Source organism: Gymnoscopelus microlampas (genome assembly GCF_963454915.1).
Source record: "Gymnoscopelus microlampas genome assembly, chromosome: 5".
NCBI lineage: Eukaryota > Metazoa > Chordata > Actinopteri > Myctophiformes > Myctophidae > Gymnoscopelus > Gymnoscopelus microlampas.
Genome location: NC_139942.1, coordinates 41,715,919 through 41,860,097, shown reverse-complemented (window position 1 = coordinate 41,860,097; position 144,179 = coordinate 41,715,919). Strand labels below are relative to the sequence as shown.

The following is a 144,179-nucleotide window of genomic DNA, read 5'->3' as shown; positions in this document are numbered from 1 at the left end:
GTGTGTAGCTGTTTTACTTGAGAATGTAAAACTGTGTAATTTGTGTTTATGCATTGTTTTGTATATTGTAATTTCATGTCGTAATCCATGCTTGTTCCTTCCTTGGCCAGGACTCCCTTGTAAAAGAGACAAATACAATAGTGTGTGTGTGTGTGTGTGTGTGTGTGTGTGTGTGTGTGTGTGTGTGTGTGTGTGTGTGTGTGTGTGTGTGTGTGTGTGTGTGTGTGTGTGTGTGTGTGTGTGTGTGTGTGTGTGTGTGTGTGTGTGCGCGCGCGTGCGTGTGTGTCAGCGCAGCACAAACTGTCAGCACAGCAGAAGTAAAAGTAACATTTTTCATAGGGGCAATGTATTGTATAGCCATTATGAGGTTATTGATCCTGAATTGTGGTTCTACTGCTTTAATTTCCTCTTATAATGTCCAGTTCCTTTTCTGCACAAAACAGGTCCAAATACCTCTTGTAACTCTCCTAGTACGCACAATGCAAGTTCAAACAAAAAATAAAAGCTACAACATTTTGTTCCCATATGACCTTCATCAGAGTGTAATGGAATATGTGTAATGGATAAAAACTGACGCATATAAGTACAACTCATGTGGGGTGTGTGTGTGTGTGTGTGTGTGTGTGTGTGTGTGTGTGTGTGTGTGTGTGTGTGTGTGTGTGTGTGTGTGTGTGTGTGTGTGTGTAGCATTACTCCACCCTCACATAGGAGTAGCAGACCCTCATTCCCATGAATCAATACTGAGTAGGTGGTATTGTGGATCCTACCAGAGTTACAGGCAGAAACAGAAGTCCCTCTTAGGTTCTTACCCTGACCTCAACCAAACCAAACCCACCCCTAAACTTAACCTCTAACCTATAATACGTACATAAACTTACTATCTCTCTAACTCTAACCTAATACATAAACTTATATATAATGTGGTTAGCTTGCTGTTACTGTATCTGCTGTTGTAACTGCCTCATTCCAATGCCATCTCTTCTAACCATGCATCAAGGCTTATGTAGGTAGCCTACTGTAGGCCTACGTGTATATTTTACATACTGATATCAGGAATATTTGGAAGATATGACCTGTTTTCCTTGTTCTTTCTATCTCTTTTCTTCTTCCCTTTTGTGAAAACAGCAAATGATAGAAGCTTGTATGAAAGATAATTTAACCCACTTGTTTACACCTGTGAACCTGTTATGTGACAATAAAGTTGAAGTTGCTCTGTCAGTGATTCAATAAGATAACTACCAGACCTTGTCTGTGGTCGCCTCACTCCGTAGCTTTGTGTTATGGACCACTGTGCTAGAATATATCATTACCAGTGTCACCAGACCGCTGTGAGAAAGAGAGAGACACACACACACACACACACACACATTTAGGCATGAATACACAGCACAAATACACATTATTGTTGTATATATCTACGTGTAGGCACAAACACAAAATAGACTCATGCAAATGCTTGCTTGTGCGAGCATGGACGCACGCACGCACGCGCGCACGCACACACACACACACTTTCTGCAGAAGTCAGAACTAGAAACAGAACTATTTTTGCTATTAATTTACTGGAACCAACAACCACAGCTCCTAATATTGTAGTTTCAGTCAAAGTTTCAATCGATTTGAACTTGGTTTTGTGTGACATCGCTTACAGTGTCGGTTTCTCAGCTTCCTGCAGGTCACATCCATCACCAGTAGAACTATCAGGAGTCCAAGGAAACCCAGAAGGATTTTCATGGTCATTTTACTGTGGCTTCAAAGGAAGAAGATGAAAGGACCATTGCACATTAAAAAATATATCTCCTACATGCACATTGTGTACTGGCTGCTCTCAAAATGAATAAAGTAAACCAGGAAAGAAATTCTCACCTTTCTTTTCCTCTGAGTTCCAATTGGTTGTGTGTTATTTTATTGTCTGGAGAGAAAAAGTAATCAAAAGTAGTTTAAAATCTTGATTTTTCACCTATTTAGGTCTGTACGCCTGTAATGATTTGATGCAGCAAATACACCTTCTTATTACTTTACAGTACTTACTTAATTGTATTACAAGCAGGTACATTTGCTGGTCGACAGAAACAGTGGACAAAAAATAGATTTAAAACTATTCTCTGCAGAGATTTCGTATCTGATTTATAAAGCACTGCATTTCTGCACAAATATCTGTCCTACTGTGGCTGTCTTTACCACAGCTAGGCTTTTTAAGGGTGAAAAAGTTAAGTCTTACTTCCATTATTGTCAGTGATGCTAACTGGGGTGTTGGCAGTGTTGCCAAGTCTGCTGATTATAAGCTCCTTTGGGCTTGTTTTTCTGTAAAGTTGCTTGTAATTATCGGTAGTTGCGGGTTGCGTTTTTTTTGGGCTTGTTTCTAAAGTGTAGTTGCTTATTTGTGCTTGTTTCCTAATGTTGTTTAAATCAGTATAAGTGTTTACACCATGCAGGGTATGATGGTCACATAAATTGAGTAAAATAAAAACAACTACAGAGTAACTAATATACCAGACAACATCAAACCTATCATCTGTCTAATAAGAAAACACCAACGAGTCACTATAGTCACCAGTGAGAGTTGTTTAATACCACTGTCACCGGTTCACAGTGCCATCATCAAATTCACAACATAAGGACATGCAACTTCTTATATTCTAACTCAATATCTGATACAGTATATCAGGGGTCCTCAACAGGCGGACCGCGGTCCGTTTCCGGACCGCGGGGCACCTCTCTGTGGACCCTGGGAAAATTATAATTAAAAAAAAAAATAATAATAACTATAACCCTAACCCTAAAACCGAAATAAAGTAAGAAAAAACGGGGGGAAAAGTACCCGAATCCGCCCAAATCCGCGAAAAAATCGCGCGCGCGCGGCACATGCGCGCGCGTGCATGTGCGGACCCTAGCCTTATTCAAAAACGGATTTGTGGACCTTCAAGATTTGTTGTTGAGGACCCCTGCAGTATATGGTCAAATTAATTGGTTAATATGGTCTTAATTGTTTGAAGACAGAGGTGAAGACAAATATTTGTTTCGATTTTTTCTCCCCTTCTCTGCTGATAGTTTTACAGTGTGTAAATACATACCTGTGTTTTTTTGGGGTGACATTGACGTACACAAGGGCACTTATAAGTCTGCAACAGCATACCAGTGCCAGTCTGTGTCGTTCACCTGAACCCTTATCCTCGTCACAGTAAACAAGCCCATATCCCTTCATCCCTCAGCAGGGGAGAGGCATTCTGGGTCGTCATGGTGGATCCTATGATTATACAGGTTCCTGGATGTCTGCACCATTTCTTCTCATAAGCCTTATATCTGTCACTGTAGAGACACTGACTGAACGGTGATGCTGCCTCCTTCTCTCGGACTCAAACTGGTGCTCACACACAGACCTGGATCTGAAAACAGTGGAGATTTGTCATGACAAAATCAACCTTATTATGTGAGCTAATGTATGTCTCCTCCACTCAAGCTGCTCTGTACTGATAATAATAATAATAATAATAATAATAAAAAAGTAATTTGGCAATCCGTAAATTTCTTATCTATCCGTTCAAATACACTTGTGTTAATGAAACTTTACAAAAAATGTTTTTCGAATGCTTTAGCAACACATGACATGTTGTGACATTTAGATAAAGTCTGTACTTAATATCACGCTGTTAAAAAAGTTTTTTACATCACACCAGTACACAACTGAATCCCCTGCCTTCAGGTCATTCATGGTCACGGTGAAGACGAGGTTATCACTGTCATCAGTCAGTCAGAGATATCCTTGCGTTGTGCAGTGCAGAATCACCACAGTGATTGTGGAGCCAGGACTCCACAATTCCACCATGCACTGCCTTAGCACCAATTTAAACTGTGAGTCATAGAAGCAACTAGAGCAAGGGATGGTGATTGAGCTTCTCACCTGAACTTTCATCTTTTCCATGTCCGACATCACCACAGGAACTGTGAATAATGGTTTCTCAGTTTATTTTTCCATAGTTTAAAACCCCCCCCATAATTCCCTGTTCTCCATATATGTGAGTTGTGTGTAATTGTCAGTGTTCTTACCTTGGATGAAGAAAACTAGCATCTGTGCAAAGCTGCTGCATAGTGTCAAATGTTGTTCACAGAATACTAATGTGACTGACTTCTCATTTTCAAGATTCAAATGGGTTTATTTTTCACTCATTCATATAAGTACAAGCAGCGAAATGTTGGTGTGCACTTGATAATCACAATTAAAAAGGTGGAATATTTTACCAGCAACAGCATATTTGTACAATATTTGTCCACTCCAGCAGCTTTGTCCCTGCACTGAAAATAATAACATGGTACATAATGAGTACAAATTGCACAAGTATAGGATAGAAAGCCTTGCATGTACAGTACCACTTACTGAAGCAATATCCTCACCATCAATTGCTAAATATTACATTTCCAGAAGAGAGCATAACAGAGGAAAACCTTTGGGTCCATTTGGTTAATTTGGTACACATTGACATGTGTACCCACCCACACCCACACGCACACACGCACGCACACGCACACACACACACACACACACACACACACACACACACACACACACACACTTTTTCAAATCTCACACAAAGTGAAACATTACATTTTAAAGTGGGTGGACAGTGTTCGATAAAAGAGCATTATTCACCATGAAAGTCCTTCATTCTGGAGCATTCGATGAGTCACAGAGAATAACAGAGAGCAATGTATGTATGTACAGAAAGAGAAGAGTAATGCTTGGAAATAAAGTTTAAGATAAACTGTATTTGATCATCAACGCACAGTCAAACCCCCAGTGTTAATTTCATTAACACAAATTATTCTACGCATTCCGTTGTGTCCCGTTTGACCACTATTCTTAGTGAAACGGACCAGAGTTGCAATTTGCAAAGGGGTTAGGGTTCAGCAAAAATAGCCTATCTACAAGCTCACAATGCCAATGCGACATGTTGTGAGCATTTAGATCTGCTATTTTTGGCGAATGTTCCCCCAGAATAAGGATGCTGGAATTTAAGTGGTTAAATTAATACTGGGTATTTCACCGTACAGTGTTTGAATGTGTGTAAGCTTCATAATCCGAAGTAAATGCAAACCCATTTTCCAAAATATAACATGAAATAAAGAGTCACAATGTTAAAATCGACATCATATCCCGGTCCAATGTGCCAGTAACATGTACTGCAGTCAGAGCATGTGTGCATTCTGTGAATCTCCATTGCGGAAAATGACTGCGGCGCTTTGCAGGTCACCTAAGTCCCCTGGGTATCCCTGTGGAAGACGTGAAGGTTATCATTGTATGAACCCATTCAAACGTATGTAATAGAGATATTGTTCGATAATTTGAGACAGACAGACAGACAGACAGACAGACAGACAGACAGACAGACAGACAGACAGACAGACAGACAGATAGACAGATAGACAGATAGACAGATAGACAGATAGATAGAGTAGTGATGGACTTACAGTGAGCCTTGCTTTCAGTTCTTCTGTCTGTCTTAGCCTTTGTTCTTTTTCTGGATATGGACAGAAAAAACAGCTTAGCCTTCAGAAAGGCCACAGCTAATTGCAAGGCAATAGATAGCTCCTACAGTATATACAACTTGCAGACAAGTGGTAGGATGCACTACACTCAAATCAAAGATATGTTAGTATATACATATATACTTCCCATCATAACCATAGCTTATTTTACTATTTTACTATTTATTTACAGTACCAGGGACAATGCGCATCAATCAACATTTCAGTTTTCACATTGATGTAAATGTCCAGAGTTAGCTGAGAGCTCATTTTCATCTGCAGTTAATGTTATATACATTAAATGATACAGAGCTGAAACGCTGCCTTACTGTGCTGATTCCACATCTTCCTGGCTAATACGGCCATGCCCATGAGAAGTATTAGAGACACACATATCACCACGGTCTCCAAGGCACGTCTGAAGCACAAAACAAAACAATTCAGTCAAAACAGACCTTGTAAAACTTGAGGGAGCAGTATCTTGAAATAATAGCAGAAAGAAGGACAAACCATTCTGTCAGTACTTGATTTAAATGGCTTATATTGACCTACAGTAGATAAACATTATGTCAATGAAACCAAAGCAAACAGTGAGGTGTCAAGTGTTGGGAGCGCGTATAGGAAGTAACGTTTTTTCACTTTAAGGAGAAACTTGTTTTGAAAAACCTTGGAGAGAGAAATGCTGGTGATAAAATCATGCTTAAGGTTGCACATTAACTGTATTGCGTTACAGGTGTTGAACAGTAAAGTACAGTATCCTGCATTTTTTTATTGCAACTGATTCCTCTGTAGTCAGCATTTAGAATTAGTTCCTACTGTTTGCCTTGCTGTTGCCACGGGACGCCTGGTCTTCAACCTTCCAAAACTTTCACATCTCCCCCTTTTTGCATTCCCTTTACTGGCTTCTGGATGCTGCCCGCACTTGGTACAACACACTGGTGATGACCGCTCCAAGGCAACCAAGGGCCATGACACCCCCGGACCTTCAGGACATGATCCACCCCTACACCCCTTTCCTCTCCCTTAGATCAACACAGGAAGTCTGTCCCTCCCTTCAGCACAACACCCACCCAGGTCAATACTCCACACGTCCTAGACTCTCTTCTCTAGGACGTGTGTCCTAGAAAGGTCATTCCACGGCTCCCTCAAGCTGTGGAATGACCTCCTCCTTGCAGTCTGAAGTGCAGACTCACTCCCCATTTTCCAGCGCAAAACTTGTAATCAAGTACAGTACTCAAGTGAATACTTTGTTTTGATACTGTCCACCAATGGACCTGATGATGATGTCTGAAAATAGCAGATCTGCAAGCTCACAATGTGGCGCGTCATGGCACGCTGAAATACTCATTACGGTAGCTTATATCCACGATCCTGTTCTTTCGGTCATGGCCCACATTTCATGACCATAGGTGAAAGTGGGGACGGAGACTGACCAGTAGATGGAGAGCTTTGCCATCTGGCTCAGCTCTCTTTTTGTCACAACAGTGCGGTACAGCGAACTCAGCACCACTCCTGCTGCTCTGATTCTCCAGCCCATCGCCCCCTCCATCCTCCCAATAAATCACAAACAAGACCCTGAGATACTTGAACTCCTTCACTTCATATTTTGTAAAAAACTACGGAAATCGTATCGTGAACCCAGTATAGTGAATTGTATCGAAATGTGGGTCGAGTGAATCGTCACATACGTACAAGTTACTACGTATATGCAGATACATGTTGATTACATGTTCACAGGTCTTTGTTTTATTGATTTGTTTTGCTTGACAAATGTTATTCAGATAGCATGTTGTTAATACAGATGCTATGTTTGATATTTACCTGGTATCGTAGTTTATTTGAAGCACTTCAATGTTCTCTTTGCACTCTCTAATTATGTGACTATTTACGCTGTTGACTAGGTTTCATGCCATCTACTTTACTATATTGTAAATTGCACATGAAATGTGTGGCAAATGGCAATAAACTGTGCATAATGTGTATAATTTACAGTGCTTCTCAACCTGTGGGTTGGGTCCCCACATGTTTTTTTGTTGTTGTTTTTTTGGTGGGGGGGCAGATGACAGGGAAGTGACCATTTAAGGAGTTTAACACCTTTTTAATATGTAAAAAAAAATATATATATATATATATATATATATATATATATATATATATATATATATATATATATACATACATATATATATATGTATATATATATCAAAACTGGTCAAACATTGCCGAAATTGTCAAATATTATAAGAAAGTTGAAAATAGCAGATCTACAAGCTTACAATATGTATCTGTGGAACCGAGTTAAACTAAATTGAAGTGCTTGTCAGGGTGGGGGGTCACCAGTTCAAATATGATTATTTTGGGTGGTCACAGCCTGAAAAGGTTAAGAACCACTGGCTATAATACATTCCACTCAACTCAAGCGGTGCAGTGTTACTGTACCTCTGAGTGTCCCAGGGCTCCATAGTAATGTTCTTGGGTGGAGGCAGGTAGACAGCAGTCTGAGTTTGTGGCGGTAGAGATGATGGCATCATAGTCACAGCAGCTGAAGCTAAAGACATTATACAGAACTCTCAGGGGTAATGTGGACACTATTTAAAACACAGGGTGGTTGGGTAACGAGAGTGCACCGTTTTGTTACCGAAGCACATAAAAGTCACATTGTCCTTGAACAAGACACCAAACCCCTGTGTACTATATTCATTGCAAGTAGCAATAAATGAGAGCATCAGCTTGAAATACAGTGGGTCACGCATAGTGTATGTTTTATAGCTTTGCAAAAAGTGTCTATTCTTGACATGTGATTTGTTATAATTGTATACCATTCTTATAACCATATAACCTTCTTTATTACCGTAAAGCCATATTAAATATCTACAACTAACAATCAATACAGATATGGATTAGGCCCAAAAGCACATTGAGGGTTACATAACCTACAGTACATACATACTATTCATACACATATACATAGCAGGCCCACCCATGAATATTTTTCTTTGGGCCATCAATGTATTATTAACTGTTGCTTTGTTCCACACACTGTAGTGTAGTATACTATACTACATACATATATAACTCAGTTAAAGGAACAAAACTCCACAATTTGGTCACAATCTAAAGGTAACAATAAGTGCTTAACATCGGATATGAAACAGATTTTTTTTTATTTTTTATATGAAATAAACAGGCAAATCAAGTTCTCTAGGATTTACAAGTTGTTGATGAACCTACTGGTGATGGGTCGCGGTTGTACCAGCACGTGTACGGCCTTCTGTCGCTGTCCAGCTGCGAAAAAGTACCAGCCTGTGTCTCTCATATGCAGGTCTCTTATTGTGATAGTAAAGGTATCACCCACCTATAGAACAAACATGGGTAAATTCTCTTAAAATCCCATCCCTTAAAAAATGTGGATCACTGGCTTCCTTCAAAACAGGCCTGAAAATCCATCTTTCAGGAGGCCAAAAGGGGAGGTAAACTCACTTCTCCCATACAATGGCGATGGAATTCATTGCCTACAGTTATTTATTTTTATTTTTTCTCTACTTTGTTGTTATGCTATGTTGATTGAATACATCAATGGGACAACAATGGAAACAAGTCCCCAGGACTTTTTGCGTTATCCTTTTAGCTCAAATGTCTGACTGTACCTCGTGCTGTTTACATTTCTGTCTAATAAAGTATTCAATCAATCAGTCAAAGGAGCCCACCCTGTCATCGATGAGGGCCACTGAGGCGTCTTTGTAGTTCCCCTCAGAGTCAGTCACCAAACAGGAACTCCAGTCTCCACTGCGGCACCATTTCTTCTCAGCCTGTCTGTTGTAACGCAGTTACAAAGAATGAGAGAACATTGATTACACAGTAAAAAAAATCAAGAGTTGCAGTATACAAGATAATACAAGAGGAGCATTATAGGTGCATATAAGGGTTATAATAACAATAAACTTTACGTCCTCTTCAAAGGCACACAGTTACATGGTGCTTTGCAGCCAGGGAAATAAGAATAGGTATCCTCTGAGAACAATCAATTTGGCAGTGAAGTAACTAGAAATGAAAACCAATAATAATAACCATACACAGTGCAATCCAAAGCACAGCCTCTTGTGGCTTATTGCTTATTTGTTACTCATTAAGAGTTTACAAATGAAACCAAATGCACACTTATGGGTCCATTTGGTTCTATTTGTACACTCTTTATAACACTTGGGATTTTACTGTGTATATTAAACAGCAATCAAGTGGCTATAGCAACAAAATATAATACCTGTATCTTTCACTGTAGTGACATTCAACAGTGACAGTACCCCCCTCCACTCCACTGACTCTGCTGTTGACCACTGACACATCTGTGGAAAGCAAGCATGGAGACCTCCTCAGTAAACATGCATCACATTTTCACAAGCACACTAAAGAGAAACGTTACAACCAAGTCCCATTTTGGCTTGATATGGTATCTGACAACTCAAAATAAAAGCACTTACTACGTACAGTATAAGCATTTCATGGCTACAGACAACAAATCACCTGATGATTATCGGAGTGTATAACTAGAAATACAGCATCACAGTTGTATCGTATACATTCGCCAACCAGGTTATTGTTTACACCCTTGTCTTTTCAGACTCATATAGTACATGAACTGAAGACTTTGAAAGGATGTAGATAAAAACAATTAGATCGCTGGCTTCCTTTAAAACAGCCCTGAAAATTCACCTTTCAGGAGGCCAAAAGGGGAAGTAGTACCACTTCTCCCTTAGACAGACCCCCCCCCCCTTTCATTTGACTGTTTGGTGCTACTTTATATGTTTATGACTTGAATACCAAGGACCCCAATGGAAACAAGACCCCAAGGACTTTTTTGGACGTACCTTTTCGACAAAAGCGTTTGACTGTTTTACATTTCTGCCTAATAAAATATTCATTCAATCAATCAATCCATGTACAAAAGATTTTAAGTAGGGATTTTTTGTTTTTTGTTTTATTTGCCAAATGTAAATTATTCCTATATTGCTATTTTCAGTGAGAACATGTTGTATTCAGCTAGAGACTCTTTGGAGTACAGAAGAATGATAGAGAGCTTCATCACAAGGTTGCGACAATTACCTGAAGCTCAATATAAGCTAAACTAATGAACTTGTGGTGTACTGCCAGGGGAACAGGAGGCTCCCTGTTCTTATCATCCAGTGAGAGGAAGTGAAGCAGGGTGGATTCATACAAATACCTTCAGGTCCAAATCAATACAAAACTGGATTGGATTAGACTTTTTTTAGTAAAGCTTTGTTTTATATGATATGATATATAGGGCAGGAATTTCATGGAGGCCATGAAGGTCATGGCTGTCATGACCCCTCAGCAGTGGTGTAAAGTAACTAAGTACATTTACTCAAGTACTGTACTTAAGTACAATGTTGAGGTATTTTTACTTTACTGGAGTATTTACAGTTTTCAGTACTTTTACTTCTACTCCACTACATCTCAGAGCGAATATTATACTTTTACTCCACTAAAATTATTCAAACACTTTAGTTTGTAGTTACTTTGTAGCTAGAAACTATGTTGACAATGCGACGCAATGTGAGCTTGTAGATCTGCTATTTTCAAAAGATTTTTATACAATTTATACATAATGAGTATTTTCTACTTTTGGCACTTTAAGTACATTTTAATACCAATACCTTTGTACTTTTACTCAAGTAAATTTTTAATTCACGACTTTTACTTGTAACAGAGTATTTCTACATTACAGTATTGATACTTTTACTTAAACAACTGCCCCAGTTTTTAGACACCAGTGTCTTTTGTTGAGATTCTGAGTTCTTACCTCCCCCTGACTCCCCATCTTCAATTTAGTCCAGTGACTTTGATTAGTGCAGGGCTGAGCATGCCTCTGGCAATTCCCCTGCAGGATTAATAAAGGTATCTATTTATCTAAGTATAAACTTTTGACTCGGGTTCCAACAAATATTGGTAATTTGTACCAACAGCCTACATTATTTTGTTAAATAAACATCTTTTTATTGACTTATTTCACTGATAGTTATCGATGTATTAAAACATTAATTAAATTAATTATTTCCGTGGACTTAAAATCATTCTTTTATTTGATGGCCTTCCTGTCCTAGCATTTGGCCTTTGTGCCCTCAAAAAATGTATAACACCAAAGGACTAGACCCTAATATTATGAAATTCCAAGCCTGATGATATATGATAACACGTAATAAAATATCATATCATATATATAATACTTATAGTGATCATCAAAGCCTAGATTTTGTGCTTTTGCAATCATTTTGATGGTAACTGTCAATTTCACCAATGTTTGCAGTTGGGTCAGGTAAGCAAAACTGGCATGTGCAGTCAGTTTTGGAGCCCACCTAATGAAGAAAAACTCAAAACTGATACTGTACCGTTTCCTCAGGTATTTAGTAATAGTCATTTATCTATAACGTAGTTATTTGTGCATTTGGTCATTTTACCTCCAAGTGCCCTTATCTCAGCCATGGACAATGTCAGTGGTTGCTGGTTGGTGTTTATATTTTGTTTATATTTTGTCTTTTCAGTTTTTTGTATTGTGAATATTAATTGTTAAATTATAGATACAATGTTTCTGTGATGTCACAGTTGTCTTGACCCTAGACCACAAAATTCTATTCAGTTCACCATTGAGAAAAATATGATAAAATGTGTTAATACAGCCTGAGCATTAGTGCCAATAATGTGAAGATAAAACAATCTAATAAAAATAAAAGCATTTGTGACCATATCAGGAGGACTGGCTTGCATCAATCCCACAGGTCACCTCTGTTACTCACCATGAATGACATTGATGTGGATCGAGGCAGTGACATCAGCACTCCACATGTTACCCACCTCCAGACCACACCAGTACCACCCGCTGTCTGCCTCCTTCAGGTCTTTCATGGTCACCGTGAACACCTGCTGGACAGGATCGTCAAAGATGTCCACCTTCTCTTCACCGGAACTGGCCGATCGAGGTGTGTCCGTTCGTGCAAGACTTGTGCAGAAATTGATTGTTCTCCCTTGGCACCAGTACTTCACATAGCCAGCATATTGAGGGTCATAATGACATGGGACTGTGGCAGAGCTGCCCTCCAGGACTGTGAGGTCTTCTATTGTAGTTACTCTACATAGAGAGGCTGCAAATTGGGAAAAAGTGGGGGCGTTATAAGTATGAGAGCACAACAAATAGTAGCAGTTATAAGTAGTAGTAGTAGTTATAACTATGATGATGAAGACAAAATACTAGTGTGTGTGTGTGTGTGTGTGTGTGTGTGTCCACACGGTGGTCTCAAGGACTGCTTGTTACCACACTCCAGGTTTCGTTTTCTATGAATGACTACTTTTAGCTGTCTATGTCTACTGTCTATGACAGTTCAAAAGAACAGTTGAAAGAGGTCTTTGTAGCTACGAGACAAAAGTATATATTTTTAAAAAGTGCCAGGGCAGGAAAAATGAAAAATGGGAAAGCCTCTCACAGAAGTCTGACTGAACTTTGTTCACCCTTTCCAAAAGAAAAAAAAGGGGAAACAACTCATGCACTATGTTGTGTAAAGCCCTGGATAATGAAAAGAAGCAAAGCAACACAGATTTTCTATTGTTACCAGATTTTCCTTTCTCACCAATTGCTTGGTGGAAGAAGGAACTGAACATCTGCAATCATACAACTGATCAGAGAACTGATGACCGGTATTACCTGGAATGCAGGCTAGCAGTCCAAGGGTGAGTACGAGGAGCTGTTGCATGTTTATTCCTATCAGTTTGAGGTTTGACGAGTGAGTCAATCCTCAGCTCTCTCCAAAAACAGACCCCCGTTCCGCAATGCAAACTTCCTGTTGGTCACATGACCACATGTGGAATCCAGATGTTTTGAATCATGATGTTAACCATATAGGTGCTGGAGACTTTTTGGTAAGACTTTATGTTAAGGTCGTGTCTACAATGTGTTATAATAACCACATATATAATGCACTTATAAGGCATTATAGCGCTTGTTATAAATGTTTATAATTGTTATCAGTTATTAACAACTGATAACAAGGTTTATGAAGCATTATAACTTATAAGTGCTAGTCATAATGCATCATAAAATCAGCAGAACAGCACATTATAACTACCAGATAACACTTCACTTAAAGGTCGGGTCAATAATGAATTATAATCACATTTATAATGCATTATAATGCATCACATAATGCACCTAAAATGCTTCATAACATTCTTATAAATGTGTATGCATAACTTGTAACAAAGCCACTTTATAACTGACTAAGTTATGGTACCGGTAGTTATAATGTGCTATTCCACTGAGCTTATAATGCTTTATGTATATGCTTTAAGACTTTAAGTAAAGAGTTACCAACTTTTTTTAATGGAAATATAGGAAACCTAAAATATTCATTCATGAAACCAGACTTTGTTTTTCAACTAATTCTTGTGGTCTGTGAACTAAATAATAGCAATAATAATGTTTTAGAGGTCTCTTAGTTCATAGACAACATTGCTCTTGGCTTAATGTCTTGTAACGTTTAGATTGACTTTTGACATATGCTTACCACTGGGATTGTGTCTTTTAAATTATTCAACCCACTATGAACACCAAGCTAAAAGAGCACACATTCAGTGCTTCATGATACAATTTGGAACATTTGCAATTTTGAGATTGAATATCACAATTTGTTTAAAGGAGCTACACCATGAATTTAAAAAATAATAATAATATTTGATATCATATTGTTTATGTCCCTCAAACGTTTTTCAAAAGGTTTGAGCCTAAATCAAGCCTCAGATATACTCATTCCAACTAACTTCTCTCTGGCTTATAAAGCACTTTCACCTGCAATACCACATTGTCCTATTTGGCACGGGGCGCTATTGAGCCAGTTTGTATGCATGTCATGTCCTGGTTCTGTGTGGAAAAAGTAAAAAAAAAAAGAAAAAATGTATATATAAAAAAAAATGAAAAAAAAAATAAAAAATGTTTTTTGGATTATTTTTTTTTGGTTAGAACTGAAAAACGGGAGGAATTGTTCCCAGACGTGACGTAGGGTGGGGGAACAAATCTGACGGACTGTTTTCAGACCAATTTACATGAAAACCACAGATAGCCTATGAAAGCCTGCATGCTCGAAGTCGGGTATTTGTTGGAACAGAAGAGAGGTGGGGGAGACCAAATACACACAAAAATGAAGAAAAAGTTAAAATTCATGGTGTAGACCCTTTAAGGCACCCCTGCCTCTTATCTACAGTAAAATGTGAAAACTACAACAACCCAAAGGAATATACACCCAAAATGCACTTAATTTAAGTGTGTTACAAAAGCTTAAAATATTGAAGTTATTGAAGTTTTATAAACACTTAATATTAGTCTTGGCAATAAGAAAAGGCAGTATTTGATTCAGGGGAAATGTATACAATATTAAAATGGTCACATGCAATTGTGCACTGTTATCAATGCCATTTTGTGAGTAAATAAAATGAAGTAGTAGTACACCAGACCTCTGACCAATGCTGCTCAGTGGTGGCCAGTTCTGCTGATATAATAACAACAATACACAATGAACGCCATTGCAGTTGCCTTTTATTTCCATTTCTCTCAGTGCAAAAGGGAATGCTTTAGAAAATTAACAGTATAAAATAAAACAAAATCAACCATTTTCAATAGTTTGTCGATAGACAAAGTTGTCTTGTACGATATAAGACACGTTGCAGCAAATCCTTTTGAATGGTGGGCTTCAACTCTCCAAATTCCTGGCACAAATGAAGAGGTGGCTTTGTGTCTTGGTGGGGACCATTAAACATCTCTTCTGTTGAACGATGAGAAAAGAAAGAGGTTGTCAGTACTGGAGGTGAACTGTATGAGATGAACATCACTTTATATTTAGTATAGGTAACTGCTTAGGTGACTGCTGGAGTCGACCAATTAAACCATTAAGACCTGAGTCCGATTCTACAAAAAATGTCTTCTAAATCTTTTTTTCTGAAAAACGCATGTTGCTTTATCGGTGGTGCTCAAACTTTTTCATGTCAAGGATCCCCCAAAATAATATGTATTTGGCCGCGGACCCCTCCATCTCAAAATATTTTGTTCAGCAAAGATTTGAGTTAAAAATGTTCACTTTTAAAGAATGTGTGTGTGTGTGTGTGTGTGTGTGCGTGCGTGCGTGCGTGCGTGCGTGCGTGTGTGTATATATATATTCAAAGATTTGCACAAAATGTTCACGATTAAAAGAAAATAGCAGATTTACAAGCTCGTAGTGCGGCATGAAGAGTTTGTATATCTGCAATTTTTAAGAGCCAAAAGTAGAAAATTATGCTTTTTAGCTAAAAATCTAAAATGACAGATGCTTTCCCGGTCTTAATGGGTTAATCTGGCATTCTGAGATCATCAGCATCCGCCAATGCACACACTCATGAGGCCAATAAACAGAAACATCTCTGCAGACAGGCTTTACAGTGTGGCTGCCGTGGAACAATGTTAGTGCTCCCTCTTCTGTCAATTTTGACATTCTATAATAAAGATACTTAATTTGAAGGTTGAACTTTGAGCAGGCAGCTGTCAGCGGGTGCTATGGAACAGTGGGAAACACGCCAATGCTGGATGTTAACGTTGTCTGAGAGAAAACTGTAATTGGCCAATCTTATATACAATGAATGTATACTATTTGTACAACTAGATTGAATGAATATATAATATTTCGATTTGAACAATGCACAGTGAGACATTACAAAAAAGCATTTTCTTTTAGCCTGATCCAAAAGGTATAGGGAGAAGCTTGTAGCTTATTAGTGCCTATCCTTTTTACATTTTGTTACTTTTTAAATAGAAAGAAGAATTGTGAAGAACAAACACAAACAAATAAAACAAAAATCCATAATGCACATAAGTAGAACCCTAATCTGTCAAATACAACATTTGATCAATTAACAAGTTTGGTCAATAAATGCATCAATCACTCCATTCGGTATTTGTCCAGTATAATCTGTTTGAATAGAAAACTATTGTATGGGTGTCCTGTCCTCACATCTACTCCAAGTTCCAACGAGCCTGGGTCATAAAACATTCAGATTTGTCATTTGGGATGGTTAAGAGATGGTAAGTGTAACCGTGAAGCCAATCATTGTTGGTGAACCTGTGGTCTTCCATTGTTAAGCATGTTACATAACATAAAAATATTTTCTTGGCCCGGACTGCTGGCCTAGCGGTTCAGGCACCTATGTAGCCTGACAGTGTATCGCGGGTTCGAGTCCCGTTCCCGATCATCTTTACTGCATGTCTCTCCCCATATTTCTCTCCCCGTTTCCTGTCAATCTCCACTATATGCTATGAATAAAGGCATAAAAGCCCCCAAAAATATATTTAAAAAATAAAGTTTGCCAGCAGTAAAGTAACATTAACAGTCAGCTAGCAGAACTATTCTCTAGCAGGAAAAGCCAGCAGCACCTGCTGTCAGCTGGGGCAGAGGAAGAAGACAGGATTGATGAACCTGTCCTCTGGTTCAACAATCTTCTATGATTGTGCACATTGATATCAATTCAATCTTTATTTCAGATCCAAGGGAGATCCATATCACAATAAAAAGAAAAACAACAGAATAAGAAATACAATAAAAGACCATGTTCAGTTTCAAACATACAGACAAGTGCACCAATGGTTCCACAGTCTAGAGGAGAACCTGACAGAACTACCTATACGGTTAGTTATGAGAGCAATGATGTCATTTACTGACTCAGATGCCCTTCACATGAATCTATACATAAGATTGCGTAGCACGGCAGAGCAGGTGGGTACACCAACACTAACAAACATCTGGCTTGCACTGGAGCTTCTTGGAGCTCTCAGCAGCAGCCTCATGCAGTCATTATAAGCCACTGTGAGTCATCTGATACCACAGGTGGGCAGTATACAGAGGTGTACAGAAAGATCTAAAGAGTGAAACCTTCAACGGTACTGACTGAGCACATGCTACATTTGTGACACAGCATGTTTGCTTACAGTTTCCGACAAGGTCTATATATGTCCTTGTCATCAGAAAGGTAATTTGAGATTATATGGCCCAAATATTTAATCTCACAGCAGCCACTAAGGTCAGTAGCAGAAAGATAGAAGTCAGGAAAGGTTAACTGTCTGTCTTCCCTGCTTCGGACAATCATCATCTTACTCTTTTTAGCATTGCATTTTATATTGTATTTTGATAGTTTGCCTACATTTGTTACATTCAGTTGCCTTTGTTAATGGGCTAGAGATACAGTAGCAATCCGGGAGCCACCTCTGGGTCTCATTAGTTATTGCTATACAGTTAGCGACATCATTTTTTATTTATTTTTTTAGTAAGAATTTGAACGTTTTCAGAAAACTTAGGTTAGGTTTTAGAAGGCGTTTTTAGAATCGGCCTCAGGTCTAAATGGGTTGGAGTCCAAAAGTTAGCGTCAACATATCACCATAACAACATTTTGAGGAACGAACGTAATGGGCTTCTAGCTAACATTTTCTGCACTTGTGTGCATGTCTCTCTCCCTCTGCGTGCGTACACGTGTGTATCTTTTTTTTTGTTTAGTTTTTGATAACGTGTGGATATTTTGTGTCAGAGCAGATCTAGAAATGATTGATTTTCCCCAGGGAGATGAAGTTGAAGCTTGACTACTAACGTTTGAATTATTAAAAATATGCATGTGAATTATCATGCTTACCTGCTGACATAGGTTCATTTGTAGATGGGGCTGCAATGTTTCAACCAATGAAGTTCATCACAACCAGGTGGAGGACTGTGTGAGCGAATAGGAAGTCGGCAAAAGCCCTCTCTGGGGAGATGGACAGAAACTCTCCTTTGTTCTGTGGATTGATCTGAATACGAAGACACACTAAAGAAAGAAGACAGAATATGCAGTGTTACTTCTTGCCCCTCATAATGTCTTGACACAAGCTCAAAGGTGCTTAAAAATGTTTTCAGTCTGAAATGAACATAGTGATGCTGATCAAAGGCACATTTAGAAAGAGGATTACATCAATCTGAGAATAATTTTCTGGCACGGTTGTGGTGGTGTAGCCAAGATAATAGTTGTAAACATAGAGAACTTTGTTCCAAAACCAGCAAGCTCTTAAGAACCTAGATTGGCACAGGGATAAAAATACATGTCCACAACCGTAGAGTCTAGGGGTTCGCCTCCACCGCAGTGCATCCAGTTTGCCTGAGCATCGTCTACGAAGACAATTGGCTGTGTTCGGGGAGGGAAGCCAGGTGGGGAGGTTGATCTTTATCACTGCACAACAAAAGGACAGTGACTTTTGTGCCCCATTGTCATAAACTGCGATCAATAGTGGCACTTCTTCAAAAGTGGAAAAAAAAACTAAACACAATACAGGTCTTCCTCGGGTTAAACACTTAAACGTGGTAAAGTAGTAAAGTGTGCATGCATTACATCCTCCTGGTGAAAAGAAGCAGCTGGTGACTTCATGTGACAGAGGAGAGTCAGGAGACATGGTTGTCTACACACCCTCCCCAGACCAAACAGAAAGGGGTTAGCATAGCCGCAAGCAACTTAGTTACAACCTCCATTGACATCCCATTCATGAAACAGAAAGGTCCTATCTGATTATATTAAACAATGATAAACTCACCAATATTTCACCTGTACGGTCAGCTTGGGTTATTCTGTTTGTGTCAAGAAGACTTTGTTTGAAACAAATCCCCCATTGTCATGTTATGAGCAGAGCAACTTTCTGTCAATAAACACAGTCAGAGTGCAACTCATGATTTTTTTTTTACATGTTTGAGTTCGACACAGACAAAGAGGATAACCCACACTTTGGGTTATCCTCTTTGTCTGTAATATTGGCGAGTTTAATACAATCAGATAGAACTTTTCAGTTTTGTGAACGGGCTGTCAATGTAGCCGCAAGCAACTGAGATGCTATAATGCTATCTGGCATAGAAGTTGCAATACCAACCCTTGACAGCCCATTCATTGAATCAGAAAAGTCCTATCTGATTGTATTAAACGACTTTAATCTCACCAATATTGCAGCTGTATGGAAAGCTTGGGTTATCCTCTTTGTATCTGTCAAGTCTGTTTCATTAAAATAAAATGTTATGACCTACCTTTGTGTCAAGAAATTCCATGCAGGCGATTAGTTTTCTAGTTGTTTGAGTTTGTAAGTGCTTGTTGGAAATCACTCAACGGTCCTGCGTACCAGCCGTTTCTATATTACACATAATGCAGGTGCGAGTGCTTCCAAACTCTGACACTTGCACGGAATGTATTGACAGAAAGCAGCACAATACATGTCTACGGTGGATTTTTATGAAACAAAAACTTGACAGATACAAGAGGATAACCAAAGGCACTTTCCGCACAGCTGCAATATTGGTGAGTTTAACTTTGTTTAATACAATCAGATAGGACTTTTTGGTTTCAATGAATGGCCTGTCAAGGGTTGGTATTGCAACTTATAGATGCCAGATAGCATTATAGCATCCAAGTTGATGGAGCTTCTTGGAACTTAAGATGCAGATAGCATCTAAGTTGCTTGCAGCTAGGGTTAGCAGTGACAGGGAGGGATTATACACATGGGGGGTACACTTCGGCCCAGGTTCTAGTCTCGAACCTGGGCAAATGATTCCACATGGGGAATTCTGATTCTACAGTTCCCTTTGGAAGAGAACTGTACTTTTACTTTACTCTTTTACTATTGGGCCACCCACAAGACTCAGACAATATACCACAGAAAATATCTTGAAATAACTTCTAAATTCGTAAATACTGATGCTTATCAGCTTTTGATCACCTGGAATAAGAGCTGCCAGTTACATTTGCATTTAATGCAGCCACTTCAGGTTCTTGGGGTAAATAGGCCCACACACTGACACAACCATGCCTGTTGGGACTGCATGCTTGGGACAGGCCAGGCTCTATGCACAGCAGCCATATTGGGAATGAATTGGGCCCCTTCCTTACTTCCTTCACAGGTGTTACCAATAATACTAATTAAGGCTCTGTTCCATTTAGTGTGGCATAGTGGTTGTCTTATTTTCAAGGACCCCCATAACTCTGAGAGTGTACAAATGGAACCAAATGGACCCGTAAGGGTACATTTGTACACTCTCAGAGTTATACACCCACCATAAGGGGCCATTTGGGAACCAAAATGTAGTGTTTCTAGTGAGAGCCAACATGCAGATGTCATATCAGCAGCACCCTGACCAGAATGGAACAGAGCCTTCATTAGTATCATTGGTAACACCTGTGAAGGAAGTAAGAAGAGGCCCAATTTATTTCCAATATGGCTGCTGTGCATAGAGCCTATTAACACTAGACCACCATGTAAACAACAACAACAACAACATCTAAACACACACTGATGCTTATTTATTTACCTCCCAGGATGAAGGCTCCCACACAGGAGATGAAGCCAGACAAGAAGCTGTTGAACGGGAAGGTTCCGACCAGCAGACAGTAGAGGAACTGCAGGGCTCCTGTCAACAGAATGTACAGCAGATAGGCGTCCACCACCTTCAGCTTGTTGGGCGTCGTGCTGGTGTATTCCTCTAGGAAGCGAGAGACCACCGAGAGCACCGAGTTGGACATGATGATTCTTAGATTAGATTTCTGCACCAGGGGGTCCGCTGGGGTCCGTTTCTTTTCTTCCTCGTTTAGAATGAATGACGTGTCCAGGCGGAACGGAAGTGCGTTGCGGTGCTACATAAAATACAGTCCGAGCTGAAACTCCGCCCATGTTCCAGTGGATTCAACACAGTGTTGCCATGTCTGCTTAATAGAAGCGACTTTGGGCTTATTTTTCTGTGAAGTTGTTTAAAACAGTGGTTCTCAAACATTTTCATCATGTCAAGGACCCCCAAATTAGTATGCATTTGTTCACGGACCCCCATCTGTTTTTTTTTGTGCCAGCTGGACGAGGGACCCCGTACAGGAGTTGTGATGTTAATTTTTTTTTTAATATATATTCCAAATTTTTTAAATTTTCTTAAAGAATTAGTTTTTAAATAGCAGATCAACAATAACAAGCTCACAATGCGTCGCATCGCGACGCGTTCTGAGCTTGTAGATCTGCTATTTTCAAATAGCCAATGTAATATGTTTTAAAAATTTTGGGCTTGTTTTCAAGGACTTGGTTGATTTTTTCTCTCTCAAAACCTGGCAACACTGTTCTACAACCAGCAGCAGCTGATGTGATGTTACAAAACAGTGAATAGAAGAGGACGCTTGTCAAGGACTCAACTCTGTTGTCGTTAATATAATAGTTATAGATTAATATATATGTAGTATATACACCGGAATATGTCATTCAATGGATCCTGTCTCCACCACAGCTCCAATAATGCAGAACGATTGTGAGACAGAGTAAGTATTATAGATTAATTTACAGTTAATCTATAACATAAACAAAGTGTAATAATTGTTTACCTACATTACTACCTCATTGCATCACCTCGGTAACGTTAACATGAGTCCAACATTATATATATCAACGTGACTGACAAAATATACGTTGGCTAAAAAATAAGAAATCCATTGTTCTTCTAACTAATTTAATTTAGCAAAGTCTTTCTACATCTTACTGGTAACAGGAAGAGTGAGCACTAAGGAAGAGTGGGCACCTATAGGTGTAAAACTGTCTATTTGGTCCAAAATGTCAGGGGGAAAAAATATATTTGGAAAACAGTAAAGTATACACGATGAGAAAAACACGATTGAACATTGAAATTTAAGGTCTAATTTCTACAATTGCTACAAAACCTGTTCTAATATTTCTACAATTGCTACAAAACCTGTTAATCCAATAATTTTGGGATAAACAAGAAGTTGAAGGGTAAATGTAAGTCTCATAATGTACTGTGCAAGTTCAAATCATGTATACTTTACATTATTAAAGTTTTTTTTTTTTTTTACATTTTGCACAAAATTGCCCATTTGACATCGAGGTGCCCACTTTTCCTTAGTGCCCAGTCTGCCCACGTCTTCTTGTATCAATCGACTATGATGTATTTTTTAGGACTTTTCCAGCCTCCCAGCCTGTCTCAAACACTCATGTTGGTTGTTGGAGGAGGAGTGTGACACTCATTATGTTCTGTTTGTTGTTGAGGGCAACAAGAGGTGACATCTGTGAGTGACGCTCCTCTCTCAGCGGGGAGACACTTCATTGTGAGTGACTCAGCAAACAGCTCTGAGCTCTGCTGCTGAACTGCCTGTTGATTGACCCCCCATTGCTTCATTTTACTGCTAATCCTCTCTGAGCTTTTGCTTATATAGCTGGTGCTAGTGCCTAGAGCAGGGGTCGTCAACGTTTTCAGGCCAAGGACCCCCTAGCTGAGAGAAAGATGAAGCAGGGACCCCCCACTCTATACTGTATAAAATTGTGTTTCAGATTAAACTTTTTTTGTTTACTTGGTCTGCCGTTTTTCCCCTCTACACCTAAACCTCTTTGCCAAAAATAGCCGATCTACAAGCTCACAACGCCTCGCAGCGCGAGGCGTTGTGAGCTTGTAGGTCTGCTATTTTTGGTTAAAGTTCTACTCAGAAAATGGATGCTAGGGTTCAAGTGGTTAATGTAAAAAAGAAAATCATATCGCACAAAGATTTGGCGGACCCCCTGTAGTAACTCTGAGGACCCCATAGGGGTCCCGGACCCCCTGTTGAAGACCCCTGGCCTAGAGAGCCTCCAAGTAGTGTCGCCAACACTTGCTGTTATCTCACCTGCCACCCTAAACCCTAACCCCCCTAATTAGCACCGTCTATTACTCCCCTCAAGAGACAGTGGGGGCTGTAGCATGCACCCAGTGACTCCAGGAAACAAACAACACTGATGATGTGTCCAAGTTTGTGCATCAGTAGATGTTTTTACTGTAGAATGCAGAGGTGGAAAAAGTACTCACAATTTCGTCCCGGAATTCAAAATGTACTTAAGTAGTAGTAGAATGTAGTATGTACTTAAGTAGAGTAGAAGTACAAACGTATTGGCATCAAAATGTACTTAAAGTACCAAAATAAAAGTACTCATTATGCAGAATGTCCCATTTCAAGTTTTCAAAAGTATAAAGATCTTTTGAAAATAGCAGATCTACAAGCTCACAATGCGTCGCATCTTGAAGCATTGTGAGCTTTTAGATAGGCTATTTTCAAGAAGTGGTTAATGTATGTTTTGTAATAATAATCAAAATCTATAAAGTAACTTGCAACTAAAGTTTTCAAATAATTGTAATGGAGTAAAAGTACAATATTTGCCTCTGACTGTAGTGGAGTAGAAATGTACTTAGTTACTTTCCACCACTGGTAGAATGTTCCCCTATACGCTGATATCGTGCCATGTATTATTTCCACTTTCAAGCCTAACCCAACCCAGAACAAACAGGTGTCAGACTGTATAGGCTACGGTGGTGACCCTGCTCTTTTATTGAATGCAGGCAGGGTGTGTACTCTGTACTGTACCGTGTTTGATATAAATACAGATAACATTCTCTGTGCACACCTTTACCCTACCCTTTGTGCGGACGCTAACAAGCCAGGCACTGGTATGGTTCACATCAATATACAGTATACTATAGCCTATACCAGCTGTGGTTCTCAATGTGGAGTCCGAGGACCCCCAGGAGTCCTTGAGAAGGTTCCAGGGGGTCCGCAGTGAAATGGCTGAAAGCTGTAACTCTGAGAGTGTAAGAATGGAACACTGAGGATTTTAGATTGGGGTCATGATTGGTACATGATGTTTTTACCTGGGACACCCAGGTAAATGTCATATTAAATGGGGGTCCTTGGACGTAATGCATATCAAACTGGTGATCCTTGAAATGAAAAAGGTTGAGAGCCACTGGCCTACAAAATCTACATTCTGTCCCTTTTTAAGTAATTTATTTTCGCTTTTTTCTCTCTCTCTCTCGTCACTAGGCCAGGTTCGTCTTGGACTTGGTGGCCGTCCTGGCGTCCAACATCCATGTCCCTGTTGAAAAGCACCGAAGCCAAGATTCTTGCCTGTAAGAGTCTTCTCTTTCTTAAAGGGCAAGACCACTTTGGTTGAGGTTTGGGTTATGTAGTTACCTTGCCATGGTGTAACTCCAAAGGTAGACAAATCAAAAATAATTGCTCCATTGATTAGATATTGATAATTCCAAATATGCTCCTCATTAACTTACACTGTACGGTAAAACAGCTCTCAAAGTCACTCTTTTAGCAAACAAAGTTGATTCAGACAATATAGAGCATCAACAAACCCAGTACCGTTTGTTTTTTTAAATAAAAATGTTAACTTCCTGTTGATTTTGCTATTTTTATCAAGAAGAAAACCCGAACTGGATCCGCATTGTCAAATAGTAAAATCAGCACGAAGTTGACATTTTTGTTAAAAAAATAAACAGTACTGGGTTTGGTGATGTTTTATATTGTCTGAATCAGCTTCGTTTGTGTTCGTTTACGTTCTAAAAGAGTGACTTTGAGAGCTGTTTTACCGTACAATGTAAATCAATGAGGAGCATATTTTGAATTATCAATTTCTAATCAATGGAGCAATTATTTTAGATTTCTTGACAACCTTTGCAGTTACCCCATGGCAAGGTAAATACACAACCCAAACCTCTACCAAAGTGGTTTTGCCCTTTAACCTCAACCTGCCTTATACTCTTTTTTAACCACTAGAATCCTAGCATCCCTATTCTGGGCATGTCATAAGATAATAGGCGAACATTCTGAGAAAATAGCCAATTGGCACGTTTACAACACACGTTGTGAGCTTGTAGATCGACTCTTTTCGGCGAAGAGATTTGGTGCAGAGGGGGAAAAGGAGGGGACCAAGTACAGACCCCTGGGGTGAGTTAAGGGTTAAGTGTGTTGCTCAGGGACACTGACACATAAGCAAAATTTGCCTCCTCTGTCCTCCAGCATGGTGGTGTTACGGTGAAATTGGTGACCATCTTGTGGACTTTACATAACTTACATTGAGGTCTTTAAATACGTGGCCTAAATACCACTAGGTTTAACTCTGCAAATAAACAAACACATTATGTTATGTCTGCAAGATTGTCACATATTTTTCCTGGTCAACAATTTCACCATAACACCACCATGCTGGAGGACCTAGGAGGCGAGCAGGGAGACATTTGAGTATTGATATTTCGCTTTTAGACCGGTTCCGTTTTATGTGCACAGTGACTGACATGGATGAATGGAACCTCATTGCCTATTGTAAGAGCCATAATGTGGAAATATGTGATTATAGTTTTTATTTCATTTTCTGCTGTCTATATTCAATTTGCATAAAATGGTTTGTAATTCTAATTAATGTGCAGCAAGCAATGTACAGGCACAACTGCCTTATGCTGATTGGCCTGGTGTCAACTGAATGTCAGCCAGCTGTCAATGGCATCAGAATGTTAATGCATACAGCTCTTTTGTGGTATATATTTTTTTATATTTTAGAAATTAGACCGAAAGATATGTGTTCCTATAGATTTGAAATGTGTTTTAACTGTTACAGGTATTCAGAATGATGTATGGGCCAGGTTTGTGACCCTCCCAAACCAAGACAGGATATGGACACTGACTCTAACCAACAAGAAGGCCCCAAAACCAGCAGAGACGGGTACGTTATCATTGGATCCCAAAGCAGTAGGTGTAGGTCTGTTGGCGGAGGTTTTTTCTGCCGTTCTATCCCCTACAGTGAAGTTAGATTTCCACAGACGTATCTGTTGGCGGAGATCTCCGATCATCTGGCTATGCAACGAGATTAATCTCACTTATGTCTAATTTATACTCCATCACAACGTGTTGCTTGACACAAAAAAATATCTCTGAAGCGACACCTTGAAGACCAATTATTTTTGGCAAGAGACAGTCCTGCAATGGAATATAAATTGAGCTTTAGTGTCTGTCAGACTTTGTCACTTAGGTATCTGTAACTTTGTTGATCCATCTATCTTTAATCTCTCTTTCTCTTGCCTTCTCTCCCTCTCTCATTCACCATCTTCTACACCTCTCCTTTTCCTTTCCTCCCTCCTGCCTCCACCAGGTGCTAAGACTCCCCTTGTGATGGTCCATGGATTCGGAGGCGGGGTGGGCCTGTGGATCAGGAATCTGGACGCGCTGAGCCGCAGTCGGCCCGTGTACGCCTTCGACCTCCTGGGCTTTGGACGGAGCTCACGGCCCCCCTTCCCCACGGATGCTGCCCTGGCGGAGGAGCAGTTTGTCAACTCCATGGAGCTCTGGAGAGAGTCATTGGGCCTTGAGAAGATGATCCTCTTGGGACACAGCCTGGGTGGATATCTGGCCACATCCTATGCTATCCAGCACCCATCGAGGTAAGATGGCTATGGTGTTATAAATATATATATTTTAAGGAATCTTTGCTTAATCTAAACTAGGGCTGCACAATATACCTCGTATTACCTACAGTATTTGCGGTGTGGGTGATTACTGATTTATGCAGTCACACCTGCCCTGAATTATATTTAGTTGTTGGTTTCAGTTTTAGTGAAGTCACCAAATGACATTTTAGCATTGTAACATGCTTAAATTATCTAAGAATATACTTCAACATAAACGTCTTTATTTTAATTTAACAGAAATGGTCACTTTATATATATCTTCACCTGCTGCAGATAAATTGTCATGGCGCCTCTGAATAATCTCGTCTTTGTAATGGCCTCTTGGCACAGTTGTCGCACCCATTTCGGATGCTGTCAATGCACTGAATGGGACATTATCATGTTTAATCAGACCATTGATTGGTCTAAGTTGGTCTAAGTAGGTACCTAATGACAAATATATGGCAGATTTGATTAATGATCGTATTCTCCTTCTCTGGCAGAGTTACTAGTCTAATTCTTGTGGACCCATGGGGTTTCCCTGAGCGACCCCAGCCAGAAGCCCAGACCCAGGGCGCTGAGGGTCAGGGGACCGAGGTGGTCAAGAGGCCACCTCCTCCGCGCTGGGTGAAGGCTATAGCATCTATCTTCTCCCTCTTCAACCCCCTCGCTATCATTAGAGCTGCCGGCCCATGGGGTAAGAAATCTAGGAATTGTAGTGTATTTTAGGGTGTTTACTCTTAGTCACGACTCATGCTATGCTAGTACGTTGCTGTTGGGTAGAAAGCTTATGTCCTCCTAAACCATTACTTTTGAGGAAATGGAAAAAAATAACTTGTGTTCCAAAGATTATACGTAGTTGTTATTTAGTCACAAGCTCTTGTGAATACTTTTCATTGGTTAAATATTTATAATAAAACCCTTAAAAAACATTTTTTAAGGAATACATTTTAATTTTGTCCAATCTGTATGGTAGAGTATGTTAATACAATATAACTTATACAATTGGGGTGGTTGTATTTTGTTTCCCTGCTCTTCTATTGAGACATTTAGATCGTGTAAAAGGTCATGTCTCACTTAGACACAGGATCTGGCACGAATTTTGATTCAATTTATCCCCTGAGCAAGCAGGTAGGCTCCATTAGCTCAATGGTAAAAATGTCAGCACACAGCAGGAAACCGGGTTCAAATCCGGGGTAGAAGAGGGAAGTTACATAGTGCAGCTTTAACCACTTTCAACCTGGTGACTATTTTAAGCTGATCATTATAGGTAAACATCTTTTTTAAGCTAAATTAGAAGATTACAAGCTCGCAGCATGTTGTGATGCAACGTGTTTTGGGCATCTAGACCAGTTATTTTCAGCTTCTTTTCCGTGACAACAAAGTATAAAATAGGCCATTAATTTATGAAAATACATAAAAGATTAAATATGGAGATTAAATTCTGCCTGACTGCGACAATATAATATACACAGTACTTTTAAACTGTTGTCCCTATTTTTGGCATAGGTGAAATTAGTTTTCAGAAAATTTCATAAATGGCAGATCTACAGTCTCACAATAAGTCTCTTCACAATGTGTTGTCAGCTTGTAGATCAGCTATTTTCGCCACACGTCATACAGCAAAGCATAACATAGGACTAAAGTGGTTAACCACATTAACCCTGGCATCCTTTTTTAATTAGACATGTCATTATAGGCAAACCTTTTACAAAAATGTTAAAAACATTAAAAGTAGTAAAATAAGTGCTGTCCTATGCTCCCATGTCCTCTCATAGTAATAGATAATTAGTAGTAATAATAAATCATAATAATTTGCAGGTCCAGGCTTGGTGAACAGATTCCGTCCAGACTTCAAGAGGAAATTTGAAGACCTCTTTGATGACGACACAATGACACAGTACCTTTACCACTGTAACGCCCAGACGCCCAGGTAGGGAAAATGATTTTTCACATGACTGAGTTGTTGATACAATTTGAAATGCACGTTTGTTTATGCCCAAAGGGTGTGAAAGTGAGTGATTTCACATTGGTCTCAGAGGGATTCTTGAAATGACTCTAGGATAAATAAAAGCACCCAGCTGGGAAATAAAACAAAGCATTTAAAACAAAAAGCTTTGGCAGGCAATGTGGTAGAAAACCCAGGCACAGTAGTCAGGTTACCATCATTAAATAAATACATTTATATCTGTATTTTTCCATGTAGAATTAAAAGGATTGGTCTAATGCATGTCAAACTGGGGGTCCTTGAAATTAAAAAAGGTTGAGAATCACTGACCTAAGCTTAATATAACTTCACCTCTCTGTCTCCCGCCCTCCATCATCGTTCCTCCGATCAACTCCTGGCCCAGTGGCGAGGTGGGTTTCCGGGCCCTGACAGAGTCCATGGCCTGGGCTAAGAGACCCATGCTGGAGAGGGTTCACCTGCTGCCCCCCGCCATGCCTCTCACCATGCTGTACGGAGCTCGATCCTGGATGGACAGCGCCTCGGGAGACAAGGTGGCACACATCAGGAAGCAGAGTCACACCACTGTACTGGTGAGTCCAGGGGTTAAATATACTGTAGGCCCGGAAGCCCAGAATTATATTATATGTTATGTTTATTCAGCTTTCTGCATGATCACAGGTCGATGAGGCCGATTCTACAAAATGTCTTCTAAATCCTAACAGTTTTTTGAAAAAACCTATGTTGCTATCAGTGGACCCCCAAAATTATATGTATTTTTGACCGCTGACCCCCATCTCAAAATATGTTGTTCCAGGGACCCCCAGAAGCAAAGATTAGAGTTACAAATGTTTGCTTTAAAAATATATATATGTTCAAAGATTTATACAAATTTTCACTATTTTTCAAAAATAGCAGATCTACAAGCTTGCAGCACTATGAGCTTGTATATCTGCTATTTTTGAATAGCCGAAGAAAACTAAAATGACACAGATGCGTTCCCGGTCTTAATGGGTTAAAAACGCTGAATCATTTTGCTGATTACAATATAAAATAATATCTAATAATATAAAACGCAAATCTAAAATCCACTATAATTTCACCGGTGAACTGGAACCAAATGGACCTGTTCCATTTGTACCCTCTCAGAGTTGAATTAACATTGATTTTACAATATAAATTGGGGTCCCAGAGATAGAAATGCAATTAAAGGGGGGTCCGTAGCCCTAATGTATGTCAAACTGGGGGTCCGTCAAATTAAAATGGTTGAGAATCACTGCTAGAGCCGTAAAAATCGTCTCGTATGGGGGTCCCTAGCAACCCTAACCCAAGGACCCCTAAATTGGCACTTAATTGGCACTTATTGGACACCTCTATTTTTCACTTTTCTCTCTAGTTGATAGACGATGCCTCTCACCATATCTACGCTGACCAGCCAGAAGAGTTCAACAAAGTGGTGGAGAACATTTGCAACAGTGCAGACTGAGTTGGGTGTGTGTGAATTACAAGCTTAAAAAAAAGGACCGCCTAGCGGTCTTCCGAGAGGTGGGATGGAATTAAGAACCAAGTCGAGACGGATATTACAGTAACGAATAAGTATGTACATAATATATAACATGGCCATCAAGTTCCTTAAGTGCTGCAACATGCTAATGACTTTGTAAACATGAACATTTACTGTTGTTTTCAGTAGTTTCAATGTAATTAGTTTGACAGGATTTTCTGAATCCTCTACTCAATGGACTTGAAACACTCAATGCACAAAGCACTATTATATTATAGACTACTATTATAACCACTATTATTTTTTATAGTTAAAGCTGCAATCCAGAACTTATCTTATTGAATAAAACATGTTTTTGTTTTTTTTAACCAATCTGTATGGTAGAATATGTTCATACCATACACACAAACCACTGCACAACTGCAGTGGTTGCTCCTACTCGTCCTTGTCCTGAAATGTAGACCCTGTGGGTCTCTGGTAGGACACCTACTGGTTGACAAGTGATATTGCTCAACGTGCAATGTTTCCCTTTGCCTTAGCATAGCAGTAATTTGGTCTGAAACCTGACTAGGACAGAAAAGTTATGGATTGCATCTTTGATTTAACTCAGAGTGAACAAAATGTGGTTCCATTTGTACATTTAGAGTTAAATAAAAAAAAATCTGTGTATACAGTATATGATATTGAGAAATGTATTATTTATTCATTTATGGTAACACGTTATTCACAATGTGGTCATTCAGTTATGTGAATTTTTAACATTTTTATTTATAGTTACATTACAAGCAATAAACTGTGGTTGCACCATTCAGTGCACTGGGTATACATTTACACTGTCTTTAGATAACTATACAACTAGGGACACTGAAGCATGCTCCTAATCTTGTGCCTAAATTTAACAGTGCACATGTGAATGTACCATTTTCTCTGACTTATTGTTCTCAGTCACCGTTCTATGTTTTATACTGTGTGAAATTAAATGCTATTCAATGATATGTGCCTGTTCATTTGACATAGATTGTATGATATAGATTGTATGAGTCTTTCCTTGAGCAAGCATGGTCTGAAGTGTCAATACGGTATGTGTGACTAGATTAACTATAAACACATGAACTACATACACACTGGATGCCACTGACAAGTATCTGTACGAACAAACTTAACAGTGCTAGTCAATAGAGAACCCCTGTTACAGCCCAGCCTATGAGGGACTGAACTGCAACACAGCAATGGACTCGCTCCTTCCCAGACCCCAAACAGCCAGTCGACACAGATTTGAAAACCCAAAAGTCAAGGATGTATTTTATATAAAACAAGTGTACACATTACCTCAGGGTTGGGACCACAATTAAAGATCACCCACCCCTACACTCCCATTACATTAACAAGAACCTTAACCCATGGTCAGTCTCATTAGAGGGAGGCTGGTCAGGAGGAGAAACACCTGAGCAACTGAGACAGGCAGCGTTTATACTCCAGTCTATCCCCACAGTAGCCAATCCCCAGCCTGGTTCCACCTACACACACACTCCCACACAACACACCAGCTAGCACTTGATTAGTCACTAACTGGGTCATTCATCACCAGCCAATCACACCCATCATGGGGAAAAGCACAGGTAAAGGCAAAACAGCCTACACAATACTAGAGAATACACTCATGACCCTAGGTCAAAAATGACATTATTTGTACATCTTACTGTGTAAAAACACAAGATGAGAGTTGATTAAACTAAAGAGTTCAAGTAAATTCAATGGCACACCTTGCACTTTGTGTCTACCTGTACCTATTTGAATAATGTATGCAAATTGTGCTTTTCGTCCTGACCCAAAGGGCCACTCCACATACAGTAACTAAATCAACCAACTGTGTACAAACAGGTCTAAGTTCTTGCATGTGTAAAAGTTGAACCACAATGAGGAGGCATATGGTGGCAAGGTATTGTAACCACTCCTGACTGTGCGTCTATGTGTGTGAGAGCAGAATAACTGAAGAACAGATTAAACTTGTTGGGAACGATTAGTAGGCTGCCCTTAAGAGAGGCATAATTGGAGAGAGACATGACGGGTCAAATCTCAGGAATGGAAAGAGCTACAAAACAGATGGTGCAGGCAGGGTTTGCCGTTCCAGGCAGGTTATAATCTGTCAAATTGAACCGTTTAATGATAAAAACCCTTTAGGCTAGTCAGAGGGCGTGACCTCATAAATGGGTTTAAATTATGAATAGTAAAATTGCAACATATCTTCACAAACCACACTTCTTCATGGAATAGATTATTTACTTTCTGATGATGTAACAAAAGAGCGTTGCAGTGATGGAAAATTACTTTACTTTTCCTCTGATTCATTCTGGACTGACGTCATTATGTGGTACAGCCTACCTATCAAACCAGTATGGGCTTGTCTGACAGAAAAGTGATTCTCAACCTTTTTTAGGTGCCCCCCTATCCAATATCCAGGTCCCTTGCCAAACTACCAAATTACAGACTGGTGACATCTAGGGCAGACAGGAAACACTAGGAACATAACTACAAGATAAAAGTACACAATACAGACATACTGACATTAAACTGACCTTGATACTGACATGATACTATGATATTGACATGATACTGACATTATACTGACCATGATACTGACATGATACTATGATATTGACATGATACTGGCCATGATACTAACCATGAAATTGACATGATACTGACATGACCCCTGTTAGTGAACTCTAGTGATGATTATCTATATATAGAGCTTTAACTAAAAAGAAACCCCACTACCTTTAAATCAGCATCCAAATGACTCAGACTGGCCATAATCTTATCATATTTGTTTTATTATCAATACAACAGACAATACAATACAAAAACATGAGTAGATAAATAGTATTAAAAAATGTTATTAAAATAGGTTCCTTCACATTGTAGTTTAAGTGCAGGAGCAAAAAGAAACACAAAACTAAAAACAAGCAAATTGAAAATGAGGCTATTGTGGTACAGTTATGGTACAGTAGGTCTCTCTCCCCTGACATGATTTATTTCCCATGTATTCCTGCAGTGGCATTAAGACGGCACACCTTGAGGGTGCACGTATAACATAATACTGACCTCACTCTTACACATAATTCACATGAACACACCAAAGACATTCGGGGCAACCTTCTACAGTATATGGGAATTCTATGTCAAAATTGAAATTCAATGATTATTGTTAATCGTGCAGTTCCCGTTAGGGGCTTGGCCTACTGTAGATCAGAACGCGTGCCCATTCGGAGCGGGCCACTCCTGGAGAACCGCTCATCCAATCGACTTCACACTCAACACTGCGCTTCCTTGGGTCCTCAGTAATATACGCACCAAATGTAAAATTGATCAGATGAGCGGTTCCTGAGAAATGCGAAGGACAGACAGACAGACAGACAGACAGACAGACAGACAGGCAGACAGACAGACAGGCAGACAGACAGGCAGATAGACTGTCTGACAGACAAAAAGACAGACAGAGATTCCTGGAAAGTGTTTTGTTATTGGTTCTTACAGTAAAGAAAAAATAAAACACCTCATGACATCATCAAATCACACTGCCTGAAATGGTTGGAAAACATGGGCAGTTTATTCAATTTTCAAAACATTATTATTTAATAATGATAAAAAATATAAATATTTTGCCCAATGTTTTGTTTCAACCATTTCAGGCAATACAAATCAAAAATGTTCTAGCTTAGCACTTACTTGATTATAAATGCAAGTAATTAATGTTATATAAAACAAAAACAAATAATATGAAATTGAATGATCCCATTTGGGAGATGTGCTCCTCCTTCATGTGTTGTTTATACCCGTGTGATGAAAATAGAATATATACAAGCTTATATCTGCTATTTTCATCACGCGACACCGGCACGCTACAAAATATAAACAAGCTTAAAGTAAGCCATGCGAGGCACATTTTGTCGACAATACTACAACAATACAATACTGAAATACTACCCATGCATCTTGAAATAAGTAACACTCAAATATACTAAACTGTACATGAAAATATGGCCAAAAGAACCTTGAAATGATTTGTTCAGTGTGTTGAAACAAGGCTATTATTAGAAAAGTCCATTAAGATAAATAGTAATCATATCTCAATGTTTGCTACAGTAGTTTAACAACTGTTTTTCACAAAAAGCACTTCACTTGCTGCACTTAGATTAAATGCTGTTTCCACATTATAGTAACAGTACAGTAAAATTCTGCTACAGAGCAAGGCAGATAACGATTTTATCGTGCTACAAATTAAGGGAATTAATAATACTGGTATCACTACAACAGTTGATTGTCTCTCCAAAGCTTAAAGTGAAGAAATGTCAGAATTATTAGATTTTTTTAGATCATTCAAAGGCACTTCTGTGAAATTATTTCTTTGGTAACACTATAAAAAAGAAACACCCCAAAAGTGAAGTGAGATGGACGGTGATTCTCATCGGGGTGCTCCTTCCATTCCGGTGGGCAATAACAAAGTACATTTACTTGAGTACTGCACTAATTTCTGAAAAATCTTTGAATTCTTTTAGAAAATAATTTCAATACAGCAATGCATTGATATTAAAAAGAAAATGCACTTTGTACTTTTTTTTTTTTTGGTGCAAATACTCCAGCACCTTGACTCAAGTACAAATTTGACAGAGCAACTAATATTTGACCAGGAGTATCTATATACTTAACCACTTAAAACCCTGTACTTGGTTGGCCGGAGTCCCTAAGGGCTCTATAATAGTTTCACTCTACACTACATATCTTCGCTGAAAATAGCCAATCCACAAGCTCACGATGCATCGCAACTTGACACGTTGTGAGCTTTTTTTCTGCTCGTTTCCCCCACAATATGGTTGCTGGGGCTTAAGTGGTTAAGCACTGTTGTTGAGTACTTTGTCCACCACTGCTTGGTCCAGGACGATGATGTCAGCCACCCCATGGACCTGTGTGAGTTGTTTACAGTCCAGAGATGCCACCAGTTTCCTGGACCCGGGCTGGGTCGGGATGAAGTGTTCTGTCAACGTCACCGTGGCGTGGCCACCGACATCACTGAGAGAGACAAACACAGGTTGACATCAGTCAATGAGTTGAATTCTGAGTTGTTGCTTCATATCGTTTGTGTTGATACTTAATGAAGTTGTGTTCAACGCAAGTTCAGGAGTAGAAACCACCCTCTGCTTATCCTGTTCTCAACTACCTCCCTATCTACCACACCTGCCTATTTGCCACTCCCCATTCACAATCACCCGTATGTACTACACCTGCCTCTCACCACAGCCAATCCTCGTTGCAATAGGCTCTATTCACAGCAGCCATATTTTCACTTCCTTAACAGGTGTTACCAATGATACTAATGAAGGCTCTGTTCCATTTAGTGTAGCACAGTGGTTTCCACGACCCCCATAACTCTGAGAGTGTACAAATGGAACCAAATGGAGTTACGGGTCCATTTGGTTCCATTTGTACACTCTCAGAGTTACACACCAGTAAGGGGTCCATTTGGAAGCCCATGAGGGTCCCTGGACCCCAACTTTAGACCCACTGGTGTAGCAGAGTGTTTCCAGTGAGCCAACATGCACAACATCAGCACCCTGACTCCGTTTGACCAGAATGGAACAGAGCCTTCATTAGTATCATTAGTATCACCTGTGAATGTCTTCACACTATGGCTGCTGTGAATAGAGCCTATCTCCAGCCCAGCCACAGTATAAATACACCCAACCTCCTGCTCAGTTTTCGCCCTTCTTCCTTCTGTCACTATTTCTCTAGGAATCCAAGGGGGCAGTGACGGAGTGAGACGACTGACTCGAGTAGAGCAACGATGGCCGTCAGTTCCTGAGACCACGCTCCCACCCTCATCCCTTTTCACATTCATCTCATTACAATAAATTACAATAAAATGGCTGCTGTGAATAGAGCCTATCTCCAGCCCAGCCACAGTATAAATACACCCAACCTCCTGCTCAGTTTTCGCCCTTCTTCCTTCTGTCACTATTTCTCTAGGAATCCAAGGGGGCAGTGACGGAGTGAGACGACTGACTCGAGTAGAGCAACGATGGCCGTCAGTTCCTGAGACCACGCTCCCACCCTCATCCCTTTTCACATTCATCTCATTACAATAAATTGTTAAACTTAAGTAGAGGTGTGGTCTCTTACTCGTGAATTAGTATCTAATGCCATTCATTTAATTTCATTCGGTAAGGTAGATGTCAATGTCAATGTCTTACCCAACGATGACTTCATGGCCTGACTGCAGACCCAGTCCCTCCACTCTGAACACCACGCCCCTCAGCGTTCTTGGCAGAGGGTTGGTGAAGGTGATCTTAGCTGCCATCTCCTTGCCCACCACTGCATCTCCCAACGGCTGCAACACACACACACACACACACACACACACACACACACACACACACACACACACACACACACACACACACACACACACAAAGCACTGTGAGTTTCTGTGAGTTTCTAACAGATAAAGGAACTTTGAGGATTGTATTGTGGAAAGGACAACATACTGTATCATTCTTGCAATGCACAATTAACACACAAGAGTCAATGAAGATTGTGCTAATGTTTTACTGAAGCCAAATGCTAACTATGGTCAACATTGCTATGATGCAGTGGTTCTCAAAGTGGTTTCAAGGGACCCCCAGGGTAACCTGACTAGCCAGATGAGGGCGGTATTGAGTCATCAAGTAGCCTGTGAAACAAAGTTGTGTCGCAAGCTTCTTGCATTTCACAGTGTCAGGTTACCCCCAGGGGTCATTGAGGGGGTTCCCTACTAAATGATTGATAGTTACTTATGAACCAAATGCATGGGGGGATGCAAAGGGGGGGGAGGGGGGTACAAAACAAATTGTAGGGGTCCAGAAAATGTTAAAGTTTGAGAATCACTGCTGTGATGAATACGTGTCTCAGTTGATTACCTTGATGCTGAGGTCAGGCGTGCGCAGTCTGAAGGTGGTCTGGTTGGCCAAGACCTGCTGTGTCTCTGTGACCCGTCCAGACAGGGTTAACATCAGGGCAGCCTGGTCCACCAGTTGGTCCTGGTACTGTTGGACTGGTAGCACCCAGTCCATGGTCTTCACTGTGGAGGGTGCAGGTATTACAGTTTTAATACCTTTAGTTAATCTGCGACACAATTGTATACAAAATGTAGTGGGGGGGTCCTTGCCTCATCTGTCTCAGCTAAGGGGTCCTTGGCCTGAAAAACGTTGAAGACCCCCTGATTTAAGTGGTTAATGGTTTTTATTTTGTTCATCTCTCTCATGCAGAACACTGACCTTCATTGGGCAGGAGGTCCACTGTCATCTGCTCTTTCTTCATGGTGCCCTTCAGCACACCGGTGTAGTACATGACTGCCACCTGGCTGTGCAGTGTGGCCTTGCGGGGCTCTGAGCTCAGGTTCTTCACCAAGATGCTCAGATGGGCGTCGGCGCCCATCTGCGGGCCCTCGCCTTCCATCTTCACCTCCACGCTCACGTCCTCCGCCATGGGCGAGGAGTAGGCTTCCGGCTTGCTGCCGTAACGACTGGCCGTCTCCACTGCGATGCGCTCCTCCTCTGAACCTGGGGGCCGACAGATGATCATGTACATACTGTATCTGCCGGTCTTATTCTACAGTATGCGTGAGTGTATATAGATATTTAGATCTTTGTATGTTCTCTTTGGCATGCTTATGTAATGTTAGATTTATTTTCTCCCTGCTCTCCCTCTCTCTGCCCCACCCCCTCCTTTTTGTTATTCCCCCTTTCTGTAAAAATGTTTTTAAATAAAAATGATGGAGCGTTTACGCAAAAAATGATTTCTGATTCTGACAAGAGAGATATGAGGATGGGAAGATCCCCCATCTTCCCATCCTCATATCTCTCTTGTCAGAAACAGGAGGAGGATAGGGGCAAGGGAATATATGGACAGACAGATGAATGAAGCCTCATACAGTACCACCCCCCTAACTCTACCCCAGTATAAATCTTGAGGAGATGGTCGGCCAGTAGGTTAGCAACATCAAGCGATCTAATGCGAGTCACAGGTTACTGCTAACCCATGGCTAAACCTAAGAATTTAAGTTATGCACTCAAAATGTTTTATTCCCTATTGCCAGAGGAATGCAGTCCACTCCTTCAGTAACAAGTCATGATGTATGAGACTCTAGAGTGGTACCTGCTCCTGCCTGTTTTTGGAAGGCTTTATTAACGTTTCGACACAATAAGGTCTTCTTCAGATATTTTCTGAAGAAGACCTTGTGTCGAAACGTTAATAAAGCCTTGACTGGGAGCTTCTTTTAACATTTTCAGTGTGCAGACTTTATTATTTCTTATATATAGCCACTGTTGGTCCTGCACCTGCCGTCCAGTGGATGTGCCAGTTTTATTGTTTCTCTTATGAATATTGAACTAATGAAAAGTATTAACAAGAGCTTGTGAATAAATAATACATTGCATTGGATCCATTGTAACTCCATTTTCTGAACAGTTTTGGACAAACAAGGTTTCCACTCAAGCGACAAAATACCATCAATTGATGGTATTTTGCCATTTTGTCATTGTACCTTCTGAGTGTTTATAGACGTGAGTAATGTCAGCCCGCTCATCAGATCCCACAGCCTTGGTGCTGATGTTGTGGCCCACAGCCTTTTTCTCATTGTGGATCTGGCTGAAGGTCCCATCCAGATTCTTCTGCCAGTAGATCTTGTCACTGTTCACCTGGTGGAGAGAGACTAACTCAATCAGTGCTCAAGCATCATCCGTCTCTTGGCATTTCACTGCATCGCAGTATCACGTTGGGAAGCGTGGAATGATTGGCGTCGCACTTACTCAGGACACTTAGCCTATTTGCCTAATTTATGCCCCGTCCATCATATGACGATGTTGCACGTCGAAACTAGCAGTTCTCTTTTCAGGGTCTTTTCAGACATCGTCAGACGACAGAGTATGAATCAATCTCAAACCGATACGGACATCTATTTCCCATAATTTATTTGAACACAGTATAAACATAAATCCTGAATGCAAGTGTTGAAGTTTGACTGCCTGATTTCACTGCTTTTCTGATACAGAATTTTTCTTTTTCTTTAACTATGTAAATCAAATGAGAATGAGTTATCATTTGATTTAGTGAAAAAAAAGAACATTGTAACGTAATAAAAAATATATATTTATAGAAAATACATTCAAATGACAAAATACATTATATTATAAGATAAGATATGGTATTAAGGATTCATTCAAGTACGGCCCCGCTGAACGTACACAGCAGCATACGACAATCACACCATACATAATGCAGCATATCCACCCACTCCAAGCCCTCACCTCTGCGAAGACGAAGGGCGTGTCATGTTTGAGATAGACCTGGCCTGCACGGATGGCGTGCACAGATGCGGGGCCGCAGCGGAAGGTGCCCTGGCTGGTCTCCTGGGGGGTGGAGTCAACAGCCTGCCAGCCTCCGTGACCAGGGGGCAGGTCTGGTCTGGCCATCCAGCAGTCGTTCCATACGTGGAAGTTCCTGTGGAGAATTAATTACATGCTGTGATCTGTGGGTTTTCAACTCTGGTTCCACAGGGGCCTCTGTGGAATCGTTCCTTTATTCACTGTTAGGTAAGGCCTGTTGTCACTGCAGTCCATTTTTAGCCACATGAACCATATACACTACTGTCCCTATTCTGGGAATGACATAATAGGCCAACTTGCGATGATATTTGGTGTCGAAGGAAGATAGGAAGGAGCCAAGAACCAGTCAAGAAGTATACAGAGTTTTTTAAGTGATTAAGTGAGAGCTTCTGCCAATACAGATTAGGCAAGGCCTTACTGTCATTCAGTCTGACTGACTAACATATGTGCCTGTGATGTTGGACTATTATGATGGTCTTATGATATGTTTATATTAGACAATCTGGCATTCTGACAATCTATTGTTATACCTATTGTTAAGTTCCTATTTATCTGTATCACAATAAAACTATTTTTTTCTAACCATGCAATTTTTTTTACACTTTTTTAATTTATATTAATTTATATTAATTTAATTTTATCATTAAATCTTAGTTTTTCTGCCAATTATTTGCAGTCCCAGATTTGACCACCAGGCAGCGGCAGCTTCACTAATCCACCGCGGTTCTAGGGGCTTGATCCTGACACACAGGAAAATCCTCAGTGTTAGTTTAACTAGGAACTTCATTACTTTCACTCTCTGTGTCATTGTCACAGTCTCATCAGGGACCTGGGATGCCAGGTGAATGTAATGACATTCCCTTTAGAACAGTACTACCAGCACGGTTGAAGCTATTACAGGATGGTGGCAAATAGACATGGGGTAGCGTTGGTCACAGACAAGCGCAGCCTTGTGAGAAAATGAGCGGGCCAACCACCTGGCCCCAATCAGCACTGTGTTATATGTTCACCTTTATTTTAGGCAGAGCTATGACTGGGACTTTTATGACTTGTTTTAAATTGACACTTGTTCTACATTCCACCGTACATACTCTTCATGCCCACTCAGCCTACCCAGCCCACCCGGTGAACCCCAGAGCATGCCGGAATGTAGAACAAGATATGAAGTGAAAACTCTGCCGGATTTTTTACTTCAGCCTGACGGTCAGAACCAGCATGTACTGCATAACACGAATCACTGTCTGCTATAAATTGACCTCTAAAATGTTCTGAAAAGAGCTGGCGGAGGTGATTGACAGTGTGGTAGATAGCTCTCCGTCACATATTTGGAGGACAGGGATTTCAGAGCAGATCTAAATATGGTCATTATGGCCTGGATTGACCTGCAGTGGCTGGAATTCCCCCCCGACAGAGTACCCTCCCTGGCCTCTATAAAAGCAGACCGGCAGCATCTTACCAGACAGAGTCGGCATTGAGGTAGTCAATTGGTTCCATGTTCTCATCAAAATACACATCTGTTGTGAGGGATACGTCAGTGTCGTGGGCAGACTGGAAGTTGGTCACGCTGCGAGCAGGTATGCCGAGACACCTGAGCACTGCACGAAGATCAAAGACAGGAAAGAGAAAGTGAAAACGAGAAGAGATCGCACCAGTTGAATGACATAAATTCAATTATGCTACTATCTTGCTTAAAAATAGGTTCCCGTGGAACCTGGTTATCCTGGTTGAGGGAAGGCGACACATGCATGTGACAAAAGTGGTAGGTATGGCAGGAATGCAGGCCGGGGTATTTTGGGGGTAGATATGAGCTATGGGTTGCTCTGCTATCAGGAGGAATGCTATGCGCTAAGGTCAGCTACAGCGGTAGCTAGCATGTGAGGCATTCGTGCAGTTATATTGCCTGCAGGCACTGTGAATGAAGGGTTCTGTTACAGGGCAGACACTGCTAATTAGAAGAGCCTGATAGACAGGAGGAAAGCAAGCCTCTGTCGGGGCAATGCTCTGTTCACATGGCAACTAAACAGAAACATAGCAGTCAAAAAGAAAAAAAGAAAAAAGCTTTCACTGATTAAGTACACACACACACACACACACACACACACACACACACACACACACACACACACACACACACACACACACACACACACACACACACACACACACACACACACACACACACACACACACCTAGGGGGTCCTCAGAGATACTACAGGGCGTCCGCCAAATCTTTATATATGGGAACATTAGCCGAAAATAGCAGATCTACAAGCTCACAACGCCTCGCGCTGCGAGGTGTTGTGAGCTTGTAGATCGAGCGGACCAAGTACAGAGCCAATGGTCAAGTTGACTAAATATTGAGGGTTTAAAACGTTAACTGTCTGCAAATACACAAAATCCAACTATCGATGAAATCTATGAAAAAGTTTCATCTGCAACACAATTTTATACAATATGTAGAGGGGGTCCCTGCTTCATCTTTCACTTAGCTAAAAGGTCCTTGGCCTGAAAACGGTGAAGACCCCTGACGTACTGTATAGTACATCCATAGAACACGCACGTGAGCGCTCGCACGCACGCAAATGGCACCCTATCTGAGCCATATCCATATCTACCTGTGGTGGTGACCCCAGAGAAGACCCAACACTGTCCATAGGAGACGGGTGTGCCGTCGGTCGAATGGTACTTCCGCAGGATCTCCACACTGCCGCTCCATGCTGTAGGGGAGACCCCGTCGCTGTAGTTCCCAGACCAGTTTCCCACCAGCACGCCAAAATCATCCTGGGCGTTGATCTGTAAAAGGTCAATCGAGAGCGACAATATTGATTACAATATGCAGCGTGTCGTAATGGTGGTTTCTGAAACAATCACGCCGGGGATCCATCTGATCTCTTATCTCACAGGTTTTTTACACTACATTTACTGCAGTGTAGAGAAGAGAATAATATGTCTGGATCTTGGACGTTTACCATGGCAGATATGACCCTGACCACGTTGACAGGGTCTCCTCGCCCAGACGGAGGAATCTCACTCTTCTCCAGGATGAAAAGACAGGCATCCAGGACCCCTTCATGGAACTATGAGAAATAAGATAAAGATTACTAAAGGGGTATATTCATTCACAAGGCACTTTTTGATTCTTGAACTTTGAAATTGTGGTGTTGTCACGTGTTGGACTACATATAGAATAACAGACCCCTAACAGACCCCTAGGTGTTGTACTCCTCCATACCTGTCCAAAGTTCCATGTGCGAGCACCAATCTGTTTCTCCGTGCCGTAGTAGATCCTCCCAATGTCATTCGTCACATACTCCTTCCTCTCCTCCTCATCATCCAGGAACACTGAGTCCTCTAGAAAGAGATGACACCAGTACAGATCAAGAAGCGACACTAGCTCGCAGAGCAATGTTCCCGCTCCTGTTACAGTACAGTACTGTATGTACAGACATGCTCCTCTGTGGACCACAGGGCCTGTTTTCAATCAAGATTATTCAAATTCCATCTTTCCCAAGGGAAATGTGTTGCATGTTTATATCTGTCTGTGTTCACTGCTATAGGCACACATGAATACATTTGTAGTGATACTTTAAACACTTAAACCCTATATACTTCATTGAGCAATTAGATAGGATTTGTATGCCGGATGTTGGCCTATTTTCGAGAATATTCTAGCCTATTATGACCTCCTGCCCAGTATAGTGATTCATGTGGTTCATGTTGTTAAAAGAGTTATGTTAGTTGTTGGGGATACTCTGTGACTTTGCACTGGTGGAACGGACCACAAATCTGTCAAATCAGGTCATGTCTGGTCAGTTCAGGGCAGGTGAAGTTGTTTAATGATTAAGCCGGCCAAGAATGGGATTTCTTGTCATGAAAGGTTTTGGGAGAGTCAGTCAGCGAGGGCAGGAAACGGTTAAGCAACACAATGGCTGTCTGCGTGCATGGTCCCCTCACAGTGGGGCCTGGTTTCATTTAGAGGAAAAGGTCCGCGCTGAGTGACATCATCACCACAGAGTGGGTGTGGAACACTCAGACATGCATCTCCCTCTCCATTTGAATCTCTCTATGTTTTCGTAGAGAGATTCTTGTTTTTTCCACCATCTGTTTGGTCTCTCCGCTCCTCCTGACACATGGACGTGATAACCCACCGGTGAGACGGTGCAGTGCGAGCAGGGGAAGGGAGGAGAACGCATGGAGAAGCAACATAAGGCATGAGACAGAGAAGAGGCGAGTGTGGGAACAGAGAGAGAGAGAGAGAGACTTGGCAGGGAGGGAGGGACCCAGCACAAGAGAGGTGACAAAACAGTGGAAGGATATTTGGAGAGGATGGTGAAAACCCAGGAATGGGAGCGAGTGGAGAGTGGAAGGAAGAGGCAGTAAAAGGTTACACAAATGGTCACGATATGGAGGGGTGGAGAAAGAGCGGAAGTTATGCTTGAAAGAGAAACATAACTTTAGGGAAGGAGGTGCCAGGGGGTTAGAGAGGGAGTAGTAACACTAGGCAAGGGGGAGGGCGTGTGTAAAGTTTTACTTGGAGAAAGTGCAGGGAGGTACTGAGGATTAAAGCACTGACAGCTGTGCCTCACATGGCGCTCACTCCCCACTAAACATTTCTGGAATGCAACAAAAGATAGAGAGAGAAATGAAAGGAAAAGAAGGATGGGGCGATAGAATGAGGGTCAGGTGAAGAAAGAGAGAGGGAGAGAGAGAGAGAGCACGAGCAAAAAGGGAAGGGTGGAGAAGAAAATGTAGAGGAAAGCATAAAGCGAGGGAGGAAGATTGCCACCAGCTGTAGGATTATTGTGCAACATGCCTGCAGCAGTTTATCCAGTAATTGGCGCATTCAGGCTTTTATGAGGGGTTTCGAGAGATTGGTCTGGGGATGGAGAGATTGAGAGAAGGAGAAAAGCGATTGGGCTCGCCGCCAAAAGCAGCAAACATAATATCAAAGACGGCTGCTCTTTTTATCAAAACCAGATCCACTGCTATGATTTTTTTTGCTGGGATGCACAAAAACATCTTTTCAAATCAATATCCTGTGCAAATGCTTTGCTGTGGTCAGCAAACCCAAAGGAGCGTGTAAGAATACGCAATGAGTATATGTTTTGCTCAAACGGTGCAGTTGTTTGCAAGGACAGCTTTAACTTGGTTTCTTATACTGACTGGCATAACATGGGCACAGGCACAAAACGGTGCTGCATCCAAAATAATTACATAAAGCCTATAAAGTCACACACAGGGTCATAGTGTATCTATTTGATTGATGGGAACACGTTCTTGGGCAGTGAGTTGGCCTTTCCCGCCCATGTGCAAAGATAAATTGGCACTCCTCTGAGAGAGCCAAAGGCTAAAGACACTCAGGTCTGTTCTGGAGCACTCTCTGCTATCAGAAATAATGACTTTGTTGCCCTTGCTATACGCTGATAAAATCTACATTGTACTTGCTGTGCTCTGATAGGATCTGCCTTCTATTTGCTATGCTATGATAGTATCTGCATTGTATTTGCTATGCTATGATAGTATCTGCATTGTATTTGGAATTCATCAGATGCTTCTGAGGCAAGAACACCATCAGTTGTTACAAAAGTATTTTGTCTGAATACTGACATGAAACATTTAATTTGTGCCAGATGCCTGTAGTGTAATGTGTTCTTTCTTTCTTTCTTTCTTTCTTTCTTTCTTTCTTTCTTTCTTTCTTTCTTCCTGCCTTCCTGCCTTCCTTCCTTCCTTTCTTCCTTACTACCCTCCTTGAGTACCTGAAGTGTCACAAAGTCACCACAAAGACACTGAGCAGCCCTGAGGCTATCAGAGCCCTGAACAATGACAAAGCAAAGAAAAACAAATCTTTAATCTCCTGTATGTAATGTATATATAACGCCTACATAGTGTATAGTGTATTAAATACTATTTATTTGATACCTGTGCATACTAGTGCATTACCTTGACACCACGGGTTGAAGAGCATGACAATGTTCTTGCTGGAGGTGTAAGTAACCACCCCGTCGCCCTTTAGCGAGCCGGTCGTCACAGTGAGCCCGTACAGGCCGGTCACGGCTTTAGCCGGGGAGTTGACGGACAGTTTGATCTTGTTGTCGTTCTGCTCCACGACCTTGGCCTCCCAGCGCTCGTCCTCCAGCTCATCCACGAACGGCACGATGACATGGGTGCCCTTTGACACCATGGGCAGGGGACCTGCAGGAGAAACATCACAATACAATCAGTAACAATACTGAGAACCAGTGGAATACTGTACATTACAATACACTGTGTCACAGAGTGTACAGCAGTGGTTCTCAAACTTTTTCATGCCAAGGACCCCCAAATTGATATAAATTTGGCCGCGGACCCCCATCGGAAAATGTTTTGTGCCAGGGACCCCCAGAAGAGAAGACTTGTGTTAAAAATTGCAACATTTTTCAAATATTTGAAGATTTTAAAAAAATGTTAAAAAATTGCCGCACAATTGGCACAAGATCGCAGTGCGGCACAAAGTTTTGGCTATTTTTGAATAGCCAACGTATAAAATATGGATAAAGGGGTTCAAATGTAACAATACATTTAGCTGGGGACCCCCTGGAACCCCCTCAAGGACCGCTGGGGGTCCCCGGACCCCATTTTGAGTACCACTAGTGTACAGTCAGGAAGTAGACCAGCCGCCTGGGAACGGGAAGGTTCCCGGTTCAATCCCCGGCCTCTCCTGGCTTTGTGTCGATGTTATTGAGCGAGACACTGAACCCCAACAACTCCCAATGGTCTCTGCTGTTATTGGGTGAATAGGTGAATGTAACACGCATTATGAAGTGTCTTGGATAAGGCCCTATAGAAATGCTAGTCTGGCATAGCAGACAATCATAGATCTCATTCTCCACCTACTGATACGTCTATGTACAGTATGTATAAATACTGCATGCTCAAGTGTGCATGAGATATGGGTAGACCTCACTTCCTCTGTGTGCCACAGCGTGAGTGGCACACAAGCCCTTTTAAATCCTTCTTAGTCTCCTATATCTAAATCTGACCTCCAGTAAGGTAAGATAGTAGGAGTGACAGTGGAATGATTTCACATAGATATTTTGCTGCGGGCTGCATGCTGAGTAAACCCTATTATTCAAAGTCACTGTAATTACTGGTCTGTTACTGCAGCGAATGCCACAGCCAAAGCCAAACTGTAAACGACAGATGCATCACAGCTCTTCCTTCAAGTGTGCACAGTTTCTCTGAGTATAAACACAGCTTCAGCGCTGTGTAAGCTTCCCAGAGTTAAAAATAGCCGATCTACAAGCACACAATGCGTTATGATGCGCTGTGAGCTTGTAGATCGGCTATTTCGGCGAGGGTTTCGGCTGCTCCATGAAGAGACATGAAGGCCTGAAATGATGTTTACCTCTCAATACTTATATCCAGAGCCAATTAGCCTGGGTGTGGCTTTGGAAAGTGACTTCTAGACGTCACGCTCAGCTCGAGGCAAAAAAAAAAAAGGAGGACTAACAACTTTGTGGAAGGGCTGTTTCTTGTTTTATTTATTTATTTATTTATTTATGTCAAGCGCGAAAGACATTATTCTAAGTGTGACTGTCTTTGCAGAGGAAGAAGAGATTTTCCCTCAGCTGATGTTAGCTTTGGAAGCAGCAGCACCCCGTTGAGCTGCAGGGAGTATACAGTATGTCTGCTGCCTAACCAGATAACATTGTTCTATCTGACCTGAGCCAGAACCCGCCACCCTTCCTCTCCCGCCCGCTGGATACTAGTTGAGAGGAAATCAATCAAAACAACTGTCTCTGTTTCTATTGCGGAGTTCAACATTAACGAAGATCGACTCCACAAAGCATGCTTTCACATCTGGGAATTGGAAGGTATCCCCGTAAATCCCCGGTTAGGCCACTACACTGTACTGTATGTGTCGAAGTGACCCTGACCAAGGCACTTAACCCCTAACAGCCCGCCCGCCCATGAGCTCATCATAGCCATCTGAGGAGCCATCAGCTGGGCTTACCCGTAAAAGCAATTTCCCCTCCTTCAGGGATCAGAAAATACTGGCTTCCCCTTATGTTTGAAACGCCTTCATATTGCATAAATCACAGCAAATTCTTTGGTGAAATCAAGGATTTGCTGCAGGGAGTATGCAGCGTATATTATGCCGATGTCATTCACTACACATGACACAGGTATTTCATCCCCCCGCCCCCCCTGCGCCCCTAAATGTAGGTGGTCGGTGATAGAAAAGCCTTTATCTCATTTGGGAGCAAAGCGGTTTGCTGTGTGGTGCATGTGGTAACGGATGGTTATTCCCGAGTGTGTAATGGAACAGTGAGCGTTGTACGAGTGCCATAAATACCAGAGAGAGGGTCTGGTGTCCTGCGGTCTGGAAGCTATTAACACTGTGGCAGGGGAGGTGTAAACTTAAACCTGTATGTGTAGCAATGTCTGAGCTACTAATACAAATCACATACTATACACCATATACTATCATATACTATCATATAGTTACTAATGATATACACCATATAGTATTTAAAATATCTTTGTCTATGTACGCTCGTGTGTGTGTGTGTGTGTGTGTGTGTGTGTGTGTGTGTGTGTGTGTGTGTGTGTGTGTGTGTGTGTGTGTGTGTGTGTGTGTGTGTGTGTGTGTGTGTGTGTGTGTGTGTGTGTGTGTGTGTGTGTGTGTGTGTGTGTGTGTGTATTAGCTATTGCTCGTCTGAATATACTGTATAGTGTACAGTGCATGCATGTACCCATGTTAATATTGCTGCTAATCCACATGTGGTCCCCAGCTGCCATGCTTCCCTACAGTATATCACCGGGTAACAGCTGCATGTCAAGTGCCGCGTTCCCATATGAACAGTGCATTATACGCCATCGTCCTGGTGTATGTGAACAGTATGTGAACATTCTGTACCGACGGTGATAACTGACTAAAGTCCTTCCTTCCTGCCGTCATTCTTCCTTCTGAAAGACTCTCTCTCACGTTCTGGCACGAATCATAATGACCCGAGGCTTAAAGGCCTAGCCCTAGCCAACTGACATGTATGCACAGCTACATACAAACACACATAAAAATGATAAATGGAGCATTTGTATAGGGCCTTCTCCAAAGTGTTTCACAACGTGTGATGTGCATTACATTCATCCATTCACTCACTCGCCCCAAAACAGAGGAAACCATGCAAAGCGCCAACGTGCTCATTTGGAGCAGTTAAGGGTTAAGTGTCGTGCTCAAGGTCACTTCAACACGCAGCCAGGAGGAGCCGAAGATTGAACCGCGAACCTTTTCCGATTCCAAGACTGTCTCTCTACCTCCTGAGCCACCGGCTGACCCATGGTGTGTTCAGGATATACAGCATGTTGTTCAAAGGATATCACAGGATGTGTGTGTGTGTGTGTGTGTGTGTGTGTGTGTGTGTGTGTGTGTGTGTGTGTGTGTGTGTGTGTGTGTGTGTGTGTGTGTGTGTGTGTGTGTGTGTGTGTTAGTGTGTGTGTGTGAGTGTGTGTGTGTGTGTGTGTGTGTGTGTGTGTGTGTGTGTGTGTGTGTGTGTGTGAGTGTGTGTGTGTGTGTGTGTGTGTGTGTGTGTGTGTGTGTGTGTGTGTGTGTGTGTGTGTGTGTGTGTGTTGTATAGGGTAGAAGAATCCATGGACCCACATCCTATACATCACACCCATCTACAGTACATCAAAGATCCTTATAGCCTACTGTACCGCATTCCACGCCTCGCCAAAAGTATGAAATGGTATACTTTTGGTTTCCTAATTGGGCATCATTTGTTGTCAGATCTCATGAACGTCCTGTATTCTGTGTTGCCAGATCTCGACGCGAGTGTGTTGCTGACACAGTCAGGTCTTGAATAAAGTACATTTTATCCTGATATGCCTGTTTGCAAAATGCCATTTTGGTGTTAGAATTTTCAGAACTGTACGTGGCTTGTGAGGATTGGTTACAATATTCATTTCAGTGACTAGTATGGAGCGAAAGAACCGGTCATAATGCTCTATGCCTCATGGAATTGGAATTAAGAAACTCCTAACCTGCTTCTGCTCTTTTGATGGTTTTTGGTGTCTTGGTCTACCTTTCCCACCATCATCCCTCACCCCACCTGCATTAAGCCACGCCCCCTAACCTCACATCATTAGAGGCCCAGGTTCACTTCTGCGTCCTGCTTTCTCCCTCGCATCTCCTCGTTCGTTCCATCAACAAAACCTCACCTCCCCGCTCCCTGCTCACCCGTCCTGAGGTCCAGGTGAAGTTTGTCGGTGTCTGCGTCATAGGGTCTGCTAAGCTCCATCTCTATCTGGAAGGTCTGGCCTCGGCGGATGATCAACTCGTCCCCGTGGAACTGGTCTGTGTGGTGCTCAGTCCGGTTCTGACCTGCCTTCGAGCTCAGCAGGTCCACCGAACACACCGTCAGCTTCATCTCTATCTCTGGAGAGAGAGACAGAGAGAGAGAGAAACACAGAGAGAGAGACACAGAGAGAGAGAGAGAGTTATCTTGGGCCCCCTGGAACTGATTGTTTACTAATGATAGTTAAACATCCCTCTTTCCCTACCTTTCATCTCGGTGTCGTCCCCGATCTGTGGCAGTGGCTTAATGGGAGGTTCGGGGACCGGTTTGGGAGGTTCAGGGAGCGGGGCTGGAGGTTTGATCACCTCCACCTTATCTGTCACGTCGGTGCCACTCTGGCGCTTACAGCAGCACGGGCACAGCTTGTGGAACCACCGGCGGCAGCCTCCTTCTTCATGCTTCTTCTCCCCCTCCTTGTGAATGGTCACCTCCACCCTGGTCGGCGGGGCCGCGGCGTGGAAGCGTCCCACGTCCGCCGTGCCTCTTGGCACCAATCGCTCACCTGGCATTCTGTTTGGGCGAACAGAGGGGAGAGAGAGAGCGAGAGAGTGTGTGTGTAAGTTTACTTTACTTTACTTATACGGTATGTATTTTCCAACATGCAACAAAAGTACAATTGTTCTGTTTGTATTATGTATTTTCGTTTTTAAGTTTTCTACATAGTATATTTGATGTTACACAGCTCTGTTTACACATTTCTTAATTCTAGTAGGCCTACATATTATATTGTACATACATTTCTTAATTTGGATTGTTTTTATTTCACACTTTGCTTTGGCAATGAATGTACATGAATGAATTGAATTGGGAGAGGGAGGGAGGGAGGGAGGGAGGGAGGGAGGGAGATAAAGAAGTTAAAGAAGAGAAATGTGGTCGATGGCTAGACAATAGACAGACAGTGTACTGTAGGTGTAGGATGAATGGAAGAAGGGATGTATAGGGATCGATAAAGGCCAAGGGAGAGATAGGGACGTGTTAAGAAAACAGAGAAGAGAAGAAAAGCAGGGGTTGTCTCAGAGAGCGAATGCCAATGTGGATGCAAATATGTAAAAACTCCACAACAGGAGTAGTTGGTTTACATAAGCATGTTCGTGGTCAGGTCAAGTGTACGTGCTGTGGTTTGCTCCACCAAAAGATTCACATGAGTTTTAAATTCAAATCATCTCTCCCCACTACCTCCTCTCTATTGTTCCTTGGTACTCATGATTTTGAACTGTATGTGCTTGTGAATATTTCTTGCATTCGTTTTCCCACAATTACCGCATTCCAGACTTGCACTTTCCCCGACCGTCTGCTGCCTTTTTCCCAAAGCATTCGGGTGTATTTAGCCTTTTGTCCAAGTCACCCACTACCCGAGTAGCCCAACATACACGCGCCTCCTCTGCATACGAGCTATTGGAATCCATCTGCTCCATTCAGCCCAGCTGCTGCGTAGCAACATGTGTGTGTGTGTTTTATGTGTAAATGTGCACACAGATTGGGTGTAACAGTACTTCAGTTGTTGTGCATTCATCATCCTGTCACTCCCCCCCGCTCCTTATATCCTACACCGATAATCACAATGTAACTCCATCTTCCTTCAAACTGAACGTAAGTCACACAACGGCAGTGATTCCAGCACACTATTAGGACCATGTACTCTTTATTTGACAATTCATCTTTTTCCACTTGTCTTTTTCTCAACAATTCCTGATTCCCAGTGTATTCTAGTCTCTTGTCCTTTGATACTTCTACAGTTGGTCCACAAGTCTCCTCTGATACACATGATGTCAAGCCAAGGCTGCTTCTTCTCACCTGACACTGAGGAGTTTCACCGGGAGGACGTAACGCATGTAGAGAAACACGCTATTCATTCCTCCTAGTGAACCGGTGCCCCGACCATCCTGTAGTAGAGTCACTAGTGCAGTAAGTAATCAGAGACCACCATCAAGAATCAAGAATCAAGATTCAAGAATCACTTGTCAATTTCCCCACGTACTTACAAAAAGAATATGAAATACCGTTCCCCCTCAGCCACTTGCAGTGCAACATAAAACATCAAGCCTATCTAAGATGCCTATCTAACACGCTCGGCTTCCCTCTCATTAAAACTGACAATTGTCTTTGTTGGAATGCCTGGCCTAGCCAGAGAGGATTCAAAACCCTAGTGTCTGCGGTGGTGGGCAGGAACTTTAGCCTTGCACCACCCGAGTGCCTTACCATGTGCTATTAATACGATACATAGGCTATGCATGGACTCAGGGTCAAATGGCATGCGTCCTATATTAAAGTTGAGAGAGTTACAAAAAAAGAGTTTACAATCAGAGAAAGGCAGAGAGAGGACAGAGGTACTTCTCCTCCTCTACCAATTTCCCCATTCTTTCCTTCCCTGCCTCTCCCTCAATCCAAACATTAAAGGCAACACTTGGACTGAAGCCTAGTGCTGTTAAGTCTCAGCCAATATAACCCAAACACTAAAGTCCCAATGGGAGTTTGGTCGGCTCTTGTAAAACAACAGCGAGCTATAATGAGCTGCTGCACTCAGTGAGGACTAAGAAACACTCTCTCACTAAACAAGTACACAAGAAAGATGTTTAGTTGAGCTTGTTGCTTCTCATATTTGCAAACAAGATGTTTGATGTGTGTGTCGAACGATGTAGTCGAACAGTATGCTTCTCTGTGTTTCAGTACATCCACAGTGCTGGACTTAAGCAGTTAGCACTCCTGTGCTTGAAGTAAAGGTGTGAAAAAGGTGAGGGGATGAGGGTGAGGGGTCAACACACACAAGAGAGGTGTGAATGATGCCACACACACTTGCACACTTGGTGCATAGATACTTTGTTGCACACCGGTGTCAAACGCTGAAAATTACAGATTTGCAAGCTCACAAGATGGTCGCGGTGTGAGACCATCATGCAACATTTTGCAAAATGTTCTACTTGTCACTGACACGGTGCATGCACAAGCCATCCTATAATTAATAGAATGGATAAAATTGGTATGGAAACACTGTGATATAGGCCAATTTCAGTACAACAATTATGTTGTGAATGTGTCTGAATCCATCTGTTGCCGAATGATAAACTGGCATGCAAGAAAATATGGCAGATAATCTAACACGAAACTGATTTACGCCTGCAAACCTGTGATGTGACAATAAAACTGATTGTGATTACACACTTGACACTTTGATACGTTGGCCCTGCCATAGATGGCAACGTGGTCAAGTCAGATAGTATTTGAGTTGGACAAGGCTGTCTAACAGAGGGAGCACAGTGGTTTTGGGAAAGAGACTTTGAAAAGGTAAATATTGACTGTGTGTGCGTCACAGTGCGTGTGCGTGCGTGTGTGTGATGTACATACAGTACTGTATGAGACTCTATGTATGCATGTGTCTGCAGTTACGCATGTGCATGCATGGATGTGCACGCAAGTATTATTTCTGTATAATATACAAAAATATGTAGCGTGTGTGTGTGTGTGTGTGTGTGTGTGTGTGTGTGTGTGTGTGTGTGTGTCAAGCATGTCAGATGAAAGATTGTGTGTATACGTGATTTCTCGGCTTCCCGAGTTCATTGGCTGGTCAGATAACATTCCCCTCCCAGTCAATTGTTTCTAAATCCTCCAAATATGTGACAAAAAAACATTACTAATCATAGTGACTCATACGATAAGACAGGCTTGAGTATGTATTACACTATAACATCCTCTCTGAAACGCCCGTCTCTTTCCCTCTGGATGCCTGTCTACGGGCATATGGACATTAAAAGATGAAATAGCGTGACAGGATTCAACACGTTCCGGGTGCAGAGCTGTAAATCTAATTACTGTAAAAGTTCAGACACATCTTATGTTATTTGAATCTGGCTTTTCCCTCTGAGCTAAAGCACTATTGCCAATTTAAAATAGATCAAATCAAGACTATATTCATAATTTCCTGCACACTCAAATCCTGTGTTAATTGATCCATTTGTAACTCTGAGAGAACGAACAAGCCAGGAAAAATAGAAAATAAGCTTAGAAAATAGTATTTTTCAATGACCTTGTTGCTGTATGCAGGCTATATATAATTGATATTATTGGAGTTACAATGTCTGAGAAACCACCCGAACAAAATAACGCTGCTCTTAATATGTTCCTGTGTAGGCTGTAGACAAAAGATGTAACAATAAAAAACCTTGAGTGTACCAAATGTATTTGTACACACGCAGAGTAACACTCATGATTTTACTCTGTGTGAGCATCTTTTGGGTCACCATCACCATCATGGCTACATAGTATGACTATCACCTCACGTCACTGCAGCATGCCATTGCACAAGACTTTTACTGTAGCATCCCTTAACGACAAACTGCTCGATGACGCAAGTCCTCCTATTTCAAATATGAGTAATTATTTCTCAAAAATAACGCCTCAGTCGTTTGTCTGATAAACAGCATTCAAAATGATCAATACTAATGATGCTCCAATACAGCATTCCCCTCTTTCATTGGTGTACTGCAGTGGTTCTCAACCAGTGGTCCTTGAGGGGGTTCCAGGTGGTCCCCAGCTAAATGATGAAGAGTTGGTAACCAAATGGACCCCTATAGATCTTTAACTCTTGAGAGTGTAAAATGAAACCGAATGGACCCTTACGGGTCCATTAGGTTTCAATCACTCTCAAGAGTTAAATTATTGTTAAACATCTGCATTACTTAATTAAAGAATGGAATTATGGACAAAATCGTATCCAACGATAACAACAGTCTTGGGTCTGAGAGTCTAAATCTCATCAAATGGTGGTCCGTGGCTCAAATGCCGAATAAATAATGGACCTTGATACGAAAAGGGTTGAAAACCACTGATGTACAGACAGTATTGGTGGTCATTGAGGTGTCAAAGTAACTTGCTTCTTGCTATTAGCCCAAAGTGCACACTCTGCCCCTCCACCATCCTGCTCCAGTCAGTCAGCTTTCCTTGGCATGCCAGCACTGCTGGAATCCATCCACGCTGCCCCGAGATAAGCACTTCAAATTCAAAGTTGCTATCCCACAAACAACAACAACACCCACTTTAAATGGCCAGACTTGGCGCCATGACTGCTGATGTCATTCCCATAAAACAACCATTAAGACTCGATGCAATTAATGCCAGATGTGTACATATATACTGCCTAAAGAAAGAATTCAACATAAACTGCTGTGCCATATAGCAAGCAGCTTTCAAGGCTTCCCAAAAGAGGCCTGCATGGGAGGGGACTGACTGGACACTAGAGGTCAGGGGTGTAGGGGACTGACTGGACACTAGAGGTCAGGGGTGTAGGGGACTGACTGGACACTACAGGTCAGGGGTGTAGGGTTAAATAGTCTTCCGTTAATTTTCATGCTGGTCATAGAACAGACCAGTTAAGTGGATGTGATATGTTAAAAATGTCTCTATTGGCCTGGATTTCGAGAACTGTTCTTTCAGGGAGACAGTATATGGCGTGCTCAGCACCTAAGCACACACACCATGCCAAGTATACACACATCATTAAATACATATGAGCAGAGCTATAAAACACAACACGATCAGAACATAAAAATCTTCAATCTATGTTGTTTTGATTTTAGCCATAATTTGAGTCCTAGCCTATTAAACACAACATAGGCTATCACTCTCTATTTAGACCAATGTCCCCCCCCCCCCTTAAAATAAAAGACTACATGTTGCATTAGAAATAAACATAACTGTCTGGTCGATGCACCGTTAGTCTAGCCTACCTACAGAGTATTATGACAAGGTGACAAGGTCAACATCCATGTATTTGACACCTGCCTCTAAAGCGAGCTGGCAGTGAGCAGCCAGCAACTCTCGACAAAGTTTACAACGCTATGTAAACGTTAGACTAACGGTTCTACTTCAGTCAAAAAGTATTGTGAAATGAACTCTTACTTTCTGTGGGTGGTTTCTTCCTGCTTTGATCAGTGGTAAAACGTGTGGACCGTGCAGTGCGTCCTGAATGACTATCCAGTACTCTGAACTTTGGGAAGTTGTTTCTCAGTGCACGCTTTGGTTGTTGGACTGGAGTATTTATGCGTGCAGTGGAATGTACAATAGTTTTGGGATGATGACACACCCCTCTCTCGCCCATCCCATCCCATCCCAGCCAGCCCACCCTTACTGCTGCTGCTGCGCCTTGACGAACTTGCCCAATGTCCATGCATGCCTTTGCCCTTGTTGTACGCGGAGCGGAGATGCCAGCGGGTGCGGTGCGAACTGGAGTGTGCGTGTGCGCCATGCGTGAGTGTGAGTTTGTGCGCGCGCGCGCGTGTCACGGTGAGAGACAGACGGGAGGGAGGGAGGGAGTTCAGGGAGAAACTGTTATGCAATGTTGTGTGCAGTGGTGGGAAAAGTAGGACTACATTTCTTTTACTTAAAGTAAAAGTATCAATACTGCAATGTAAAAATACTCTGACTGTTACAAGTAAAAGTCGGGTAATCAAATTAAAAATGTACCTGAGAAAAAGAAAAAAAGTATTGGCATCAAAATATACTTAAAGTAAAAGTAGGCAAAATGTCCCGTTTCACAAGGTATCATCATGTATAAAATGTATTAAAATCTTTTGAAATATAGCAGATCTACTCACAGCTCACAGTTATGTGTCGATGCTACACTGTGAGCTTGATTGGCTATTTTCAAATAGCCAAAGCTTAAATAGGACTGAAGTGGTTAATGTATGTTTAATAATTCAAATCTACAAAGTAACTAACTAAAGTTTTAAAATAATTATAGTGGAGTAAAAGTACAATATTTACCTCTAAGGTGTAGTGGAGTAGAAAAGTATTGAAAATTGGAAATACTCCAGTAAAGTAAAAGTACCTCAAAATGTACTTATAAGTACAGTACTTGAGTAAATGTACTTAGTTACTTTCCACCACTGGTTGTGTGTTGATCAGCTTTTAAGGCAGGAAGGGAGTGGAAAGTAAACAGAGTGCTAGTAAGTAATAAATTCATACAATGCATGCTTGATTTTTCTTTTAATGGTTTATGGAAGGAAGGAGGGAGGGTTATTGTCACAGAGGTGCGCCCACCCACAACAGACACACACAAAAAAGGCTAAAATAGTCCATAGACTCTAAGCAGTAGCATATGGAGAATGTATGCACACACACACACACACACACACACACACACACACACACACACACACACACACACACACACACACACACACACACACACACACACACACACACACACACACACACACACACACACACACACACACACACACACACACACACAGGCCATTGGAATCCTGCCATCATTGTTCCATTCTTGCTCCTAGTGTGGTCTTCTAGGCCACAGAAGCGGAACCTCAACTATGCATGTTGGACCACTTCCAATCTCTTAGGTCAGAGATCTTGGTTCATCCTCGATACATCACAGGACATCTAACTTCCTTTGTGTATTTTCACTTCTCCTTAATACTCCCACACACTAACTTCCCACCACCTCTTGGAGAAAACGCCTTTCTATATAGCAGCAACCTTCTCTGGATCATCAGAGCCCACTTGAAATTTTATACTTTAATAGGCTATTCCAAAATAGCAGATATACAAGCTCATAGCGTGTCACTTGTCGATCTGCTATTTTAGAAAAAACTTGAAAATGTGTGCAAATCTTTGAATATATATATTTTTTATGGCTAACATTTTTAACTCAAGTCGGGGTCACTGGAACAAAATATTTTGAGATGGGGGTCGGCAGCCAAATACATATAATTTTGGGGGCCCTTGACATGAAAAAGTTTGAGAACCACTGATATAGCAGTTTTTCAGAAAACTGTTAGGATTTAGAAGACATCTGTAGAATCGGCCTCAGGTCTTAATGGGTTAACAATCAATCAATAGATTGTGTGCCAGCTTGGATCACTGGAACAAGGAAAGAAAATACCATGACATTTGTTTTTACATTCATATTTTAATATTAATGTTAATCTTAGTTTTGCCAATTATTTGGGAGCCCACCCTAAATAACCTATTGGTGGGTCCTTTGACGTGGAAATCCTTGCTTACAATTTATGGACTCCAGTCGTTAAGTCTAGCGGAATAGAAACTCTTAATACATCAGATAAACCTTGACTCAAGATGCAATATCAAATGGTAATTTGATATTGTAAGATTTATTTACAGCGCTGTAACATTCACACAACAGACATGTTGTTCCGGCAAGGCACACAGATAGACTGACTTGCTCTTCTCTGACGGTCAGCTCATAATTGTCTAAAGGAAAACAATAATTCATTTGTCTTCTCCTGAGCTTGTTAGTGCTAAAACATATCTCCTCTGTACAGCCCTAAAACAAAGGGACCACTGACTGTCTGGCAGCTGTGACCTGTCGACCTAAACTCCCTTTTCCGGCCATATCTACAGAGAGGGTCTGGTCTCAGCTCTCAAACTCAAACTAGCAACACAGACTAATCAATGCTAAGCAATATAATATAATAATTTAAATTTGCTTCTCGCGGTCCACCAATGGGCCCCGGCCCATAGGTTCAGCTCGGTGAAGATGAAACCAAATTTCCCCCACGGGACTACAATGGTCTCCCTTTTCCCAGTTGGAGTTAAATGTTGATTCAAAAAGTCCTAGAACAAGCCATCAGTAATGGTTAATTGCACAATGTTTGCACAACATTTGAGATTTATTTTACTGTTTTCATTGTTGGTGGCAGTCCAACAAGTCTACCCAAAACACATCAAAAACGATGATGCCATGTGGTGAGTGAATTGCATTTTATCCCTGGGAATCTTTCTCAGAGTTCAGTCTTCATACATGCCTGAGGCAGAGGGAGAAGAGAATTACTCAAATTCTAGAGAAGAGAAGGCACATCTGTAGTTCAGCAATTCATCACCATGATGTCATATCATCATACATTGTATTGATGGACCACACCTAAACTAGCCTTTGTGCATTCAACCTACTAATGCTATACTTGTGTCTAACACGCCTGAACTGGCAATAAATAAAGACATTTCCAGAACAACATTCACACACCTTTTAGGGAGAACTTGACTCAACCTTTGTACTCTGTAGGCCTATATAAAATGTATAGGGTCTTAAAGGCAGCATAATTTTGTAAACCAAAGTTTCCCATCCAGCAGAATACTAGATGCTAACATTTTATATAATCCTGTGCAATAAATATATATCTTTAAGCATACCTGTCACTTTTTTCAGTAGCTGGATTGTATTTTACTACAAATAGAAAAGCCATGAAAAGGTTATCAGGAGGACCTTAAATTTAAACAACGCAACACATCCATGCAGTCTTCATGTTGTTTTTGCCCATTTGACACCAGTGTTACAAATTCTGTGGTTGTGAAAGTGATGATCATTGATGTCTGGGTGCAACAGATGGAATTTGGAGCAGAGTTTCTCACTGTGCGTGGGAAATTAAACATAAGCCACATCTACAAAGAAAACGTCCCCATTCAGTGGCTTTGAGGGATAAATGTGTAATATGTAACATTCTTTTTTTTAAGTGGTTGGTTTTCTGAACATGTTATCATTTTCAACATAACAGCCTGCTTTAGAGTTATATTCATGGTGTTACATGTTAACCACTGGCAGCGGAACAGCTATGCCACTGTCTACTAAAGCAGTACACCTAGGGGTCCTTGAGGGGATTCCAGGGGGTCCCTAGAAAAAATATTAATATATCATCAAAATCTGTTTAACCATTTTAACCCAATTTTTATACTTTGGCTATTCAAAAATAGCCGAAGTATAAAACAATATTATAATTTAATAGTTCACAACCCATCGCATTGCAAAGCGTTGTGAGCTTGGAAGCCATTTTTAAAACATTTCGAAATGTTTAGAATTTTTTAAAAGATGTTTAACATTACAAATGTTCTTTTATGGTGGTCCATTCCCTGGCACAAACTCTTTTTAGATGGGGGTCTAATCATCAACTAATCTCTATGACAGAACTGTTTAGGATAGTAAATCACATGAGGACCTTGCAGAGGTGATAGCTGTCAAATGAAATTAGCTGTAAGGAAGCAGAGGAGATGGGGCAGTAATGACATGGGCCATGTTATAACATCTTGCTTCTATTAGCATAAGACAACATTTGTCTTATTTGTCTCACCCCACACCCCACCCCCATTCAAAATGGCCCTGGTGACCAATACATATAAATGTGGGGGTCCTTGAAATGAAAAGGTTTGGGAAACGCTGTATTTCAGGAGACAAGGCACTGCCGTCTTGGTCCAAAGAGCAGAGAGCGTTGTCAATATTAATCTAAGCACCAACCTCCCTCTAGGGACATACAGTGACTCTGTGACCCAGTCAGTTAAGGAGAATGTGTGAGGTATGTGTTGCATTGTCAGCTCTGTTAATAACTGACCTGTAACATTACTGATGGGGAGCTGGCACATGTGCCCAGTGATTGGGACATAAAAGTGAATAGGAATGGTTTTATGTTGTGCAAGAGTGGTTTGTGTACTGTATGTGTGAGCAGGTGCATATGTGTATGTTTTGTTCCAACATGGAAAGCAGCCAGTTCAATTGCATAAACATAATATGCGTTGCATCCAACATTATAGTTTATAGAGGGACCAATACTCGTCCTCTCCAGTATGACATTATGCCACTGCTAAGGTTTTGAAATGGTTGTAGGGTTCAGGCTGTAGGTCAGGCCAATGTCATCATGCACATGACAAGTATGAAACTTGCAGTCTGCAAATTGGAGTAAGTCAAATGAATTGTATTTATTGCCAGTGGTTCTCAAACATTTTCATGTCAATGATGCATTTTGCCCACAAATCCCCATTTGAAATAAAGAGATGCTGTTAAAGATTTCCTAGATTAAAATATGTTTGCAATTTTCCAAAATGTTAGCCTATCTACAAGCTCACAATGTATCACAATGTGAGCTTGTAGATAAATAGCCAACGTTTAAAATAAGTGGCTAAACTGATTTCATTGCTACATTAATTTATAGCTGTGGAACCCCCCCAAGGGCTCGTATGGGTCCCAGACCCCACTTTGAGAACCATAGATTTATACAATGTATGAAATCACTTAAAGGAGTAGTTCACCCAAAAAATGACTTATTTTCTATCAATTGCACACCCCATGAAGCCTTGAATTCATGGATTTATTTTTATTTTTTTGTCGCATTCCTAAGCCAATAATTTGATGACCGACGGAAAGATGCTAATGTATCCGGTAGGAGACACAAAGTAGATTCTTTGTGTCTCCTACCGGAAATACACTCGTCATCAAATTATTGGCTCAGGAATGCGTCAAAAACAAAAATAAATCCATGAATTCAAGGCTTCATGGGGTGTGCAATTGATAGAAAATAAGTCATTTTTTGGGTGAACTACTCCTTTAAAGCCTCACTATGTAACTTTTTAATAAATACAATTAATTGAATTTGGTCCAATCTGTATGGTAGAGTATGTTAACACAACTTATACAATTGGGGTGGTTGCATTTTGCCTCCCTACTCTTCTTTTGAGACATTTACATCGTGTCAAAGGTCATGTCTCACCGTGAGACATGACCTTTGACACGATGTAAATGTCTCAAAAGCACTCTCACCGGACACAGGATCTGCCTTAAATTTTGACCCGATTCAATTTAACCTGAGCAAGCAGGCAGGCTCCATTAGCTTGGTAAAAAATGTCAGCAGAAACCGGGTTCAAATCCTGGATAGAGGAGGAAAGTTACATAGTGCTGCATTAAGACTACAAGATTTAGCAATGCTGAAATTGCCTTTGATCTTCATTACGAATGGCAGGCTGTGACATCATTGAGACGTCTGTGTGCATGTTTAACAATAAGATGTTGCAATACATCTGTGACTCTTCCTGTCAGGGCCCATTCATATTTTGTGTAATAAGTGATTCATATTGTTGCCCTGGAGATGACAAAAAACATAAAGCCAACAAGAGCCCCCTACTGGTTGTATACAATACTACTATAGCCAGCTCAGGGCTATAAATACTATCTTCCTCGATACAGGGGTTGTCACAGTTGATTCTGACTTTCAAATGTACATTTTTTGTTTTGATTGTATTGCTGTATTGTCGTATTGTGCTTTGGCAATGTAAACGTATGTTTTCTCATGCCAATAAAGCCCTTTGAATTGAACAAATATCAACAAGAAACCCATATAGGAACATCAGTACAGGTAAACATTAGTAGATAAACCGTCAGATACTTTGAAAATTGAATTCCTTTTAGGAATAAATTAATTGCTTTTTGAATCCCATCACAAATTCACTTAGATATAAAACAAACAAGTTAGACTTTAGTTGTTTTTTAATCAAACAGATTTGTTATGTCTTCTTCAGAAAGAATGATGCATGCCAACTCAACACTACTGCAAAGATTTAGATCAAACACCACAGCAGCTTTCAAATATAATTTCACACAAAGCAAACAAAATAATAATGGTAATCAGCATTGAACAGGACTGAAAATGATTTAACCAAATCTAAGTGAAAAAATAAAACAAATACAAAGCAAACCCAATAAAATAATTTTTGGGTTGCATTAAAATATTTCTGACAATGATTTCTTGCCACGTTTTTTACATTACATATTGAACACATGTAATTAACAAAGAAAATTCGAAAAATAAATGTAAATGTATGTAACATCAATCAATTATCAAATATAATGCTAGTTTTGCATGCAAATACAAATATGATCAAGACAGATACCAAAGCTGATGCTAAATCTATAAAACAGAAAGAAAAGTGTAAGCCATTATCTTGGCATCATTTTAACAACCATAACGAGAATCATGAACTTTGGTCAAATTATCTTAAGAAATATTGCTGCAGTAATTACTGAACATCTGAACAAGTGTTACTGGAATTATTTGAAACTGCTGAATGTCAAATCTTGTCACAACCTTAGCTATGCAGATGCATATTTCAAATCAAGAAACTCAACATGTTAACATTTACAAAAGGGCCTTATGATGCCGCCTCATGAGCCGGGTCAGGGGCCAAACAGCTTACCCCCAAAACCTCTCTGCCCAAGTAAATGTAGAATGAACAAAGATTTGCCTCCAATCCGGTTCTAAACAAGTGGTTCCTTAATTTGATTTGAACGGTATTCTTTCACCATTCGCTTCATGTCTCGGTCTGGTCTGAGGTCTGTTAGTCCGAGGGGATGCTTCATACCAAAATGAGGATCATGCTCTGACCTGAAACGGAGTGTTCAGTTATTGTGAAAATACAAGACTGCGTTCAATGAGAAGCTAACTGGACTTCAAAACAATCTGTGGTGATACTCAGGATTGGATTTTCTGGGGGTGGGAAGGCTTGATGTTTTTCCACTGTTTATAGTCAGACTGAATTAAATGCATCCATTTTCTTTTAGGAAATATAGAATGTTTGATAATATTTTTTGTAAGCGTTAACCACATAAACCCTGGTGTCCCCATTTTGGGCAAATTGCAAATTGTAAAATAGCTGATCTACAAGCTCAGTGCATCACACATTGTGAGCTTATAGATGGGGACATTTTGCCATTTGTGCAATGTGTTGTACAAAGCATATACTAGTTTTACGAATTGAACCCTGGTGATATTGTATGTACAGTATAGGCTACTCTGTGGAAACTAAGATGTACACAAAATAACCCAGTGAAATATGCAAATAAAATGGAGAAAGGTCATTGTGTACTCACGTTTTGAGATGGTTCTCGATGGCCTTGCGCTCGTACACTGTTCCATGGATTGTTTTAACTGGGTCAACAAACATCCTCTTGGTCAGTGGACAAATCAGATGTTGGGGTTTAAGTGGAGTACCAGGAGTTTGACCCACCAGTTTCTTTCAATGAATAAGAGAACAGAATCAAAATTTGCGACAAATTGTTAATTTTAGTAGACAAGACGCAATGCAAGAAATAACTCATCACCTTCTCCACATCATCGATTGAGGTCCCTGCATTTCGTTCTGTGTTGTCCTTGGCTGCTTGATCGTACCTGTCGCGCCTGGTCAAGAAGTCCTCCGCCAAAATGCTTCCAAAAGGGAAAGATGCATATTAATTTTAAATTGAATTTAAATAAATATACTGTAGTTAACCATGTATAAAAAGCATGCATTTCCTTAAAATAATGCCACATTTAAATTGCCTTTTTTTGCCTTATGCAAAGCACTGTCAATTTACTTATGTATGAAATGTACTAAATAAACATCCATTGGCCATGATTACGTTTTAAATCAAAGCCTTAAAAAACACCTGTCCAGGGGATCTTCAGGCTCGGGGACGATGAGCAGTCCATATATGGCATCCAGGATTTCTCTCATGGTGATTTGGGCGTTGTAGTTACGGTCAAATATATTGTGGCAGATGCGGCCCACGCTGTTGATGTTGCAGTGAAGTATCTTTGCTTACGTTAAGAACATTTTTAAATTCTGATACATTGTGTTCAATATTTTAAACTTTTGTCATATTAACTTAAAATTAAACTAATATATGTATTACTTTCGATATAATATCAGTGTGCATTCATGTCTGTAAATGGTGTGTAATGAGGATACACGTGTGACAAAGCGGACAAGAGGAGGTTTCACTGGATAGTCAGGACCAAACTGGCAGTAGAGCTCAAAGACTCCTTTCTCATACGGTGTGCCGGGAGGACCTTCCATGGCCATCTTCCAGAATGCTGGAAAAAAAAGATCATCAAGGGATGACTGCTGAATTGAGCAGATACACACCTTACCTTTATTTATTATTACCATTTTTATTTATTTTTCATTAGCCGTCTGAATTTTGAGCACAATTTGCACAGGCGTAGTAGAAAAGACTTGTGCATGGCATTTAAAAATATCAGTTTAGTTTAGTCTAAGTCTTGTTCAGGGACACTTCCGACACGTAGGCATAGGTGGGCTGGGAGGGGAACCGGTGAGCTTCTGATAACCATGCGGCCTCTCTACCCACTAAGCTACGGCTGTCCAAAATCTGATGGGGACCTGCAAGGTGTGATTGGGAGAAACAGCTTGCCAGATCTGAACTCAATAAAATGTATTAATGTATACTTGTGGTAGCCAAAGTCTGTCCATTCCTCGACTACATAACTTATTGTTGGTTGGAATATGATTCAAGGCGCTTACTCTAGATAAGCGGAGAGAGAATAGAACCTTGATCAAAATCTTTGATGTGGAAAGTATACTATAGAAGCTGTGACTTCAGGTGGTCATTGTAATAACCCAACTGGACCAGCAACAAGAAAGGTTGTTAAGCTATAGAGAAGCAGTCTTTTGGGGCTCGACTCCTGATTCAGCTGAGAGATACTGGCAGGCTAAAAAGGTGGTTCTATAGCTGTAGAAGGAAAATTCAGCATACAGTATAGAAGGTGTTTGTCTGGCTAAAAATGTCTTTCCTGGCCTCCATGAAGAGAATCCTGTAAACCACCTGACAACTCACGAGGGGAAGGCAGAACCTTGCCCAGGCTGTTTTCAGCAAGGGTAGAGGAATGTTGACATCTACTACACATATCATTGCAAAAGGAAGGAATACATGAACAACTCATCAGCATGCCTTGCCTGCCAGAAGGCGGTGCATAAAATACCCAAAATAATAGTATATTCAATACAGAAAGTACCACTACAAAGATTAATTAATATCAATGAAACGCAAAACCTTAACCACAATTTTAAAGAAATTACTGCACAAAAGGTACCAATGTTACAAGACAGACTATTGTAACCACTTACTCAAGTCTGACTCTGGCTCTACATCTGACTCCGAGTCAGGGTCTGACTCCGAGTCAGAATCTGACTCCCATTCTGAATCTGAGTTCGACTCTGATGGATAGATGTGGAAGAATGGATGGGGGTCACAATGCAGACTCCTCAACTCCTCCAGGATGCGTCTGGGCCTCTCCATGAAACGTTGACACTTACACTCCTGAATCTTCTTTTTCAAAGCACTACAAGAAAAAAAATAAACTTAGATTAGTTAGAATGTAATGGTTGGGGGAGGGCTGTGGTTTGGGGGACGTGGAGTACACTCATTTAAGGCAACATTTGTTTCGGGTTTTTTATGTGGCTTTTATGCCTTTATTGATAGGACGGTAGGCTGACAGGAAATGGGGAGAGAGATGGGGAGTGACATGCAGCAAAGGCCGTCGGGATCGGGACTCTAACCCGCGATACGCTATCAGTAGGGCTGTCAAAAAAAATCGATTCATGAATAAATCGCGATTCTTAATGCCACGATTTTAAAAATCGATTCAAAATATTAAAATCGATTTTTTTAATTTTTTTTTAATTTTTTTTTTTTTTTTTTTTTTTTTTTTATAAAATCGCAATAAATCGCAGAATCGAATATCAATTAATCGCAGAATCGCAATTTTAATCGAATCGGCACCCTAGAAAATCGCAATAAATCGCAGAATCGCAATTTTAATCGAATCGGCACCCTAGAAAATCGCAATAAATCGCAGAATCGAATCGAATATCAATTAATCGCAGAATCGCAATTTTAATCGAATCGGCACCCTAGGAATCGATTTTGAATCGAATCGTGAGGTAAGTGAATCGTGACACCCCTAGCTATCAGGCTACACTGTGCCTGAACCGCTACGCCAGCGGCCCAGGGCAAGGCAACATTTGAACGTATAATATAATAAGAATAGTATAATATAAATTATGTTAATATAATTATGTATTGTAGTATCTGTAAAATGAATACAAAAGAAACACATCTGTAACACTAATACAAAATAAAAATAAATAATTTTGAATTATAGTCAACAAACAACAATTTAAATTTGTAATTAATATGTAGATCGAGTTCTTTGATATGATGGCTTCCATCATTTACTTCTCTGTTGTTGTCGCTTTGTGTTTCAACTCCTTTGGCAGTGAAGCTTCTGGGAATTCATCATACCCACGACTGCGAAAGAGGCTCGTTAACACCCTCTGTAAATGATAATCAATAGCGTCATTAGAATGTGATATATGCCACCATGTTCAATCACTTGGAACTGACAAATGACCCTTGTTTTTCCATGATGAAAAAAAATGTATCCCCCTTTTTTCTAATGCCCAGAATGTTATGAATGTTCCAAACTGAGAGCTACTATGACAAAATGCAAAGGACCATTCTGACTTTGGTTCAAGCATGCCTTGAGATGAATTACCCCCTCCCCAACCCTGTGTGTAGTGTAACCAACTTCAGTGAGGGTAGATGGATTGAGTTTGTCTTTGGGTTTCCTCATCTCCAGAGAAAGAACCGTCTCAATCTCAAAAAGCTTCAGCCCATCTATGCTCGTCTTTGGTTTGAAACAGCAACCACCTAAAACCCATACATTCAGATAAGAGATAGGCTCCAATTATACACAATTCTGCCTCTTTGACAATTTGACAGTAATGCTTTACCTTATAATCTACTGACCAGATCTTTCAAGCAAAAATACTCAAAAAGTACCTGTTGCATTGCTAATTCCATGCAGCATGTTATTCTCCACATCTCCAAGAAGGATTGCATCCACAATGATGCCGGCGTTTATCAGCTTGGTAGCAACTGGAACTGGATTTCTGTTTGATCTATAGGGCAGATGATCACGTCATGATTCCCACAACCCCGTCACAGGCAACATTACAATAGTTGGTGACAGTATTTTCAGTTATGACTCAAAAATAGCAAACATGACGGTGAATTTACCCTTCATCAGTTCCATCTGTGAGACATATGATGCGAAGTCTGCAATCTCTGAACTTCAACTTGACTTTTTCCAACTCAGACGCTCCATGATGTAGGCCATCGTAGAGTCTGGTGCATCCCGTTGCTTCAAGACTGCGAATGTGATCCTATAGATGTATGCCATAATATACAACATATTTTAATAGATACATTTTTCTCCCAATTTAGTCATTGCCAATTCCACCTGTGCACTACAGTCCCTGTCACTGCTAACCCCCACTGTTGGGCTTGGGAGGTGCAGGACAACCACACGCCTCCTCCATTACACAATCACCAGCCGCTCATTTGTATTTGACAGCGAGGAGATACACAAGACACAAGAAGAGCATAAGGGGTTCACACTACCTTCCCAAGTTCCCCTCCCAGCTGACCAAACACTAGGAGTCATTGATTACAGGACAATACAGTTTTTCAGGAGTGCCATAACAATAATCATGATATTGTTTATGAAGAAAATGTCATGATATGAAGACAATAATAGGATGGGAAAATGACCTTAAACTTTTCCAGAGTTTCTGTAAATGTGTGGAGGGTTTTCACAAGAGAGTCAAACTTCACAAGGCCTATTACATGATGAAAATCATAAGCCATGGTCCGTGTGGCAAAGTTATCAAAGAGCTCTTTGACTGCGTCGATCCTCTTGATGCCCACACTTTCGTAACAGTCCTCATTCATAGAGGAGCTTCCATCCACCAGTACCTGATGAAAGTGAGATATTAAAAAGGTTATTTTTATGAGGATAAATGTGAAGCATGACATGAACAACTTAAGTTTTCTTGTAAAATTTGACATTTTGTTTAGTCTTGCTGTATTGTCATTTTAACATGGTAGTTGTGCCCATTACTCAAACACTGGCAAAATGTCAAAGGTCATGCATTATAGGTGTATGAGTGGCGCTGATTTATTTAAAATCTTTTTTCAAGGACATGGGACATCACCCCAACCCAACTCTTATTTTGAAAAAAATATTTACCAGGATCGCCTCTTTTGGAGTCCTGCTTGTGACAAATGTATGGTCCCCTCTGCTGTCTCCAATTCTACGTGTAAACGTTGACAAAGTATATAGATCTTAACAGACAAACTCACAAACCTTTTGATTGGTGTCTCTTCACATTTGTGCATATCTACCATGTTCTATATGAAAGCATTACTTGTTAAAAGAGAGTGAAACATCGCGTGTGTGAGTGGAACTAAAGATGGTCTTATTAGTGTGGTTGCCCAACAGGGCAACCAGACTATAGTACTCTATAGCTTTCTTTATTTATAGATTAACTTTATTTCAAACCGCTATTTCTCCCACAGTTTTTATCCCCCAATGTCGTGCCATATGTCAAAATGACCGTCTAAATCGGGAATCGTGTGCGTGTATAGGGCTAAGAGATTGGTTAAATAGTTTAATTGATATTGATTTATTAGTGCATTAAATTTCCCCATCCACTTTAATGGAAAAGTGAAAAAACTCAAATTCAAGTATTTTTTTCTCAGAAACCATAAGAGCTAGAGTTACCACATTTGTAGAGAAGGTTCATAATTTAGTCCGAAATTATTTAAAAAAATATCACACCATTCGGCCTCATGGTGGCGCTATAACAGCCCCCTTTACGTTTTGGCCCGTAACTCTTGAACCGTAGGTCCTAAAATCAAAATTTCTTTTCACCTGGATTCCTTGGGTCACTACGCATCTCCCCATATAGGCCACGTCCATTTGCGTCAGGATAGATTTTTTGATATTGATTTATTAGTGCATTAAATTTTCCCATCCACTTTAATGGGAATTGCAAAAACTCCCATTCAAGTATTTTTTTCTCGGAAACCGTAAGGGCTACAGTTACAAGATTTGGAGGGGAGGTTAATAGTTTTTTGCGAAATTATTATGAAAAGAATCACACCAGTCGGCCACATGGTGGCGCTATAACAGCCCCCTTTACCTTTTGGCCTATAACTCTTGAACCGTAGGTCGTAAAATCAAAATGTCTTTTTCCCTGGATTCCTTGGGTCACGACGCATCTTCCCATATAGGCCACGCCCATTTGCGTCAGGATAGATTTTCCGCCATTTTGAATTTTCTTCAAAACACACTTTTTGCTCCTTTTCCTTCAATTTTTTTCCAAATCTCACACAAATCGGTACACGTGATCTATGGACCCATGCGATAAACATATCCAAGCGGCATTATGATAGTCCTTACCGTTCTTCCGTAAATTGTTTCCAAAGTTAGCGGGAGGGACCCGTTTTACCAAAAATGGCAAAAATCACAAACGAAACGTCCAATCGATCCCAAATTTGAATCGCATGTCGAGGGTGATTTACTCAACGAGTCCCCAAAAGCATTTCCACTTTGACCCATAGGGGGCGCCACAAATAAGCACAATGTCACCGTTTGATGCAAAAACATGATTTTTGGGGGGGTCAGTCCCTTCAAAATGAAACGCAAGCGATCTCAGGAGTGACGTGAAAATGTGATTGGCGCAGTCTCCGACGGTATTCCTCCCGCCGTATTACTCGAGTCCCGACCGGCGTCGGCGCAACCACACTTTGCAATTGCCAATTGCGACGCGTCTAGTTATTATTATTAAGCTCCCCCAGGTTCCATTGGTTACCTAAAAAAAGATGCACAAACTACAATAGCAAACAGGGATTCATCTCTACATTACTCTAGTAGTATGGGTCATGTAATTGCTGGCATGGTAGCAGATGAGGTTTGTTAAATACATCTTATACAAAACAGTTATTTACAGCAGCAGTTGTCTATAAAGAAACTAACTAGTTTTAGTTATTCTCACTACTAATAATCTTTAATTGAACAGCAAAAGTAAAGAATACTCACTTGGCTGCCAGTTTGTCAACATCCACAGTTTTGCATTTGCCACTTGCACAACTAAACACTGTGATCATCCCGGCGGCTCCTTTGTCTTTTTGCACATAAACACCAAGTTCATCTACCAAGGAGGAAAAGAAAACATTCATAATCACTGCTGGCTTCTCAACAATAAACTACAATAAACCTTTTAGTGAAACTAAAATGTATTCATGTGCAAAACAATAATGTTTAGCAAATTGGGATACAACTTAGTATTTGGATGGACATCCAAACTTTCAATTTTAGAATATTTTTTTGCCACAGAAGACAAACGGTTAAGGAAAATTGTTTGAAACATATTTGGAATTAATAATTTAAACAGCTCAAAAGGGCTGGTAGTCCACACTTATAAACTGTGTTAATGATGATGCTGCACTGTGTTAATGCTCTCATGCCATATAGTCAATGACCTCTTTATGTGAAAATAGTCTAGTTACCTTCACTAAGTAGAACAAGTAGACCCCCATCCAGTCCTATATTCTTCAAATGTAGTGGTGGAGTCACCCTCAAATAAGGGAATTCTTTCAGTCCTTCTGTCATTCCGTCAAAGGTCTTCTCAATGTTAATCTGAAAACTTGAATTCAATATATATATATATAATATCAATTCAACAAATACTAGGACTGAGTGAAACTGGAACCATGCAGTAAAATATATTAAATTAGAAAATCCATTCAAATTGATGTAAAATAGCAATTGTCCTGGCCAAAAGGGTGACCAAAACATGTCATTCATGTGATTTCATAAGAACATCACACCTGAGGGACCACTGCATTGCCCCACACTCAGTAGCACATCATTTAAGTTACCATCAGTTCTGTCACATAGAAAAGAAATAAAATGCTGTTAATAATATATATTTTCACCCTGCCCCTATAAAGAATTTGATTCCATTAGTAAAAAATCATAAAAACATACTATTTGTTCATAATATACATACATATTGTATCCAGTATATAACACATAATAATATAGCCTATATACTGTACATACTTTTGACCCGGCACACAGTCGTGATTAATCCAAAGATTATATCTTTTGATGAATGGAGGCAGACTGAGCAATATTTTCTCAATGTCTGTTGCTCTCTTTAGTGACGTCGCTTGCAGGTTCTTCTCAGTGCAGTTAGGACATTTCTCCCAATCTGAACAAAAAATTGAAATGCATTGAAATGAAACTGTAATGGCTGTAATGTTGCTGATGACCTACAATAGTGAGAACAGTTCATTTAAATTTACAAAAATGACTTAAATGATGTCATATCTGTTAAATGTTTTCTGCTTACACAATTACTTTATTAGCATTTTGGGAATACAGACGTTTATATTTGGTTTCCTTTGTTGGAGTCTCATGAGAAAGATGTCTTGCCTCTTGTTTGACTCCCACCATGATGGGTGTCAGACAAGATTACTGTATTTGTATTTTATATTCACATTTTTAATATCTCCTGGCCAGGCGACGGTAATTATGTTTCTGCCCCCGTCTGTGAGCAGACTAATATGTGCCATTTTGTGTTTCTTCAAAACACTTTTTGCTACTCCTACTCCTCCTCCTACAGAACTCGTAAATCAACACACATGATCTCTTATATGTTAACACCCATAGAAATGCTACAAATATCACTGTTGCCAAAAAGTTTTTTACCGCCACCAAATTGGGTACAAAATGGTCTTGTGAGTCATGTGACAATGACCGCCAAACAAGGCTTTAATATACTCCATACCGTTTGCCTGTAATTGCCTTGAAATTTGTGTGGGGGGGGGGGATCTAGAGTATTTCTTACAAAAACACAATATGAATACAACATTCTATCACTCCAAAATCACCATGTTAAAGAGTTGCATTTACCTTTGATTTGCTGGAGAACATATGATCTTTCAAAGACACCCGGTACTCCAGGTACTCTGACTGGGTCACTGAAACGTATGTCTTCGTGCGATATCAGATCCATTGGTGCATAGTTCTCAAGTTCGTCCCTTTCTTTCTGCCATAACGAGAGTAGAGGTGTTAAGAAAAGCTGAAGAAAACAAATATGTATATCATGAGGGCTAATTTGCATTTTAAGTTTATTGGGGTATAAGAAATGTGTTAGATAAATAATTACCCTATACATTTCAATATTTAAAGTACTAGAAATAACAATCTGATTTACAAGTTTATTCTGGGGGTTACAATTCCACTAAAGGTTATTAGAAATACTCCCAAATATGAACATACCTTTGCTTCAGCGATAATATAGGCCCAGCAGTATGTTGAATTCTCAAAAACGTCAAGGTCCTCAATTATCTTGTCGCCTCTTTTTTCCCCCAGTCTTGGCAAAAGTTCTCTAAAGAGTGTGTACAAGCCTTCAACCATGGCTATCTAAAGGAGAGTAAATAAATTCCCCAAGATAATTATGAAAGCAGAGAAAAGTACAGGGAATCACTCATCATTTAGCATCGCAAGATTATACCATGTCATATGATTCACCTTCTGAGTCCTCGTCACAGTCCAGGTGTCATTCCTGCAGAGTAACTGGTACAAACTTTGGGCCAGAGGGTTGCATCCAGTTAGTCTTCGTATGTATGCAATCACTTTCTTAAACCCATCTCCTCTATCATTTCTTTTCTAAAAATGTAAAACAATAGGTTTTATACATCATGATAATGGCCTGTGGTTAAACTCCTATGACAGAATATGATAAAATGTGGGCTTAGATTATTCTGTAAGACCAACATATGATCAACTGTAGAAAAAGCAATGGGACATCACAAGCAAGTCTTCCAATCACAAACATGCCTCAACTGCACTTCGAGTTCATACTTCCATATTGCTTCAAATAGTAACGGTTATTAACACAGTTTGTAATAGATTACCCTAAACTACATTTACCATTTAGGAATACTTGTAAAAGTCCACTCTACAGTATGCAGAGGGCATACAGACTGATATTTCCTTTATAATCTTTAATACTGGACTCCAGTGCCACCATCTCGGCCAAAAAATAAGTACACTATACACACATTTAGCTATGCCCCAAAATCTAGTGAGATGTGCTGACAAGACATGCAATTTAGCCCACATCTAAATCATACTCCAGCTTCACTTTTGTTACAATTTTTAGGAAGGACCTGATGTTAATGACAAGGACAGACTTCAGGAGAGAAAGAAGAACATGATTTGAAAAAATATACAGTAAATGATGCAAAATACAATAAGACACAGAACGGTACTCTTACAATTGCATAAAGTGAAGAGAAGAACACACTAAGTCCTTTCTGTGTTTGTTGGACTGATGGTGCAACATCAGTCATGAAGACTTCATTGCCGTCTGGAGTCTCTTCGCAAAATGTGGACAAAGAAAAGTACACTGTCGACTCCTCAGAAACACCACAACTTTGCAGTGTCTCTCCACTGGTATGTTCACCACTGGAAAAAAGGTATGTAGTAGTGAGATTTATGTCCATTTATAAAATCACACAATCTGGTTGATTGATAGCCATGATTTATAACAACCATATAGCATGGCTATGTAGTCTAATGCCTTTGTATGTACAAAGCTAAGAAAAAGGTTAGGCTAAACACTACAAAGAGGCGCTTCACAGGGCGCATATTTCCGCCAGTATGGATGTTCTACTCAGGGCTGTGGCACACCCTATGGGCAGAAGTGATGGGATTCCAAGTTGGAGTTCATCGGTTGTTGTGTTCATGATATACTGTCTGCCGTTCTATACAACTCCCTCCCACTCATTTTGGAAGCCAATTACAGGTAAACAGTATGAAATATCAAAAAGCATTTTGAATGCTCATTGTCTGAGCTCAGGAGTCATAAGTCTAAATGAGCCAATACACGCCAATTAAGCATTACTATCTGTGATTTGCGGGGCCAGTCACACTGATTTGTGCAGTGCTGGTGACCTGCAGCTGCTGCTGGCATCATTCATTTCACAGTGCTGAGTGAATCCATCTAGCCTACTCTTGCTACTGGTCGGTAAAAAAAACAAAATTGATGTGAAAGCATTGCTATGGAGAAATCAGATCCAATATAAACACCTGGATGTGAGGTGGGCAGGTATTTTACCACTGCGCCACCTGACATCAGTTTCAAGCTAATGTTACAGTCTCTCTCTTCCTGGCATGTTAGCAGAGTAAAGTATTAAACACAGTTGTTGCATCAATAAAAAATAAATGAAGTAATTCAAATCTGTCTTGAAAACCCAGCTGATGATGCCATTGGCAGGCAAATTGTCGAGCTATCCACAGCCCTTCTGAGACTCAGAGTAGATATAAACAAAGATGTCATTGGCAAACTGTGTTGTGTTTGGTTCTGCACATTCACAAAGGAAATGGCTTTGAAAATTAATACAAATATTTATTTGACAGTTTAAGTGTGTGATATTGCTTTACGGTAATGATTTTCAATTACCTGTAATGGAGAACATGGGCTGGGATTCCACTTTCATTTGCAAGCTTCAGTCTCAAGTTGTTGATTGTGTCACTTGCCAAGTCCACTTTGATTTCAAAGTTTCCCTATGAAGAAATGTGGTGAGTTAAACGAACATTCATTGGATTTGATATTACATTTCAAGACTTTAATAATTTTGTTTATACAGAGAGAGAGAGAGAGAGAGAGAGAGTGTGAGTGAGTGAGTGAATATGTATATATATATTTATTATCACAAATATGGTTTCACTCTGTAAGGGATAATTGTATGGTGCTGGTCATCAAGCTTCATTAGAATTTGATTTAATTGATATAATATATAAGGAATTGCAAAATAATATTTGAACCACAGTTAAAAGTGCTGCCCATGAACCACGACATCTCACTGGGTTTGACTTTTCTACCACTCACTACCACTCTGAGTGTAGTCTACAGTAAGAGTTCATGTTTGCAGATTCCAGGTTCTCAAACCTTATTGCTTCAGTATAACCTTTACTGATTTCTGAATCAAAGTGCCCCCTTTTCCCTACTACAACATTTTGCTTCTACAATGGACAAAACCATATAGCATGATGATATGAATGAATGATGACCCACCTTTTGAAGAATATAACATAAGCAAGGAATGGAGTGAAAAAGTTGCAATTACTAACCAGTGCCTCCTGAGCAAATTTATTCTAAACTGTGCACATAACATTTCAGTAAGTTTTGATATCTATGTGTTTAAATAATGTGCAAATAAGTATTGATTTATATTCAAAAACAGTTGTACTAGTCATGTTGGTATTTAATTTCATTTAACAATTTACAAATAGGCAGGTTCACTAAAACCTTTAAAGGTTTAATCATTTAACATAACAGTAACATGCATTCTTCCATTTTCCTCACATATCCCCTGTCGTACCCATGTGTACCCCATTTGAGAAACGCTGATGTTTAACCCATTGAGACCTGAAGCCGATTCTACAGGTCTCCTAAATCTCAACAGTTTTCTGAAAAACGTATGTTTCTATGTCAGTGGTGCTCAATCTTTTTCATGTCAAAGACCCCCAAAATTATATGTATTTGGCCGCGGACCCCCATCAAAATATTTTGTTCCAGGGACCCCCAGAAGCAAAGATTTGAGTTAAAAATGTTCGCTTTAAAAATATATATATATTCAAAGATTTGCACACATTTTCAAGATTTTTCTAAAATAGCAGATCTACGAGCTTGTAGCGTGGCACTCGGTGCCGCGCTATGAGCTTGTATATCTGCTATTTTTGAATAGCCCAAAGTGTAAAATAATGCTTTTTAGCTCAAATCTAAAAATGACACAGTTCCAGAGTGGACTGAGAAAGTATCAGTTCAGCAAATGTTGTTAAACAAGAGTGAAATTTGAATTAGTCACATTATCATCTTGATCATTCAGCTCACCCTCAGCATTATGTGACATCGAACAGTATCTTCTCCCAAGACGTCTGGAGCTTGTTGCCTTGGCATTGCAGGGACTTGCTTCAGGTTTTCCATTGGTGTAAATATGGCATACAATTCTGCTCCATTTTCGATGTGCCGGTCTCTTAAAGACCCTGTAGATTATACAGTAAATAGAAATGAGCACTCAAACAATGCTTAAAATGGTTGGCATCTGTGAATCCTGATTCATACTTCATCGCGCAACACGAAAATAACAGACCGGTCAATAGACTAAACAGACCAGACCACTGGTATTATCCTTTAAGCCATTTTGATTTACTAGATACAGACAGTTACTCTACCAGGGCAGCAGATATACCGTACAATGTGAGATTCTGCAGTTCTTACATGTGTTGAAGAAAGGGTCATCAGTCAATGGCATTCCATCAACTGTGTATAGGCAGACACCTTTTGAATTCCCAATGTTTTCCAGGAAGCAGATCCTTAACATCAGGTCTTCAATTGTGTTTTGTGCAGGGTCCATATCTACAAGTAGAAATGAACCTCAATAAAACCACGGTGACTTGAGGACATTTCCACAACAAATACACTCACTTTAACATAAAGTGCTCAAAGACATAGTATATATATATATTCTAATTCTATCAAGACCTCATATAGTTAAGCCAGACAAAGTTTAAAAAACCCTTCATCACAAGAAAAAATACAGAATAGGTGGTGAGATAAGATATATAAATATATACACACACACACACACACACACACACACACACACACACACACACACACACACAATCTGTTTACTTCAATATTATCTGGCTCACTGCAATTACACCATTTGCAGTGGGAGAAATAATGGGGGGAAAAATAAATAAAACATAACTTGTCATGAGCTGAACATGAATTAAATATACTTCAAAATAGTAGGTCAGACTCAAGCTACTGATTAAAGATGGGCTTCTTCTATGTTTGTGATTTACTCACCCCTGATACATTTTGTTTCAGGACAATGGGGGTATCTGTACTGGATGCAAAATGACTCCATTGGTTTTTCTACTCTTTGCGATTTGTTCACCGGGGCTCTGAATGTTTCAATTTCGTCTTTCATTTTTGAAAAACGAGTTTTCTCCACTTGGGTAAAGCCTGGAAATGGGATAAAAATGTTAAAAGTGAATATAAGTAAGTGACTTTTCTGATATGCATTTGTTTCACTGTGATGGGGCCGGCAGTGGGAGTAGGCATGCATGTAGCCTACTCCTGTAGAAGTGACACATTCAATAAGTTCTGTGTTTTTCCACTAGTATTAACATCAGGTAATTTCAAATATCATAACAGTAATTTCGAATATCAACTGCTACTATGAGAATGAGAATTTAGATTTATTAAAATATTAGTAATAGTTGAAAATTTACATTTATTCAAATATTAACTAGTAGTAGTTGAGAATTTACATTTATTAACATATTAACTAGTGGTAGTTGAGAATTTAGATTTATTAAGATATTAGCTAGTTGTAGTTGAGAATTCAGATTTATTATTTGCCACTTGGTGGCAGCATTAAACCTGTTTTGCAGTTTAGTTACAGAAAATGTTGTGGACTTTGCCAATTTGCTGTTTCTTTTTTTTTTTTACTTTGTCTCAATTATCCTTACTTTGACTTTGTGTTATAGATATGCACGATAGGCAGGAACAACTAGGCTAATATTTACAGTACATTTATAGATTATTATTACCAAACATACACTTCAGCCCTATTTAAACTTTGGCTATTTGAAAATAGCCAACTACAAGCTCAGAAGGCTGTGTTGTGAGCTTGTATAGCCCATTTTCAAAAGACTTTACACATACACATTTCAGATTCTGCATAACTAGTACTTTAAGTATATTTTGATGCCAATACTTTTGTACTTGTATTTAAGTAAACTTTTATTATAGGACTTTTACTTGTAAAAGAGTATTTCTGCATGGAAGTATTTATTGATACTTTTATTTAAGTAAACAATTTGAGTACTTTTTCCACCATTGATTAAATCCATTATCATCTCTTACCCATGCTGTTCTGATCTTCATCGGTTACACCATCAATGAAATCTCTCTCATCTTTCACACCGAGCAGAATAAACTGGTTGTAATAAGACTCCAGCCTGTGCTTTTCGAGTAGGTTGTAGATTATTGTACCCATCTGAAGAAAATGGCAAACAAACAATATCCATACGTTATCTTTGTGTTGGCCTTGGTCTTGGATCAAGACCATAGATGTATTTTATCGAGTCTTACTTTTGCTTTAGTACTATCTATACGAAAGCAAAAATCAGACTCGATTAAATACATTGTGTTAACAAGTAGACGTGGCCACCTTTGAAATTATAACGTCAAATAACTGATAAATTAACATATTGTTCCCAAACTCACCGTGCTAGCCTGCACCGTCATCCTGACGAAACTTCAACTTTCAGTAAACTTCATGTGGAGCTGCTGACCAGCACATTCATTTAGGTGGGATTTAAGGGAAACCAGGCCGAGTTGACACTGTCCAAGGAAGAAATATTAATAATGTGAATTGTTTTGTTAGTACGGGATGATGATGAGGGTGTGGGGATGGCTCACAGGTGGCTTGAGACAAACTAATTGTACCCAGAGTCCCTTAGGAGTGACGCAGTACGTAAGTGCGTCACAGGAGCTGTGTTTCTTGAGCAAAACAAAATCAGAAACATAAGACTTCCGATGGACGATCTCTTCAGAATAAGAGTATCCTGTAGAGTAAACAGATTACAGACCTGCCAACCCTTCTGTTCTCACCAGGAGACTCCTGTTATTTGACCCTATCTCCTGGACGTCTCCTGTTCTTCCATTTCTCCTGGTCTTATCCTGTTTTGGGGGATTCCACCCTTTTTGTGTGGCAACCCATCCCAAATCACGTGTCAAAGGCCCATATAAGACCTCCCCTCACCCTCACTGATATGCAGCCACGGCCATTCATGTAAATTTGCTAGTTCACAACAGAAGCCATTGAAAACCATTGAAAACGGTTCATTTGCACATTGAAACTATAAATGAAGCATGTAAACGAAGCTACAACACAAATTATGTTTCTGTTTCTGTCTAACACAGACGTTTCGCTCCCTACCCAGTACATCTCCCTCCTACATAGTCACAGGCTCTCTCCAGCTGGGGGGGGGGGGACATGCAGAATTGTTTGCTCCCACACTACAACAGCTCTGCCAGCTTCCTCAGAATCTGGCTGTGCCGCCATATGAGGCACGGTGGCACCCACTGTGCCAGTGCAACTTTACACCCATGATGTGCTGGAGGCCTGAGTTGTCTTTGATGCTGCACAGACAGTGCACAGAGGACATTTGGCCTTGCTTCTGAACCACTGGTAGAGGTTTCGGGGACAGGGAAGGGTGTCAAATGCTACCCTTATCAGGAAGCTGAGTCGTGGTTGTGGAGTTAGCCAGATGTTTGCCCAGTTTATGACCTGGCTTGTGGTGTCCTCCAATCAGGTTAATGCCCCTTGTTTGCCTTGGCACACTGCCTTGATCACTGGTAGGCAGGTTTCTGAAATGTCCACAGATCTCCTCTGACACACAGACCAAGTAAACAGAAATGGTGGCATCTTATGAGCATTAGTGAGAACCAAATACTGCATATGAAACAGATAGGTTGAAAATGGGTGAAGTGGTCTGCTCTCCCCTGCAACAATATCCTCAGCAGCTATGCAGCATTTTATATTGTATCATAGCATGGAACGCAGTGTATGTGATCCTGTATAGCTACTTGGAAATAAATAACGGCTTGTGATCTCAAAACCTTGGCTGTCGTCTGTCCTGCAACTGAAATGGCTGAGATTATCTCCATCCTTTTGCCACAAGCAATTTACAGAGGCTTTCCAATAAAAGTTGCAATTCACTCCATTGACAGCCCCATTCCTGAAAAAGAAATGTCCCATCTGATTGTATAACACAATGATAAACTCACCAATATTGCACATCTACAGACAGCTTGAGTTATCATTATTCTATTCTAGTCTGTGTCATTTGAAATGAGCGCCCCGAAAACAATAGTAAGAAGCATGGCTACATTTATTGACAGAAAGTTGCTCATAACATTTATTTTAACTAAACTTTAGGCATTTAGCAGACATTCTGCAACTTACAAAGTGCAAGATCAGAGTAAATTGAACCCTAGTCAAGTGGGAATTAGTGTATGGGTGGATCATATCCTGGAGGTATACTGATCCATTTAGTTGAGAGTTCCGTCAGCTATGGGATAGGAATGTTAGGGATATACCATAAAAGTCCCATCTTCATAAACAAAGAGATGGCCGGTTTAATATTGTATGGGATTCCTGCCAGGCTGACATACACCAAATGTGCTCTGAAGTGACCTCGTAATAGAAATGTTAATGGGTTAGTAATAATTTCAAGTTCAATTGAAACCCATTTCACATTAACTAGTTTCAGAATGTAGTTAGAGCCATAACGGACAGAACTGAGACGCTAAATATTAAGATCTTTTTTATTTTGCCCCAAATATGTAGGAAACTTTGATGCACTACAGAACATGCAAACAATTATTTCTTGCCATGGTTTTACACATTGCATATTGACCACACAAATGTTATAGCCATAACATTTAAAAGAATGATCAAAACAATATATGTAAATGTATCAATTAAATAACAATCAAATAAAATGATCTTGGGTAATGACAGTTTTGCCAATGTTACCAATGTTGATGCAAAATCTATAAAACTTAAAGAACGTGTAAGCCATTATCTTGACATTTTAACATAACTACAAGAATCATGAACTGGTGATCAAAGAAATATTGCTGCATTAATTACAGGACATTTTTTATCATAGTCACCTTCAAGGACACTTCTGGAAATCTGACTACTTTCCAAAGCACGTTATTTTATTTTCAAGGAGGCCATTGGATTCCTTTAACTTCAGTATGGTCTGAAAATCAACTTACAGAGCGAGACTTCAAACCTGCTTGAGATATATATCCCAACACACTAAATGTCAAGGCATGTTTAAGTTACATAAGTGTTTAATTTTAATGCAATTTTAAGTGCAGATTGATTTGAAAAGTCAAAGCCAAAAATAGTCCCTGGATAATTTGATTTACAAACAAAATTCAAACAAGCATGACTTATTAACCGTGCAATGATCGTTTGTGTGCAGCTCACCACAACATTTACAAGTTCAATGCAAAAGGCAGTTAAATATAAGTAAAGTTTCACACAGGTTTCACTTCAGATATGATGAAAAAGAACCCCAACTGAAAATGAAGGGGGGAAAAAAAGAAATGCTGTAATGTCACAACATTATTGTAATTACTTTGAAATAGCAATCCCTCACATTACTCGTGATGGAAAAGGGTTACTGTGCTTTCAGTAATGGGTTACCCGCCAACACTGTCCAGTGATTGGCCCAACCGAAATCCACCATTCTTTTCTTCTATACATAGGTTCCAATTTGGTAGGAACGGTGTTCCTTCGCCATTTTCTTCATGGCATTGTCTGGTTTCATGTCAGTTCTTCTGAGGATACGGGTTCTGCCAGCAATGGGATCATAAGTTCCATTTCTGAAAAAGAAGGTTCAGTGTGAATGTGAATGTAGACAATCCTGCCAAAGAGAAATTTCTTGAGGGGAGGGGGCTTACATTTTGAGGTGTTTCTCAATGGCCTTTCGTTCGTATATATCTCCATATCTTGTTTTCACAGGGTCCACAAACATCTTCTTGGTCAGTGGACAAATCAGATGTCGGGGTGGCAATGGCGCACGAAGACTTTGACCCACCAGTTTCTTTCAATGAATAAGAGAGCAGAATGAAAATGTTGCAACAAATTGTTAATTTTAGTAGGGAGGTTGTTCAAAGATCTACAACAAGTTACTACAAGTTATAAACCATATCATAATTACACTAAAAGGAATAACTCGTTCACCTTCTCCATGTCATCGATTGAGGTCCCTGCATTTTTTTCTGTATTCTCCTTGGCTGCTTGATCGTACCGATCACGGCTCGTCAAGAAGTCCTCCGCCAAAATGCTTCCAAAGGGAAAGAAAGACATTCATTTTAAATCCCCTTAATATACAGTTACCAATATGATGTATACAGTTACCAATTTAATGTATAAAAAACACGCATTTCCTTAAAATAAGGCCACTTTGAAATTGCCTTTTTATGCCTTATGCAATTGCAAAGCACTGTCAATTTACCTGTGTATGAAATATGCTATACAAATAAACATGCCTTGTCAAATTGTACAGGTCAAAACATTTTGAGGTGAAAAGTGGCTAAAATAAATGTGGCTTAAAGGAACATCCATTGGTCCCGATTAGATTTTGTTTGAAATCAAATCGTTAATAACAACCTGTCCAGTGGGTCTTCAGGCTCAGGGATGATGAGCAGCCCATATATGGCATCCAGGATTTCTCTCATGGTGATTTGGGCGTTGTAGTTACGGTCAAATATATTGTGGCAGATGCGGCCCAAGCTGTTGATGTTGCAGTGATGTATCTTTGCTTATGTTAAGAAAAGATTATTTGAATTGCTACGAGTTCGGTTACATTGTTTTCAAAATTGTAAGCTTTTGTCATTATGCTATCAACTTAAACAAAATCAAACTAATATGCATTACTGTACTTTCAATATAATGTCATTGTGCGTTCATGTCTGTAACTGGTGTGGAATGAGGATACACGTGTGACGAAACGGACAAGAGGAGGTTTCACTGGATAGTCGGGACCAAACTGGCAGTAGAGCTGAAAGACTCCATTCTCATACGGTGTGTCAGGAGGACCTTCCATGGCGATCTTCCAGAAGGCTGAAAAGGTTATAAGGAACATTCAGGGTTGACTGCTGAATATATAATTTCACTTCAGATCACTTATCAGTATTGCTTTGAATATCCCTGCTAGAACTATTCAGAGCACACATAACTCTTATAAATATTTCAGTCAGATAACTCACAAATAGAATGAACCAATGTTTTATTATAGAATGTGAATACAAGTGACAATATAATATTTCATCTTGGCGTTCAGGCTCTGCTACAGTTTTCTCCCTGCTCAGCACAATTAGACAACAAGACAGATATACAACAACCCTCCATGGGGAACAGAACTAATAGCAGAGTCCACTGGTGATGCTGGGGTGGCGGTGGGAGCATACAAGAGCTCAACAACAAACCAGGGACACATACGCAGAAGGAACACAGACTTAGGTGAGCTTAAATAACTCAACCCAATTGATCAGCTGATTGCCACGTCAGCGTATGGGTCTTGCATCATACTGTATACACCCACATAGTAATGCGGTGTGTAACATCACATTACGAGTGTTTTCATCCTGAACTAGTCTTGCAAGCTACGCATCATTTATTGGGAAATTGAGGAAGTCCTGCATAGGCTATCTCAGGGTTAGGGTTAGTCAAATAAGTAGGGAAAGCCTTGTTTGTGTTCCTTCCAACTTGACTGCACCTGGGTGCTGTACTACAATAGTTACTCATGCCAGTTGGTGCTTGGGGTCAGTGTTCAAAACAAGCTGATTTCTCTCAATTAATGAGTGGCATATCAACCACAGGTCCTTTTCCTGGATAACCAAGTTCCTCATTCTGTGTAAAACTCATAAAGTTACATGACAGAATATTGTGGCCACTTACTGAAGTCTGACTCTGATGGAAAGATGGAGAAAAAGGGATGTGGGTCACAATGCAGACTCTTCAACTCCTCCAGGATACGTTTGTCCTTCTCCATGAAACGCCCAATCTTACACTCCCGAATCTTCTTTTTCAGAGCACTACATGAAAAAAAAACGTTGTGGTTGAGGTAGGTGGAGGAGACTTGTTTGAGGGAATGTCTGAATGTATATATTTTTTAATATCTGTAAAACACCTTGGGAAGAAAACTTATTTTTTCTAAATTGAATATTTGCCAAAATGTAATTTATATGTAGATCAATTATTTATTCCATTATTTACTTCTCTGTCATTGTCACTTTGTTGTCCAACTCCTTTGGCAGAGAAGCTTCTGGGAATTCATCATACCCAAGACTGGCAAAGAGGTTTGTCAAAACACTCTGTAAATGATAATCAATAGCATCATTAGAATGTGATCAATCTGGGAACCCATAGTAAAAAAAAAGGAAAAAACAGCACCCTCTGCTGTTTTTTACCTTTGAATTTAGCACAGCTCTGAATCTGTTCTTGAAAGATTAGAATGTGATAAGCCACCATGTTCATTGTTCAATGATTTAACTGACAAATTACTGGAACATTTTCACTTGAAAGGCAACAAATTATGTTGTCAACATAATGTTCTAAATCCAATCTGAAATGTAATAGTCAATTCATAGACTTAACAAGTGATTAGTGAATCATAGATAGCCCGTGCCATGTAGTGTTAGGTACATGATCCTTTTTCAGGTTACAGGTTACTGGTTACCCAATCCTGGCATGCATCTATATTGAGATTGATTGCCCCCGCCACCACACCCCCAACCCTGTGTAGAGTAACAAACGTCAGTGAGGGTAGATGGATCGAGTTTGTCTTTGGGTTTCCTCATCTCCAGAGAAAGAACCGTCTCAATCTCAAAAAGCTTCAGGCCATCGATGCTCGTCTTTGGTTTGAAACAGCAACCACCTAAAACCCATACATTCAGAAGTTAGATAGGCTTGAATAGTTATACTGTACATAGATAGGCCTACAAGTGTTAAAACCGCATTAACTACCTGTTGCATTGCTAATTCCATGCAGCATGTTATTCTCCACGTCTCCAAGAAGGATTGCATCCACAATGATGTTAGCGTTTATCAGCTTGGCAGCAACATCAACTGGCTTTGTGTTTGATCTATGGGCAGATGATCACGTAATGTAATTCCCATATAGTACCAGTAAAAACATATCAAAGGCAACATTGCAATTTTTCTCAATACTAAAGCTACTGACATGCCATGACAGTAAATTTACCCAGCATCATTTCCATCTGTAAGACACATGATGCGAAGTTTGCAATCTCTGAACTTCATCTTGACTTTTTCCAACTCAGACACTCCATGTTGTAGAGCATCGTAGAGTTTGGTTGTTCCGTATGCTTGAAGACTTTGAATGTGATCCTATAAATGTATCCCACAAATGTTTTAGCAACTTTTTATTTTTCTCCCACTTGCTGATTCCACCTGAGTACTGCAGTCGAATACAGGTCCAGTGGACACCTAAACTGTCTGGGTACCTCATAAATCCCAAAACACAGAGGGAACCTGGTATTCCTGGGCACCAAAACCAACTGGTCGCAGGGAATACTTTGTACATGAAGTCTTAAAACATTTAAGCTTATGTTATACGCATCCTTTAAATAGACTATGAGTAACATGACATCAAATAATGCGATCAACATACATAGCATAGGCTCAGTGAACTTGAAGAAAATAACCCACACAAATCATACATGTAGGTTAAAGGGGCTACACCATGAATTTCATTTCTTTTTAGGTTTTTAGTATTTTTTGGGCTCCCCAGTGTCTCTTGTACCCAAAAAAATATTTTTTTTTAACATTCAGTCATTCATGCTCATTTCATGGATTTCCTGAATGGGCGTGTCTGAACAGGCCATTTCAGAATGGCAGGGCAAGTGATGTCACTTGCCCTGATTTTGCATTGACGATGGCCAGACAGAATTGCTCAGTAGCTCCCCCCTGCCCAATAGGACGTTTTGGTATTGCAGCTGAAAAAGCTTGGAATGACAGACAGTCAGATTGTGAGAAAAAATATCTGGATGTTTTTTAGGCTTACAACCTGTTTAAAACATATTAGGGGGCAATATTTATATATAATATATATTTTTTAAATTCATGGTGTAGCCCCTTTAAATCATTCTATCATAAAAACACAATAAAGTCCAGGATTTCTTTCCATTCGGTCCTCTCACAAACAAGTCTTTTAGTACTTTTGCACGTGTAATTCAGTCAGACATCAATTAGGTGGCCTATTTGGTGGCTACACTGTACATTGATGTTGTGACATGTTTACCAATTAGCTTTTTCTCAGCTCATTGACAACGTAGCCACATTTATCCCTTCCCTAACCCTAAAATGTGCCAATTTAACCATTTCTGTTAAATATATAAATAATTCTCTGTAATATTTATGAATTTATGAAAGGTGCCCAGTGTTCCAGAATATTTGGCCCCTCCGGTGCCCACTGTTCTCACCAAAAGTAGCCCAGTGTTTCAGATTACTCGGCCCAGATATGCCCAGTATTCAGAGAAAGAAAAAAATGGCCACAAATACCAGGTGCCCACTGTTCACAGTATGTATAATAGGTTCATGATACCTTATCCAATTTCTCTCCCCGCAAACTAACCGGTAGTAGTTGTAAGTACTTCTCAAGGTAACAATCCCCTGACAGAAATTATCCATAACATTTACAGTAAAAGTCATTTCATACTGTTTTATGATGTTGAATGTGCCTTATCTTGAATTTCTTTTTTTTTTTGCTTAGAAGAATACTTCTCAGGATGTGCCATGATACGGCTGATATTGCATGTTTTGAAGAAAATATACATATGAAGTCAGTAATACGAGTAGCACATAATGTAAATTACCTTGAATTTTTCCAGATTTTCTGTAAATGTGTGGAGGGTTTTCACTTCTGAGTCAAACTTCACAAGGCCTATTACATGATGAAAATCATAAGCCATGGTCCGTGTGGCAAAGTTATCAAAGAGCACTTTTACTGCATTGATCTTCTTGATATCCACACTTCCATAACAGTTCTGATCCATAGAGGAGCTTGCATCCACAAGTACCTAATAAAATGAAATGAAAAAGAACATATACTAATGAAGTATCTTTTTTATTATAAGGATGAATGTGAAGACTAACTAAAACCTGTCTTGTAAATTTAGCAATTTGTAGCCATGTGATTCCTACATCCTCATAAAAACATATCACAGGCAACATTGCAATTTTACTCAATACTGACAATCCTGTCACTACAATACATCATTTGATTCTGATACTTAACAGTGTCAATTACTCAAACAAAATGTCAAAGATCAATCAATGGTTATGCATAGGTGGATGAGCAGAGCTGATTTTCTTTTTTTATATGACCACAACCCAAGTCTTAGCTTTAAGAAATGAATCAGCAAAAGATAGATATCGTAAACATTACCAGAATTGCCTCTTTTGGAGTCCTGCTTGTGACAAATGTATGGTTCCCTCTGCTATCTCCAGTTCTTTGAATAAAAAAAATGAAAACATGGTTAAGTAGAGAGGTGCATGCACTCAGTGGAGGACAATTCTCCACAAGGACAATCATCTGACATATACAGAACATAATGACTCCATAGTTGGACAAGGTTTCAGCCTGATTTGACTGCCATTGACAGCCATTACAAAATACAATACAGTTAAATATTTCAGTGTATGTGCTCTGTGGAACACATCTGCTAATAGGTATTGTGGCCAGTCTAGGATCAGTCATCTACTCGTATGACGTCAGTCTTCTCCATATTTGGGCACAATTTCAGCCAAATCTGAACCCCATTGATTACCTGTATGAAATTAATGTTCTAAAACAAGAATATATGCAGACCTTTGGGTTATGCGCTTCAAGCGCTTGGTATGCAATTTTTGGAGAGTGATTTAACCCTGTTGAGACGTGGTGTGTGACATGGTGTGTCATTTACGACCCAACATGGAATTGTTGCCACCCACAACTAGCTATGTGTGCTAATAACACAACCTGGATTCGAGCATTGCACATGTCAATGTGCATGCTATGGAGATGATATCCAAAGCGCCCTCCTGCTCATAAAACACTGTGTGGACACGGGCACTAAATGAGAGTCCTTTATATATACATATATATATATATTTGTGTGTGTGTGTGTGTGTGTGTGTGTGTATGCCAAGTCTAGCCAGCAACTAGAGATCCCATAGCCTGTGGTGTTTACACTAAAACGCTAATAAACAGCTTACATTCTGGAAAAGTTAAAAAACGGGCTTCCATACTGTCTGCATATGCCAATGGTCAATACCTGTGTGCAAGTTCAGGTCAATTGCTCAACCCACTGAGGAGACAAATACGGATTACACAGACTGACTGACACACACACACACACACACACACACACGAAAATCAAACTAGTTACAATGAGTTATGCCCACTAATTACAAATACTCTTAATCTGAGAAGCAGAGAAGTAAAAATATATACTCACTTGGCTGCCAGTACGTTGACATCCACAGTTTTGTATTTGCCACTTAGACAACTAAACACTTTGATCATCTCAGGGGATCCTTTGTCTTTACCCACATAAACGCCAAGTTCATCTACCAAGGAGGGGAAATGTATTTTTAAACAGTTCTTTATGGCTAACAATCATCTAAAAATCTACTTTATAGACACCTTAACTTAACAGCTGACGTCACACTGAAAAGAACCAGTATGCGCGTACAGGTCGGCAGCAAAAGAACCCCACCGCTCATAATATGCATTTTTTTAATTGAAATATATAATCCTTGGTTTCTGTTGTGTGTGAACAATAATAACAATTCAAAGCAGTTGTCCCCCAAACCCCACCTCCAGTGGCTGTCATAAGAACGGAGGGTGCGCTCTATGATCCTGGCACCAGAACCTGCTTGGCTCACGCAGCTGCAGCCTGTCAAGCCTAATTTATGCTCCGTCCCGCGAAGGTGTCGCGCACAGAGAACGGCCGAGAATAGCAGACCTCCAAGCTCACAGCGTTCGTGTCCGCGACGCGGTTGTGAGCTTGTATGTCAGCTGTTCTCGGTACGCAACACAGTTGCGCAATGAAGTATATATGTCTCGCTAGGGCGCACCCCACTAGCCTACACACAGAGGAGGTTGAATGTAGTGAAACCAGCGCACCCCAAAACAGCAGGTTTGGGGATCTGTTGGGAATTGGTTACATGAAACAGTCACCTGTGCGTCCAGTCTCAATGTTTGTAAACAAATAATTGGTCTATAATCTGATAGTTTAACTTTTTTTAAATAGATAAATAAAGTGTAATACAAATTACCGTAAATTATTGCATTTATATTATCGTCATTATTATTTGTATTTGTATGATGATGATGATAGTACACTGCATTAATGCTCTCATGACATATGAAGTTACCTTCACTTAGTAGAACAAGTCGTGGCCCATCCAGTCCTACATTCTTCAAAAGTAGTGGTGGAGTCACCATCAAATGAGGGAACGGTTTTATTCCTTCTGCCATACTGCCAAAGGTCTTCTTAATATCAATCTGAAAACTTGAAGTTCAACATCAATAGTTACTAGAAATGCTGGCTAAAGGGTGCCAAAGGATGTTTCACCTGAGAAGAGGTCACACCTGAGGGACCACTGCTAGCCTTCTTGTAGCATAGAGATTAAATTAATTTACAATAATCCATATAATATACCCGGGTTAAGATCAAGACTGTGGCTGCTAAAAAAGTATTTTTTACTAAGTGTTTTGCTCCTGAGAACTCAATTCCATTTGTAATGCCACTGTTACAGCATTGCACACACACATACTTTTGACCTGGCGCATTGTCATGGTTAATCCAAAGATGATATGTTCTGATGAATGGAGGCAGACTGAGTAAAATCTTCCGTTGCTCTCCTCAGTGACGTTTCTCTCAAGTTATCCTCACTACAGTTTGGAAGTTTCTCTCCGTCTAAACACAAAATAGAAATGCACTGAAATGAAGCATGATGGCTTATTTCACTCATCTGCTGTATGCATTTTATTTTCAAATTTGTATTATATGCTTACATTATGTTTCCATAAATGTTGTGGGATGTTTGTTTTTTTTAGCTTTGTATGCAGATTGGCATTTCAATAATGTTTTGGCATGTCTAGTGTTTATATCAAATATAGTAATGATGATCTACAATTCTACAGAACATTTTGGCCACATAAAAAGCCAGAAAATATACAGTAGGCTTTCTACATTGCATCATTCATTTTTAAACAATGTTAGCCATGTGTAAGAGTTGCATTTACCTTTGATTTTCTGGAGAACATATGATCTTTCAAAGACACCTGGTACTCCAGGTACTTTGACTGGGTCACTGAAACGTATGTCTTCATGTGATCTAAGAGGTATTGGTGCATAGTTCTCATGTTCTGATGTTTCTTTCTGACAAAACAAGAGAGCAACGTTTTAACTTGGATTAAATTCACTGCTATATCAGTGTGCTCAAAATAAATAAATAAATAATCTATATTCCCAGACATGTCTGTTATAATATACAGTAATGAAATATACAAATCAGTCAGGCTAAAATAAACAAGAAAGGGGTGCTCAGTAGAGAGCAAATATCCTCCAAAAGGCATGTCCCAATAATAATAGTTACTCTGACACAGTAACGTCAAACTGCCTCTCCCTCTCTCTCCCTGTTTGTCCTGTGTGTGTGCAGTGCACACATGTGTTCACAGGCTTCACACTCAATATATACAGTATATTTCTTTTTGTATCAGACTCAGCAGCACTCTCAGGTATTTCAACCTTGACAGCAGCTCACCACAGGTGGAATCTCTGCTCTGAAATTCCCCTGTAACAACTCCAATATGCTATATTGTAAATGTTTCAATATTCAACATTCAGCTACAATATGATTATGTAATTTACACATTTATTCTGGGGGAAACAGTTTAGCTTTACCTTAATAGAAATACTGCTTAACATAAACATACCTCTGCTTCAGAGATAAGATAGGCCCAGCAGTATGTTGAATTCTCAAAGACATCAAGGTCCTCAATGATCTTTTCACCTCTTCTTTCCCCCAATCTTGGCAAAAGTTCTCTAAAGAGTGTGTACAAGCCTTCAACGATGGCTATCTAAAAAGGAAAACAATATTAAGACTCCTACCAACAAAAATATTATGAATCATTTAACTTTGCAAGATTGTACAATCTCATACAGTTTACCTCCTGAGTCCTAGAGACAACCTCATTCCTGCAGAGTAACTGGTGCAAACTCTGAGCCAGTGGGTTGCATCCAGTTAGTCTTCGTATGTATGCAATCACTTTCTTGAATCCTTCTCCTGAGTCTCTGCTTTTCTAAAATTAAAAACATAGGCTTTTATATGTAACGATAATGGTCTGTGGCAAAATCAGACTACCCAAATCAGAAACATGCTACCACATCATGTTACTTAAAATAGTAACTGTGTTATTGAAACAGTTTGAAATAAAGATTCTATTTGATCAGGTTAGGGTAAAGTCCATCCTTCAGTATGTAGCGGGTGAACTGGATCCCAGTGCCACTGTCTCAGTAAGAACAAAGCATGCTGAACAGACATGACATGCATGTTTGTGATATTTTGACAGTTGATGGGTTTCATGTTGATGGGTTTCATTTTGATTTTCACAAAATTTCTAAATATCTACTTTCTGCAATTAGCCCACATCTACATCCATACTCTAGCTTTACTTTTGCAAAAAAAAATATTAGTATTCCACTAGGACCTGATGTTGATGATGAGAAACACCTCAGCAGAGAAAGAAGGAAATGATTTGAAAGGACAAAAACTATACAGTATATGATGCAAAATATAATAAGACAGAGAAAGGTACTCTTACAATTGCATAAAGTGATGACAAGAACACACTAAGTCCTTTTTGTGTTTGTTGGACTGATGGCACAACATCATTCATGAAGACTTCATTGGCGTCTGGAGTTTCTTCACAAAATGTGGACAAAGAAAAGTACACTGTCGACTCCTCAGAAACACCACAACTTTGCAGTGTTTCTCCACTGGTATGATCACCGCTGAAAAAAAAGGGGGGAGTAGTAGTGAGATTTATGTCCATGTCTTGTATAAATATCCTTGTATAATTAAACTATTTTAATTGGGACATATCCTGCCATATTTATTTTTAAAATACTGTTTTAATGAGTCTTTGTGTGGTGTTCTTTAATCAGCTGCAATTCCAATAGGCAATGTGTAGGCCTATTTATTTGACAGTTTTTTAAGTGTGTGATCATTTCCATGCTTTACGGTAATGATTTTAAATGACCTGTAATGAAGAACATGTGCTGGGATTCCACTTTCATTTGCAAGCTTCAGCCTCAAGTTGTTGATTGTGTCACTTGCCAAGTCCACTTTGATCTCAAACTTTCCCTAAGAAGAAATGTGGTGAGTTAAGAGCTGTTCACACCAAACACGATAACTATAACAATGTTATGTGAGCGTCCAACGATGGCATTGCCCATGCACACACGGAGCCAGGGAGAGTGAGAGAGATCTCCGCCTCTGTGACACCCTGGTGCTGAAAAATGCATGCAATAGGGCTATGGATAATCTGACTGAGCTGACTAGCACTCAATAAACTCAATAAAGGAAAAACATAATCATCATTCAGCTCACCCTCAGCATCACGTGGCATCGAACAGTATCTTCTCCTCCTCCCAAGACTTCAGGAGCTTCTTGCCTTTGCATTGCAGGGGATTGCTTGAGGTTATGCTTTGGTGTAAATATTGCATACAATTCTGCTCCATTTTCAATGTGTCTGTCTTTTAAAGACCCTGTAAATTAGAAATGTTCATTCAAAGAAATTAGCACATGATGTTTGCTGTAAACACAAGTACTCATCAATATACAGTACTGTATATATCATTATTCACAGCTTCAGTCACATATCATAACATGGACCAGTTTCCCCATCATGGCTCTATTTTTACACCTTGCGTTTGATTATATTTTGTCTAAAGTTAGTATGAAAATGTTGGTCAAACAAGATGTTTGAATTTTGTTTGTAAATCCATCTTTTCTCTCCAGGGACTATTTTCGGCTAGACTTTCTTTTTTAGTTTTTTCCAATCTCAAGCTAGACTCAATTCTCTACAAATTGACTTTCATACTAAATATTATCAAAGAAAAGTACACACACACACACACACACACACACACACACACACACACACACACACACACACACACACACACACACACACACACACACACACACACACACACACACACACACACACACACACACACACACTATGGCTCCCTTTGCCAAAGGAAGCTATAGTGTGGCTGCTCTCTACTACTCTTTGATATCAGTTCACTTCGGGGCCAGCACCTGCCTTCAAAAGGTCAGATGTACCTGACTCATCATTGATCCTTACAAAAACTATTAGCAATATTAAAGTGATTCAATGTAAGGTCATGCATGTCTTACATGTGTTGAAGAAAGGGTCAGCAGTCAATGGCATTCCATCAACTGTATATAGGCAGACACCTGTTGAATTCCCAAGGTTTTCAAGGTGGCAGATCCTTAACATCAGATCTTCAACTGTGTTTTGTGCAGGGTCCATATCTAAGTAGAAATTAACCTCAATATAACCACACTAACTTCAGGGCATTTTCACAAAAGATATACTAGTGACTGTAACATCAATCACTAACAGACTATAGAGTAATGATATTCTATCAAGCCCCTAAGCCAAACCAATATTACAAGCAAAAATACAGAATAGGTGGTGAAAATATGAACATTACAGTGATTGCACTGCCATCACATATTCAATAATTTCATAATGCATAGGATACCGTAGTGTGTGTGTGTGTGTGTGTGTGTGTGTGTGTGTGTGTGTGTGTGTGTGTGTGTGTGTGTGTGTGTGTGTGTGTGTGTGTGTGTGTGTGTGTGTGTGTGTGTGTATATATATATATTTATTTCAGTTTGTGCTCCATGTGTTAACACCATGTATCTGGCCAACTGCCATTACATAAACATTTGCTGGGGGAATAAATACATTAAAATAGAAAAAGAAAAACGTTGACATGAACCAAAATTAATTGAAAATTTCAATATAACTGGTCAGACACAAGCTACTGTTTAAAAATAGGCTTAATTTACTCACCCCTGATACATTTTGGTTCAGGACAAAGGGGGTATCTGTACAGGATGCAACATGACTCCAAAGTTTTTACCGGGGCTCTGAATCTTCCAATTTCGTCTTTCATTTTAAAGAAACGATTCTTCTCCACTTGGGTAAAGCCTGGAAAAGTGTATTTGAAGTGTAAAAGTCATAATTATGTAAAAGCAGTTCCACTTTCTATCTGATATGCATTTGTTTAACTAAAACTCTGTGGTGGGGTTGGTAGTGCGAGAAGGCACGTATTATATTCCTGCCAAAATAACAGATAATGTTCAACTTCTCAAGTTCAAACAGCTAGTAGTTGAGATTGTTAATACTGGGTGGCAATCAACAATTTGTTTTGGAATTTATATGTCCCAAAGGCTGCAGAATAGTTTTGTAAGTTTTATGTCCCAAAGGCTGCAGAATACTCCAAGCTAAGGATGTACATGACATGTGTTCTACACTGGCTATGCATGATATAGGCTGACATGACAGACCTTTATATTACCATTCATTTCATACCAGATGTACAACTTTTAACTTAGATTTCTGTTTAGCACTGCAGTAAAGACAAATCAATGTTCCGTTTCATATGAAGAGATGTGGCTTATTTTTGTCACAGTCGTCATATTGAATTTTAAAATTTACTGGCCTTAGATCAAGGCCAGTTTTTGTTTTGTTTTTCGATTAAAAAAGATCTATGGCAGTCAGACAAATTCACATGCATTTGTAGGCCATTTATATCCAATAATCTTACCCATGTTGTCTAAATCTTCATCAGTTACACCATCAATGAAATCTCGTTCATCTTTCACACCGAACTGAATAAATTGGTTGTAATAAGACTCCAGTCTGTGATTTTCAAGTAGGTTGTATATTATGGTAGCCATCTGAAAAAAGGTAAACAATTCTGTTATCTTTGTAACCTTTATCAACTTCAATGCTACAGTGTACTGTACTTAAGTACAATTGTGAAGCATTTTTACTTTACTGGAGTAGTTCAAGTTTTCAGTAGGCTACTTTTACTTCTACAGCAGCCTAGTACTCCACTACATCTCAGAGGCAAATATTGTAACTACTCCACTACAATTATTTGAAAACTTAAGTTAATTTCAAAACTTGTGAAATGGGACATTCTGCATGAGTACTTTCTACTTTTGGTACCACAACTACATTTTGATACCGATACTTTTGTACTTTTACTCAAGTCAATTTTGAATTCCGGACTAGTGTTTCTACATCACAATATTGACACTTTTACTAAAGTAGCACATTTGAGTAGTACTTTTTCCACCACTGCATGTGAGTAATTTTGCGATTGTGATCAAAAACTCACCGTGCAGGGCGACCACCATGCAGCCCTGGATGTGCTCACATCGGCTCACAGCCTCACACGTGTGTCCAGTTCAGTGATTAGTTTCTGTTTCCAACTTTTTGGGCAGTAAGGGCGTGGCTTGCTAAAAAAATAAATAATAAATCATGTGCATTTCAGGAACATTTTGGAAGTAAAATGTCACGTTGATTGTCCCCTGTATAAGTCCTAAATGGTAGTCAATTATGGAATAATAGCCCATACAATTTAATATTACACATAATTCTGGGAGGGGGGAATGTACAAGTGCAAAAAGGAATCATGGTTGCAACAGCAAGTCAATTAACAAACTCCTCCTCCATACAAATGTGTTAAAGTATTTTTCTTCACTGCAGGGTCAATTCACGTGGCTCTCATGAATTGTGTTAGATTAGCTATTATTTAAGAAATGTATTTAATAGAAGTCATAGAGCTTAAGCTTTCTTGCTATAGTATAATAGGCTATGTTAGTTATCAAGTAAAAAAAAACAGCAGAGGGCGCTGTTTTTCCTTTTTTTAAAACATGGGTTCCCAGATTGTTACCAAGACTGAGCCTACCTTATCTGCAAGGAAGAATATAGACCAATTATTTGTTTACTAACATTGAGCCTGGACGCACAGGTGATTGTTTCACGCAATCAATTCCCAACCTGTTTCGGGGTGCACTGGTTTCAGCACACCCCAACCCCCTCTTGTGTGTGTTGGCTAGTGAGACGCGTCCTAACGAGACCTGATATAATGGGTTTCGTTGCGCGCATACTGGCTGCACGCAGCCAGTATGACGTCGTCTGTTAAGGGGTCTATACAGTACATATTAGGGGTGTGCCGATATATCGTCCCACGATATATCGCAATACGGGACGATATGTATCGTTTTGGGAAAAAAAATATTGTTTAAAAAAAGAAAAAAAAAACCCGAGGTGAAAAGGGTGACAACATGTTGTTGTTTTTTCGGGTCAGGTGTCACACTATTGCCCTATTTGGATTGAAAACGGCTATTGTAGCTGAAAAGCTACAAGTTTGCATGTCTGAATAATGCAAAAACAGAATTATTTGTTTGCATTTACTTTTTTCCTCCCCCATATATTTTCATAATAAAAAAGTGCGTATCGTATCGATATCGTATCGAAGTTGTGAGCCAAATATCGTATCGTATCGTTTGGTGAAATTAGTGTATCGGCACACCCCTAGTACATATCTTTTTTCTTTTTTTTTTGTCATAATATTGGAATTATGCCTAGGCCTATATAAATTGATTAATTTCATAAACACTTTCTTTCATCTGTCCAGTGCAATAATCTCTTTCTTGCCTTGTATTCCATACCGTAGGGCAGGGGTCTTCAACAGGGGGTCCGGGACCCCTAGGGGGTCCTCAGAGTTACTACAGGGGGTCTGCCAAATCTTTGTTTGATATGATTTTTTTTTTTAGATTAACCACTTGAACCCTAGCATCCCTTTTCTGAGGAGAACTTTAGCCAAAAATAGGCTATTATCGGCTATTTTTGGCAAAGAGTTATAGGTGTAGGGGGAAAAAAGAGCAGCAAAAGTTTATCTGAAACACAATTTTATACGATATAGAGGGGGTCCCTGCTCCATCTCTCTCTCAGCTAGGGGGTCCTTGGCCTGAAAACGTTGAAGACCCCTGCCGTAGGGCCTATAATAGCCGGTGGTATAGGCCTAAGTGATTGTGTGTGTCACTTTCCACCTCGAAGGAAAAGTGTTCATCCTGTGGTGATAGAACTAGATATTTTACTTACGTAAAAGCAGCAATACCACAATATAAAAATACTCTGTCATAAGTGAAAGGCCTGTGTTCAAAATGTTACTTGAGTAAAAGTACAAAAGTATTGGCATCAAAATATAGTTAAAGTACCAAAATAAAAGTACTAAAATGTTTGAAAATAGCAGATCTACAATAAGCTCACAATGTGTGGCAATGTGACGTGTTGTGAGCTTGTAGATCGGTAGATTGTAGATGTTCAAATAGCCTATGTATAAAATATGGCTCAAATGGTTAATGTATGTTTTATAATATAACAATTTATATCTGCAAAGTAGTAACTAAAGTTTTCAAATACTTGTAGTGGAGTAAAAGTACAATATTTGCCTCTGAGATGTAGTGGGGTAGAAGTAAAAGTATTGAAAATACTCCAAAATTGTACTTAAGTACAGTATTTGAGTAAATGTACTTGGTTACTTTACACCACTGTGTTGTTCATCACAGGCCGTGGTGGAGCACTTCATTTTCAACATATCTTAGTATAATTGGTCCTTACTAATGCGCATTATATAAGATGGCACAATTTCTGCCACAGAATCTGTCTACTCACTCTGCATGACATTAGAGGGCTTAAACTTGTCTACCAACGACATCATCAATGTAGCCTGGGATCCAGCCTGATTCACTCCGTTCGGCTGATTTTTTTTTTCAGCAAGAGAGAAAAAGAAATCCGCCGAACGTAGCGGAGCAGTCTGGATCCCAGGCTATCATCAATGTAGATTCAACGCTATTAGAAATGGCAGCCTTTCTCTTCCTGGAAAGTTAGCATGCTGAAATGCATTGTTCTTGCATTATTGAATAAAATACAAAGTTTGAAAATGTGTCTAAACTTGAGGCATTTAGCAGACATTCTGCATCTTACAAAGTGCAAGATCAGAGTAAGGGATATAGGTGGATCATTTCTTGGACGTAAATATGGTTTCAATTCCATTATTGATCCATTTCGTTAGAGTTAGGGTTATGCCATATAGTCTTTATAAACTATAGCCTAGAGGCCTAATATTGTATGGGATTCCTGCCAGGCTGCCAAACATGTTCTGAAGTAGGCCCTGCCTACAGTCATCAGCGAGATTTTTAATGTAATAACCCATTTCACATAACTAGTTTCAGAATGTAGTCAGATCCATAACGGACAGAACTGAGATTCTAGATACGAAGATCAGTTTCATTTTGAACTCACTTTGAAACTTGCACCAAGTTTTATGCACCATACAGAACGACGTGCATACAATGATGTCTTGCCATGGTTTTATACATTGCATACTGAGGAAAACAGTAAGGAGCGCACACCTGTGTTGATGAGGTGCTGGCCACGGCAGATAATAATGTTGACAAGGATGAGGCCGCACAGCTCTTAGCCACGATGCAGAAAGTTTAATTAGAATGAAATTAAACCAACGTTTCGACAATACAGTCTTCCTCAGGGTTTCAATACATTGCATACTGAACATGCAAATGTAATTATCATAAAGAATAGTATGATGCTATTTGCATGCTAATACAAATATGATCAAGACAAATACCAATGCTGATGCTAAATCTACAAAACAGAAAGAATACAAGAAAGTGTAAGCTATTATCTTGACATCATTTTAACAACCATAACAATCATGAACTTTTGATCAAATTATCTTAAGAGATATTGCTGCAGTAATTGCTGAACATCTTTGATCATAGTCACCTTTAAAGGAGGAGTTCACCCAAAAAATGACTTATTTTCTATCAATTGCACACCCCATGAAGCCTTGAATTCATGGATTTGTTTTTGTTTTTGTTGCATTCCTAAGCCAATAACTTGATGACTAGGTGTATTTCCGGTAGGAGACACAAATAATCTACTTTGTGTCTCCTACTGGATACATTAGTCGGTAGGAGACAGGAATACAATTATAAGCTTAGGAATGCGACAAAAACTTTTTTTTTAAATCATGAATTCAAGGCTTCATGTGGTGTGCAATTGATAGAAAATAAGTAATATTTTGGGTGAACTACTCCTTTAAGGACAATTCTGGAAATCTGGCATGTTTAGTGTTTGCCTGGCTCCAGACCATAGACCGCGCCCACTCCACTGAGTGAGCCAGCTTCGCAAAGCTTTAGTCTGATAATCAGGTTAGTTTCGTGTTACATTTTAATGCAATTTATAGCGCATATTGATTTGAAAGGTAAAAGCCAAAAATAGTCATTGGAAAATAAATAATTCAAACATGCATGACATCTTAACTGTGCAATGATCGTTTGTGTGCAGCTCGCCACATCATTTACAAGTTCAGTGCGAAAGGCAGTAATGGAAATTGTTATAGTGCAAAGTAAAGTTTCACGCAGGTTTCACTCATTATGTGATACGATGAAAAATAACCCCTAACTGATAATGAAGAACCAAAATTGGGACGGGAAGTAGCGCTGTAATGTCACAACTTTATAGTAATTGCTTATTGAAATAGCAATCCCTCACATCATGATGGAAAAAGTGTTAGTGTGAGTAATAGGTTACCCGCCAACACTGTTCAGTGTTTGGCCTACCCTCAAATCCACCATTCCACTTTTCCTCTACACATAGGTTTCAATTTGGTAGGAACGGTGCTCCTTCACCATTTTCTTCATGTCTTTGTCTGCTTTCATGTCAATTCTTCTGAGCATACGGGTTGGGACAATGGGATCATGAGTTCCATTCCTGAAAAACAATGTTCAATAATAAAAATACAAGACAATTCTGCCAGTGAGACATTTCTTGGGGGTGGGGGGAGACCTTACGTTTTGAGGTGTTTCTCAATGGCCTTTCGTTCGTATACATCTCCATATTTTGTTTTCACGGGGTCCTTAAACATCTTCTTGGTCAGTGGACAAATCAGATGTCGAGGTGGAGCATCAGGATTTTGACCCACCAGTTTCTTTAAATGAATAAGAGGACAGAATGAAAATGGGTAAGAAATAGTACATTTTAGTAGGTAAGTTGTTCAATGACCTACAGCATATAAATTATAGTCCATATCATAATTTCACTTAAAGGAATAACTCATCACCTTCTCCACATCATCGATTGAGGTCCCTGCATTTTTTTCTGTGTTGTCCTTGGCTGCTTGATCGTACCGATCACGGCTGGTCAAGAAGTCCTCCGCCAAAATGCTTCCAAAGGGAAAGATATTCATTCATTTAAAATGCGTTATTAAATTAATATACAGTTACAGTGTATAAAAAGCATACATTTCCTTAAAATAAGGCCACGTTTAAATTGCCTTTTTATGCCTTAATTAAGCACTGTCTATTGACTTTGTATATAAAATGTGCTAAATAAACTTGCCGTGCCATACTGTATATAAAAATCACACCTGTGTGAAGGTAGCGGCGCCTTTGATATATTTTGTCATAGATATGTGTTTCTACTAGAGAAACAATATTAAATCTCTGTAAATTTATTTCAAGGCTTCCAGTGGCAATAAATAGTGCCATTGGAAGCGAATCACCAAATGCATTCCAAGGTAAGTGGCAAAACTGATCTGTCATAGCTGATAGAGTAGGTACCTAAAAAATAAACTTTGTGTGTGCGTGTGTATAAATGTGGTACCAGAAAGATATGTATGTGTTATGAAATAATCTATACAATTTATAAGCCGTACCCAGAGTGTTTATGTTCCGGACTTTTACAGTTTATATAAACCATCTAATTTTGTATTCATGATATAATATTGATGTCATGAATAGTTCCCTTGCCTGACCAATCAGAACGTTGACGGGCCTGACCAATCAGAACGTTGACGGAAAAGCCAGGTATAGAGCAGGACCATCGCCGTTAAAAATACATACAAAAAAAGAAGGGGGAAAAGCATGAGAAAATAAAAATATATACAAAAAGAACATGAGAAAATAAAAATATATACAAAAAAAAACATGAGGAAATAAAAAATAAACCTTGACATCATAGTGATGTCATGAATAGTCCCCTTGCCTGACAAATCAGAACCTTGACGGGCCTGACCAATCAGAACCTTGACGGGCCTGACCAATCAGAACGTTGACGGAAAAGCCAGGTATAGAGCAGGACCATCGCCGTTAAAAATACATACAAAAAAAGAAGGGGGAAAAGCATGAGAAAATAAAAATATATACAAAAAAAAATAGTAACATAGTGATGTCATGAATAGTGACCAATCAGAACGTTGACGGACCTGACCAATCAGAACGTTGACGGACCTGACCAATCGGAACCTTGGCGAACCTGACCAATCAGAACGTTGACGGACCTGACCAATCAGAACGTTGACGCAAAAGCCAGGTATAGAGGGCTAATATCCGCTCTATACCTAAAGGTATAGAGCGGCTAGCGCCGCTAACAAACATTTTGGAATGGAATGGAAAAGTGGCTAAAATAAAAGTGGCTTAAAGGAATATCCACCGGCCATGATTACGCCTTAAAAGCCTTAAAAACAACCTGTCCAGTGGGTCTTCAGGCTCAGGGATGATGAGCAGTCCATATATGGCATCCAGGATTTCTCTCATGGTGATTTGGGCGTTGTAGTTACGGTCAAATATATTGTGGCAGATGCGGCCCACGCTGTTGATGTTGCAGTGATGTATCTTTGCTTATGTTAAGAAAGATTCATTTGAATTGTTATGAGTTCAGATACATTGTTTTCAATATTAAGATTAAGATATAAGATGTTGTCATTATGCTACAGTATCTTACAATCTATATCTAAATGTATGTATCACAGTATTTCAATATAATATTAATGTTCATTCATGACTGTGGTGTGGAATGAGGATACACGTGTGACGAAGCGGACAAGAGGCGGTTTCACAGGATAGTCAGGACCAAACTGGCAGTAGAGCTCAAAAGTTCCGTTCTCATACGGTGTATCAGGCGGACCTTCCATGGCGATCTTCCAGAAGGCTGAAAAGGTTAAAAGGAACATTCAGGGTTGACTGCTGAATATTTAATTTAGCTTCAGATCACTTATCAGTATTGCTTTGAATATCCCTATGGAGTGCTAGAACAATATTGAGCACAAACAACTGTTACCAATATTCATTGGGAAACTGAGAAAGTCCTGCATAGATTATTTAAGGGTTAGGGTTAGTCAAATAAGTAGGCAAGCGTTGTTTGTGCTGGGATCCTTCCAACTTGTCTGCACCTGGCTGCTGGTACATGCCACTTGGTCTTGGGGGCATCCTTGCCAGGTGTTCAAACCAAGCTGATTTCTCCATTAATGAGGAGTGTCATATTAACTCCTCCTAAACCAAGTTCCTTATCCTTTAGAAACACAATTTCTGCCACCCATATTTGCAAAGTTAACCTTTTGGTCAATACCTTCCTTGACTGAATCACAGGTGAAGGTCAGAAAGCTTACGGTAGCTCTTAGTTCCTTGCAGCTTGCACAAAACGTGACACTGATCGGTCTGGTAGTTTGCAAGACTAGCTCCAGACTCACAAACAGACACACACACGCACGCACACACACAGCTTTCTACCAGGTGGAGATAACAATGGAGTGGCTGACCTGTCTATGCTTTATCTGTCAATAGTAAGTTAATGTGTGCAGCTTCAGAACGAAGCTACACAAATCGCAATATGGTGTTCAGTGGTGAAGCCACCCCTACAGGCTGGCTGCTTGAGTGCATGTTCGAGTGTGGTGATTGTCTACGTCTCATTTAGCCAATCTGTATGAATACTTAAATACTTCCATGTGGATGTTGGATGTCATGTGGCCAGTCTGTGACGTCTGTCATCTATAATGTCAGTCATCTCCATATTTGGGCAAGGTTTCAGCCCAATCTGACCTCCATTGACACACACACACGGACGGCAGGCACCGTTGCACCGATTTGCACTAAACTTGGTTCAAACACTGTTCAGGGCTCTGCCATGACAATAGTCACACCAGGAGCCATAGACGGCCCCCAGTGCCCCACCAGGGGCCACAGGCGCACTGTTGCTCCAATGTTCAGGAGTCTGACATGATATTAGTCACATAAAAAAAAACTTATATTGAGTACAGTATGGGCCACTACAGCAGTATTACAGCAGTGTTTAACAATTCAAATGGCCATAACTTCTCTGATCAGCGCAATGTAGGACTAGATTTGAAGCCTTCAAATCTAGTAGGGTAGCGTTTTTTTAATTTGCATTAAAGGAGAATTTTGGACTAAGTTTTTCTTACCTTTTCTATGACGTTATCTTAGGATGAATGGTGCAGTAGAAAAATGTCATAACTCGATCCCGGGTCCGCCACAGCTTAAAACATGCGCGGATAGGCCTTGCGTTATATTTGAATAGCTTTTTTTTTCTTTTTTTTTTTGAGATCTGACGTTCATAGTGACAGAACACTGTAAAAAAAAAAAAAAAAAAAAGAACAAAAAAAGAACTAGACGAGATTGAAATCTCGAGATTGAAATTTCGTCTAGCGAGACTTCTTTTTTTTCTTTTTTTTTTGGTTTCATAGTTTTCTGTCACTATGAACGTCAGATCTCACAAAAAAAAGCCAAAAAAAAGCTATTAAAATATGCAATCTAACGCAAGGCCTATCCGCGCACGTTTTAAGCTGTGGCGGACCCGGGATCGAGTTATGAAATGTTTCTACTGCACCATTCATCCTAAGATATCATAACGTCAAGGTAAGAAAAACTTAGTCCAAAATTGTCCTTTAAGAGCCCAAAGAAATTACCAAAGTTACATGACAGAATATTGTGACCACTTACTGAAGTCTGACTCTGATGGATAGATGGAGAAAAATGGATGTGGATCACAATGCAGACTCTTCAACTCCTCCAGGATACGTGTGTCCTTCTCCATGAAACGCTGACTCTTACACTCCTGAATCCGCTTTTTCAGAGCACTGCATGAAAATATTTTACTTTTGTTAAAAATATAATGGTTGTGTGGAGCACTGTGTGTTGGAGACTTTGAGGGAATGACTGAATGTATGTTTTTTTGATATATGTAAAATAAAATATTTGCCAAAATGTAATTAATATTTAGATCAATTTCTTTAATATGATTTCTTCCATCATTTACTTCTCTGTCATTGTCACTTTGTTGTCCAACTCCTTTGGCAGTGAAGCTTCAGGGAATTCATCATACCCACGACTTTCAAAGAGGCTTGTTAAAACACTCTTCTGTAAATGATAATCAATAACATCATTAGAAAGTGATACACCACCATGTTCAATCTTAAATCCTCCTTTTTTCTAAAGCCCAAAACTTCCCTATTCAATGGAAAAAATAATAATAAAATAACTGGTTACAGTTTACTGTTCCTGGCATGCATGTATAATTGTGTGTGGTGTAACAAACTTCAGTGAGAGAAGATGGGTCGAGTTTGTCTTTGGGTTTCCTCATCTCCAGAGAAAGAACCGTCTCAATCTCAAACAGCTTCAGGCCTTCTTCAGTCGTCTTTGGTTTGAAACAGCAACCACCTAAAACCCATACATTCAGATGTGAGATAGGCTCCAGTAGTTATACATAAATACGTGTTAAAATTGCATGAATGCTCAGTACCTGTTGCATTACTAATTCCATGCAGCATGTTATTCTGCACGTCTCCAAGAAGGATTGCATCCACAACGATGTTAGCGTTTATCAGCTTGGCAGCAACATCAACTGGCTTTGTCTTTGATCTATGGGCAGATGATCACGCAATGTAATTCCCACATCCCAGTAAAAACATATCACAGGCAACATTGCAATTTTTTTCTCAATACTATAACTACTGTCTGACATGCCATGACAGTAAATTTACCTAAAATCACTTCCATCTGTAAGACATATGATGCGAAGTCTGCAATCTCTGAACTTCATCTTGACTTTTTCCAACTCAGACACTCCATGTTGTAGAGCATCGTAGAGTTTGGTGGATCCCTTGGCTTGAAGACTTTGAATGTGATCCTATAAATGTATCCCATAAATGTTTTAACAACTTTTTATTTTTCTCCCACTTGAATCGTTGCCGATTCCCCCTGAGTACTACAGGTCCAGTGGACACCTAAACCGTCTGGGCACCTCTTAAATCCCAAAACACAGAGGGAAACTGGTTTTCCTGGGCACCAAAACCAACTAGTCGCAGGGAATACTTTGTGCGTGAAGTCTTAAACATTCAAGCTTATGTTATACACATCTTTTAAATAGACTACTACGACGAGTGACATGACATCAAATAATGCGATCATACATAGCATAGGCTCAATGAACTTGAAGCAAATAACCCACACAAATCGTACATGTAGCTTAAGTCATTCTATCATAAAAACACAATGAAGTCCAGGATCTTTTTCCATTCGGTGACGGTCCTCTCACAAACAAACGTCTTTTAGTACTTTTGCACATGTAATTCAGTCAGACAATCAATTAGGTGGCCTATTTGGTGGCTACACTGTACATTGATGTTGTGACATGTTTACCAATTTGCTTTTCTTTTTATAATGATTTATTTATTGACAATGCACAATGTACACATATCATTATCACATTTCTTTTTTCTTTTTTCGTAAACAAGACATAATAAAAAAGAACTAGAAAAAGTGCTCCTCGGAGCACAGGTCTCCGCCAGGTCAGGTAGGCTATTGTGGCCTCCTGGTGGCGCTATAATAGGCCAACGTGAAAAGGGTGCCATTTCTTCTTAGGCCTTGCACGACAATCGGACACTGACTGCATTCATGATTTGAGGCATTTTGTTAAAAACATTTGTTTCGCTAAATTAGACCTGCTGGTGGCGCTATAACAGGCCAATGTTATAGCGCCACATATGTATGGGTGGCATTTGTTCCTCAACATAGTGTGAATGTGCATGCAAAGTTTGACCGCAATCGGACGGTGCGTTCATGATTTGCGAAATTTTGTTCAAAACAAGCCAATAATGCAAACTTTAGATGTCAATCTTAGCCAATCAGTATGGAATATGAAAAATCAAACACATCCGTCGTGATCACGTGACTATAGAGATCATGTGTACCGATTTGCGTGAAATTTGGATAAAATTGGAAGGAGTAGTATAAAATAATGTGTTTTACATAAGTCGGCCTCCTGGTGGCCCTATAAAAGACAAATGTGAAAAATGCAGGGCAGAGGTTTTTCCTTGACCTCTAAGGAGTGCGCATACAAAGTTTTACACAGATCGGTGCAGTTATAGGTAAAAACACGAATCGGCCTGTTATAGCGCCACCATGAGGCTGATTTGAAAAAGTTCAAATGGTAGTTCTTCCTCGGCCTAATGGGAATGTGCGTGCAAGATTTCACGGAAATTGCATGCTGTGTTCATGATTTGAGGCATTTTGTTCAAAACGGAGCACTCCTGCAAACTTTGGAAGACATTTTTAGCCAATCAGGATGAAATATGAGAAATATGAAAGACCTGTTTCGTTTAATAACTATAGAGATACTGTGTACCGATTTGCGTGACTTTTGAACAAAATCTGTAGGAGTACTGTCAAAAAATATGTTTTGCACAAATCGGCCTCCTGGTGGCGCTATAAAGGCCCATGAGAAGAATTTGGGGCAAAGGTTCTGAATTGGCATCCAGGGAGTGTGTGTGCACAGTTTCGCTGCCGGTGCCGGAGATTAGCTGGTCACAGACGGACGGACACACACACGGACACACGGACACACGGACACACGGACGGACGGACGGACGGACGGACGGACGGGGTGGAAAACATACTCTCTCGACAATAAAGGAAAAGACACGATACACAAAAACACAACAGAAAAAAAAGACAAAAATACAAAATAAACAGTCCTCCCAGACCCTCCCCCAACCCCTTTCCCAGAATGGTACACTACTCAACCCTCAACAGTCTCTTATTTTCCTTTTTTTCACAACACCTTTCAGACAATATCAAATATAATAAAAAAAAAAAAAAAAAAAAAGGAGAAAAATCAACTATTAGGAGATAATGATGGAAGAACGTCAAAGAAATTACCCCAGATCTTCTGATATATTGCAGGTTTTCTTCTTACATTATACAGTATCTTTTCTGGTGTGCAATAAGATGAAAGTTCATTTAGCCAATGTCTCTGTGAAGGCGAATTTTCAGATTTCCAATTAACTAGAATAAGGCGAGACGCAATTTTGCTGGATGATGTAGGCGATAGTCAGTGATGTTTTTATCCAACAACAGCTGTTTTACAGCCTTGAAAGCATTATTTTTGCGTCGCGTCTCGGCGCTGCAGTCAGGGTGGAGATAGAATCTTCTTTTGTCGAGGAAGACTTCTTTCATCTCTCTGGATCGGTGGAGCATCTTTTCTCTGTGCTTGAAGTTGAGGATTCTTGCTATCAGTGGCCTGGTCTTGTTCTCAATGGGTTTACCAAGGCGATGACAGCGTTCAACGATAAACGGGGTCTCAAAGACGATAGGGTTGAGGACCTGTGGAATAATGTGTTCCAGGAACGCAGTAGCATCCAGACCTTCAGCCTTTTTTGGTATATTACATAGAACAACGTTATTTCTTCTACTTCTGTCCTCATAATCATCCAATTTGCTTTTTGCGTCTCCCAACTGCTTCTCAGTCTTTTCGAGTCGGAGAAGAACGTCCGCCATGTTGTCTTCATTTGCAGACACACGTACTTCCATTGCTCCAACTTGGTCTGATAAAGTTGTTAGAGAGATCTCAATCGTCATGAGAGCCGATTGAATGTTGGATGTTTTGGCGTCAATCTGTTTAGACAAATCATCTGTGCACTCACGTATCGCTTTCAACACCGTCTCTAACGTTAGAGGTCCACCTCCGTCTGCCATTGTTTGGCACGATGTGGCGTCGTTAGAATCCTCCAACAAAATAGCCTTTTTGCTTCTGAGGTTGTAAGCTTCCATGCACCGACCGACGAAATAATCCAACTATTGTTCTGTTAGTTGAGGTTTTTTAAACAAATGATAACATTTTGAAGTAACTGTGAGGCAAGCCGTCGGAGCTCACAAACGCATGACCGTCCTCGTCAACAGCCAAACCAGAACCCACCAAATTGCTTTTCTTAGCTCATTGACAAAGTAGCCACATTTTTCTTTAATTCTTCCCTAACCCTAAAATGTGCCAATTTATACATTTCTGTTAAATATATAATATATAAATAATTCTCTGTAATATGTATGAATTTATGAAAGGTGCCCAGTGTTCCAGAATACTCGGCCCCTCTGGTGCCCACTGTTCTCACAAAAAGGTGCCCAATGTTTCAGATGACTCGGCCCAGATATGCCCAGTATTCAGAGAAAAAAAGGGCACAATTATCAGGTGCCCACTGTTCCGGTAACTGTTGACCTTGGTTGGTGTAGACAACCACATGCCTCCTCCGATATACAGTACATGGAAACATCAGCCACTCATTTTTACCTGACAGTGAAGAGTTTCACAGTAATAGTACTGTATAATAGGTTCACGATACCTTATCCAATTTATCTCCCCGCAAACTAACCGGTAGCAGTTGTAAGTACTTATCAAGGTAACAATCCCCTGACAGAAATGATCCATTACATTTACAGTAAAAGTTATTTCATGTGAAATACAATACTAGTGCTGGCAGGCAGCCTACAGTATTACACCATATTGTTTTATGATGTTGTATGTGCCTTAATCTTGAATTTCTTTTTCTTTTCTTTTTTGCAGAGAAGAATACCATGATAAGGCTGATATTGCATGAAGAATATGAAGAAAATATACATATGAAGTCAGTAATACGAGTAGCACATAATGTAAATTACCTTGAACTTTTCCAGATTTTCTGTAAATGTGTGGAGGGTTTTCACTTCTGAGTCAAACTTCACAAGGCCTATTACATGATGAAAATCATAAGCCATGGTCCGTGTGGCAAAGTTATCAAAGAGCACTTTTACTGCATCGATCTTCTTGATATCCACACTTCCATAACATTCCCCATTCATAGAGGAGCTTGCATCCACAAGTACCTAATAAAATGAAATGAAAAAGAACATATACCAATGAAGTATCTTTTTTATTATGAGGATAAATGTGAAGCATGTCATTAAAGATAATAATTAATAACTAAAATGTAACTAAAACTCTTTTGCAATTTGTAGCCATGTGATTCCCACATCCCCATAAAAACATATCACAGGCAACATCGCAAGTTTACTCAATACTGACAATACTGTCACTACAATACATAATTTGATACTTAACAGTGTTGCATGACAATCATAATCAATGGTCATGCATACTGTAGGTGGATGAGCGGAGCTGATTTTCTTTTTTTATATGACCCCAACCCAAGTCTTAGTTTGAAGAAATGAATCAGCAAAAGACAGATATCGTAAACATTACCAGAATTGCCTCTTTTGGAGTCCTGCTTGTGACAAATGTATGGTCCCCTCTGCTATCTCCAGTTCTTTGTATAAAAATTTAAAACAAAACAGTAACAAATTAAATTATATGGAAGATCTTGAGCGACATCTGCAAAAACATCAGAGTTGCCTACGCAGGGCCCACAAACTTGGCTGATCTGATCTGAACAATCTGACTGATACATCTTGATCACATGACTCCAGAGATAATGGCCCTCATTTATCAATGGAGTGTAAAAAAACGGCTTATTTATTGCCTTATATTTGCCCTTACGCCAACGTCCAAGTGAGATTTATCAAAGGATCCTATACAGCCAATCCTAGCGTACATTTGGTTGGAGCTTTGATAAATGCCACGGCTGAAACCGACCGCCATTTAAATAACACAACCTTTCTCTGTTCTCGAAACACCCTTAAATGTTCTCGAAACGCCCTGATTTTACGACATGAAGAACCAGAATACGACCAGACAACGCATGGAAAGCCAATAAGAAATAGTTTCCCCGCCCGCTTCGCTGCCTGTCAAGTCACACACACACACACACACACACACACACACACACACACAGACAAAGACACAGACAGAGACACAGACGCACACGCACACGCACACGCACACGCACACGCACACGCACACGCACCTACCTACTTGCAATCCCAAATGTGTCTTTCATGTATTCCGTAATGGTACAATCTGTGTCAAGTAGGCTAGTAGCCTACATGAATGACACGAATCACATCGACATGAATGGAATACGTTTGTATATTAATTTATTTAACCCATACCGAGCAGTGCGCGTTCGAGTTACACTAAATTAAAGCAGTCATGTAATCCCCACGAGACTGCAGTCAGTCCAGTGCCGCCACGTTGATGAGAGATGAATCTCTCAACAGCCCTGTTCAGAACGTGTGCACGTTAGCTTACAAGTGGGCGTGCCTTCAGATCAGGAAGCAGGCCACGCTTTACCCAATCAAATGTAGTGGGATTTACTGTCTGTGCGCTCCCTTCCCACTGAAAACAAACCGAAACTCATTTAACAATAGCGTCCTTGGAGCAGACAAAACCACGGAAAGATATTCACATTTTAACTTGCTCTTTCGTCATAGAAACAAGTGGGCTTATAACCAAAACGATCCATGTTCTCTGGGAGAAGTGGTGTTAGTGTTCCATGTAGAAATATTGTTAGTGGGAATGACAACATAAGCGCACCACCGGAAGTGGAGCACTGAGGGCAGACCAAAATCAGACCAAAGAATCACCTGCACTGGGCAAAGGTCTGTATAGGTTTGGGAGACCTTACTGTCCATGAAAAGATTACAGCGGCGGTGCCGCCACGCCAGTCCCGACTCCCGAAAATGCTCTCACATGAGCGCTCTTATATTTTGAAAATAGCAAATCTACAAGCTCACAATGCGTCGCGATCTAGCCAATGCAGCCAGATCTGCAATCTTATCTGAATGACTGTTAAAGCAGTTTGTTTAAATGAGTTTATAAAATGTTATATTTTCACAGGGATTCATTATTAGTGTGTTAGATATACATTTTGGAGTGGATACATGTGTCCAGATGCCTGTCAGACAGTCAGAAAATGCTGCTCCGTATGTCTACAATGGAATAAACGGGTGTGGCCAATGTCTACACTCCCTGACGTGAGATCTCATCAGGCCGTACGCTGAAGTCAAAGTCACGATAGATTGATAAATGCCGATAACTGCGGTGATCTCGACGTACGGCCATTATTTGGTCTACACCACGTTGATAAATGAGGGCCCATGTGTATCGATTTGTGTGAGTTTTGGACAATAATTGTGGTAGTAGAAAAAAGTATATACGGTATCCTATCCTATATTAAAATTGCCTACTGGGTCGACCCTGAACCACCGTCCGTCACTGTCACTATGACTCAGACATAACCATACAAAGAGTTCCCACTGCAGCTACACCCAAATGTGACTGTGACAGCATGATCCAAACAAATGTCTCACTACTAAAGAAAACAAAATACTCACTTGGCTGCCAGTACGTTGACATCCACAGTTTTTTCTTTGATACTTAGACAACTAAACACTTTGATCATCTCAGGGGCTCCTTTGTCTTTACCCACATAAACGCCAAGTTCATCTACCAAGGAGGAAAAACGTATTCTTAAACAGTCCCTTATGGTTAACAATCGTCTATTGGGTTGGTTTCCAAGAGTAATCATAATTGTTATTACTGTACATATACAGTATATTATTACATATGCCATTTGTATGATGATGCTGCACTGTGTTAATGCTCTCATTCTATACAGTGTATGACCTCTTCATAGTTACCTTCACTAAGTAGAACAAGCAGTGGCCCATCCAGTCCTACATTCTTCAAAAGTAGTGGTGGAGTCACCATCAGATGAGGGAACGGTTTTATTCCTTCTGCCATACTGCCAAAGGTCTTCTCAATTTCAATCTGAAAGCTTGAATTCAACATCAATAGTTACTAGAAATGCAGAAAGTGAACTGAATGCACACATGCAATACAATTTAAATATGTAGTCCTCGTTTCCATGCAAATTAACAGCACTAATATATATATTTTTTGGCTGGCTTTTATCAGGTTCGAAAATCTATTTCTGTCTCCTGGTTAAAGGGTGAAAGGATGTTCGTAATTGTAATGATACTGTTAAAAAATGATCACACACACACACACACACACACACACACACACACACACACACACACACACACACACACACACACACACACACACACACACACACACACACACACACACACATACTTTTGACCTGGCACATTGTCAATCCAAATATGATATGTTTTGAAGAATGGAGGCAGGCTGAGCAAAATCTTCTCAATGTCCGTTTCTCTCCTCAGTGATGTTTCTCTCAAGTTATTCTCACTGCAGTTTGGAAGTTTCTCTCCATCTGAACACAAAATAGAAATGCATTGAAATGAAACTTTACTAGCAAGAATGTTCATGACAAAATATCTTAGTGAGAATAGTGCCAAATTTACTTTAAATGGTCTGTTTAAGAGTTCTGCTTACATAATTGCTATATTAGTATTTTGGGAAGACACATTTATATGTGGTTCCCTTTGTTGGGGCTGTGTGAGCCAAATTTCTAGCCTCTTTTGGACATCCTCCATGATGGCTAATTTCACACATCTGCTGTATTTGTATTTTCTTTTCATATTTTATTTTATTTTATTATATGATTTAATGTGTTTAGCTCTGTATGCAGATTGGCATTTCAAGAATGCCTTCGCATGTCTAGCCGTAGTATAAATGTCATGATGATTTACTATTCTACTGAATATTTTAGCTATCCATAAAAAGCCAACAAATACAGGCTTTCTACATTGTATCATTAATTTATCACACAAATATATGTTGGCCATATACAAGAGTTGCGTTTACCTTTGATTTTCTGGAGAACATATGATCTTTCAAAGACAACTGGTACTCCAGGTACTTTGACTGGGTCACTGAAACGTACGTCTTCATGTGATCTAAGACGTATTGGTGCATAGTTCTCATGTTCTGATGTTTCTTTCTGCCAGAACAAGAGGGTTAAGTTTATACTTGGCATAAAATCACTGCTATGAGTGTGCTCAAAATCCCGTCATGTTTATAAATGTATGGTGGTGTTAATCAGACATGGACGATGGTGTCTCTGTCTCTCGGCCAGTAGGCGATATGTGGAAGAGAAGAAACTTAGTGATCTTTATAAACTTCACCAATGAGACCAACAATACTTCACCACAATAATGGTGTTGTAACTAAGAGATTCACTGAAATATGTATTTTTAGAGATTATCAAATTTGACATGTTGGCATTTGAGTGTGAAGCCGGCTTGGGATGGAAGGACATGAGCATTGTAATTGCCTAGCAGTAGATCCCATAAGCCGGACAGTAGACAAAAATGCCACACTTGTTGAAAAACTTTGACAGAATAATTAAGATCCATTGACCTTCTGGGATTGTGCACAAGAAATATGATTCTGACCAGAGCATGTGAGCGGAGCGGAGCGGGTGAAAATGCCGCTCCGCGCTCCAGGGGGCTGAAATGCCGCTCGCTATTCACTCATGTTAAACCCCCCCGCGCTCCGCTCCCCGTCGCTCCTCGCTCACGTTGATTTGCGCAAATCTCGCTCCACGCTCCGCTCAAACCGGGTCGCTCAACAGTAAAAAAAAAAGAAAAGAAAAAGAAAGTAGAAATTCTAATGACATCTCGGTGCGCTGTGCACTGCACATGTCTGTGTGTCTCTGAGTCTGTGCGACCGGGCATGCTCAAACATTCGGTGCGCGGCCCCCGCGAGGGCGGCCTGGAGCGGGAGGCGGTCCTCGCTCTGAGTAGCGCTCCAACCTTTTTATAACCCGCTCCGCGCTCACGTCAAAATCGCGTCGCTCCGCTCACCGCTCCGCTCGCGCTCCGCTCCGCTCACATGCTCTGATTCTGACTGGCCTAGTGTGAGATTAGCAGTGGTCAGACAGACAGAGAAAAGACACAAAAACATAACTGCCACCCTGTCCTTAAGTAAATAAAGCAAACAGAATCAAATCAGACAGCCCACTGAGCCCAGTAAAATCAACAAAAATTTAGATAAACAAAATAGCACTTCCACTAAGTACAAATATTAGACCTCAGAACCAATGAGTTCATTACGCATATTGTCTCAGCATGGGTCCTGTGATGAAAGCATGAAGAAAGCAAATATTTAACGGGGCTAGTGTTAACTTTAATTGGGTATAATACATTTGTTTTGCAGTTTTAATGATGTATAGAAAACATACAGTATATCTTTTTATCAGACTCAGCAGCACTCTCAGGTATTTCAACCTTGAAAGCAGCTCACCACAGGTGGACTCTCCATCCGCAACAGAAATAATGACCCTAATATCCTTAAAGGTAATCCCAAATAACTTGCAATGCCCAATATGCTATATTGAAAATGTGAATTATAATTGTGATTGTCAATATTCAAAGTACCAGATATAATTGTCTGATTTACAGGTTTATTCTGGGGGAAACACTTCCGCTTTACCTTAATAGAAATACTGCAACAACAAAAAATGACATACCTCTGCTTCAGCGATAATATAGGCCCAGCAGTATGTTGAATTCTCAAAGACATCTATGTCCTCAATGATCTTTTCACCTCTTTTTTCCCCCAGTCCTGGCAAAAGTTCTCTAAAGAGTGTGTACAAGCCTTCAACAATGGCAATCTAAAGGAGAAAAGATATGATAGGGATCAAAGTGTATATTTTCTATTTGTATGTAACAACACTGTAATAAAAGGCTTGCACGGGGAAGTGATGGGGAGATTATGAATGCAAACCACTGTAAAATAGAGATGATTCCATTCAAGAAATATTAAGTCCTACACGTAAAAGTAGAATGAATCCTTAAATGTTGCAAGATTATAGCATCTTATACGATTTACCTTCTGAGTCTTGGACAGAAACTCATTCCTGCAGAGCAACTGGTACAAACTTTGTGCCAGAGGGTTGCATCCAGTTAGTCTTCGTATGTATGCAACCACTTTCTTGAATCCTTCCCCAGATTCTCGCATTTTCTCAAATAAAAGAATAACATAAAAACATATTAGAAACGTGCTACATTTGCATGTTAGTTAAAATAGTAACAGTGTTATTGAAACAGTTTGTAATAGATTACCCTAAAATGTCTTTATAGGAATACTTGTTTATCCTTCCTTTTAAAAAAAAAGGTTTTACAGTACATGAGTTTTATCAGGTTATGGTAAAGTTCACCCTACAGTGTAGAGCAGTGGTTCTCAAACTTTTCCATGTCAAGGACCCCCAAAATGATATATATTTGGCCATGGACCCCCATCTTAAAACATTTTGTTCCAGGGACCCCCATGAAGCAAAGATTTGAGTTACAAATGTTCGCTTTAAAAGATATGTATTCAAAGGTTTGCGCAAGTTTTCACGATTTCTCAAAAATAGCAGATGTAGATATGCTATTTTTGAATAGCCAAAGTATAAAAGGTCACAATTATTGTGATGCTATATTAACACATTTTGCTGGGGACCCCCTGGAACCCCCTCAAGTACCCCTGGGGGTCCCCGGACCCCACTTTGAGAACCAATGGTGTAGAGGGTGATTGATCTTTCCTTTAAAATCTACTGATCTGGACTTCAGTGCCACTGTCTCAGCAAAAAGAAAAATATATATCCTACCCCCCAAACTCTACTGAGATGTGCTGAAAAAACATGACATGCATGTTTGTGGAATTTTGTCACTTGATTGGACTATCATTTTAACTTCCACAAAATGTAATTTTACTTTTTGCAATTTAGCCCACATCTAAATCCATACTCCAGCTGTACTTTGCTACACATTTTAATTAGTATTTCACAATAGGAAATACCTTAATGACAAGAAACACATCAGGAGAGAAAGAAGGAAATTGTGATTTGAAAAGACAAAAACAACACAATGCTAAATATAATAAGACACAAAGAAAGGTACTCTTACAATTGCATATAGTGAGGAGAAGAACACACTCAGTCCTTTTTGTGTTTGTTGGACTGATGGCACAACGTCATTCATGAAGACTTCATTGGTGTCTGGAGTCTCTTCACAAAATGTGGACAAAGAGAAGTACACTGTCGACTCCTCAGAAACTCCACAACTTTGCAGTGTCTCTCCACTGGTATGTTCACCACTGAATAAAAGATAAGAAAAGAAAAAAACGTATATAGTAGTAAAGTAGTAATCTATTTATAAAATCACACAATCCGATTGGTTGATAGCCATGGTATAACAACCCATGGCAATCCTATTATAATTCTAGTAAGCTCACGGTGGTGGTGGTTGGTGGTAGGGTGGACTCTTGATCAAACTGCGCATGCGTCGTTGTGTGCCAGGTTTCGCGAGAGAAACAAGCAGCGAGGTCTATGAAAACGAGGCCAAACCAAACGAACCCTATAACACCAACATTGCCTAAAGCGCTTACAATCGGCGGACATGGCAACACCGACGCCGACGCTACACCATAGACCCCGCCCACTCTCTGCTGTGGAAAGTAAACACTCCAGATTTGTTTCCCCACACACGATGCACATTAGCTCCATAAAGAACGGTTCTATGTCGTTCTCTTCCAGGATCGGGCGAACGTCCGCCAAGGCTCCGCTGTTTACCCTTTTGTATACATCGTATCCCAAAACTAATGGTAGATTCTAAACCGCACGGATGTTTAAGGTTTGGTCGCCTGCATAATATTGGCCCTAAAGCGCTTACAATCGGCGGACATGGCAACACCGACGCCGACGCTACACCATAGACCCCGCCCACTCTCTACTGTGGAAAGAGATTTTTTCCCCCACACACGATGCACATTAGCTCCATAAAGAACGGTTCTATGTCGTTCTCTTCCAGGATCGGGCGAACGTCCGCCAAGGCTCCGCTGTTTACCCTTTTGTATACATCGTATCCCAAAACTAATGGTAGATTCTAAACCGCACGGATGTTTAAGGTTTGGTCGGCTGCATAATATTTTAGGTCGCCAGCGAAACTACCCGTTTAAATCGCTTATTTAGTCAGCCTGTGGCCATGTTTCCCATTGGAGCCAAACCGGGAGGGGCGGGAGCAGTACTGGCAGCGGACGTAGGGTTTTTTTTCGGGTTGAATGGGAAACATGGCCACAGGCTGACTACATAGCCTGAATAAATAAGTTTGCCACGGGACCCGGGGCGGGCGAGTAACATGCCTACATGCAACATGCCTTGGCTGCTCATATTCCCCTACTGAAAATAGCTGATCTACAAGCTCACAACACCTCGCGATGCGTTGTGAAAATAGGGAGATGGAGAGAGAGAGAGAGGGACGGAGAGAATACTCAAATACCTTGAGTAAAAACACTTCACAGTACTGAAAATGAGTACAAATACTTAAAAGTACTGAAAATGAGTAAAAATACTTCAAAGTTGAAAAACAAAGTACAAATACTTAAAGATTGATAAAAACACTAAAAATACCTAAAAGTTGAGAAAAACACTAAAAATACTTAAAAATAGGGGGGCGCCACGACGGGGCGCGCGTGGGGGAGAAACCGCGCGACAGGACGTGCATTAACCCCAACTTTGCAACTACTTTCGCCTGCGCCCTTCACCGGGTATGGTCTAGTGTAGTCTAATTTGTACATTTCTATATCCCTCCACAGATAAGTAAAAAAGGTTAGGCAGCAGGCTATAAACTGTACAGTACGAACGTCATAAGGTATAAACAATTGTCAACTAGAAAAAGTGCTCCTCGGAGCACAGGTCTCCGCCAGGTCAGGTAGGTTATTGTGGCCTCCTGGTGGCGCTATAATAGGCCAATGTGAAAAGGGTGCCATTTCTTCTTAGGTATTTCACGGCAAGCAGGCACTGCATTCATGATTTGAGGCATTTTGTTCCAAAAATGTGTTTTGCTAAATTAGACCTGCTGGTGGCGCTATAACAGGCCAATGTGAAAAGGGTGGCATTTCTTCCTCGGCCTAGTGGGAATATGCATGCAAAAGTTCACGGAAAGTGCATGCTGCGTTCATGATTTGAGGCATTTTGTTCAAAACGAACCAATCCTGCAAACTTTGTAAGCCAATCTTAGGCAATCAGGATGGAATATGGGAAATCGGACAGATCCGTGTTGATCACATGACTATAGAGATACTGTGCACTTATTTGTGTGATGTTTGGAAAAAAACTGTAGGAGTAGTATAAAAAAAAATGTTTCGCACAAATCGGCCTCCTGGTGGCGCTTCTGAATTGGCATCCAGGGAGTGTGTGTGCACAGTTCCGCAGTGACCGGGCCAACGGTGCCAGAGATCAGCTGCCTCACAGACAGAAGGACACGCGAACGGACGGAAGGACGAACACGCGGACGGACAGGGTGCAAAACATACTCTCTCGCCTGGCGGAGACAACTAGAATGGGACACTCTGCGTGGTGCAAATCTCCACCAGGCTGGGTGTCCTACTCAAGGCTGTGTAAGTGATGGGCTGCAGCCGTCAGGAGTCAGGACCTCAGGAAGCTGCAGGTGGAAATAGTTGTTCTACGACATACGGTTCAACTTTTCACATTTGCGGCACACCCTGTAGGCAGAAGTGAGAGTGATTTTGATGGAGCTCTATATAGAGGAGTTGATTGGATGTTGTGTTCATAATAGGCTATATGCTATTTCTTGCAAGAAATAGGTCTCTATTTTTGCAATTACAGGTAAACAGTATTGAATATCAATATCAGGGCCCCTGAATATGTGATTGTAATTTGGGGTCGATTGGACTACCGGTATATACATTCATCATTTTTGCTATTCTTTTGTAAAATGGGCCCTTCTGGAAACTTTGGAAGCCAATTAAATCCAAACGGATGGAAAGAAAATTAGTATGATATATGTGCATGACATGACTCAAGAGGCAATGTGAATGGATTTGTGTGCGTTTTGGACAAAATCTGGAGTACCATTTCTGTCTACTGAGTACTGACTCGTGTCTCAGAGAGGAATGTGACCTTATTTTTAACCCTATGGATGTGACTTGCTCAAAACCTTAGACGATTGATGATATCATCAACAGAAGTTTCAAAATTGTGTAAATGGTGTAGTGGGGTGAGGGACAGGGTGAGAGGCATGGTGATAGGGGCCTCCTACATTCCCTCTCGTTGGCTTCAACCACTGCCAATCTAAGGACTGCAGGGAGGCTACACCCACCTGGGCCAGGTGGAAATCAAGAGAGGAGAAATGTTTAATGGCAGTGTGTGTGTAGATCAGGAGGAGAGCAGGAGTGCTCTACGGACGGAGAGAACATAGTTTATTTCCCAGAGAGGGAAAGAGACTTTTAGTTGTTTTTTTCCTGAGCTGTTTTATTTAATAAACGCCCTGGCCACTTGCCAGTGGGGAATTCCACAACCTGTGTTTGTGCATGTCATTACACCCACAAACGCTCTCTGACACAGCCCGAGCCTGTTACACTGGTGGAGAATACGGGTAGAGAGCAGGTGTGTAGTGACAGCACAATAGTTCGACAGAATGGAAGCGCTGTTGCTGGAGTTGGTGAGGATCTCTGGAGAGCAGCAAGTCATGTCCCGGGAGATGCTTGCTGAACAACAGAGGCAAAATGTCCTCCTCCATGCTGAGGTCCAGAAGATGATGAGCACAGCAACAACGGCCCCTCCAGCTGCTCAGCCCGCCACAAACCAGCCTAACCCCAGTCGGTTCCTTCCGAAGATGACGGACAGCGATGACGTGGAGGCCTATTTGGTGTCCTTTGAACGGACTGCCACGCGAGAGGCCTGGCCGGAGGATGCGTGGGCGGACCTGGTAGGCCCATTCCTCACCGGGCCTGCACAGCAGGCTTTCCTAGACCTTACCCCGGAACAAGCAAAAGACTATAAAGTTCTAAAGAAGGAAATATTGGCCAGGTATGGCTTCAGTCTCCACGCTAGAGCCCAGAGGTTCCACGAGTGGAAATACAACACCGAGGCATCGCCCAGAGCCCAGCTGCACAACCTCGCCAGGCTGGCTAGGGCCTGGCTCACCCATGAGGCAGAGAAGTTGAGCTTCCTGGAAAGAGTGGTCATGGATAAGTTCATCAGAGCGCTGCCCTACGACGCGAAGAAAATGGTGAGCCATGGAAATCCTGTGACTATTGATGAACTTGCGAACCTGGTTGAAAGTCATCAAGTCACAGCGGGAATGTTGAAAGCAGGTAGGATGGACCGCCCCGAAAGCTCCCGGCCAAAGAGAGCCACAGAGAAGCCCGCCCCAGAAGGAAGGGGGCCGCAACAAGGAGAAGATGTGGTACGACGCAAACGTCAACCATTTGTGGCTGACAGAAGGAGGTGCTTTGAATGTGGGGAGATCGGCCATCTCGCCTGGGATTGTCCCTCTAGGGATGAAGAGATGCCCACAGAGGTGTCCTCCGGGAGGCCTTGCCACATGCAATACTCCTGCTGGGTGAGGGATGAAAATTCTTTTCGCCTGGTTCCAGTCCAGGTGAATGGTATAGAGACAGAGGCGTTGGTGGACTCCGGAAGCATGGTGTCCCTCATCCAACCTCACCTACTTAACCGTCCGCATACAGGGAAGCCATTGCCGGTGTCCTGTGTACACGGCGATACCAAAGAGTATCCAACGGATGTCATAATGGTAAATTGTTGAGCAATTCTCAGCCCTTCTCTGAGACACAGAGTAGATAGTTATATGTAAACAAAGATGACATTGACAAACATTTTGCATTCAGTTTTTCACATTCACAAACGCTATGGCTTCAGATAAACGTGAAATGAAAATAAATAAATAAAAATGTTTTATTGCAACCACCTTGTTTGTGCAGGCAGTCGGGTCAACTTTTTTGTATAAAATATCCTTGTATAATTGAATTATTTTAATTGGGACATTTTCATATTGCCATATTTGCTTCTAAATATATTTTTTTCAGTTTTTATGTCATACGATTTCTGGGTAGTGTTATTTAATCACCTGTGTTTCCATTAAGTAATGTGTAGGCCTATTTATTCGATGATTTCCATGCTTTATGCGGCAATGATTTTAATTACCTGTAATGGAGAACATGAGCTGGGATTCCACTTTCATTTGCGAGTTTGAGTCTCAAGTTGTTGATCGTGTCACTTGCCAAGTCCACTTTGATCTCAAAGTTACCCTATGAAGAAATGTGGCGAGTTAAGAGCTATTCACACCAAGCACGATAACTATAACTGTAACGATAATTATTTGAGCATCCACACTGATGAGCAATGATATGTTCCATAACCAGTGGTTGTGGCACCAAGCACGTTGGAGCCCACACACAAAGAGAGAGAGAGAGTGAGAGAGAGTGAAAATATGGGAAAGGAGACGGCGCTGATGATGTTCTATTTGTACCACAGTTAATGTGCTGCCCATGACCCACTGGGTTTGTCTTTTCTACAACTCACTTTCTGAGAGTAAATTCATACACAAAAAGGACTACAGATTTTTTGTATAAGTTGTTAAACAGTAACATTTTGATTAGTCACATCCCCATTAAATCATTCAGCTCACCCTCAGCATCACGTGGCATCGAACAGTATCTTCTCCTCCTCCTAAGACTTCAGGAGCTTCTTGCCTTTGCATTGCAGGGGATTGCTTTAGGTTATGCTTTGGTGTAAATATTACATACAATTCTGCTCCATTTTCAATGTGTCTGTCTTTTAAAGACCCTGTAGATTAGAAATGTTCATTGAAAGAAATTAGCACACGGTGTTACTTATCTCTGCTGTCGGGCAGAAACCAGCTAACTCCAAAATGTTAATTTCTCAGGAAATAAATAAAAAACTAAACAAAAAGTGGAGTTAGGAGGTTTTGTTCATCATTGATAAGCACAGCTTAATTGGGGGGGTAAGAGTCAATGTTAATTCAAGCTGTTTATGACCCCCCAAGATATCCGCAGCTACCAAGTGACACTTGCTGACGCCCCCTTCAGGATTTTTTGCTACGCATTATACTTTAATACTTTCACCAACACACAGACGTAAAGGTTGTTCAATAGCACTGATGCAAAAGCGTCCGACAGCAACGTTGTATAAGTACTTGTCAATTATATTGTCTATTCACAGCTTTGGCCACATATCATAAAATAACCATAATATAATATGGGCATAAAGGGACAAGGACTGACTAAGATCTCTGAGATCTCCACATGGGCATATTGGTCAGTATCGTGGTGCGACGTATAGTGAAGAAGACCGCCCCAAACATCTAGAGTCTACTGGATTAAACATGCCAGACTAGGCTACGGTATGATCCTTTTTCTTTTTACCGCACATTATAGCTCCCCTTGCCAAAGTTTTGGCAAAGGGAGCTATAGTGTGCAGCTCTACTTCACTTTGATATCAGTTCACTTTGGCACTTGCCTTCAGGTCAGATGTGACTGACTTATCTTTGATCCCTACTAAAACATATTAGCAATATTAAAGTTATCAAAATGTAAGGTCATACAGTTCTTACATGTATTGAAGAAAGGATCATCAGTCAATGGCATTCCATTGACTGTGTATAGGCAGACACCTTTAGAATTCCCAACGTTTTCAAGGTGGCAGATCCTTAACATCAGATCTTCAACTGTATTTTGTGCAGGGTCCATATCTGGAGGAAATTAACCTCAGTATAACCACACTGACTTGAGGGCGTTTCCACAACAAATATCTGTAACATCAATCACTCACAGACATACAGTAATGATATTCTATCAAGCTCTTATAGACTCCGGGCATAGCGACGTAACATGGTCGCCACGCCCTTAAATCGTGCCACTTCCGCCGCCATCTTGAGGGAGTAGATTGACAGCTGCCACAAGTGTAGAGTAGTGTAGTGTAGTCTGTAGTCCTGTGTTTGTTGTCCAGCAAGTAGACGGTGTAAATTATTATCTATCTCTAACTTGTCTGTTGCTCTAATTTAGCAATGGTACGACAGTGCTGCATTATCGGATGCAATGCCAAGGTTTCAGACGTTAAATTAAAAAAGTTAAATTGCACACATTTCCAACCTGGAGGAAAAGCTGTTGGAGATCAGATGTCGGAGATATCAAAGAAACGGCTTGGCATGGGTATCTTAAATACAAATGGGTATCTTACATACAATGAGATTGAGCTAACAGCTAAATTGTGTTTCTCTGTGTGTCCAGTCTGAGAAACGTAGTCTAACGTGGGTCTAACGTGGGTGGCTCACGGTCACGGTGGCTGAGTAAACAGCTGTCTGTCTGTCAGCAAGTGTTCAGACGTCGGAGATATCAAATAAATGTAGTATGGCTTGGGTGTCAGCTGACGAAATAACATAACCTTCAACAACATTCCCAAACACATATAAGCTCAAACGAGCATGACAGCACACAATCAAACATATAAACATCTGTTGGAGGCGAGGTTAGGATCAGCATCAGCGTTGCCATGTCGGCTTATTATAAGCGACTTTGGGCTTCTTTTTATGTGAAGTTGCTTGTAAAATTAGTAGTTTTGTATGGCTTATTTATAAAGTGTACTTGCTTATTTAGGCTTATTTAGGTGCTTGCTTATTTAGGCTTTTTTTTTAAAACAAAAAAAATTAAACCAGTGGTTCTCAAATCTTTTCATGAAAATGTTTTGTGCCAGGGAGCATTTGTGTTGTTAGAATGTTTTAAAAAATATTCCAAATGTTCTTTATTTTATTGCAAGAGTTTTTTTTAATAACCTATGTACAAGCTCACGTGAGCTTGTAGATCGGCTATTTTCAAGTAGTCGATGTATCTAAGCCACTTCTTTTGGGCTTGTTTTCATAGACCTGGTTGCTTATTTCTCTCGCAAAATATGGCAACACTGATCGCAGGTAGCGTGCCTTTGCGTCTGCATTCAGCTTCTCTCTGTATGGTAACTCTCTGTCATGCATTGCCAGGTCCATCTTCTGTCCTTTACCAATAAATTCGCTGTAGTTCAGGACACGTCGTGACTCGTGGGTAACTGTCAATGTTGTTGATACTAGCTGTTGTTATGGAGCTCCCTTAATATGGCCACCGTAACTACTTCAGCCTAAGCTTGGCCACGCCTTTTGCCCGGAGTCTATACACCAAAGTTTAAAAAATACCTTTAGTACAAGAGAAAATACAGAATAGGTGGTGAAAAAATGTTTACCGAATGGGTTCCCAGATTGATCATTTCATAATGCATTACTTACTTACTGCAGGGCGAAGAAATCAATTTAAAGAATAGAAGTAAATAGCTGACAAATATATATATATATACTTCAATAGTTGGTTAGGCTCAAGCTACTGTTTAAAAGATAGGCTTATGTAGATGCCATTTACTCACCCCTGATATATGTTGGTTCAGGACAATGGGGGTATCTGTACTGGATGCAAAATGACTCCATTGATTTTTTTACAATTTGAGATTGGTTCTCTGGGGCTCTGAATCTTCCAATTTCGTCTCTCATTTTAAAAAAACGATTCTTCTCCACTTGGGTAAAGCCTGGAAATGTGTATTTAAAATGTAAAAGTCAATCATGTAAAAGCAGTTAATAGAGTTCCTGTTCTACTTTCTATCTGATATGTTTTTGTTTAACTAAAACACTTGTGTGGTGGGGTTTGTAGTGGGCGTAGGCATGTAGCCTAATCCTGTAGAAGTGACAGATAAGGTTCAACTTCTCACATAAAAGTTAAAACTGCTAGTTGAGATTGTTAATTGCCACTGGGTGCAGTAATAAACTTGTTTTGGAATGGATAACGGTCGAGTGGGCACCTAAACCTTGATTTAATTTACTCATTATTATGTACAATTTCACATGCATTTGTAGGCCATTTATATCTTACCCATGTCGTTTAAATTTTCATCTGTTACACTATCAATGAAATCTCGTTCATCTTTCACACCAAACTGAATGAATTGGTTGTAATAAGACTCCAGTCTGTGATGTTCAAGTAGGTTGTAAATTATGGTAGCAGAAGCCATCTGAAAAAAGGGAAATAATTCAGTTATCTTTGTGTAGCTACCAGAGGGGGGCAGCTTGCATAAACAATAACGTTTATCACCTTTAACATTACAGTGTCATATAGTAACAGAACATGGATAATTTTACAATAAGACAATGTAATCAAGAAACTCACCTTGCATATCCATAGGCCCCCTGACCGTGATGCTCACAAAGAGTAATGTGATCTCCCGAGAAAACAGAAAAATACTCGGTGGAGTTTAGCTCCGACGGAACGTCTCCCTCCGCTGTATAGCTCCGAGATGAGGTTCCTCGTTTCTCGGTGCCGTTTTAGCAGGACATTGTCGCACATTTTCCACTTTACATGTTTCTTACCCCTTTCTGTACATCGTATCCAAAAAGTAAAAGTTTTCTGCCATGCTCTCAGATGTTTTAAGTTCTAGCGCACAACAAAAGCTATCCAACGAGTTGAAAAAAGTATTCAATTCGCCTCTGTCCTCATCCGGTTACAGATGACATTACTGATTCCCCTACTGGTCAAATGTTGAATTGCATCTTCTAATGCAAAATAGTATGGAACCGGCTGAGGAGAGTGGCGAATTAAATACTAATAATAATATTTTTCAACTCGTTGGATAGCTTGTATTGTGCGCTAGAACTTAAAACATCTGAGAGCATGGCAGAAAACCTTTACTTTTTGGATACGATGTGCAGAAAGGGGTAAGAAACATGTAAAGTGGAAAATGTGCGACAATGTCCTGCTAAAACGGCACCGAGAAACGAGGAACCTCATCTCGGAGCTATACAGCGGAGGGAGAGGTTCCGTAGGGGCTAGGCGAAGTTGAACTACTAGAATTCCAGGAAAATGAAACTTAAAGAGCACGTAAAGTGAATTATTAATGAATTTGTGTTGAGAGGGGAAGTCCAAGACTGAGCTATAGCCCCCTTTAGAACCTCTCCATCCGCTATGTAGCTCAGCGGAGGGAGAGCCTCCTGACTGTATCCGCAAGGAAGAATAATATGATTTGTTGTTTGTTTTTCATGCTGCCGTAATGTTGCAAACATATATATTGGATTATTTTTCAGATAAACCTTTTTCCAAGCAGATTTTCTTCAACTTTCATGTGTCCAGCAACAATCTCTTTCTAGATTTGCCATTTATACCCATTGGCTATTGAATGTGGTGTAAGTGATGTTTTAGTCATCGTTTGTGCGTGTGTGTGTGTGTGTGTGTGTGTGTGTGTGTGTGTGTGCGTGTGTGTGTATTACTATACTTGTGAGGACCAAAAACTGAGCGAGCCAGACCTCGGAAGTGTGAGCACTAGGGGGAATCCAGGCACCGAATAATTATATAATTATAATTATTTTTAACTTGTTAAAACTATGAATTACTATTATAACCAGTGGTGGAAAAAGTACTCAAATTCTTTACTTAAGAATTCAACATTTATTTGAGTAAAAGTACAAAAGTATTGGCATCAAAATGTACTTAAAGTACCAAAAGTTAAAGTACTAAATATTTGAAAATGGCAGATCGACAAGCTCACAATGCGTTGCGATGTATTGTGTAATTCAAATAGCCTATGTATAAAATATGGCTAAAGTGGTTCATGTATGTTTCATTATATCATAGTTTATATCTGAAAAGTAACTAGTAACTAAAGTTTTCAAGTAAATGTAGTGGAGTGTACAATATTTGCCTCTGAGATGGAGTAGAAGTAAAAGTATTGGAAATTGTAAATACTCAAGTAAAGTACAAATACCTCAAAATTGTACTTAAGTACAGTACTAGTTAGTTACTTTCCACCACTGATTATAACTCTTCGATGGGCGGTCCCAGGTCCCCCCAGACTAGACGCACGAAGTGTACTTTGTTGCCATGTCGACTTATTATAAGGGACTTTGGGCTTCTTCTTCTGTAAAGTTGCTCGTAAAAATTGGTGGTTGCGGTTTTTGGGGCTTGTTTCTCAAGTGTACTTGCTTAATTAGGCTTGCTTCCAAATGTTTTAATTATTATTTCAACGAGTGGTTCTCAAATATTTTCATAAAAATGCTTTGTGCCCACTGCCCATGGAGCATTTGTGTTGTTAGAATGTTTTAAAAAAACAAAATATCCAAATATTCCAAGCTTGTAGATTGGCTATTTTCAAATAAACCAAGTGCTCATTTGAGTGAGAGTGACCTAACTAAGACTAAGTTGCTTCTTTTGGGCTTGTTTTCATAGACCTGGTTGCTTAATTCTCTCAAAAAATATGGCAACGCTGCAAAGGGTACGTCATTATTACGCGTCACAACACCACACCACACTGCTACAGGTTTCACATGTTGGTACCTTTCCATGGTGAGTAAAATACATTTTCTTAAGTGTGTGGTTTATTATTTACTTCCGCTGATAACTATAAATGATAACTAGCAAGTTCCCACTCGTTACAGTGAAATGGTCATGCTGATGCTGTTAGTGTTATGTGGTCGTGGATGCTAAAAACTTAGAACGTTGGATATTAGCTAGCTAGCTTTAGCAACATAAAGCCCGCACGCATGTTGTAAAAATGCTATAAGAGGGTTTCTGTTGCCTGATGCAGTGGTGTAAAGTAACATTTACTCAAGTACTGTACTTAAGTACGAGGTATGTTTTACTTTAATGGAGTACTTCTAATTTCCAGTACTTTTACTTCTACTCCACTATATCTCTGAGGCAAGTATTATACTTTTACTCTACTACAATGATTAAAACACTTTAGTTACTAGTTACTTTGTAGAAATTGATTATCATTACTGTAAAGGACTGGACCAATAGGCGGCTGGAAACAGCACAGAGTCAGGTGTAAATTGCAACCAAAGTGCTTTTATTCATCCCAAGTGTACAGGTTAAGGGCATCAGCAGCAGAATGTGGCATGGTGGTCGGCAGCTCCACCATGTCCTTGTCCTACAACTAAAACTGAGTATGTTTGTTTCTGGCAGCCTTTTATACTCAGCTGAGCCAATCAGTGTGAGTCAATCAGTGTGGGTTCAACCATGTTGCAGGTTACTCCAAACATGCAACAAATCTAACCCACACATTCCATTAAAACATCTGAATCAATAATTCTGGCAAAACATCTAACTTAAGTACCCTATGGCAAAACAAACATTATCACATTATTAGCAGCTTCCAATATACAACGCAAAACCCCCCTCTCTCTTCTACTGTGGTGCAGTCCACCCATATATGGTGCTCGGGCACCCTGGGGACTCTTTTGCCCGAACACCCTGGAACAGACAGACATAAGCAGTATTAAAATCACAATCCAACATCACATATATATTGTCAAATTATATTGCACTAAAACATATTGCACATTCCTCTTATGATCAAATATCCTACTGTCAAATATACTGTGCAAAGGAGTAAAGTGCAAATTAGTGTCAATTATCAGTAACGGAGGACCTCTTCGTTACAATTACAAAACATACATTAACCACTTCAGCCCTATACATTTCGGCCATTTGAAAATAGCCGATCTACAAGCTCACAATGTCTGGCTAATTGACGCATTGTGAGCTTGTAGATTGCCACTTGTGAAAATAGGACTTTGTGCATAATGAGTACTTTCTACTTTTGGTACTTTTAAGTGCATTTAGATACCAATACTTTTGTACTTTTACTCAAGTAAATTTAGAATTCCGGACTTATACTTGTAACGGTATTTCTACATTGCATTATTGATACTTTTACTTAATTAAAAAATGTAGTAATCTTTCCACCACTGCTGACATGTTGCAAATGCTTTTGTTTATTCCCGACTGAAGGTTATTCTCAAAACGTAAAATATTACCAGGTCAATAATCTGCTGCCATGCTAGAGAAAGTGGAGAAGAATAAGCCACAGAAAGATGGAGGACAGAAGAGGAAACACCCTGGTGATCAAGGAGAAGAAGCAGAGAGAGGAAAGAAGGGACATCATGAGCATAAAGATGATGGAGCCAAGAAGCACCATGATGGAGCTAAGAAGCACCTGGACCCCCTGAGTGTGGGATACTTCCGCAGGGTTGGAGAACGACTCAGTGAAGCCTTCGAAGGGGACGAGGAGAGAGGTGAGAAGACTTATTATACTCACAAGGGATACGGGAAGAGTGGCAGTGTTTCCAGCTTTTGTGAGAGAAACAAGCAACCAGGTCTATGAAAACAAGCCCAAAAGATGCGACTAGGGCTAGGCTACATGAGCCATTTAAACATATATAATACTTCGGCAATTTGAAAATAGAATTTGGAATATTTTTTGAAACATTCTAACAACACAAATCTTATATGGGAGTCCCTGGCATAAAATATTTTCAGATGGGAGTCTGCAGACACATAAGCTACATATTAATTTGGGGGTCCTTGACATGAAAATGTTTGAGAACCACTGGTTTAAACAACATTAGGAAACAAGCCCAAATAAGCAACTACACTTTAGAAACAAGCCCCAACAACAGCAACCAATATTTACAAGAAACTTGACATAAAAACAATATATATAATAAGCAGACATTGCAACCCTAAAGAGTGGCCACCTGAGAGGTTTGGACACCTCAATGTGAAATTGAGTATTTCTTTTCCAAAATGTGATAAAAATTAAAGAAGAATAAAAGTATATTTTGGAAAATGGTCTGAAATAATGTAATGTGTACTTGATTTGAACATGCACAGTACATCATTATCAAACCTAAATGTACCCTTCAACTTATTGTTTATGCCATAATGACTGGATAGCCACAGGTTTTGTAGAAATTTGAGTTTTCTAGTAATTGTTGATATATTAGGCCTTTTAATGTCAAATGTTCAAATCGTGTATACGTTATTTCAGTCCATTTTCCAAAGCATACTTGTTTTCATTTCATATAAACATGAGGCCTGTCTTGTTGCCCTAGCCCTAGAATGGCTGATATTCCATGCATTGCATAGGCAGCCATAGCTGAGTGGTCCCTGGTTCGCTTCCCAAACCCAGTCTATTTCACACTATTTGTCGAAGTGTCCCTGAGCAAGACACTTAACCCCTAACTGCTCCCCTAACAGTTGGGACCTGAGTCTTGTCATATAGTGTCAAATCCCTTTTGAAAGATGGTTTGGCTTTCCCAGCAGCTCTCAACATGTAAACTTCCTTCAATGAGTAGATATTTCGTAATCACAAATGATCAGGTGTGACAAATTAAATGCAGTGGAGGTGAATAATACCCCAGGAAATTGCATTGGCCCAGCTGTATATGGAATACATGCAATGTATGGAATATCAGCCTTTCTGGGGCATCAGCATTGTGAACAAGATTTCGACTGTAATGGAAAAAGAAGGAAAACAAAGACGATATTTTACGGTCCTGAATTTTCACTTGAAAATTCTAATGCTAACACATTGGAATGTAATTTTGAAGCCCCCATCACCACTCAGAGCTGTCTGGTTAGTGAAGTGGGATTCTTTATCAATGCATGACCTCAAATAGACCGGGTGTTTCTGATCCTATTTCAAAACAATTGTCCGAGTGTATGTGTTGTCTCTTAATATTTCCTTACCTAGTGATGTTCGTGGAGAACGTACTCACAGAGGTGAAAGGTCAAGCGGCGCTGGTAGCCATGGACAGTACCGGCAGTATCACCCTTCAGCGACTGCTCCCATTGGCCAGCCCTAAACAAGTTGGGGAGGTTTTGGTCGAGCTAGGAGGAGACTCTGGTTCAGAGTTTAAGACGGTGGCATGTGACCGCTGTGGAGGTCACATTGTGGAGAGCGCACTCAGACAAATGTCTCGGTGGACAGGTAGACTAAACTCTTTAACTCTTGTCAAGTTGTTGCTTAAAAAAAAAAAAAAAAATTATATCGTTGCTGTCAGGCATAAGCCTTTTCTCTCCATATTTTAATTAATGGCCTACATCGTTGTGCAAAAGCAGCGAAAGAAGCTAGTCGATCAGCAATTTTTGTGGTGAGCTTTTTTTTATAGCCATTATGAAAAAATAAAAGCAAAAAATCTAGTCAAATTGGTTAAGTCTGTGGGTTTTATAAATATATTTAACCAATAAAGTATTAACAAGAGCTTGTGACTAAATAATAACTACATTGGATCCATTTCCTGAAAAGTGAAAGTTTTGGACATACAACAAGGTTTCTGCCTGACAGCGACAATATGCTATATGCAGATGTTTGTTGGTTACTTGTTCACATGTGTCATGTTATTTACTTAGATAGGCATATCCTATTTGCTTGACCACAAAACGAAAGAATCTCTCATTTTGCTGGTATGAGGACCATTCTCTCTTTTCTGTGTGCGCCTTAGAGGAGGACGAGGACTGTGTGATACTGGAGGCTCAGGTGTTGTCTCTAAGTCAGATGGTGAGAGATAACACCGAAGAGTTCATCAAACACACGCACGGCACGCATGTGGTCCGCACACTTCTACATGTGCTGGCAGGCTGCCTGGGACCACCCAGGACAGAGTCACATCCAGGTAAGGACAGAAAGACATTTACTACTTCAAATAGAAAATCAGATGCAGAGGCTCTATTCTGCTCTTGAATTAATCTTTGTTATCGTCACCTTTTACCAGGTTCAAAACACCGGAGTGCTGTCCCTCAAATGACAGACTTTGAGGTCCCCACAACATTTTGGTATGAACTGAAAAGTCTGACTGAATCTATGATGAACAATGTCAATGGTGAGTTTGTCTTTCATCAACAAACAACACATTAAACCTCATCCTAGCAAAAAAGAGTTTATAGAATAAACAAATGTCCACCCTTATGAGAAAATTATGAGAAAATTGGTTAGAAACTGTTTTGATCTATTCTTTGCCATTAATCCTTTGACTTAACCGCCATATGTCATTGGATAACAAATGGCAAAAATATCTGATTTATAAGCTTACATGTTGCATCACGTGTTGTGAACTTGTAGATCTACTATTTTAGCATTATGTGAAAACAATAATAATAATAACCTGTCTTTCAGTGAGTGTGACAGATGCAACTGCCAGTGCTGCTTTCCAGACCATGTTGACTGTGTGTCACAGAAAACGACCAAAACTCTGCAAGAAGATCCTCACAGGTGTCATCGATTACTTGACCACTCGAAGCGCTGCCCCTGGAGTTAGGTCAGGGCAAACCTTTCAATGTCACAGTAATCCTGTCATTCTCAATAAATCACATAAACTATCATGATTAAATCAAATGTGAAGTCTTTGGAATTTTGTGGAGGAATATATATATATATATATATACACTGTACCTTATTTTGTCTTCTTTTTCTTTCTGAAATCTATTAGTCCTCTTCTGGTCTTTCTGAAGGACCAGGCTGCCAGTCGCCTCGTTGAAGTAGTCCTCCAGCTATCCCACAAGGCCCTTCTCCGTGACCTCTATAAGAACCACCTCAAGGGTCAGTTGGTCAACTTGTCAATCCATCCCATCGCCAACTTCACCATACAGAGGTTTATCGCAGCCTCAGCCAAGTACAAAATGGTAGGTCCTAATTTTCAGGAGAGTTTTCAGACCCTTTTAAGTTCTTCACACTGTTTCAGACCCCATGTGGACCACAGGAAGAGTAGCTAACCCTGATGTCCCTATTATGAGCATGTCATCATAGGCAAAAAAAAGTTCAACCTTTTTCCAAAATAGCCTATCTATAAGCTCACAACGCGTTGCGATGCAACGTGTTGTGTGCATGTAGATTGTCTATTTTCACTATTCGCCGTATAACAATATAGGGCTTAAGTGGTTGAATTGGATGCAATAAAAAATGTCCCCATATCAATCTACACACAATACCCCACAATAACTGTTTTATTTTTCTATATATATATATATATATATATATATATATATATATATATATATATATATATTTTTTTTTTTTAAGTGAAATATTTAATTTATTTACATACGTTTTCAGACTCTTCACTTAGTACTTGGTTAAAGCACCTCTGGCAACAATGGCAGCCTCAAGTAGTTTGCTTGGCACACATTGTCTTGGACGTTTTCTCCCATTCTTCTTGGCTCATGTTCAACCAGGTTGGATATGGGAGTGTCTGTCGGTACACATTTTCAAATGCAAATCTTCACCACAATCAAACAGTTTTTTTACTTTGTCATTAATGTGGGATATTGTGTGAATATTGATAAGAAGAAGATAAAATAATTGAATCCGATGAATCCTTCCATAACTTCCAAAAAATAACAAAACATACATGCATGTCATTCAGTGTAAATATCATCGCATTACATTCATTATTTCACGTGACTTCCTATTCCCCCCCCCCCCCCCCCTCCTTCATGTAGTTCTTGAGGTTGTTTGATGAGCTCGTCCAGGGCATAGAGGCCGTCTTGGCAGCAGGTCACATGGGTGTGGTTGTCCAGCTGGCTGAGGGCTGTGCTGAAAATGGGGAGAAACAGGCCGAGATGATGCAGTGCCTTCTCAATGTAAGCACTGTTTTCTCCACCTGTGCATTTTATAGCTTGTACAGTACATGAAACTGTGTAAATAATCACATGAGTTGTAGTAGAAAAACAAGTATATTTTACCCCCTTCCCAGGCCTTCCACTGTGCGGAGCCTGGCACCCGGCATACCAGCTGCCTCCCTCTCTTCATGTCCCTGCTCACCTACGAGGTGTATTACCACTCTGACACAGCAGAGGGCGGCATCCAGACAGAGGTAAGTGGTTCATGCCTATTATGTCCACTCCTCAGGCAAACTGATAAACCATGTTTTAACCAGTGGTGGAAAAAGTACTTGAATGTTTTACTTAAGTAAAAGTATCAATACTGCAATGTAGAAGTACTCTGTTACAAGTAAAAGTCCGGAATTAAAAAAAAATACTTGAGAAAAAGTACAAAAGTATTGGTATCAAAATGTACTTAAAGTATCAAAAGTAAAAGTACATTTTTGAAAATAGCAGACAAGTTCACAACGTGTCGCGATTCGACGCGTTGTGAGCTTGTAGATAGCCTATGTATGAAATAGGGCTAACGTGGTTAATGTGTGTTTTATAATGTAATAATTTATATCTGCAAAGTAACTAAAGTTTTCAAATAATTGTAGTGGAGTAAAAGTACAATATTTGCCTCCGAGATGTAGTGGAGTAGAAGTAAAAGTACTGAAAACTGGAAATACTCCAGTAAAGTAAAAGTACCTCAAAATTGTACTTACGTAAGTAGCAGTAGCAGATTGCATAGTCAGATGCAATTTGTTTCCAACTCTTGAACTAAGCATGAGACCCGCTCAATAGGCTGCAAACCGTCTTTTGTATGTTCATCCCCTAGGTCCCTCTGCAATCCATATGTTACCATGGCTCATGTCTGGTCCAAGCGTTGGCCAAATTCAAGGAGCGCTCGCTCCTGCTGAACAGCTTGCGTTCCCTGACCCCGGCCGACCTCCTGACCCTGGCCGCCAACCCAGCGGGCAGCCATGTGCTCCAGGCTCTCATCACCACGTCCAGCGACAAGGGCAGGGGCAAGATACTGAGGAGACTTGAGGTGAGAAGAACGGAACATAATGGAAGTAGAATGTTATATGATGTTATGGATAAAATCACTAGCTATCCTAAAAACACTATTACACTAAGGCTATTGGCTGCTATCCAGCAGTGTTGATTTTGTCGAATAATGTTCGTCGACTACCTTTTTTCACTGATAAAAACTAAATAAAAACTACGCTACGATGACTAAGACTAAATATATTGACAATTTCGTCAACAAATAAAAACTAGACTAAAATGTTAGGGAGGGACCTAGTGGGGAAGAGATCCAGTAGAACTAAAAGTCCTTCTGTCGACGCATTGTGAGCTTTTAGATCGGCTATTTTCAGCATGCAACCAAGTGTAAAATCAGCTATTACGACACCATCAAGGCACCGCCAAAATCCTTTTTAGTCGGCTATAATCTTATATTTAGTCGACTATGACTAAAACGAAATCAAAATGTACTGTCAAAATCAACACTGCTATCCAGATATCCACATATACTATATGATATGAAAAACATAAGCATTTCTATATTCATATATCCCTTTGACAAATCATTTGCTTGCTAATTCATGGGACATGTGAAACTGAATCAGTGAATGTTTTAATCAATATGGCAGCACATTGGTACACATGAATGCAGTGTGCTCAGGGCCACGTTCTTGTGTCTAATTGTCCATTGGCTTGGATGGTTGTTAACTCTACGTGACTCATCGGGGCAATTTCCTCCCTCTCACCGTCTATCCTTCCAGGGCCAGTATGTCCAGATGGCCTGCTCTCGGCTGGGCAGTCGGGTCCTGGAGGCCGTGTGGAACAGTGCCTCAGTCAGTCAGAGGCAGAGCATCGCACAGGAACTAGGTACAATTAATTACCTGAAGAATATTGCTTTCACTATTGGTCCTATTTTTCCACCTGGGTTAGTTGTGAGGAGTGGCTGGTTTCAGGACAAGTTCATTGTGTGTGGATATATAATTTTTTTGCAATGGTTATATAGATGAGTGATCGAGCACATACCATAGTACTTGACTTATATTTATTTGAAGGCTTGAGACAGAGCAACACATCGATTTGCTGCTCGCTTCAAGATACATCACACCTATATTTACGTGTACATATTCCATTGATTCCATCATATACAGAAAATGTACACGCAACAATTCTTAAAAGGATCTTTAACTTTGACAAGAAAAGAAAACGTGCTGGCAAGAACATGTTCAACTGTACAAGAGAACACCTATAGCTAGTAGTTCTTTATATTAGGGCATAATCTCCTTACACATCAAATCAACAAATATCAACGTCATAATATGAGCACATTTAATCTAAATTGCTTAAAGTATTTATAAAATCCAGGGACTCTTTCTTGATCTATAGTGGTACGGACAACCTTGGAAAAAGAAAAACACACTTTATTAATTTATTCTTTGCACGAGGCAACCATAAAATATCTTTTCACCGCAAGACAGAAGTGCCTTCATGTGTTTTTTCCATTGGTTGTCTGCACCGGTTGGGGACTATGGATCAAACAATACTCCCTGGATTTTGTTTTTTTAATATATATATATATATATATATATATATATATATATATAGATATAGATATAGAGAGATAGATATAGAGATATAGAGATATATAGAGATATATAGAGATAGATATAGATAGATATAGAGATATATATAGAGATATAGATATATCTATATAGATATATCTATATATCTATATATCTATATCTATATATCTATATCTATATCTATATATCTATCTATATCTATATATATATCTATATATCTATCTATCTATCTCCCCGTCCCCGTCCAGGGCACCTACAGTACAGTATCTTGTGACCCATTAAAACCATGCAGCGCCTCCTCTGTTGTAAACATAGTACTATACAAATTACTTTGAAGGGGGTGGGAGGTTCAATTCCATGAAGGGAATACTCTTAAACTTCCCCTGTGTAAACCATCAACTGTAGGATAAATCATGCCCATAAACACTATCAAACAGCATACGAATTAAGCCGAATGGGAAATTCTTGTCCGAAACCGAGTACCGAATATAGGAAACAGTTGGCCGAATAACCGAATGGCCGAATATGATTATTTAAACATATTTTGAGATGGGGAGGGGGGGGGGGTTAGGCCATGAGCTTGTATACCTGCTATTTTTGAATAGCCAAAGAAATCTCAAAATGACACAGATGCGTTAAGTTTTCATTTTTATTCCTGACTCCTTTTCTTTCTCTCTCTGTTGCATTTCCAGCGGCAAGTGAAAACCAGTTGAGGTCGGATCAGTTTGCGCGTCACATATGGGCAAAGTTTGCCCTGTCACACTTCGTTAACAGACGAGCCCAGTGGCAGGAACTACAGACGGGCCAATCAAAGAAAAGGAAGCTGTTCAATGACATTCTTGATTGACGAGCAGAAATGTGTCAACTATATTATCTATCTAAAGTGATTTTATACTCTTTCCTCAATGTGGTTCTCTGTAATTGAAAAATAAATGAACCATAAAAATGGCTGTGATGATACTAATACATTTGGTATATTTAAATGCGTTTTGTTTTTGTGCCCATTTTGTTTATTTGACACAAAAAAAAATGCTATATAAGATGAGGTGTAGAGGGATTGCATTTGTAGACCGACCTGACTGAGTCACCAAATCTTGGTCAACTCATGAGTCATGACACAGAAACCAAGAAGCAACCAATCAACTATGGTGAATCATCTATTATTGGAATGCCAAATTCTTACTGAGTCATCAAGGTTGGGGCACATGGGACAACAGCAGTGTTAATTTTCGTCGACTTAACTATGACTAAAGATTTACTTCGACTACCTTTTTTTCACTGACAAACAAAATAAAAATTAAGCTACGATGACTAAAACTAAGACTAAATATATTGACAATTTCGTCAACAAATAAAAACTAGACTAAAATGTTAGGGAGGGACTAGTGGAGACGAGATCAAGTAGAACTAAAAGACAAGTTTGGTTGCGCTCGGGTGTTGCGCTCTGAAAATAACAGATCTACAAGCTCACAACGCATTGCAAGCTTGTAGCTATATTTTCAGCATGCAACCAATTGTAAAATCGGCCATTACGACGCCATCAAAGCCTGCCAAAATATGTTTTGTGGACAAAATCAACTGTACATTAATCGACTAAAATCGAATGATATTTAGTCGCAAGACAAACCTTTCAGATGACAAATATGACTAAAACTAAATCATTTTATTCAAAAGACTGACTAAACTAAATCCAAATTTGTTGTCAAAATTAACACTGGACAACAGGCCCCCTATTTTGACCCAGGGATACAAAATGAGATTTATTTTTCGAGTTGATCTGGAAAAGTTAACTTAAATTATAACGAATAAATGATATAATAATAAATACATTACACTCGGCGAACTCACGTAAACCTACTGAAATAAATAATAGTGAATTGAACCTGTTCCTCATTTTCTACAGACTTAAACTTCCCCACACACAAACACCAGAAGCCTTAAGCTCTCCTCTTGGAAACAGCCGGGAAATCGAGACTGGAGAGAAATCCTGATCAAAGCTCCCTAAGAGGTGAATCAAATGAATGTTCACAGAAGGTTGCAGAAAACACCAGCTGAGTCACACAGGGAACATTAATTGAACAAGTGCTCTGAGGGCAGTGCGCTTGCTGGCAGATGCCCCCATAATCAAGGCGAGACTGCATCACAGCAACGGGATGCGCCACAAGTACACCCAGCATGGGGTGGACCTTGTCTCAGGAAAGAGCATGTGAAGCAGGATCATGAGCGGCATATTAAACCCGCTGATTCATGAGTAAACAGAAACACATTGACAATCTAGCAGACATAATATGCCCTTGATTGAATTGCAGGCAGCCCTTCTTGAAAGCAAAAGACAATGTTCCTCCCAACTATGGGATGCAAACCCGACACAATCTGCATTATTTGTTTGTGTGCTGTGAGCTCAGATGCCCTTTGTTTCCATAATGTCCAACTACCATTTGATCATTATAGGCAAACAATTTAAAAACATTTTCAAAAATCTTCAATTTATTTAGACATTTTCAAGCTTTTTCAGCTTGTAATGGGATGATGTGTTTGCATTCCATACAGTTTGGAGGAACGTTGAGGCTCCTGGGCTGTTTTGCTTTGTGAACTTCTAGAGCGGATATTTTTGCTGTATTGGGAATAGGGTTTTAAGAGGTTAAAAGCTGATTTCTGTAGTGTTGTGTCTCACTCTTCTTTTGAGATGTCCAGGATATTGTTTTATTTTAATATATGACCCATTCTGAAATTATTTCCTAAACCAGTTGTACTGGGGCAGCAGCAGTAATTAATTTGAGGAATACCATTTTTATGCTGAAGATAATGGTGTTGAATCTTTAACTTGAGGTCTAGCCTACAGTTTTATTCATGTATTCATTATTCAAGCACATTTCTTTTTAGCAATTTTAATTTGAAAACATATTTTGTTGCTCTGTGCCTAGGGGACATAATATGCAAAAATGTCCCAATTCCAAATTGTCCTCTCTTCTATATATATATATATATATATATATATATATATATATATATATATATATATATATATAGTTATTTAGGATTGTGGCACCCCCAGACCCCCACTTGGGGGCGTGGTCAGAAATCTACTGTTATCGGATGGTCTGAGGTTGGCAGGTATGCACCACCGATCCAACCAATATGTCTGAGTATGTGCTCAGGAATGTGTCAAAAACAAAAAAATCTACATGAATTCAAGGCTTCATAGTGGAGCGGCTAAATGCTTTTTATTGGCAGAATCTTTCAGTTGATGATAAAAGCGTGAAAATTGGCATGAGCAGTCTCCATGGGTCACTTGACAAGAAAATTGTCCGAGGCAGTTGTAATTTCAAGATGGCGGCCATTTTTCAAGATGGTCGATACCTTAGTGGGCAGTTAAGTGATATGATGGTTTATTTGGTGATACAAGCATGAAAATTGGCATGAATAGTCTCTGTGGGTCACTTGACAATAGGCCACCCACAGCTACTTCACATTTCAACATGGCGGCCATTTTTCAAGATGGCCAACACTTTAGTGGAGCATTTAAGTTATATAATGGTTCATTTGGTGATACAAGCATGAACATTGGCATGAATAGTCTCTGTGGGTCACTTGACAATAAGCCACCCACAGCTACTTGAAATTTCAAGATGGCGGCCATTTTTCAAGATGGCCACCACCTTAGTGGAGCAGTTAAGCTTAAGAAATCATTTAGTTGGTGATACAAGCATGAAAATTGCCATGAGCAGTCTCAAAAGGTCATTTGACAAGAAACTAAGGCTGCAACTAACGATTAATTTCATAATCGATGAATCGGTCGATTATCTTAACGATTAATCGATTAATCGGATTAGCGCACTTATTAAGCAATTACCTTATCATTTTGATTTTAGGATGTTTTAGGCATGTTCTATCTAACAATAAAGACAATACAGATGAATAATTAATTTAAAAGTACATGTTATACAATTTTGCTCAGCTGCTGATTAGGCTACTACCTATAAAATATATAAATACATATCAAAATAAATAAAAGCCACCTTATGGTAGCTTTTTTCTTCTTCTGACTGCTTGATTTGATTAAAAAACAACATATTTTAGGCTAAAGGGTAACAGTACAGGTAACAGTACAGTACTATACAAATGCAAATGTTTCATTAAAAAAAATGGGATACAGGATAGGTGGGCACTTAACGGTCTTAAGTAATGTAAAGTATACTTGATGTGAACATGCATGGTACATCATTATCAGACTTATCCTTCAACTTTTTGTTTATGCCCCAAAACAACTGGATATATAGGTTTTGTATCAATTTGTAGTTTTGTAATATTAGACCTTAATTGTCGAATGTTTAAGCATATTCTAATCATGTATACTTTACTTTACATTTTCTCATTTATTTATTTTTACATTTTGGATAAAATAGCCAATTTTACATTGAATTAATTATTATATTAATGATATTCCATTATCGATTAATCGATTATCGATTCATCGATTATCAAAATAGTTGGCAACTAATTTGATAATCGATTAATAATCGATTAATCGATTAGTTGTTGCAGCCTTACAAGAAACCCCACAACCACCACTTGAAATTTCAAGATGACTGCCGCCCGCCATGTGGATCTTTAAATGATACCTTTTCTCATAGAAATGTATTGGGTTCCTCAAAAAGCTCTGTCAAGAGAGGTTGTTTGACTGTGTTTTGTCTGACTCCTCGCCCACGACCAGTCCAGTTTGGTAAAACCTGTCAGGAGTTGCCTCCCACCGGCATAGCTCTCAGGGTTCACTGAGGTACACAAGCTCCCTTACCACGACAAGGTAACAGTCACAAGGGCAGATTTTTTTTTTTTTTTTTAACTAACAGCCATTACATGTGTCAAATAAATACTAAGAAATGAGCACAGTTGTGGTGCTGATTAGCACAGTTGTGGTGCTGAACGGACAGTGCTCCAAAATTATAATTGAGCAATGGCTAATACTGAATGGCAGTAGCCACGGAACCATGACAAACTATACTAAGGAACTAAACTGAAAATGTGCTTCACCGTTACGTATGGCAGTGGAAGGCAGTGGAAGCAATGTTACAAAGTAACAACTGAAAATTACACACTAATAGACTGGTGACAAAGTAAAACATGATGCACTGATGTGGCGAGGGGAAGCCGAGCCATAGGCCTACACTTGAAAACACAGAGGACAACGGGGAATAACTCTGGCAAAATAAACATGCAAATAGGTTCTAGCAGGGGCAACTATATAGGCATGTGCAACTGAGTCCATATCTGAAGCACTTACTGTACACCTTCCAGTACATGCCTTGGTGCACCCACATTTGGTCAACTCCCAACAACTCTCCGCAATAGGTGGAGTCCAGAAGACTTTCCACTTCTCGTCCTGTTCCACCCATCCCCAGTCAGATTGTGGATGTCGCTTCAATGCCTGTCCCCACGCGTATCCAGCCTCATAAGAAGCACGTTTGGCATGCTCTTTGAGTGCTGCTTGAGTTGGTGGGATCAAGTCATAATGTCTTTGCTTTCTGGCAAAGAGATCAAGATGTAGATGCTCTCTTTTGGGCCCTTTCCAGCTCTGTGATGTTGAACCTAAGTTTACAGCTTAAATTATATTTTGCTCTGTTTCTTGTCAATGTGCTTTCTATGCCATCACCTTCATCTAGTCGGGTTAGACTAAGTAAGATAGGTAGAGCATTGATCTTATGAAATAATGGAACATTTCTTGCAATGGTATCATAACCAGTACGATCGTGCTCTCTGTTGAATAAACTCGGCTGAATGAGTTTTTCCTTGGTGACCTGCTGACAAATGAAACATCTGTCCCAGTTAGTTTTCTCAACTGTTATGATGGCTTCTGCCATGTCTGCAGCATAGGCAGAGGCCGAGGGTTTATCCTTTTACCACCTTTTACCAAGCACTTTGATGTATGGGATACAACTAAGTTTGTGCCTTAACCCTACACTTAGTCCGATCGTTCATCCAATGCCTCTTAAATCCTGTGCGATCTGTACACCATCCGGTTAACTAAAACCCCATTAACCTTGGCTCGGCTCTCCCGCGCTGGCACAACCTGTCAATTCAGGTGCGGCTATCTAATTGTTTTGGGGTAAATTAGACAGCATTTGGGGTACTAACTTTCAATTAGCTGACATTGAACCCCACTCTGAGTTTAACAGCAGTGATATATCACCAGTGTGCCCTGGTAGTGCGGATATTCACTCTTATCTAATCTATCTATGATCAACAAATCAACACAACTGTATTGTGATGTGTTAAAAGTTGTTCTTTTGCATAATAACAATAATCGTATAATTGTCCTTAATGAAAAAAAACATACATTTCTATGAGAAAATGTATCTTTTGAGGATGATAAAATAGAAATTTCAAGTGGATGTGAGTGTTTTCTTGTCAAGCAACCCTTAGAGACTGCTCATGCCAATTGTAATGCCTGTATCAACAAATAAACCATTATATAACTTAATTGCTCCACTAAAGTGTTGGCCATCTTGACAAATGGCCGCCATCTTGAAATTTCAAGTAGCTGTGGGTGGCCTATTGTCAAGTGACCCACAGAGACTGCTCATGCCAATTTTCATGCTTGTATCACCAAATAAACCATTATATAACTTAATTGCTCCACTAAAGTGTTGGCCATCTTGAAAAATGGCCGCCATCTTGGAATTTCAAGTAGCTGTGGGTGGTCTATTGTCAAGTGACCCACAGAGACTGCTCATGCCAATTTTCATGCTTGTATCACCAAATAAACCATCATATCACTTAACTGCCCACTAAGGTGTCGGCCATCTTGAAAAATGGCCGCCATCTTGAAATTACAACTGCCTCGGACAATTTTCTTGTCAAGTGACCCGTGGAGACTGCTCATGCCAATTTTCACGCTTTTATCATAAATTGAAAGATCGTAGCACTTAGCTGCTCCGCTATCATGGAGTGTGTAATTGATAGAAAATAAGTATTTTTTGGGTGAACTATTCTTTTAAGAGTCTAGTTGAGGGACACTTTCACACATTGCTGAGGCCTGGGATCGAGCCTGGGATTTTTGGCTTGCCAGGCAGGCTCTTTAACCATTCAGCTATGGCCACATCATCAGCAGAGATTCTAAGGCAGTTCTACTCTGTAACAGTAAAGGGGTTTCAGCCGGAAACCAGCAAAATGAGGGATAATATAATAAAAGACAAGTCTTGCTAATAAAGCGTCATGTCTCATTTTTTACAATGTATTTGATACACCTAAATAATGCATTTCATCCTCTATACATTGTAACGGCTGAGAAGTGCTCCACCCTACGGCTTATGAACAACCCCCCGCACCAAAGAAGCTTGCTCCCTCAGTGGAGGAAGTTGTGGTGGTGCTTTGGCAACGCTACAATATTGTCCAGCAACCTTTATGATAAGGGCGAAAAAAGATAATAGACCCGTGGGAGCCAGATTGTTCAAATGCCGACTTTCCTGTGCTGGGATTCGATCCCATGATCTTATGGTCTGAAGTCAAGAGCTCTTCCGACTATGGATAGAGCAGCTGCTTGACAAGCAGAAGTCACACTCAACTCCCACCCTTGCCAGGGTCAAAAACTTTATATTATATTATGTTTATGTAGATGAATGAACGGGTCAAAAATGGATAAAGTGCAAACACCACGTTGAAGTTCATCCATGATGGTCATGACAGATCCAAACAAAAACCAAGACTCGCGCAACATAATTAATTTGGCAAGACACACCATCTCCGGTTTACTTCACGTATCTGTATAGTCTTGCGTCTCGTGTAGCTATCTGCGTGAAGTGGGGGATACGGGAAGTAAACCGGAGATGGTGTATCTTGACGATTTTTGTTGCGCGAGTCTTGTTTTTTTTTCAGGACTTTCAAAAACAGTTTTAAGCATTGGTTCTCAAAGAGGGGTCCTTGGGGGGGTTCCAGGGAGTCTACTTTCAACTTTTTAATGGAT

At 40.0% G+C, this 144,179-nt stretch overlaps 7 protein-coding genes across 10 annotated transcripts; 2 read left to right on the top strand and 5 right to left on the bottom strand.

Annotated features, from left to right (window-relative positions):
• Nucleotides 1-4,154: 4,154 nt before the first annotated feature.
• Nucleotides 4,155-13,360, bottom strand: pigr (polymeric immunoglobulin receptor). Its single transcript, XM_084057102.1, has 9 exons — nt 13,235-13,360; nt 12,333-12,677; nt 9,785-9,866; nt 9,231-9,336; nt 8,755-8,878; nt 7,963-8,071; nt 5,853-5,941; nt 5,467-5,516; nt 4,155-5,268 (listed from the first exon to the last, which is right to left on the bottom strand). The coding sequence occupies exons 1-9, from the start codon at nt 13,281-13,283 to the stop codon at nt 5,185-5,187; spliced, it is 1,038 nt and encodes a 345-aa protein (XP_083913228.1). The 5' UTR covers nt 13,284-13,360; the 3' UTR covers nt 4,155-5,184.
• Nucleotides 13,361-15,101: 1,741 nt separating this feature from the next.
• dad1 (defender against cell death 1) lies at nt 15,102-21,228 on the bottom strand. Its single transcript, XM_084057111.1, has 3 exons — nt 20,913-21,228; nt 18,229-18,399; nt 15,102-15,344 (listed from the first exon to the last, which is right to left on the bottom strand). Exons 1-2 carry the CDS (start codon nt 21,121-21,123, stop codon nt 18,269-18,271), a joined length of 342 nt encoding a protein of 113 aa, XP_083913237.1. The 5' UTR covers nt 21,124-21,228; the 3' UTR covers nt 15,102-15,344; nt 18,229-18,268.
• Nucleotides 21,229-21,732: 504 nt separating this feature from the next.
• Nucleotides 21,733-30,931, top strand: abhd4 (abhydrolase domain containing 4, N-acyl phospholipase B). 2 transcript variants are annotated; one of them, XM_084057100.1, is made up of 8 exons: nt 21,733-21,897; nt 24,439-24,524; nt 26,021-26,125; nt 26,552-26,840; nt 27,350-27,543; nt 28,668-28,779; nt 29,198-29,384; nt 30,188-30,931. In XM_084057100.1, exons 1-8 carry the CDS (start codon nt 21,845-21,847, stop codon nt 30,275-30,277), a joined length of 1,116 nt encoding a protein of 371 aa, XP_083913226.1. In that variant the 5' UTR covers nt 21,733-21,844; the 3' UTR covers nt 30,278-30,931. The 2 variants fall into 2 exon arrangements, with proteins under 2 accessions (XP_083913226.1, XP_083913227.1); XM_084057101.1 differs by lacking the exon at nt 21,733-21,897 and adding an exon at nt 22,643-22,698.
• Nucleotides 30,932-33,126: 2,195 nt separating this feature from the next.
• Nucleotides 33,127-56,070, bottom strand: LOC311045280 (protein-glutamine gamma-glutamyltransferase K-like). The gene is made up of 14 exons (XM_084057093.1): nt 55,945-56,070; nt 50,258-50,562; nt 49,935-50,132; nt 45,656-45,907; nt 42,948-43,066; nt 42,685-42,792; nt 42,331-42,508; nt 41,171-41,309; nt 39,637-39,829; nt 38,874-39,027; nt 37,606-37,890; nt 37,249-37,409; nt 36,544-36,680; nt 33,127-35,365 (listed from the first exon to the last, which is right to left on the bottom strand). Exons 2-14 carry the CDS (start codon nt 50,559-50,561, stop codon nt 35,188-35,190), a joined length of 2,406 nt encoding a protein of 801 aa, XP_083913219.1. The 5' UTR covers nt 50,562; nt 55,945-56,070; the 3' UTR covers nt 33,127-35,187.
• Nucleotides 56,071-62,701: 6,631 nt separating this feature from the next.
• On the bottom strand, nt 62,702-76,562 carry LOC311045279 (uncharacterized protein). The gene is made up of 21 exons (XM_084057092.1): nt 76,438-76,562; nt 75,004-75,107; nt 73,817-74,006; nt 73,068-73,205; nt 72,816-72,959; nt 72,447-72,582; nt 71,592-71,742; nt 71,036-71,172; nt 70,566-70,677; nt 68,712-68,775; nt 68,234-68,437; nt 67,700-67,845; nt 67,463-67,581; nt 67,209-67,330; nt 66,857-66,954; nt 65,746-65,960; nt 64,570-64,694; nt 64,268-64,413; nt 63,944-64,046; nt 63,713-63,855; nt 62,702-63,227 (listed from the first exon to the last, which is right to left on the bottom strand). The coding sequence occupies exons 1-21, from the start codon at nt 76,528-76,530 to the stop codon at nt 63,101-63,103; spliced, it is 2,817 nt and encodes a 938-aa protein (XP_083913218.1). The 5' UTR covers nt 76,531-76,562; the 3' UTR covers nt 62,702-63,100.
• A 5,338-nt stretch (nt 76,563-81,900) lies between these two features.
• Nucleotides 81,901-125,204, bottom strand: LOC311045278 (uncharacterized protein). 3 transcript variants are annotated; one of them, XM_084057090.1, is made up of 24 exons: nt 125,070-125,204; nt 124,570-124,728; nt 122,738-122,875; nt 121,793-121,950; nt 121,309-121,412; nt 116,249-116,438; nt 115,191-115,322; nt 114,829-114,972; nt 113,163-113,298; nt 112,524-112,668; nt 112,064-112,200; nt 111,758-111,869; nt 109,728-109,791; nt 109,148-109,351; nt 105,199-105,344; nt 104,958-105,076; nt 104,754-104,875; nt 104,475-104,572; nt 104,159-104,295; nt 102,229-102,353; nt 101,892-102,037; nt 100,486-100,588; nt 100,217-100,353; nt 81,901-82,029 (listed from the first exon to the last, which is right to left on the bottom strand). In XM_084057090.1, exons 1-24 carry the CDS (start codon nt 125,071-125,073, stop codon nt 81,903-81,905), a joined length of 3,087 nt encoding a protein of 1,028 aa, XP_083913216.1. In that variant the 5' UTR covers nt 125,074-125,204; the 3' UTR covers nt 81,901-81,902. The 3 variants fall into 3 exon arrangements, with proteins under 3 accessions (XP_083913216.1, XP_083913215.1, XP_083913217.1); XM_084057089.1 differs by lacking the exons at nt 100,217-100,353; nt 100,486-100,588; nt 101,892-102,037; ... (3 more) ...; nt 104,754-104,875; nt 104,958-105,076 and adding exons at nt 82,108-82,250; nt 82,391-82,493; nt 82,820-82,965; ... (3 more) ...; nt 84,967-85,088; nt 85,178-85,296; XM_084057091.1 differs by lacking the exon at nt 81,901-82,029 and adding an exon at nt 99,512-100,136.
• Nucleotides 125,205-127,479: 2,275 nt separating this feature from the next.
• Nucleotides 127,480-137,259, top strand: nop9 (NOP9 nucleolar protein). The gene is made up of 12 exons (XM_084057095.1): nt 127,480-127,529; nt 128,979-129,262; nt 130,723-130,959; nt 131,474-131,644; nt 131,744-131,851; nt 132,145-132,286; nt 132,458-132,650; nt 133,467-133,607; nt 133,721-133,840; nt 134,449-134,661; nt 135,401-135,506; nt 136,912-137,259. Exons 2-12 carry the CDS (start codon nt 129,025-129,027, stop codon nt 137,064-137,066), a joined length of 1,824 nt encoding a protein of 607 aa, XP_083913221.1. The 5' UTR covers nt 127,480-127,529; nt 128,979-129,024; the 3' UTR covers nt 137,067-137,259.
• The last annotated feature ends 6,920 nt before the right edge of the window (nt 137,260-144,179 follow it).

Coding starts and splice junctions, on each gene's coding strand:
- pigr (XM_084057102.1), bottom strand. CDS start 13,283: ATGCAACAGCTCCTCGTACTCACCCTTGGACTGCTAGCCTGCATTCCA. Junction 9,337..9,784: donor CACTACAGTGAAAGATACAG/GTATTATATTTT, acceptor GCGTTACAACAG/ACAGGCTGAGAAGAAATGGT. Junction 5,269..5,466: donor AACTGAAAGCAAGGCTCACT/GTAAGTCCATCA, acceptor CGTCTTCCACAG/GGATACCCAGGGGACTTAGG.
- nop9 (XM_084057095.1), top strand. CDS start 129,025: ATGCTAGAGAAAGTGGAGAAGAATAAGCCACAGAAAGATGGAGGACAG. Junction 132,651..133,466: donor CCTCAGCCAAGTACAAAATG/GTAGGTCCTAAT, acceptor TCCTTCATGTAG/TTCTTGAGGTTGTTTGATGA. Junction 133,841..134,448: donor AGGGCGGCATCCAGACAGAG/GTAAGTGGTTCA, acceptor TTCATCCCCTAG/GTCCCTCTGCAATCCATATG.
- LOC311045279 (XM_084057092.1), bottom strand. CDS start 76,530: ATGGAAAACCTGAAGCAAGTCCCTGCAATGCCAAGGCAACAAGCTCCA. Junction 72,583..72,815: donor ATATTATCGCTGAAGCAAAG/GTATGTTCATAT, acceptor TCGTTATGGCAG/AAAGAAAGGGACGAACTTGA. Junction 64,414..64,569: donor TTGTCCGCTTTGTCACACGT/GTATCCTCATTA, acceptor ACGTAAGCAAAG/ATACTTCACTGCAACATCAA.
- LOC311045278 (XM_084057089.1), bottom strand. Junction 113,299..114,828: donor ATATTATCGCTGAAGCAGAG/GTATGTCATTTT, acceptor TTGTTCTGGCAG/AAAGAAACATCAGAACATGA. Junction 112,201..112,523: donor GACAATGTGCCAGGTCAAAA/GTATGTGTGTGT, acceptor GTTGAATTCAAG/CTTTCAGATTGAAATTGAGA.
- abhd4 (XM_084057100.1), top strand. CDS start 21,845: ATGGATCCTGTCTCCACCACAGCTCCAATAATGCAGAACGATTGTGAG. Junction 26,841..27,349: donor GCTATCCAGCACCCATCGAG/GTAAGATGGCTA, acceptor CTTCTCTGGCAG/AGTTACTAGTCTAATTCTTG. Junction 28,780..29,197: donor TGTAACGCCCAGACGCCCAG/GTAGGGAAAATG, acceptor CTCCTGGCCCAG/TGGCGAGGTGGGTTTCCGGG.
- LOC311045280 (XM_084057093.1), bottom strand. CDS start 50,561: ATGCCAGGTGAGCGATTGGTGCCAAGAGGCACGGCGGACGTGGGACGC. Junction 41,310..42,330: donor CTCTGGGGTCACCACCACAG/GTAGATATGGAT, acceptor ATCTTCGTGCAG/TGCTCAGGTGTCTCGGCATA. Junction 39,028..39,636: donor CGCCCTTCGTCTTCGCAGAG/GTGAGGGCTTGG, acceptor TCTCTCCACCAG/GTGAACAGTGACAAGATCTA.
- dad1 (XM_084057111.1), bottom strand. CDS start 21,123: ATGTCCAACTCGGTGCTCTCGGTGGTCTCTCGCTTCCTAGAGGAATAC. Junction 18,400..20,912: donor GGGAGCCTTCATCCTGGGAG/GTAAATAAATAA, acceptor TTCTTTCTTTAG/TGTGTCTTCGTATTCAGATC.